The sequence below is a fragment of the Podarcis raffonei genome, chromosome 2 (genome assembly GCF_027172205.1).
Source record: "Podarcis raffonei isolate rPodRaf1 chromosome 2, rPodRaf1.pri, whole genome shotgun sequence".
NCBI classification, from domain to species: Eukaryota; Metazoa; Chordata; class Lepidosauria; order Squamata; family Lacertidae; genus Podarcis; species Podarcis raffonei.
In genome coordinates this window covers 65,768,637-65,912,815 of record NC_070603.1, presented here as the reverse complement: position 1 = coordinate 65,912,815, position 144,179 = coordinate 65,768,637, and the positions used below count along the sequence as shown (strand labels likewise).

At 42.6% G+C, this 144,179-nt stretch overlaps 3 protein-coding genes and 2 long non-coding RNA genes across 6 annotated transcripts; 2 read left to right on the top strand and 3 right to left on the bottom strand.

The window, feature by feature from the left end:
* Window positions 1-34,799: 34,799 nt before the first annotated feature.
* LOC128407999 (uncharacterized) lies at window positions 34,800-35,590 on the top strand. Its single transcript, XR_008328951.1, has 2 exons — window positions 34,800-34,884; window positions 35,468-35,590. It is a non-coding gene; the product is annotated as an uncharacterized LOC128407999 (long non-coding RNA).
* A 6,511-nt stretch (window positions 35,591-42,101) lies between these two features.
* HAND1 (heart and neural crest derivatives expressed 1) lies at window positions 42,102-48,820 on the top strand. The gene is made up of 2 exons (XM_053377088.1): window positions 42,102-42,836; window positions 48,521-48,820. Exons 1-2 carry the CDS (start codon window positions 42,201-42,203, stop codon window positions 48,620-48,622), a joined length of 738 nt encoding a protein of 245 aa, XP_053233063.1. The 5' UTR covers window positions 42,102-42,200; the 3' UTR covers window positions 48,623-48,820.
* Window positions 48,821-68,595: 19,775 nt separating this feature from the next.
* SAP30L (SAP30 like) lies at window positions 68,596-79,905 on the bottom strand. 2 transcript variants are annotated; one of them, XM_053377087.1, is made up of 4 exons: window positions 79,253-79,905; window positions 77,239-77,361; window positions 74,828-74,848; window positions 68,596-73,397 (listed from the first exon to the last, which is right to left on the bottom strand). In XM_053377087.1, the coding sequence occupies exons 1-4, from the start codon at window positions 79,436-79,438 to the stop codon at window positions 73,272-73,274; spliced, it is 456 nt and encodes a 151-aa protein (XP_053233062.1). In that variant the 5' UTR covers window positions 79,439-79,905; the 3' UTR covers window positions 68,596-73,271. The 2 variants fall into 2 exon arrangements, with proteins under 2 accessions (XP_053233062.1, XP_053233061.1); XM_053377086.1 differs by having other exon boundaries at window positions 74,750-74,848; window positions 79,253-79,875.
* Window positions 79,906-83,500: 3,595 nt separating this feature from the next.
* On the bottom strand, window positions 83,501-87,960 carry LOC128407996 (uncharacterized). Its single transcript, XR_008328950.1, has 2 exons — window positions 87,576-87,960; window positions 83,501-87,238 (listed from the first exon to the last, which is right to left on the bottom strand). It is a non-coding gene; the product is annotated as an uncharacterized LOC128407996 (long non-coding RNA).
* Window positions 87,961-89,830: 1,870 nt separating this feature from the next.
* Window positions 89,831-122,716, bottom strand: GALNT10 (polypeptide N-acetylgalactosaminyltransferase 10). Its single transcript, XM_053377085.1, has 12 exons — window positions 122,344-122,716; window positions 110,970-111,072; window positions 109,426-109,564; window positions 108,328-108,494; window positions 106,353-106,538; window positions 103,681-103,864; window positions 102,391-102,508; window positions 96,307-96,414; window positions 94,573-94,794; window positions 93,115-93,231; window positions 91,211-91,360; window positions 89,831-90,098 (listed from the first exon to the last, which is right to left on the bottom strand). The coding sequence occupies exons 1-12, from the start codon at window positions 122,566-122,568 to the stop codon at window positions 89,931-89,933; spliced, it is 1,887 nt and encodes a 628-aa protein (XP_053233060.1). The 5' UTR covers window positions 122,569-122,716; the 3' UTR covers window positions 89,831-89,930.
* Between the last annotated feature and the right edge of the window lie 21,463 nt (window positions 122,717-144,179).

Here is a 144,179-nt window from a genome sequence, read left to right as displayed (position 1 = left end):
TAATTCCAGAGTGAAGCCAAGTGCGTATTCAATTTAATTTTCAATTTTTTAATAATTGTTTCTTTGTGTGTATAACATCATTATATAATTTATCATAACTTTTTTATCATGCTTATCTCACCCTTCCTCAAAGTAGCTCAAGTCAGCTGCATGCACAGGTTTCTCCTGTGAGATACTCACCAAAGGTTGTCATGACCCATAACTCAGGGACCTTGGAATACACAGCAGAGGACTCTGGTGAGAGGGAAGTTCAATCTACATCCTCATGGGGGAGAACCACCAGGCCCTCCTGGCCAGAGAACACAACATTTTGACTTACAGGATGAGTCCCCCTGAAGGACCTCTGTCTCCCCCGTGTTGTAGAAGGCATAGACTTCAAAATCAGATGAAACCAGTTTCATCCAGGGAAGCAGAACCTACTGCATCCCAGGACTCCTCAGCCTACATAAGGCTTTAGTTGACTCTAGTTACCTACAGAGGAAATATTACAGGCTGCCTTTGGAGTTGTCCAGTGTACTATATGGACTCTGCTAGCCTGTGAATCTCATGCTGCCACAGAACTGAATAGACAGCACCAAGGCTGTGCAAGGATTTGAACCCAGGCCTCCCTGATTCCTGTTCAGCAACCATCGTGCCTTGCTAGATGTGCTGCTTTGCATTTACGCATCTGCATCTTTCACCGATGTTATTCAGAAGTGACTAGAAGGACGGCAAAGCACGTCATTCACATCTCTCACGAGAGGAATGGTGTGTGTGTTTTGCACATCGAATTGTTGTGGTGTGGATCTGCTGGTTGGTTTGATCTGCATTGAGCCCATGTCAAACTCTAGAAAGCTGGTTGGGTGGAGAGAATGTACCTTTAGGAAGTCTTGGGGCATCTCCAAATATTACGCTCCTATCCAGCAACAGAATGCATAACCAGGAATTGCCCTGGGCAAAGGCAGGCACTTTTTTTGCAGGTGACATTCCTGCACCTATTGTTCAAAACTTGGTCTATGATCTGCATGGTTTGCCCTGGGCCCCAAGGCTCAGCAGCATCAGACTTCTACTACAGGGTGAAGCATACTACAGGTCTAGACTAGATTCTCTACATATAGCTAATCTTAGGCTTCACAATCACCAAAGGGGTGATTGATTCTTTTGCTACAGCATGAAGGTGGAAGTAGATAACAGAGAAATGCTTTAAACCCAAATAGATACATAAACAAAAGTTAGAGGCAAAGATCAAGAATTCTGTCCTTTTCTTTGAATGGGTTGTGCAATAAACTCAAATAATTGCAAGAGTCATGTGGTAGCTTCTCCTTATCTGTTTTAGGTGATTGTACAACTCATATAGATCATTCTTTGGCAATTGAAACCACATTCCATATGTGAGGCATCTTTAGGGTGTTTTTTTCTGAATAGAGAAAAGGACTTGAGTTCTCCACGAAAAGGAAAAACTGTCTACCACTGATGAAGTGGATAGTTAGCATGTGGATGTCCTGAGTGGCAAAAAAAGCAGAGGAAGAGAGACGGAGGAGGGGGAAATTAATCTCAGAATTATACAGGAAAATCTTGGGGTTTTTTAATGGACTGATCACATTTACCCCAAAACTAGCATGCGCTGGAGAGTTCACGTTTAACAAAGGCTGCACCAATGCTCACTTTCTTGGGAGTTCCATGGAATTCAGTGGGACTTACCGGTAATTCCAAGTAAATATGTAAAGAATTGGGATGAATAGTATAGTAAGAAGAAAAAAAACCCTACAGTAGGAGTGGGCTGGCTGGTCGCTGGCATCTTTCACGTAATCAGTAGCATCCAAGACAAACGCTCTATTCATCCAATGCCTGTTCTGGCTCCGAGCTATTTTTAAAGACTTTTGCCTTTTCAAATGTTGCCATTTTACAATCTTGTCTGCATAAATGTCAACAACGATCCCAAATCAGTATATGGACAATCTGCCACCCCTATCATCTCCAGTTCCCATAGATTAAAGATCTGAAACCATCACAGTGACACATTTTCATTTGTTTACGTCTCTTTCCATTTCAGTATAACAGGGAGATCCTATTAGCAGCAGAAGGTAAGGCACATTCAGTTCACTGGCCTTTTCTGTGTGTCTGGCCATAGCAGAAAGTGGCTTAGGTCAGCAGCCTTATCAGTAGCAGATCCCTAATTACAGTACTGAAGTATAATACTCCAGTCTTGGGTGGTACCTTTGGGGAATTATTCTACAGCTCTTCAACAGAGCCTGTTATTGTCCAGATCAGAAGAGTCAAAATCTTACAAACACATTTCTCTCTCTCAAAGGGACTGTCTTTTTCTGAAGATTTCTTAGACACCATAACTATTTTGTGTCTGTGTCCAGGGATGATGAAGGCAGCATAGGAAAGAAAACTACTTTCAGCTGTTTCTCAATACCAAATGAGATGGAATGGGGTACTATAAATAAATATGATCCTATCTGTGTGGGAATTGAGAAGATAACAGTTGTACATGTTTCTTCTTCTGCATTAACTTCCCTTTGGGCTTCCGATATACTGGAAATGCTTCATAAAGTATTCTGACTATTGGTAGTTTTATAGTATAGATTTTGTGTGTATTTTGTTTTTGTATTTCACACACACAAATGTCTGTTTCTGTTTTCCATACTGGAGGGAAGATGGGGTATAACTAATAAATAAAGTATTGAGAACAAATTATCATTTATTAATTACACTTAATGGTTGTTGTTGTAGTAGTAGAAATAACAGTAATAGTAGCAGCAGCATTTAACATAAGCAACAAACAAGTCCATTGTTAATTTGAGCTGAAACAGAAGATACCTCAATTCACGCGCCCCACTAAACTGAATCGGATAAATGAATAACAATTCCATTCTGTGCTGCTATGCTTTTTCCTTGAACCTCTGTCTGCTGCTGGCTTCCTTTAATTGATGTTTTCGGGCTAGAGATAGATTTGCCAGCTATTTCATGCTATGTGCTGTACAGTATAGTATCTAATTAGTACAGTTTAGTTATTTACCCATGCTTTTCCACCAACAACAGAGCGCAAGGCAGCTATCCATGGTTTGTTTTTTAAAGTAAGATACCAATAAAGACCATTAAATGATTCAGTAAAACATGTATCCAAATAAGGCAGTTTAGTTATTTACCAATGCTTGATTTTTTTATTTTTCTCCAACAACAGAGCCCAAAGCTGTCATCCAAGCAGTCAAGTACCAACGAAGACGATTAAACGATACAGTAAAACAGAGTATCAGTCCATGTGCGTGTAACATTTTGCCTTGTAGGCTGGAACCTATAAATTAACAACAGAACCAGTGGTAAATCTAGTCACAGAACTCACGTTCAGGTTGTGAATGATTCCCTAATGAGGAGCAGGGACAGGGTAGCATAGAAATGCTAACCTTAGCCCAGAATCCATGCCTGTTCCAATGCCGTTGTTCAAACACCTGGCAACATAGCCAAGAAAAGCAAATGAAAGGAAAGCGTAATGCTTCTTGGCTTGGGTTGTAGTCCTTGTTCATCATATCATCTGTTTTTAAAGGGAGTGCGGACCTCATTGAAGCAAACAGGAAAGCTTCCATTCACTGGTGTGACAGCCAGTTCAGGCCCTAACATCTTACCTTGAGCCGTTATTTCAGTAAGTAATCTGATCATATGTAGCTGGTTATTATAATGGAATCAGTGACTTTAACAAGCTCCTGCAAATACTGGATTACTGTGCTCACTCAACCATAGTTCATTAGGGCTTTAGAAGTGGGATCCAGGAGAGGCCATGAAATATGATCCCCTAATCTCTCCTAAGTAGGGAAAGACTGGTTATAAGGCAAGTGCCTTTTTAAAATACCTGTGAAGTGAATAAATCTTGGTCATGCTAAAAAGTAATGAAAAGTCACCTGTTAAGGATATAACTTTGCCATATCGATACAGAGAGTGTGTGTGTGCATGTGTCTGTACCTCTCACAGTGTAACAAGATTCTTGAATGAGCAGAGTTAAAGCAACCCAGATGACTTACTTTCTAAGCATGCCATTAACTGAGAATAGTCTTCTTGGTTTGGAATAGGTGTTTTGTTTTTTCCTCCAGATTTTAGGGAGCAAAGAAACTTAGGAGCAATTCTAGATCAGATCAGACTTGATCAGATCCACTTTTACGGGACTGGCAGATAACGCTCAAAGCAGGGAGTTGTGTACGGGGAAAACAGCTGCAGGTATTTATAAAGTTCTGGGTCAAGAAAACCCAAATTTATTGCAAACTGGCAAACCCTACAACAGCAAAACTGAATTTTGCAAGTGTGGTTATAATAAGCAAATGGGTGTGCTTGCTTTACTAATCATAATCCTTGTCTTTCTACATTTATTTCTTTAAAATATTTATGAGACTCCTTTGAGTTTCAAAACTCTCAGGTTGGCTTCATAAACATAAAAACAATGGTGACAAGGGAGAGGGCCTTTTTAGTTGTGGCTCCCTGTCTTTGGAGTGGTCTCCTCAGCACTTGGTGCCTTCGTTGACATCTTTTCAGTGCCAGATTTTAAAAAATTCTCTAGATTTTTGATAGACAAAAATGATGTTGTCTTGTTGCTAGTGTTCTGCCATAGCTTCCCGTGGCTGTTATGGGTGTGTATGGATGTTTTCTTCTGTTTCTGTGGAATAATGTCTTTATATTTATGTTCTAAATGTGTTTTAAGTTAACTGGAGACCTTGAAGTAACCAGCAACTAAAAAGCCTAGATAACAACAACAACCACCACAGCAGCAGCAGCAGCAAAAATAAAACCATTTTATACAATAAAAAACAGCCACAGCCATAAAACTTGTCTATTATGCTAAAACTAGTTAGAATATATTCTAACTAGGCCCTCAAAGGCCCTCAAGGCCTGGCCAAATTTCCCCCTGGGTGTGTGCTGCTATTAAAGGTAAAGGTAAAGGGACCCCTAACCATTAGGTCCAGTCATGGCCGACTCTGGGGTTGCGCACTTATCTCGCTTTATTGGCTGAGGGAGCCAGCGTACAGCTTCTGGGTCATGGGGCCAGCATGCCTAAGCCGCTTCTGGCGATCCAGAGCAGCGCACGGAAATGCCATTTACCTTCCCACTGGAGCAGTACCTATTTATCTACTTGCACTTTGACGTGCTTTGGAACTGCTAGGTTGGCAGGAGCAGGGACCGAGCAACGGGAGCTCACCCCGTCGCAGGGATTCGAACCACCGACCTTCTGATCGGCAAGTCCTAGGCTCTGTTATTTAACGCACAGCGCCACCCGTGTCCCTGTGCTGCTATTAGATTAACCCATTTATTATTTATGATGAGCTCAGTATTTTATCTAAGCATTTACCTGTTGGTTTGTTTCTGATTTGTTTTCTATGAGTGGAGCATTTCACTTATTCTATTTTCTCCTTCACTGATGCACCCCAACAGCTAAACTCTGGTTTACATTCCAGTGCTTTACAGAAAGAACTGCAGCTCAGGGGTACAGCATATGCAGGAAGTCCAAGGCGACATTTCTGGCACCTCCCTTTAAAAACATCAAGTTAATAGACAATGTGAAATGTCCTTGCTTGAGACAGTGAAGAGCTGCTTTCCTCCAGAGTAGACATTATTGGATTAGATTAAGGGTGAGGAACCTTTATTCAGCCTGAGGGCCACATTCTCTCCTGAGCAACCTTCCAAGGGCCACGTGCCAGGGAAGGGGTGGGTCCACAGGCACAAGTGTGCAGCGCAATGAATGTGACAGTTTATGTTTATATGGTAGGCTAATGTCTACACATTGACACACCTCTTTCTGTCCTTCTTCCAGACAAGGAAGAAGCATTATCAGAGTTCAAGGGCAAAGTCCAGCCAGGCAAAAAGACTTGGAGTGAAAAGCAGGACCAGTTCGCATGTGGCCTGGGGAAAGGATGACGTGTGGCAGTGGAAGAGTGCCAAGGGCCAGATGAAGATACCTGGAAAGCCATATTTGGTCCAGGGGCCTGAAGTTCCCACCCCTGGGTTAGACGAATAAATAGACTGAGTTATTATAAGGCAGCTTGCTCTGTCACATTGATTTAAGACTGCAGCCTTGCACGGAATCAGCTCTTTTCCCTCCCTCACTGCATATAAAGATACAAAGACAGCCCTCAAGCTATTGCCCTTAATTCCGCTGCAACTCCTTATCTCAAAATCTGTTGTATGTGCACTGCCACGCCCAATGTATTTTTATAAGGATGTCCTTCATAATGTAAATAGTTATCCCATATTTCCCCTTTCTTTTCAACAGGAAGTCAAATCATAGATAAGGAAAGAATACTTAAAACTGAACGGCAGTGGTGATGACTGGTCATAGCAACAGCAGCAGGAAACATTCATACAATGTTCAGCTCAACATACGTACATTATATCAGCCTTGGCCACTCCCAAAATGTGGCCCCTGAGACATATCTCCTGGAGGAATGCAGTCCTTGGCTGAATACATAACGTACATTTAAAGCTAAAGCACATGACTTTCACCAAAGAATCCTGGGAGCCGTAGTTTGTTAATGGTGCTGGGGATTATAGCTCTGTGAGGGGTAAACGGTAAGGATTTGGGGGGGCAAACCATGTGCTTTAAATGTATGGTGTGTACACTTGACATACAAACAAGTTTTCCATGCCTGTCTTACAATGACTGTGTAAAGCAGGCTGTTATTGTTACCATGATCCCCATAATGCAAATTTGGGGGTAGAGGCTCAAAGATGTTCATGACCAATGTGACATTTGAACCAGGAACGTCTGAGTCAGCTCACACTTTACAATTCTACTCTTCTACAGTTTGCAACACTAATTTACATTACTATCTAATAACTATCATGGCTGAGCCGGTATCTGGACCTGGTTCTTCTTATCCAGATTTTCTTTTTATGTTGTTGTTTAGTCGTTTAGTCGTGTCCGACTCTTCGTGACCCCATGGACTAGAGCACGCCAGGCACTCCTGTCTTCCACTGCCTGCCGCAGTTTGGTCAAACTCATGCTGGTAGCTTCGAGAACACTGTCCAGCCATCTCATCCTCTGTTGTCCCCCTCTCCTTGTGCCCTCCATCTTTCCCAACATCAGGGTCTTTTCCAGGGAGTCTTCTCTTCTCATGAGGTGGCCAAAGCATTGGAGCCTCAGCTTCAGGATCTGTCCTTCCAGTGAGCACTCAGGGCTGATTTCCTTCAGAATTGAGAGGTTTGATCTTCTTGCAGTCCATGGGACTCTCAAGAGTCTCCTCCAGCACCATAATTCAAAAGCATCAATTCTTTGGCGATCAGCCTTCTTTATGGTCCAGCTCTCACTTCCATACATCACTACTGGGAAAACCCAGTAGTTCTTTTTATAGTCCTTGCTTTATAAATCAATTAACTATAGAACCTTTTCCATTCCATGTAGCTTACCACCCAATCCAATGCACAGTTGCTTGGGGGGAAAGCCTCACTGGATTAAACAGGGTTTACTCCCAAGTATACATAGGGTCACTGTATTAGAAAGTAGTGTTAAAAATGAACAACTCTTTTGCTGAAGTCACGTAGAGTATTACTATTGATCCCAAACTTTTTAAATATGATGCAACATCTTGGAGCGATGTATCATCTTTGTATACACCGGGGTCTAAGGAAGTAACTGTCTTGCAAATCCTGTACATATATATACACATTTACACAGTGCACACCAGCTCATCTTTCCCTGTAGATAGTCATATAGGACAGATGATCGTCCAATAGAAGAATCGCTTTTGATCCAGACTCCGTTGCAGCATGCAGGCCTTCATACCTCTGGAGAAGCAGGCTAGCGGCCGACTCCAGACTAAGAGAAATGTTTGACAGAGAAGCATACGTATTCCAAACATTGTTTGATTCATGTTTTAAAGTCTCACTTGCAAACATACTTCCGCAGCTCCAACATCAATCACCGGAAATATGTTCTTATAAACAAAGTAATACATACTGTCTCTTCCAATGATACCATGCACAGGTCACCGGGTAGCACCCCCAGAAAAGGAACTTTCTGGAATTATATATGAATGAAGCCCTAAAAGAAACAAAGAAATACTGCTGAACAAAAAAGGTGCAGGGACTGAAAACAGCCGCTCCGTAGCCTTTCATTCTGAAACTTTATTTTTTGCAGAGAAGCATTTGCTGCACACGTTTGAGAAGTTACCTAAATCCCACCACAAGTATAGTTCTCATGCATGGCTTCATTCTACATGTTGATGAGAATTGTTGCTGTTGGCCTCCATCTGTCTCGAGTGACAATGGAGTGCGCCTCTGGGGTGAAGTCAAGCACCGAAGCTACCTCCCTGAGGTGCAAGCCTGGACAGTGTGCATGGAAGTCTTGGGCTGCCCAGGCAACAAGCCCCACCTCTCAGCCTCACTGATGTAGTCCAAAGGGAAGCAGAGCAATATGTTTGGCACCAGCCTTGCTTCAGGAGTTCCCAGAATGAGGCGTACATGGTAACCTTAGGGACATCTTAGGGATTCCACTATTCTGATGAGAATACTACATCAAAAACCCTTCATGCCCCATTTGTGAGCTTCCACAAGCCATTGGCTGTCCGCTGCTGGAGACAGGAAGCTGGTGTAGATGGGCCTTGGGTCTGATACATCCGGCCTCTTTAAATGCTTCCAAAGTTGTAGCACAGGAGAAAACACAAAGGATTTTTCTATATGTTCATTGTATACTTTTCCTCACAGGCCAAAGAGCGGTAGGTGGAACAGTTTAAATCAGGAACATGTGACATGGTGGGAGAGTTAAACTCCCCTTCCCCCAACATTGTGGGTCTGATCCAAATCAAGCCACCCACAGCTGCTTCAAACTTTGAAAATGTGTGTGTTCTTCTCATGGATCTCCCCCATCACATCAAATTTGGCTCTTAGGTCCTGATAATCTTTGCAGCTGAATGTGTGAGCTGATTCTATTGAACAGCATCACATAGCAAGAAGCAGCCTGCAAGTTTTGTTAGTTGTGTTTGATTTGCAGAAGGGACCCTACCATTAGGCATGCTGAGGTGACCTGGCAGACTTGAAGGTACCACCAAAAGGTAGCAAAGTCTTGATTTTTAAAAATGGCTATATTTTTTAGTAAGTGAATGGGGCCAAATTAGGTATTTCCCATAGGCAACCAGAGGATTTGAGCCATCATAACCTGGTAACTAGGGACGCGGGTGGCGCTGTGGGTTAAACCACAGAGCCTAGGCGGTTTGAATCCCCGCGACGAGGTGAGCTCCCGTTCAGTCCCTGCTCCTGCCAACCTAGCAGTTCGAAAGCATGTCAAAGTGCAAGTAGATAAATAGGTACCGCTCTGGCAGAAAGGTAAACGGTGTTTCCGTGCGCTGCTCTGGTTTGCCAGAAGCGGCTTAGTCATGCTGGCCACATGACCTGGAAGTGGTACGCCGGCTCCTTCGGCCAATAAAGCGAGATGAGCACCGCAACCCCAGAGTCATCCGTGACTGGACCTAATGGTCAGGGGTCCCTTTACCTTTACCTAACCTGGTAATGTCCTCTCAGAGCGGGCCCACACACAAGGCAAGGTGAGACGACCACCTAGGGTGGCAGGATCCACAGGGGCAGCAGATCTGTCCTTCAAACAATGCATCACCCACTGGTGTTGCAGCCGCAGTAGCAGCTACGACTGCAGTGCACTCCTTGAAAGCAGGATCTGTCATCCCCTTGGCAGCCCCCCAATGCTGCTTCTATGGCAGCCTCTCAGCAAATAGGAGACACTCGTCCCATCCTTAGGGAAGAAATGGCCAGGGCTACTCTCTGGGGTCTCCAGGGCTCTGCTCCTGCCTAGCATGGCTCAGAGCAGGCTTCTTTTAACCCCCCGCCCGCCATGGCCTTTGATTCCCACTTCAAACATCAGGTAAGGTTGATTTGATTCCTCCATCTTGTTCCCAATGTAAATCTTCACTCACCCCTTTTCCCCTGGCCAGGGGTGGGGGCACCATTTTGTGGTTTACCTCATGTGCCCAAATGTCTTGAACCAGCCCTGACTCCTTTAGCCTACAAACAGTTAGTAACAACATTTCCCAAGTTTAGAACAGATGAAGCTAAAAGAAGGCAAAATGTCTTGGCAAGGCTGAGTCTTTGTTTTCATTGAAATGTTATTTGATGACTCACCAGGGCAGGGGCATCCTGTAAGCATTCTTCATTCTGGTGGACTCTCCTTCCTTGGAGGTTTTTAAGCAGAGGTTGGATGGCCATCTGCCATGCACGATCTACTGTAGTTGAGAGTCCTGCATTGAAGGGGGGTTGGACTAGATGACCCTTGGGGTCCCTTCCAACTCTACAATTCTATGATTCTATGCTGTGAAGCTTTCTTTGTCCCAAACACCAGAGCCTCAGGAACAAAAAGTGTAGGTACAGCCTATGGCTGGATTCAGGACTTCCAACTATGTTCAAACTAATTTACAAGACTGCCATGTGTATGTCTGGCTGGAATAAAAATATTTTCCAGCCCGGCCTTCCAGAATTGAGGTTTGTGTCTTAGAATTACAAACTTAGAAAGGTGGTGTTTGTTTGTTTTGCATTTGGTACCCTTGGAAATATTGTTTTCTTGGAAATATTCTTTCATCAAAACAAAAAGGAAAGTTGCTTCACAGACTGAGGTGCACCATGTATTGAAAGGTGGGACGCCTATACAGAGGTACCTCGGGTTAAGTACTTAATTCATTCCGGAGGTCCGTTCTTAACCTGAAACTGTTCTTAACCTGAAGCACCACTTTAGCTAATGGGGCCTCCTGTTGCTGCCGCACCGCTGGAGCACGTTTTCTGTTCTCATCCTGAAGCAAAGTTCTTAACCTGAGGTAATATTTCTGGGTTAGCGGAGTCTGTAACCTGAAGCGTATGTAACCTGAAGCGTATGTAACCTGAGGTACCACTGTAGTGCATTAAATAGGAAATGATGTGGTTGCTTTGCACTCGGGCCCAGTTCTTATGTACATATGCTGGGAACTAGGGCTAGCCTTCAGGGGTACTTGCACCTGGCACCATGCAAATGAAGTGTTTTGCTAGCTTGAACAAAACTGCATGCAATTTGCCTGCAATCCATTCCCAGGGGGAAGGATCACAAAGACTGGATGAATGGTGCCTGCAGTGAAATTTGATGTCCTAGGTGACAACAGAATGCTTGCACATTTCATTACATTTGGATGAAAAACGCCTATGTTACAGGCAACAGAAGACTGGCTAGGTCTCCCATTTAAAACAATAAGAACCATACAATCCTCTAAAATGGGTACCCTTTGTCCAATCTCGCTAAACATTGGCAGGTCAGGTGTCTTGGAGTGAGATAGTAGAATACCTGTGAATTTCATGCCATCTGGTTGGGGAAAGATGCAAGGAGCAACTTTTGAAATCAACTAAAAAATAGTAATGAATGAAAAATGCAAATGAAAAATGAAATCAGTTAAGACTAATGGGAAACAAAACAAATGGAACTTTTAAAATGGAAATGAATAGGGAAATGAAATGCTGCCCCCGCCCCATGCACAAGATTGCACCTGATTGACACAAGACATCATTCACATGTCCCACCAGTGAGTGTAACTCGCTGGATGGTGATACAAGATGGGGCCTTCTCTATATTGGTTCACTGTGTGAAATTTCACTCCTTGAAAGGCGTATTTGGCCCCAACACTCAGCTTCCATGCCTAGTTAAGTCATATCTATTCACCCAGGCCTCATGCGGAAACTGATTACTTTCTTCAAGGGGTACTGTTACTGTTATGATGAACAGTTGGACCTTGTAAAAACCATGTCTTTATATATGTTTATGCTATGTTTTGTGATACATATCATTCTGATGGGATTCTGTTTTGCTTATTTACTGCTTCGTAAATGGCTCTGGGATCTATTTTGATGAAGTCAAAGGAACGAATGGATGTGCTGCTGAGGTCTGGCCTCCAACATTTACTCCGCAAAGGACTTAACCACAAGTCTGAATGTCTGAACTAGGTCTCAGACAGACTTCTGGTTCCATAAAGATACACTGGGAGATGTCAGGAAACATCTGATCTCTCCCCCGACAACAGCCCACACCACCCTGGAGAGTTCCACCTCACACTTTGAGAACACTTGCTTTAAGACTTTGGATAAATAAAACAAAATTCGACATGTTCCCCCTCTCCTTGGGAAAAGCTAAATGGAAGGAATTCCATTCGGGAAGGATATCCCTTGCTGCTATAGATGGATCAGCTTTCAAGACTATAGAAAAATTGTTTGATGTGATTGAACCCAGGAGGTTGTCCTGAAACGCTCTGACTCATATAAGTAAATAACTCCTTTCAAGCGCTGTGACACTCTCCAGCCCTGGATTCATGACACTGGCCAACATAATCACACATTAAGTTTTAATGGGGACGTGGCACTGACTAGGGCTGAGTGCAGGATTTTTTTATATTCATATTCGAATTTCATTATGGAGGTTTGAGACTCTGCCAGTTTGGCAGGAAGAGAAAACAGCTTCTTTGAAAACTTCAGGTAACCCCATTACCATTTTTAACAAGTCACGGCTCCAGTCACAAAGTCCCTAAAATGAGGCACAACTACTGAATCAGTGTCATACATATGACATGGCATCAAATCTGAGGCCGGCTCTATCCTTAGGCAGAGTGAGGCAGCTGCCTTAGGCAAGTGATTTTGAGTGTCCTGAAAAAGCAGCAAATAACTAGTTAACTAACTTTTACTGTATTTTTACAATAGGAGAAGCACTTGTGAGATTTTCTGTCTCAGGTGCCAGAATAACATAGACAGCCTTGGGTACTGTGCCCTTTGACCTGGGATGGGATGGGGTGCCTGAGGCAGGCAAATGTCTTGGGCCAGACCTGCCAACTCTGGTGGTGTTTCTCACTGCAGCTGTTACAGACAGCCAACTATACATGCAACATCTTCTGGACTGTACCTTTTCCCCGAGGTACTATTTTTCTATGTGCAGGGTTTCTTTCTGGTTGGAGAAGCATTTTAACTGAAACCTGCAATCTATCATGGCACAACCCAGGAAAAATGTTGCCACAAATCTGCAGCATGTGTAGATTGGCACTAAGTGCTGGATGTTGTTTGGTCAATAGGAACACAGCTGCAATCCTGCATACAATGGTACCTCGGGTTAAGAACTTAACTCATTCTGGAGGTCCGTTTTTAACCTGAAACTGTTCTTAACCTGAGGTACCACTTTAGCTAATGGGGCCTCCCGCTGCTGCTGCATGATTTCTGTTCTCATCCTGAAGCAAAGTTCTTAACCCGAGGCATTATTTCTGGGTTAGCGGAGTCTGTAACCTGAAGCGTCTGTAACCTGAAGCATCTGTAACCCGAGGTACCACTGTATAGTTATGCTGCTTAAATCCTCTTCAAGTCAGTGGGATGCAGGCAGCCTAACCGCATGCTGGATTGCAGCAATACGAACATATGTGAAGCTCACCCTGAGAAAGAGCTTTGCACTCCTTTGACGACCTCTCCAGGGACAATTTGGCTCAGCTCTGATAAGAATAATAATAGACTACCTGGTTGCCTCAATTAGGCCTTAAGGTATTTGCCTTTGTTTTGGTAACCAGAAAGGCATCTTACAACTGTGGTCTATAATAAACTGTATGTACTAACACAATCCATTACATTTGTGCCTAGAGGAGACAAGGTACTCAGCTCAGACTCCCTGCTTTGGGGAACCTAACATAACTTACCAGTGGGTGACGTTATGTAAATTGTTCCTTACTCCTGCGTATAGGAAAATGCCACTTGTGAATAAGGGCTGCGTACACAACTGTACCTTTAAAGCACATTCTCTACCCCCCCATCCTTCAAAGAATTCTGGGCACTGTAGTTTGCGAAAGGTTGATGGGGATTGTAACTCTGCAAGGGGTAAACTACAGTGCCCAGAATTCTTTGAGGGAAATAATATGAAGAACCCTGCTGGATCAGGCGAAAGACTCATCTAGTCCAGCATCCTGTTCTCACAGGGGCCAACCGGATGCCTGTGGCAAACCCACGAGCTGAACCTGAGTGCAGCTACATTCTCTCCATTTGTGAATACCAGCGACTGAGGCCCAGTGTACCTGAAGGAGCATCTCCACCCCCATCGTTCAGCCCAGACACTGTGGTCCAGCTCCGAGGGCCTTCTGGCGGTTCCCTCACTGTGAGATGTGAGGTTACAGGGAACCAGGCAGAGGGCCTTCTCGGTAGTGGCACCCGCTCTGTGGAACGCTCTCCCATCAGATGTCAAGGAAATAAACAACTACGGTACCTGACTTTTAGAAGACATCTGAAGGCAGTCCTGCTTAGGGAAGTTTTTAATGTTTGATGTTTCATCGTGGTTTTAATATTCTATTGGGAGCCGCCCAGAGTCATATTATTATTATTATTATTATTATTATTATTATTATTATTATTATTCTGCCTCTACAGAGTGGAGCATGCTCTGAACATGCTTTAAAGTTATAGTGTCTATGCAGTCAAGAGCTAGCAAATAAAGAGATGTCTGCATCACAAGACGGGAGTGCAGTTCTGCTGCCTTCTGGAGTTCTTTCGGGAGGAACAATATCTTATGGAACCTTGTCCACACACATTGGACTGGTTTTGCCTTCATGACCCATTCAGTTTTTTGCCTTTCTGAGGAGCAGCATAAAGGGGGAAATGGTACACATTGATAACTGAGAACAAATGTGGTGTAGTAATTAAAGTGTTCCACTAGGACCAGGGAAACCCAAGTTATCAAATCTCACTTGGCCATTAAGCTCCTTGGGTGCCCTTGGGCCAGTCGCTGTCTCTTGCCCTAATCTACAACACAGAGTTAGAAAGATAAGGTTTGGGGGTGGGCGGAAAGAACTATGTGTGCCATTCTGAGCTCCTTGGAGAACAGGCAGGATAAAAATGTAATAATTGAGGTCTTTTGCTCCATGGTATGACAAGCTTGTTTTGAAGTCGTGCTGAACGTGCAGCCAGAAGCCTGTGTCTATTGTTGGTGAAAGGCTGTAGTTTTTAAGAGGGTTGAAGGTGCTTGTGGTGCATACACTCAAGTCGCTTCTGGTAACAGGTTTCTTCTTCAAGTTTTTGACTTGAAGTGAAGCACCTCTCAAATTCCCTTGAACACTTGTCTGTTTTCAGATGTTATTCATTAGTGATTTGCTTAGATCAGTAACCATCAAGTTCTATGCAGTGTTTTGAACAGTGTCTTCTCATGGTAATGATACTGTATACTGGGGTGGGGGTGGAAAAACAAGAATAGCTTGAGCTCAGTTTAAGCTAAAAGCCATAGTAAGATTGCCCTTCACCTAAGTCTCCAAACTGAGTATCTAGATAGAGTTGTGGAATGTATTTATTCCATCTCTCCTACATCTCTCCCTCTTTCTCTCTCCATTCTTTCTTATCACTACTCCATTCTTATGCAAAAAAACAAAACAAAACCCCAAGCCCTTAGTAGCCATTTCTGAATCATTCTAAAATGGGAAACCTTTGGACTGCTTTCATTCCATTAACTAGCTGGAGGGCAGGAAGACCATGCCTAGACAGGAGACAGATCCTATCTGCTTGCAGATACCACTGAAATCTGGAATGCCTGTTAATGGGAAACAACATGTGTGGGGCAAATCCATGAAGACTCCAAACAACTTTGTGATGACCCTGATGCTCAAGTCTTGAAGGACACAGCAAAGACACAGGGGGAAAATGGAAAAGTAAAGGCCATATGTTTGTTTTGAGGTGTTTTATGTAGTGGCCTCAGGAAGAAGCCCACAAAATGGTGGAACTATGGCCATAAAAGTAAGTTTGACCCTTGCAGCCAGCTAACTTTGCCTCTTCTTTCTTTCCCTTGCCCCTGCTTCCTCCCTCTCCAGTCCCTTGGGACCATCACTTCTTTCTGCTGCAAGGTCCCTCCTTCCCATCTTTCGGTCCTAAGCATCTTTTTCCGCCACTGAAAGTATCCACTCTTCAGAGAAAGTGCTTCCCCTAAACCACTTGCTTATCTTCCCAGCTGACACCCATATACCCACCCTCATTCTTAACCTTTAGTTTCTAGGGCTAGGAGTACAGCAGTCTTTGCCCCCTCTCCTTAGAATGAGGTGTGCTGGTTATTGTTGTTGTTTAGTCGTTTAGTCGTGTCCGACTCTTCGTGACCCCATGGACCACAGCATACCAGGCACTCCTGTCTTCCATTGCCTCCTGCAGTTTGGTCAAACTCATGCTGGTAGCTTCGAGAACACTGTCCAACCATCTCGTCCTCTGTCGTCCCCTTCTCCTTCTGCCCTCCATCTTTCCCAACATCAGGGTCTTCTCTTCTCATGAAGTGGCCAAAGTATTGGAGCCTCAGCTTCAGGATCTGTCTTTCCAGTGAGCACTCAGGGCTGATTTCCTTAAGAATGGATAGGTTTGATCTTCTTGCAGTCCATGGGACACTCAAGAGTCTCCTCCAGCACTAGGGCTATGAGTACAGCAGTATTTGCCCCCTCTCCTTAGAATGAGGTGTGCTGGTTATTAGACATGCAAATATGAAATTGGAAAGTGGAGGAACAGCTGCTGATGTCACAAGGTAGTGTGTTCTTGCGGGGAAGGATCATTTGGGGCTCTCTTCCAGGTGGAGGTTTGCAGGCTCCCACAAAGCTTCTTACTACCTACTCTTCTTCAAGTTTCAGACTTTACCTCCCCACGACCCCATCGAAATGGTTCAAGAGAACAACGTGCACAAGGTGGTCACGGAGATCTAGAGACTTCAGTGGGCAGGGGGAAGCGGGGCTGGCATGGCAATCTCATAGATTAGTCTCATGTTAATTTGTTCTTACAACATAAAATTGGGAAAGGGATCAAGAGTTGTGGCTTCTCCAGAAAGTATGTGCCCCCTATTGATAAGGAAGTCATTTCATCTTCTTGTGCCTGTTTTATGTGGGTCCCATTTAGATTTGTAAATACTACCACCATATAGACAATGATAGCAGACTGTCTTTTCCTCCTGCTTCTTATTGTTCATGTTTTTATTAAGTGTTTAAGATGCAAAATTGCAATAAGCAATGAATCCAAAGCAAGTGCTGGTGTATTCACACATTTGCCCTGTCAGCTGATGTTCAAATGAAGAATTCCTGAAAGTAAAGAAAGATGGGAGATTACAACATATTTAACACTTCAAAGTAAGAGTATCTTTCCAAAATAAGGAATGTGAGGGGGGAGCCCAAGGGTGCCTTTGTTTACATTGGAGAGAAACAGAAACTGTGCCTCTATGACAAAATCCTTCTTTGTGACGCAGCTAACCAGTTTGCTATGGTGAGTTAGTTTATTAGCCAAAGCAATTTGCCAGATTCTCCCAAACTATCATTGGCTAGAATTTGAAGTGAGCAACAAACATCAGTTTTAAAGGATAATAAAATCCAGCATATGTAAAAACTGGCTGAACACTCAAGTCCAACAACAACAGAACAGCTAATATGAATTTCATACTGTAGAACAGTGCATTTTTATTATACAAAAGGACAGGCCTAATAACTTTCATCAGGAAGCAGTAAAAAAATCAGACTCACCAAGATGGTTCCTCTTACAGGAAGTATTGCTTGGTTACAAAAAAGTGAGGCTATTTTTGATTGCCCTAGATGAAGAGAGATTCCCAGACTGTGCTGATGCATTAAACAGGACAATAAATATTCCATTTGCACCAGTGCCTCTTGCTAGTTTTCCTTTACATGGATCCAAGTTACTCACAATGCTTATTGCTGTAAATAATGTTAGGTGATTTGCTAGTGTATATGTACCAGTTGTGATGTCTCACCAAAAGTCATGGATTATTGCAGGAAGCTGAAATCTATAAAAGATTTAGCAATAGTTTCTGCAGGCTACAGATGACAAACTTTCAGCAGATGACTCGACTACCACAGGTATGGTGCTATTGTCCAGTGTGAAATTCAGGCTGATGCACTGTTGTTGTCTGATTTCAGTTTTCAGCCTAACTAGCAAATGGTTAGGCATCTTAAAAAGGAGAGACATCACCTTGCCAACAAAGGTCCGTATAGTTAAAGCTATGGTTTTCCCAGTAGTGATGTATGGAAGTGAGAACTGGACCATAAAGAAGGCTGATCGCCAAAGAATTGATGCTTTTGCATTATGGTGCTGGAGGAGACTCTTGAGAGTCCCATGGACTGCAAGAAGATCAAACCTCTCAATTCTGAAGGAAATCAGCCCTGAGTGCTCACTGGAAAGACAGATCCTGAAGCTGAGGCTCCAATACTTTGGCCACCTCATGAGAAGAGAAGACTCCCTGGAACAGACCCTGATGTTGGGAAAGATGGAGGGCAGAAGGAGAAGGGGACGACAGAGAACGAGATGGTTGGACAGTGTTCTCGAAGCTACAAACATGTGTTTGAGCAAGCTGCAGGAGGCAGTGGAAGACAGGAATGCCTGGCATGCTCTGGTCCATGGGGTCACGAAGAGTCAGACACGACTAAACGACTAAACAACAACAAGCAAATGGTTTTAGGACATGATCTCTTCTTCCTGCAAAGCATAGTCTTCCTCCTTGTTAGATGTGTGTGTGTGAGAGAGGTGGAGATTCAATGGGTGGAGGCTGCCAGGGGTAGGTGGAGGGACATCTCTGCCTAATCCATTCCCCCTCTCCCTACCCAGCACAAATGGGGTTTGGTCTGCAGCCCCCCTTTTGTATAAACATGCTTAGGATATTGCCAATGGGGACAGACACTGTAGGATTTTCATAGGGGTTGAAGTATCCTGTGGAATCACTGTTTCAGTTCCATTTCTGACTTCATATAGAAGAGCAATAAAACCTGGGCTGTACTAATATGGAAAGTCCTAGAGAAGGGGGGGGTTTGGTCCTTTTTAAGGGGTTCTGGCATTTTTTTAATTAAAAAACCCCCTGACTTCATTAAATCATACACACATTATACATAACATAGCAAAATAGAGGCATGCAATAAATGCATTATAATTATAATTAACATATTACTACATAGAAAAACTATCATATTCATCCATATTTATGTTATATTTATTCTTCATAAATATAGAAAACAGTTTCCATTTATTTTTACATTTTTCTCTTTCTTGTCTGCTTTCTCTCACTGTAATCAGTTGAGTAAGCTTATGCACCATTGCTGCCATGCAAATTTTATTTTAACCATTCCTTTAATTTTTCCCTTTTTGGTGCAACAAGCATGCAAGCAGCTACTATTATATTCCATATTAACCCCAGTGGCAAAGTGAAAGTTGTAGTTAATGTTATTATATTTACTATCCTCCCCCAAAAGTTTTAAATTATTGGACAAGTCCACCAAATATGTTCCATATCTGCCCTCAGATGTCCACATCTCCAACACTTTCCATCACAGATAGTATAAATTTTGCTAATTCTGTCTGGGGTCATATACCACTGAAATAACAGTTTGTAATGATTTTCTCTCATGTTAGCAGAAAGAGATTGTGCTGTTTCCTGAGTAAAAACAAAACAAAATCCAATTCTTGTTCTTAACCCCATAAGATTTCTACCCAAATGTGCTTTCAAAGTATTCAGAAAAAAAACATATATTTTAGAAATAACCCCCTTCAGATTTTCCTACTTATAAATTATTTTCTCAAAACTTGACAGTATTCTCACCATATTATTTTTGGTTATATTTCTTCTTATTGTTATCCCAACCATTGTTCTGCAATGACCATTATTTACAATTTCTTTATATGTAATTTATATGTAATATGGTTCCTCTTCATCCTGGAGAAGAGTGACTAGTGGGGTGCCACAGGGTTCTGTCTTGGGCCCGGTCTTATTCAACATCTTTATCAATGACTTGGATGATGGACTCAAGGGCATCCTGATCAAATTTGCAGATGACACCAAACTGGGAGGGGTGGCTAACACCCCAGAGGACAGGATCACACTTCAAAACGACCTTGACAGATTAGAGAACTGGGCCAAAACAAACAAGATGAATTTTAACAGGGAGAAATGTAAAGTATTGCACTTGGGCAAAAAAAATGAGAGGCACAAGTACAAGATGGGTGACACCTGGATTGAGAGCAGTACATGTGAAAAGGATCTAGGAGTCTTGGTTGACCACAAACTTGACATGAGCCAACAGTGTGATGCGGCAGCTAAAAAGGCCAATGCAATTCTGGGCTGCATCAATAGGAGTATAGCATCTAGATCAAGGGAAGTAATAGTGCCACTGTATTCTGCTCTGGTCAGACCTCACCTGGAGTACTGTGTCCAGTTCTGGGCGCCACAGTTCAAGAAGGACACTGACAAACTGGAACGTGTCCAGAGGAGGGCAACCAAAATGGTCAAAGGCCTGGAAACGATGCCTTATGAGGAACGGCTAAGGGAGCTGGGCATGTTTAGCCTGGAGAAGAGGAGGCTAAGGGGTGATATGATAGCCATGTTCAAATATATAAAAGGATGTCACATAGAGGAGGGAGAAAGGTTGTTTTCTGCTGCTCCAGAGAAGCGGACACGGAGCAATGGATCCAAACTACAAGAAAGAAGATTCCACCTAAACATTAGGAAGAACTTCCTGACAGTAAGAGCTGTTCGACAGTGGAATTTGCTGCCAAGGAGTGTGGTGGAGTCTCCTTCTTTGGAGGTCTTTAAGCAGAGGCTTGACAACCATATGTCAGGAGTGCTCTGATGGTGTTTCCTGCTTGGCAGGGGGTTGGACTCGATGGCCCTTGTGGTCTCTTCCAACTCTATGATTCTATGATTCTATGATTCTAATTGCATCATTTTTTATCCAGTTAGATAAATTAGGGGTTTTGGTACTTTATTAAAATGTTGCAAAGCTTGACCAGTCAAGAAAAATCAATCTCTTAAAACAGGATGGGGGGGTGGGATTCTAAATGTGACTTTAAAAAACAAAACAAAGCCTTGACATTTATTTTACTGTAATGTAGAAATCTCTCACATGTTCGCAGTTTGGGCAGATTATTAACTCCCATTTTATCTAGAGATTGGGGAACATGTAAGGCAATAATTGTACTATCCACATGAAGAAAATGAAGGCCTAGTGATATAGAAACAGATCCACAGTGGCCTTTATCTGCCATAATCAGAGAAACGTCAGCTGGAAAGCGTGAGGGGAATGCGGTTTACACAGGAGACGCCGCCTGTGTAGGGTTTCAGTTCTGGTTAATGACACTGTAAATCAAGCCTGTCATCTTTTCAAATGATTTTTCTTTCAGCGTAGGCTTAAGAAAACAACCACCATCACCTTCCCAACATGAGATTCCACAGGAACCAAACTTCTTCCCCACCTCTCAGCTCTTTTCAATATAAGGAGAGAGACATTGTGACTGGGCTCGAACCATTAGGAACAGGCCAGGTTTTACCATTTTCATTACATGACTTTAACAGCTGGAAATAATAATAATAATAATAATAATAATAATAATAATAATAATAATAGAACTGCAGTACAAATACCACTCCTCAACTGTGCATGAAGTCAGTGGAAGTCAAGATGGGCTTCTGGCAATGACTTCTCTTCAGAATTGTTCTAAGGGCAACAGATCCATCCTGAATTAAAGAGAGGCAATCCCTAGCAATTTATATTTCAACCAGGATTTTCCATACAGGATTAATGGGTAGTTCCACATGGCATTTTAGTGTGGACTATGCTGATCATTTGTATAGTACCCATATAATGTCATGTTCATCCAAACGCCATCCCATGTTATTTTCCTATTTAATCCAAATTTACTGTTTCTACAGAAAATCCAACATAAACTATACATTCAGATTAAATGGTGGTGGTCGGGATATGGGATGGCATTTTGATGAAAACACGTGGATGCTGCAAAAAAACTTACACGCCCAGGGAGCACAGAGTCTGCAAAGATTGCCACATGGAAGCACACAGTGAGTCAGTGTGCACATTCTAAGCAATCCTTATTTCACAGGAATGTACCGGTACTTTTTTTCAGACCAAATGCTTATTTCCAAGCACAGCTGGTAGAGCATGAGACAGTCGTGCGTTTGAGCCCCAAGTTGGGTAAAAGATTCCTTCATTGTAGAGGGACTACATGACTCATGGCCCCTTCCAACTCTACAATTCGATGCTTCTATGGTTTAGGTAGTTCCATTAAAGACCACTACCCATCCTTTCATAGCATGTTATTTTAAAATGTTGATCTGTCACCCTAAATTATTATACTTCCCCATTTCCTGGGGAAAACATTTCCTGGCTGGCTGTTCCTCTCCATTTGCAACAACTGAATTGAATCTTGCATTTGATGAAGAGCTCATATGAATCAGTGGTCATTAAACTTTCAGGATCTGGGATCCACCTTTAACTCCAGTCTTAACAATGGACCCACTTTTATTTTAATTTTAAAAAAATAATTCTGTTTCTTGCCTCACAACAGTCAGGGTTTCATGAGCAAACAACTAGGGGTACCAATTTTAGATTTTCATCTTTCCACTTCCTCAAACTTACTATGCATAGATTTCTTTTCTTATTTCCACATTTATTTTTTTCTTGCAATCAGTAGCAAAGTGCAAAAAAAAGGGAGAGGTTTGTGATGAATGATTCAGATGATATACAGTGGTACCTTGGTTTGCATATGTCTTGGTTTGCATACGTTTTGGATTACAAACACGTCAAACCCGGAAGTGTGTGTTATTATTACAACCAATTTTTTGGGATTACGAACAAAAATTTTTGGAGGCCCCATTGGCGAAAGCGTGCCTTGGGTTACAACCTGTTTTGGTTTACAAACAGGCCTCCGGAGTGGATTATGGTTGTAAACCAAGATACCACTGTACTTGATATGTGCTACTGCTCAGTGTAATCCAGGCAGTTAAATGCAAACATCTAACAACAGACAGTACAAAATGGTTATATGTTAATTGGCTTTAAGTACTAAAACTCATACATACATAGCCTTCTCAGTGGTGGCGTCTCGGAAATGCTCACCTTAAAGATGCTCACTTGATGCCCATGATAGGAGTGGGTTATTTTTTTATGCCTCATGAAGACCTTTATCACCTCTTATGCTTTTAAAAGTCCATAGGTGCAAGTCAATTAAGTTTTACTCAGAGCAGACCTATTAAAATTAATGCACCAAACGTAAGCTGCAATCCTAACCAGGTCTACTCAGAAGCACTGCACTCTTCAGCACTCGCTGGGTGGGTAGGAACACTCTGTTCAGGCAAGTCTATTCAGACATGTAGACACCACTATATGTTTTAATCTTTTTTAAAGCTTTTTATACATTCTTTGCATTTTTTAAAAAATGTTTTAAACTCTGTCTTAAAGTTAATTTTATTTTTTTGTAAACTGCTCAAGAGATTCTATTTACAATCAAGTGGTATATTAAATCTGGTTAAAGTAAAAATAATCCTGAAATGAAAGCACGTCCATATGGGAAATAGGGGAAAGATTTGCCTCCCTCCCTTCAGTTGTGTGAAGTCCTCCTGCCACAGCCAGAGGTCAGCAGGGCTAAGCTATGGTCAGGACCCTGAACTGTTAAGGGACCTTGCCGCCAAGAGTCAATACCATGAAAGTAGCCCCTCCTCATGGCATCCAGCCAAACTGGAATCCACTCACATTATCTCTGACCTGGCCAATGCCAAACTAGACCTGGTGCTAATTGCATTAAAACAATTTACATACATATATACATATGTATGTAAAATTGCATCTGGACATCCCTAATCAGTGGAATTCAATTCTTTCTCCCCCAGGCACAATCCAGACACCCCCCCCAGGGGGAAAAAACCTCTCTGGAGCTGTTACATACGTCTCAAGGGAAACTCCCAGTGGTGAGAACAGGGTCCAGAAGTCTCTTGTAAAAGTGAAGGGGTCTCTGAGCTGTGATCTTCGTTCCAGCCATGGAGAGGTGATGTTTTGTCCCCAACTTTGCTAAGCCTTGTGTGAAATATGAGAGTGCCTGTGGTGGTACTCGGTGCTCTGGTGCATTTGGTTAGTTTGCACACCTCTCATCAACCAGATCTTTGTCCTCCATCTCATGACTGCTACGGAGCCCTACTAGATCAAAACTCCTGAAGGCCCTCAACAGTGGAGCTGAGTCTGCCTTTTCTGTTTAAAACTCTGAGCTGTCCGCCCACTAACATTTATTCTATTTTCTTTTCAGATATTTGGGGGCAGGGGGAAGGAACACCCTGGCTTTTGATATTTAATCAAGATGACCTTATTGGCTTTTCTTTTACCAAAGCAACAAGGTTTGGGACACTTGTGCTGCTAGAGTTTGACAGACAAAAAGAAACAGGGGGGAGTGACAGATAACAGTGTCGTGTTAGCTGCCTTATTGTGATGTCTATTTGTACTGTACTGTCATGACTGTAATGTGTTTCAGATCATGTTTTTCAGAGACACATTCCAGACTAATGTCCAAGATGCTGGATTCGTAGTGGTAACTGGCAAAGGCAAACTTTATTTCTGAGTGACTGGATGAACTCCTTCAGACCACCAGCCATTCTCGATGCATATCTTTTTAATTTCACTTTAAAACAAATGGGGGGGCGGGGGCGGAACCAGAAGTAGTGTTACAGAACACAGGTACGCCTACTATTATGCCACTATTGAAATCTGACTGTCCACTCTGATTCAGATCTATAGTTTGTGTGCATTTGTGTGTACATATGCAAGTGTATTCTACACAAACACACACATAGTCATGCACTAACATACACACCAGGGTTCTTCAGCTGGAATGGCTTTTGAACAGAAACCTTTTATGCCAATCCAAGATCTAGACAGATCCAGCATCAGAAGAGCCAACTCTGGATCTTCCCACTTGATCATCCTGTAACAAAATCCACACATCCTCAGCCCCACCTTGTCTTTCAAAGCCGTCAAAACAGAACAGGATGTGGTTTATTCGCCTACCTCTAAGTTAACCAAAGTTGCTCTTATTTTCTTTATGATGTTTGTTGCTCACTTCAAATACCAGTTTGGCATTCAAGCAGTGAGGCCATCTAAGGGGGGTGGGGAGCAGACACTCTCCATAGCCCATTTTAGGCCACAAATTACAGTACTAAAAGGCACCTATACCAGTTCTAGAGTCTAGTACCTGAGTGACTTTTATAAAAGCATTTCATCGGGATTGCAGGGTTGAGCTCCATAAGTAACTTCAGAAGCTGAAACTTCCAAGAGCCTTGGCATCCTACCAACCATGCCTGAAACCCTATAGGTTGAGGGTGCCCATGGCTAGCATTGTACTCAGAGGGTAGAGCATGAGACGCTTAACCATGTGGTCGAGGGTTCGAATCCCACACTGGACAAAAAGATCCTTGCATTGCAAGGGTTGGACTGGATGCCCTTCATGGTCCCCCTTCCTACTCTACAGTTCTATGACCATCGTGTCTTTTCATGCGAAGCGCTAGGTGCAATCTTCCCGTAAGTCAGGGCCTCCTCCTCTTATCCTCGAGCTCGCAGCATAATGGAAACCAATTTGACATTATTTATGCCTCCAAAAATATGTAAGACCTTTAAGCCATTCCTCACGCTGAAGGCCCGTGATTTACGGGATGTTGCAGTGAGACGCTAATACAAAAGACAAGGGGAATAGTTTACGGGGCTGCAATGTAAACATCGCCGCCGCAGAGCCCGCTTTTTTTTTACGGAGCCCCTGCAATGGCGCGCGATCAGACAAGTGCCTGATTTACGGCCCTATTTAGATAACGGTGTCCGGAGAAGGGATTGGCGGTGGCGTCAAGGTCGCAGGGCGTGCCAGGGCGGACGTTCCGCCGGACAGCAGCAGAAGCAGCAGCTACGGAGGCGCCGTAAACGCCGCCCAAGAATGCCGCCTCCGGCGCAAAAGCACCAACCAGCCCTTCCTTCGGGACACTCCGCTTACGGCTCTCTGCAAGAGGCAGTCAACAGTGTCCCGCCGCTACCGGCCACGAGAGGCGCTGCTGAGAAGGCGAAGAAGGGAGGGGAAAGCCCCGTCTCGGCGCTAGAGCCGGCGATTGGTCAAGGCAGGAATGGAGTTTCTCCCCCAATGCCAATCAAAAGCGACCTCGACAAGGTGCGAGGATTGTCTATAGGCTCCTGCGCTTTTTCCTCGCTTTGGGCGGTCGATTGCGCAATCTGCCCAGGGGCTCTTCGAGTTTTCCTGTTGGGCGTGAGATTTAGGTCTGGGTCTTGCTTCACCCAGAACCAAACTCTCTAGCCGCTTAAGGGTCACCCCTGGCTCTGCATTCCTTTGTGTGGCTCTCTTTTGAATATGAATGGGAAATGAAGAGGCAAAAACGGGATATGGGTCGGGGTGTTGGAGCAAAAATATATTTATTGTTTTTAGTGTCTGCGACTGAGGGTCGTGAACAAAAGTGAAGGCTTCTATTAGGTGTACGACCGTGCAACTTAATCAGCGATAAAACCCCCACTTCACTGCTGGGAGCAATCTTTACCATATCCATCAAGGGTGCCAACTTGAATAAAATATGGGGGCGAGGCTTACCCCCCCCCCACATAAGCGATCACATGACACAGTGCACGCACACCATTCCAATGGCAATGTCCATTAACTTTGGGAGGGCCTTGACCCCTAAAAAATTTTACTTGTGGGGCCCAAGTTCCCACTGCCCCTAGGAGTTGACTGCTATGCCTGGTAATGGCATGGGCACATTGGTTCCTTGCTTTAAGCCTCCTACAGCTCTCCAGATTGTATTCAGTGTTGTGGTTTTCCTAGGAATCAGGTAGGCTAAAGTATGAAACTGTCATCTGCAGGTGAACTCCATACATGGGAATATAATTACTGTACAAAAGCAGACTCTGTGTAAATTAATGCTGCTGGTATATTCCACAAGGATCAAGCGGTAATGTGCAAGTACAAATGAGCCAGCGCAATCCTGTGTCACAGAAAGAATTTGGATATTCGCTGCATAACACTGAAATGCCATGTTTACAGTGGAGACAGTGCACAAAGTCAGCTCCCAGTCACCATGTGTACAGTCCTCAAGTGCAAAGAAATCAAATGATGTCTATGCATGATTGACCCAGGCCAATGCTGTACTGAGAAGACACATGAAACTCTCCTTAGAAGGATTTGGACAGAAAGCAGGTGTCTGAAGAGAGAGCCCTCCTAAGAGTTCTCTACCCCATAAATTTGCAAGGATAGACTTTTCCAAAAGAGCTTGAAAGGTGCTAAGAAAAGCAAGCCTGCTGGCTGAATTTAGAAGGTGTTGAACCAAAAAAAGAAGTCTGTCTTTGTTGCTAAGTGAAAGTTGGGAAACATGGCTTTCCCTCTGTATTTATTCAGGTGATAGCCTCCAAGGTCACCGAATGGGGCCATGGTTAAGTCATAACAGCTTGGAATTCTCTTGCTGGCTGAGACCATAAGATATAAAGATATATGCAATTTTATAAATTAGTAAAATGAATGAGGACTTTTATTAGTAGCAATGGCAATTTAAGAATGTGGGTATCCCCACCTATTGCCGGTGTGTTCAACTAAAGAATGGAAGAAGAGCCTTTGATGAATCAGACCAAAAGCCTAACTAATCTAGCCTCCTGTGGGCAACCACATGCCTTTGGGAAGCCGACGAGAAGGACATCAGCACAATGGCCTTCCTCTGCTGTTGCTTCCCAGCAATTAGTCTTCAGTGACATGTTGCCTCTGATCCTAGGAAGCAGCATAGAGCCTTGTCTCTGGTAGCCAGCATGGCTCTGCTGTAGTAGGAGCAGGAGAATTCACTCCTCTGATCAGTGGACGCTGATCCATTAGTATGAATGGGGCACAGCCTCCTCTTGGCCGGCCCCCTACTTGTCTCTTACTTATAACCAGTCTAGAGGGTAGCACTACTTGTCATCCTCCTCCTCCTCAGCCCGTGCTGTGATGGGGACCAAACCAGAATTAGTTGTCTCTGCCTGTCATTGCCTGTGGCTCCACCAGCCACTGACTCTGACTCTACCTCATATTGGTCTCCCTACCTTCCACCCCACCAATCCCCATAGGGACCAGTCCCAACTGCCTCTGAGTGCTCACAATACCAGATGTCACAGAATCAAGTCCTTCCACCACCTCTCACCTTTCTAAAGAGGCAGGTTTTCATGTCTACTTTCTTCTTTACCCAATGAGCATGTTATACAGTGGTATCTCGGGTTACATATGCTTCAGGTTACAGACTCCGCTAACCCAGAAATATTACCTCGGGTTAAGAACTTCGCTTCAGGATGAGAACAGAAATCGTGCTCCAGTGGCACGGCAGCAGCAGGAGGCCCCATTAGCTAAAGTGGTGCTTCAGGTTAAGAACAGTTTCAGGTTAAGAACGGACCTCCAGAACGAATTAAGTATTTAACCCGAGGTACCACTGTAATTGCTGGGAACTGTACAGTGTCACCTCTGTCCGCATGCTTCTGAACACTCTCAAAGAAGTCTGACTGTTGAGGCAGGACTTACCTTTGGAGAAGCCATGCTGATTCCTCTTTAGCAAGACTTGTTTTTCTCTGATATACCATCAATATTAATATAGATTATTTGAATATAGAATATATGTTAATTTTATCTTTAATAATGCTTTCCATCAGTTGTCCCAGAACAGATGTGAAACCAAACTAACCTAAGAATGAATCTCCTACGACTGATTCATGCACAAAACAACACTTTGACAAAATGTTTGCAGTGGTGATGCTTCGGCTGATGATGTTCCTTCTATCTATATGATATAGAAAAAGTAAATAAAACATATACAGATTAACATTTCCAGATATGTGCATTTGTATATAATATATTTTGAATAGGAGTGTGCAGTTTGTGCAGATGATCCCAGTGTTAGCATTTATCTGTTGCAGGCATGTGGATAATTGCACTTCCTCCTATGTTTTAAGTTTGGAAATAGACTCCAGAGAACTCCAGGGCATCAAATTTCTGCACACGTACAAAGTAGTAAGCAACAATGAACTCTGTGAGACTCATTCCAAGTACAGAGGGTTATGCAGCACTCTTTAGAAGTCTCTTCTCAGCTTGTATTCAGTGTAGGGCTCACTGCTGCCTGGAACATGGCAAGTAATACAAAGAAGGTGTTTCTGACCATGTGCAGAGCATCTTTCCCGCACCACCAAGCAGAGGCATACCTAGGGATTGGTGAAACTGGCCCCCGCCAAGGGTGAAAGCCCAGGGAGAAGGTGCAAAAGTCACATATCAAACCGAGGAGTGTGTGACACATTTGTGTGTGGCAATGCGATGTCACCAGCACAGCAAGATTGAATGCAGGAGAAGCTTGTCGTCTTTCTCGCACCACATTTTTTTTTTGTTCTTACTCCTTGACTCGTCCTCACTCTGGACAGCACTTTGAGTACTTGGGTCCCTAGTTATTTCTAATGTGGCTATGTGGTAAAGTGATTTTGGGGAGGGGGCTCCTTGCCAAGGGCACAAGGGATCCTAGGTATGCCTCCATCACCAAGTAAACATAGTCAGCACCTTTGTATGTGGGATTAAGCTTTCACATTAGACATTGTGACTGACAGAAAGGTTTGATGCTGAGCTTATTTAGAAAATAAGTACCAGAATTTGCACTGTGAGCCCCTAAATCTCCACCCAGTGACAGACATCTACATAAGATCCCAGGTTCTAGCCATGGCCTCTGCAGGGAAGACTTCCGTCTGAAATTCACTGCCAGCCTGTGTAGACAATACTGAGCTTGATGGAACAAAGGTCTGGCTCAACATAAGGCAGTTTCCTGTCTTGCTGCAGCCCTTTCCACCTCTCCTTTATTATTGTATTTTTAATCCTGTTGTAACTTTATTACTTTGTTTAATCAATTTATGTACTTTATATCTCACTTATATTTGATGGCTTTATGTCTTCTTTTGTACATAAATCATCATCATACTATTTTTTATTGTAAGGCACCCAGAAAACTTTAGGTGAGGGGAGTAACATATAAATGTTGTTAAATAAACAAATGAATGCTGCTGTTCAATAAAGAAAGCTGCTTCATTGGAGGGAGCAAGGGCTGGGCATCCATTGGTCAGGGATGCTGTAGCTGCATCCTGCATTGAGCACAGTATATAAATGCATACATGTATGCAACCACTGCTGCAAGAACACTAATAGCCAAAGGTTGGAAGGGAGAGAATATACCAACGAAAATGGAATGGCAGGCGAAATTATTGGATTATGTAGAACTGGCAAAAATGACAGGGAGAATTAGGAATCAATCGGATCAGAGGTTCAACAGAGGATGGGATAAATACAGATTATATTTAAAAGAACGTTGTAATCATATGAAATCTTTGGCATGCTTTGAATGACTCCTGCAAAGTATATATAAATTATAGATATTTCGGATAAACTTAAGTTAGATAATAAATAATATGCAGTTGATAAAGAAAACTTGGAACCCATGATGGGGAGATTGGAAGTCATAATAGGTGGAAGGAATTTCTTATGTATAGAAATGCTTTCTTTTATGTATGTTATCTGTGTTGTTATACTGTTGACTGGTGATATTAAAATCAATTAAAAATTAATTTTTTTTTAAGCATGGTATAATTGACCTCTAAGGTGCCTTCCAAATCTATGAGAAATATATTTAGGACGATCAGAACATTTAAAAAAACAAAAACAAGAATACTGTACAACATCAGTAAAGCAGGACTGGAATGCAGCAGGAAAAGTTAACAGCAATCATCCTCATCAGTTGAACGGTAAGAGTAACTGTTTTGAAAGGGGGGGGATATGAACCACCTGGAAAGAAATGTGGGACACCCCAGACCCTTTGAAGAGTATCTTCTTTCTGACTCAAGAGCTGCGGTGGCTCAGTTTGGAGATTAAAGCGATGACGTATTATATAACCTTCCCCCAGCTCAAAAAAAAATGCCCCCACCCTCATCGGGCCTCCCCCTTCCCGGCAACACGCTGTGGTTTCCTTATCAATGAGATTCCTTAGGCACAGACTCACTGTAGCTTTCTTGGTCTGGGGCCAACGATTACGATTAGATAACTGGACCTGATTCGTTCCCTCCAGAGCCAGCGGCTGACCATTTGGGGGGAAACAAACGGAGCGATGCGGGGAACTCCCGGTCGGTTTGCAGGGGGTGGCACCAGGAGGGTGGCATCGCGGTGGGAGACTAGCCCCCAAGAGGGAGAGGGAGGGAGAAAGGGGCCTTTCGTACACATGGATCCGAAAGCACACCTCTACAGTGCAATACTAGACGCGGCTCCTCGAAAGTAACCCTACTGAGTTCGTAGGGACAGGAAAAGCGACTACAGGGGTAGGGGTGGGGGGCTGCAGCCTAACTTGGAAGTCAGAAATCCCAGAGATTTCAAATCCCAGAGATTTTTCTTCCCTGTTTTAAGAGGGAATGCTTGCTAGGGAATGGAATCCGGATGCAGAGCGGCAAGGCGAAGCGCGTTGACTCGGAAGGAAGACCCGGGGACATCTGCGGAACTTGCTTCCGAGTAAACACTGTGAGCCACGGCAGGCAACTTTTTTCGTAGGATTGGCATCCTTTCCCGTGGGGGGCGGGGGCGATCAGTAGCTCACTCCTGTATCCAGGCTGAAATCTTGGAGACAGTGTAGACGATCCCGAGCTATGGTCTGGTGACTCTTCCTAAAGCCACTTCCTGTGTTCCTAAACTGAATACGTTGAGAAATAATAATAATAACCATAGAATCGTAGAGCTGGAAGGGACCCCGAGGGTTATCTAGTCCAACCTCCTGCAATGCAGAACTCTCAGCTAAAGCATCCATGACAGGTGGCCTTCCAACCTCTGCTTAAGAACCTTTGGGTGCAGAGATCGCGCGCGTGTGTGACCCGTGTTAACTGGCGCTCTGCAAACGCTCCTTTCTCTGTGAATGGAAAAGGGGGTGCGGGGGGAGGGGGGGACCCGCTGCCTTTCCTCCCTACCTGACTGCCAGACTTGGTGGCAGCGCGCACTGCAGAGCTTTGCCCGGGTGCTCGGCCTCTTCCCTAAGCATTGTTTGATGGAAGTCCTCGTCCTCGTCTCGAGGAGGGGAGCAGCAGCCTGGCCAGGAGGAGGGAGAGCCCAGATCGCCAGACGTGGGTCTCTCTCGCTCCCCTGGGAAACTCTAATGAGAAACGTGCCTCCCCCTTGGAAAAGGAAAAGCCTCCTTCGGATGGCGGCAGGTTAACCGTGACAATCCTTAAATGCAGACCTTAATAAAGAGCATATGCCACCCTGACTAGGAAAACTTTTGGAGGACCTCTCGACATATCCAAAGCGGCGGGGCGGCGCCCAACGTCGAGAGCAGGCTAGAAATTTATCTCCCGGGTCCGCCCCGTCGGATCGATGCCCGGCGCGTCCTGGAGACCCATCAGATATTAATAATCACGCAGGACGATCATGACGCCAGGATCCAGTCAAAGGGAAGCGCGTTCACGTCCCGCTGGTTTCGGTGAGAAGAGTTAAGCCTTGGGTTCCCTTTCACCAGATGAAATCAATGGGGCTTAAAAGTGACCGGATGATAACAGCAAATTTATTTATATTATTTAATGCAGAAGAAAGCGGAATATTCACCCTTCCTCGGTTTAATTCCTCCCCCCCTCCCCAGTTACCAAATGGAAATGGGCAAGTAATGAATAACAAATGTTTCCACCTCGTTGGTTTAAGGGGGTCGTAATGGGGTGCGGTGGGGTGGGGAGGGTTTAGCACGGCGAGAGAACAAAGGCAAAGGGAGTGCGCTAGAAGGGCGGGGAGGAAAGTCCTATAATACAAACCTGATTCTTGCGCCTCTTTTCTTTAGTCAAAGGCTAGGCAGCAGAGAGAGAGAGAGCGAGAGAGATGGCAAGCCGTAGCGTCGCACGCTGTTCTTTCCGCAGCTTAATGGCCTTTGCGACAGGGAAAATCCGATTGTTCCCGATCAGCTGTAGACGGAGGTTTAGAGCCGAGTCTTAGTGGCTTTTAAACGCCTTTGGTAACAAATAAGGAGGCAGCTCTCCCGACCTCTAAGTGGCTACCGAATCCGCTGGAGACTTCTGGCGGAGCTGTGATTGAAATAAGTCACATAAAATTTGTCATCTCCAAAATGTAAATGGACATTAATGGACTGTTAGGTTGGATGATTAATATAAGGCGCCTGAGAAACAACCTTGAAACATTTCCACCCTAAACGGCAAGATTAAGCCTTTGAAAACGATTTAATCGTTAACATACCTCGCTGCTCCAGCGACTTAATAAGGGCGGGGTGGGTGCGTGTTGCAGGCAACCTCGCTGGGTCCCCCCTCCCCTTTGGGGGCTATTTCTGATTCAAAAGTTGAAAAGAAAGAAAGAAACTCAAAGCACTTTTCAAAAAACCAGTGTGCAACACTTTGGAGAGAGAACCGCACTTTTTGGCACGGGTCGCGTTGGTTCTGCAACGCCCACACCCTTTAGCAACCAGCACAACTCTTCTTGCCAGAAATGTAGACACGACACCCGCAGCCATTGTCTCCTGGGTTCACAACTGTCTGTCCTCCGCAATGAGTGGCGCTTCGGCCCTCTTCGGTGTAAAGGTCTCTTCAGAAATGGGACAGCTGGCATGTAATTCTACATAATAAAAACAGTCGTGAATGTTCATAAGAGCAATATATTTAATAAATGAAAGTACATTTTAAAATTGACATATTAAAAATAAAGCTATCTGTCTCTCCTCATACTCTCTCAATCTTTTTCTCTCTCACACACAGAGTTCTGGAAATAGATTATTCTAAAACGCCGTTTCTCCTCCGCATTCTTTGATATTCTGATTTGTTTTAATACGAGTTTGTTTTTTAAATCCCAGCAGCTATAGGGCGGACATGCACACTAGAGAGGTGTGCAATGTTTACCCGTCATAAAAAACATATACAAAACAATACAATTTATATTGTTTTCCAGTACACCGTCCATTATTTGCAAAGTTATTTTTTAATGCAAACGCTTACGAGGAGCTAGTACTCCAGTCCTGGACATGGCAACTTGGAAGTAAGTCCCATTGCTCGGAATAGGATTTACAACCAGGCAAATTAGCCACAGTAGGCAGCTAATGCAGTGGTACAAACTACAAACGATACCGGCCAAGTTCAACCCAAGTAAGGGCTATGCACACGTCTAATTACTAAACATATACAAAGCTACATAGATACACGGAAGCAGATTCCATTCATTTTACTGACATTTATTTCAACGTAACGTATTTAGGTTGCTTTTATCAGCACGCTTAACGTGGAAATAAATTCAGCTGTGTGTCGGTGAGGTCTGTATTTCGAATCCGAGTGCTGCGATTCGATCATTTCGATTTATCTGGGCTGTGGATCGGGCTGATCGAGTTAGACATGCCTAATTTTTAAAGACACAAAAGTAGGCGGTCAGTCTGCTCGTTTATTCGATTTTACATGAAGGAAACAAATGACGGGCAATCTGCGCCTAGAGCAAACATAATTGCTATAAAATTAAACGGCACTCAACGCAGGCTGCTTTGCCTCCTGCAAATTCTACAGGAGTTTGGGGAACCAAAGACATCCTGGCAGGAAACGAGGAATTTATTCAATATCTCTTTGCAATTCCTGCGAACCAGAATTCCCTTCTGGATACTAAACTGCAATGCCTTGCCGGTCCAAGGGAGATCTCTGTAGTCCCGGAGCGCTTCGCCGCATCTATTCCAGAAACGTCATGTACAAAGCAATCAGGTGCATTATTTTTATCATCGTCGTCGTCATTATTTTACTCAGAAGCAAGTCCCGCTGTACTCAGTGAGGTTTACTCCCGGGTAAGCGTCCTCCAGATCGCAGCCTTCGCTTGCTACCCAATTCTTCTAACGCGCCGCGTCAATTTTTGCAGAAGTCACCATTCGGTCTCCGTCCTCCGAAGCTCCTCGGGACAACCGGAGAGATTGAAACCACCGGCCGATTTCAATGGGGACGGTAGGAGGAAGGCAACCTTGCAAGGCGACAATTCCGTTCCGGATGCCATCGAAGCCGGCGTGGTCACCAAGTAGGCGCAGAAGTTCCTGGATGGAGAGGCGACGGTACTGTGCTTTTTGCGAGGTGGGAGGTAAACAGGAACACTTATTCTTTGGGTTATATATTATAATAATGCACGGGGAATGCCCGCAGTTGAAAAGTGTTTGAGGGTCCGGCTACCCCCGCCCCTGGTGGATATTATTCTTGTGGGACTAACTTCCAACCAGTCCCTAACTGTACAGGTCAATCCGACGCACGCTTAAGAGTTAAGTCCCGCTGTGTTCAATGGAACTTACTTGGGCGCAGAGGAGTGTAACCTTAGAGCAAGACAACTTGCCAACTTCACCTAGTTCTGGATCCAGAGATTCGTTTCTTAGAGGAAGGTCCCAGATAGTTCATCATTCAATGGAGCCATCCCGTCATGAAAGTGAATGTGCTGGCCACGATGGCGAGATAGTCACTCCATTCTCGAAAGCAGAACAATGCCAGTCGCTCACGGACGCGCGTGGGGAGAGGGTCGTTGCCACAGTGCTCGAGGCTTCCCAAAGCTATCTGTTTGGCCAAAGCCAGAACGGGATCAGAGGCTTAGATAGGTCTTTTGGTCTGACCCATCCCTGTAGCGCTTTTCTTAGTTTCTTACGCACGTAATAATAACAACTTGTGTCTTAATTCAGGTGAAACTGGCGAGGAAAACGACAGGTGCAGTGTGTCTTTCTACATTAAAAAAATTGCTGTGTTTCTACATTCAAAGCCTGTTCATTTTTCAGCTGAAATGGGTCAGTAAAGAATGAACCCTATCCTGCTGAAGTTAGTCTCACTAATTTAAGTGGGAGAGTTGAAACCCAAATCTTTTTTTTACTGAAATCAGTCTCCTTAACTTTGGTTGGATACCGTTTAGATACATAAACACTTCCAGCAAGTCCATCCTAAATACGTCTCGTCGCGGGAGACAGATCCCGTTCAATTGTACATTTGAAATCGGAAATGTATTAATGAGTAATTTAACCATACCGTTTAAATAAATATGCTGGGATACTATTATACTGGGGAAGGGTGTTTGTCATAGACCTACGCCCGCCACACCTAAAGTCCCCTCTTTGTGGGCAAACATGGTCACGCTGCAATCCTGAACTAATCAAAGAGCAGCGCGATCCTAAGAGCATTGACTTTGCTGTAGATTCTAGGGGGTACCATAGGACTCAACTTCCAAGTAGCTAAGACATTGGATGGCAGCCTACTTTGTCTAGACGCTTTCGCAAAAGATCAAGATGATCTACAAGTCATTGTATGAAGGACCACCCATTTTGAAATTAGTCCAAGATTTTTATTAGGATGTAGATCCCAGCGAAGGCGCTTCAGGATCGAGGTGTCCAGCTGCGTTCTGGAGCAGGCCCGTAACTGGGAGGAAATGAACTCCGTTCAGTTTACAGGACACACTTCCGAGTAAACATCATTAACATTGGGGATGTCACAATGTTTAAATGTTGGTGTTATTAACGCTTGAAGGCTTGTTCTAAGCCAGACACAGCGCTTGGTTTCGCAGAACCGGTAAGAGCGACAATACTTTGCATTTTACTTGGGGACGCAAAGTGCTCAAAGCGCTTCTTATTCACTGTCCGGATTGTCTTTAAAAGCCATGCAGTCAGGAAGATCAGAAGCCTGGTGTGATCAGGCTGTGGCTACTGAGGTGAGAGTCACCTGGCTCATAGCTCAGTGTGTCTAAACACTTGCAGCGGATCCTAGGCGTGTCTACTCCAAAGTAAGCCCCCCCGACCCCCAATTAAATAGGACTTATTTCCCAAATCAATGTGCGCAGGGCTACAGCCTTTCTGATGGAAACTGATATAACCACGGCTGGGTGCGCTGATACGGGAGATCTTCTGCTCCAGGATGGGTCTTCTGTTTCCAGCTATCCAGCGGCTGTATTAATTAATTTTAGATTCAGGGCTAAAGAGAGCGGGTCCCTCTTTAAATCACAATGTGCGCCTAGTACTTTGCTTGCTTCTCGTGGTCTTGTGGGAGGGGGCTCTTCAGAGAGGAAATGTTTTTACCGTCATCCTTACTGCAAAGGCCATAAACCAGCCCGGCTGCTGTCTTCCTGCTCATTCAGCTAAACTGGGCCAGCGCATTTGCGCCCAAGTTCTGCTCTTGTGGCACCACTTCCGTGCGTACACTTCCACTGACTTCTGTGCGAATCTGCAGCACCCAGAGCTGTTTCAGCGCCTCGCCATCTTAGTGGGAAGCTACCTAGAGGTGGAGGTGAGGCCCCTCTCACTGGGGGCTCCTTCTCAACCCTAGCGACCCTTTCAGCCACCAGTCCCCGGGCTACGTGTGGCTTTGCCTGACGGACCTTGGTCCCAGTCTCTCGCAGCTCCTTTCTCTTTAGCTGCAGGTCCTCCAAATCCCCTCTCCGTCCAGTAGCAAATGCTGCTGCTTTTGTACTTTCTGGCTCGACTGATAGAGGGGCCGGAGGGACTCAAGGCAGTTCTTTGGCCTCGACCGGGCTTCAGGGCTTTCGTGTAGAAAAGAGCTGGCGAAGCCCATTGCGCTCTGAAAGTGTGGAGGGAATGGCGGCTTCTAGAGAGAGCTCCTGAAATACTGGACCGTCTTCATGAGGAAAACCTTCCTTCTCAAATATGCTCCGATCCGGACCATCTGAGGACCATTGGCTGGCTTCTCAGCATACTGCCCATGTTCAAAGGCAGTCTTACCTTTCCTCGTCATCACACCAAACGAAGTTGCAAACAGGTTCTGAGCCTGGATCCCGTGTGTGTGGTGAAGAATATTTTATTCTTCATTGCCGTTAATGTTGCTATCATCCAACTTGTGAAATTCACTATTCACTGCGGCAAGATGTGATAAGGACATAAAAAGAGTCCTTCCCACCAGATGCCTCTGCGAAGACTAGGAACAGGAGATGAGAACCCCCAGCACACTCCCTCTTGGGATACCCGGCAGCTGGTATTCAGAGGCCTCCTTCCTTTAATACTGGAGGTAGTAGAGCCAACAGCACTAAACCATTGGTTTAGGATGCAATCCTATGCACACTTAATGAGAGGTAGGTTTAATTAAACTCAATGGAGCTTGCCTAGACAGACACAGGACTGCAGTTAAAAGGTAAAGGTAAAGGGACCCCTGACCATTAGGTCCAGTCGTGACCGACTCTGGGGTTGCGATGCTCATCTCGCTTTATTGGCCGAGGGAGCCGGCGTACAGCTTCCGGGTCATGTGGCCAGCATGACTAAGCCGCTTCTGACGAACCAGAGCAGCACACGGAAGCTGTTTACCTTCCCGCCAGAGCGGTACCTATTTATCTACTTGCACTTTGACGTGCTTTCAAACTGCTAGGTTGGCAGGAGCAGGGACCGAGCAACGGGAGCTCACCCCGTCGCGGAGATTTGAACCGCCGACCTTCTGATCGGCAAGTCCTAGGCTCTGTGGTTTAACCCACAGCGCCACCTAGGACTGCAGTTAGATGACTTTAAAAGAGGGGCTATAGGTTAGGCCTATCAAGGATTATTTGGCACAAGAAGAGTGTGCTTTGACTCATTCCAGATGCTGTATTGGGCCACAGGGGAGGACTGTGGGCTTCACAGAGGCATGTGTCTGGCTAAAAGGGACCAGGCTGATAGGGAACAAGGAGGGTTCACCCATATAAACCAGCACATAAACTTCTTATTGGATCTCCCGTCGCCACCGCACCCCCAAATTCCAGCAGAAGGTGCCCAGAATCTCTTGAGGGTGGGAGAGGGAGGGTGGATCTGTGTCATCACAGATGTGGTCACCTCAGGAGCCACATGGCCCATCGTGCTGCCCACTCCTCACCATGCCCACTCCCTCCTTTGGCCATGCTGACTGGTGCTGAGGAGAGTTGGACTCCAACAACATTGAGAGGGCCAAAAACATCAACGTCTCACATCAAATATAACTGATCGGTAGAAAGGAGTTTAGGATCTGAAAACAGAGATGATGGATGTGCTTTTGTAACTCAAGAAAAACTTTAATTAAAACAAAAAACATTGAGTGGCCCACAGTTTAGCCATCCTTGGATCACACAACGGATGGTGGTTGAGTGATGGACCATATTGTATAGAAGCAGGTTATATGTGGAAAATCCTATGCTTCTGGAGACAAGTGACATGATAAGGCTTTCAAGCTACTTTTGTGAGCCTCAGCCAGCACTGCCAGTCGCTGTGTCCAACAACACTCCTGGCCTAGAATTGTCTGACTGACCCCTGTTGGAGACAGAATGACCTGTTCTGGTCCCTAAAGGCAATTCCTCAGTTCTTCAGTGTCTTCGTCATCTAGAAACAATGGATTTAATGGGAAGTCACGGCAGCAACAACCTCCCAGACACCTTACTGTGATATTATTAAAAAGGCTTCTCATCATATTACCTCAGAAGGCAAAGTTCAGAAGGTTCCTCTGAAGCGCCTTGAGTGCTGAACCAGACAAAGATCCCCAGTTTCTTTGGTATTCCCTTTTTAAAAACACGGGAGACAAGGGGAAGAAATAAAACAGCACGTGCAAAAGTTTTCGGTCTCCGTGGTTGAACTGATAAGGTCCCATTTTGTGGTTTCCTCCAGTCATCCCTGTGACTTCATTCTCTCGAATATGGAGAGAAAAGAATTAAAAATGCAGAGAAGGGGCACACCCACCCATACGCACGGAATTTAGCTTACACACAAGATAAATTCAGACAAGTTATCCATTTATTTCTTCCGCTCCAGACTGCTCAGAATGAAAATAAAATAAAAACGAAGGGAAGCGCCCTGACCGCCCCAGGCCCGCTCCTCACAGCTGCCCCGCCCGCAAACATAAAATGATGTTATTTGCTTCTTCCTCAAACCACACTGAGCTTTCAATGTCATTCTTACTTAGCGGCTATGGGTATGTTAACAGAAGCGGTATATTACGCAAAGCAATCCTAAGCAATGCTGTATGTTCACGAGGTTTAAGATCGCAGCCTTACATTATATAGGTCGACTCAAGTGTAAGCAGGTTTGACTCAGTCCCGTTGGAATTACTTAGGCTGGAGTGTGCCCACGCCCCATCTGGGCTCCCTCCGAGCCTTTGGGATGGCGCCGGCAAGTCAGGTGAAGACCAGGCCGAAGCTGTCTTCGCTGTCCTCCCTACCTCCGGATCACAGGAGGGCCGAGGTTGCCCCCGAGACAAAGCATGGAGCCCTGTGGGTTACTTACATAAAAAAACATGAAATGCGCAAATAGTTCCCAAACTCATATAGATGCGTGTATATATGTACACAAAATTTCATACTCCCTAGTGGGGAAACGGATCGCTCATATAATATTAACCACAAGGAAGACTGTGATCCAGATGGTCCAGAGATCTCCCACTCTCACCTTTACCCCCATCCTAAACGTGGTTTTTACTCCCATTCATTCCACTGCTGGCTGTAATCCGACACCTGTGTAAGCAAACTCCATTGAACCCTGCACAAGTGCCAATTTCCTGGGCGCCCGAGTACCCATAAAATTCCCCATGAAGGGACCTGGATACCTACAAATTTCGGTGCCAGGGCCATGCACGCTGCATGGCAATCTGGCACCTACGGTCGCGGGGCCACGTTGGCACTCCTGGAACCCTGCGGGTTTTGCTCGAGGAACCTTACAGAGGACCCGGCTGTCTATATTTTCGAATTATCCGGGGGGGTGTGTTCTCCTGCGCAAGCTCCAAACGTAACCACGGAAGCTGTTGGAAGAGAGCTTTCTGCCAGATCCTGACCTAAATTGCTTGGCCAGTAAATATCAGAGCAAGCGGTTTATAAATAACGCTTGAACTTCGGGCGACAGAAGTCAATGGGGACTGCGGATTCCCAACTAAGGTGCTTGCGAAACACGAAGATCTGCGGGCCTCTACCAAGCGCATCGCTGCTGGTAGGAAGTGATGAAATTCTGCCTATACACTTAGTACACGCATACATTCGTGGACACTGGGGGTGGCTTACAGCAACACAACATACCAATGATATAATGGACTATTTCTCAGGGGCGCGTGTGACCTTGGCACAGCCTTAACGCCGACATTTTAGGAAGCCTCCTTAGAAGGAGACGAGACCCACTGAGCTCTGTGGGGCCTCCTGCAAGGCCACAACCACTTGGAGTAGCTTCTGGGTAGACTAGGGCTGCACTGCAGATACGCTTTGGATCGGACCACGTGTCAAAGACAGGCACTCAGGGATCCTTATTCATTCATCGGTCCTCAAAATCTAGTCTTTTTCCCAAAGCAAAGTGCTTGGTGGTGGGTGCCGCTGGTCTGCCAGGGATCCGACTCCGAGGGTGGTCCTAGAGCACCCTGGTTCTGGCTATATCTTGTCGTCGTTCTCAGCCGATCCGGATCAAAGCGATCTTGAATGCAGTTCCTCGGAAGCAATATCCAGGGAAACCAGCCGCGACTGCACTTCCAAGGAAACTGTTGCAGGGTTTATAAGGAGCGGAAAGTTTTCTTTCCCAAGCTCCTCCAACAGTAAATAGAGCTTCAGGGAGCAGGAACCTGCCTTAGAACCGGGGCCTGTTGCCAGCCCCGATCCCATGCCTGTTTTCTCAGAAGGAAGTCGCGCTACCTTCCGCGGTAGATAAGTGCGCAACCTCAGGCGCGCTTTCAGAATAACTTCTGCGGGATTTCCTTCCAAGTAAATACTCGAGGGCTGGGAGGGCGAACGTGGTTGTGCTCACAAACCCTGGCTCCGTGTGCTTGATGGTGGCACTCGGAAGAAATAACAACAGCCGTTTGGGTGAGGAGATCGCTGTGGTAGGTTGACCACTGAGAAAGCTGGACTGGATCCAGCAAGTCTCTTCTTAGGTGTGCCACTGAACTGAAGTGGGCAGACCATAGGGCCTGGGAGGCCGGGGTTCAAATGCCCACTGGGCCATGAAGCTCACCGGGTGACCTTGGGGACACGGTGTTTGTGGGAGCGGGGAGAACCACGCAGACCAGCTAGTAAGCTCCTTGGAGGAAAAAGTGGGCTGGGAATGCCATAAATAACCCCAAACTACAATACTGTTTCTATGCACCACGAATGTGGTCGAGGTCGACGCCTCTTGGGTCTTGGGCGGGGGGGGGGGAGGACTGACTGAGCCAGCCTCCTGGCTCAGGGGCAAAACCACTCCGTCCCGGGTTCGCTTCCCTCCTTGCTTGTGTGCTTGTGCGTGCGTCTCTCTCTCTCCTCCCCTTCACCGCAGCGTGACATCAAAGAGCCCACCGCTGCATAAAGGCCGGCCGAGTTGCTGGCTGCAGAGCAGGAGGGCTGAGGCGAGCGCGGCAGAGAGGGAGCGCGCCGCTGGACCACGCAACTTGGACGGCGCGCCCGCAGCGTGGGCGCCCCTCGGGGCCGAGCCTCCCATGGCTTCTTCGTAGCGCCGGAGACTCGGGGGCGCCGCCGTCGCCATGAACGTGGTGGGGGGCTACCAGGGCCACCCCCATCCCCACCACCACCCGCACCACGGCGCGCTGCTCCACCCCCACCACCCGCACCACGAGCCGTTCCTCTTCGGGCCGCCCGCGCCGCCGCCTCCGCCGGCCCCCGGCCGATGTTTCCCGCCGGCCGAGCGGCCCTTCGCGCAGGGCTGGTTGCTCAGCGCAGCCTCCGACCTCTCCCCGCCGCCTCCGCCTCCTCCCGAGTTGGTGTGCGCGGCAGCTGCGGCAGCGGCTGCAGCGGCCGCCGGGCTGGGCTCGTCGGCTTCGCCCGCCTCGTCGTACGGCGGCAGCCCGTCGGAGCTGGGCGGGCGGCTGAGCGCGGCGCGCCGTCGGGGTGCGTCTTCGTCGTCGGCGCCCGGAGCGCCTCGCAAGGAGCGCCGCCGCACCGAGAGCCTGAACAGCGCCTTCGCCGAGCTGCGCGAGTGCATCCCCAACGTGCCGGCCGACACCAAGCTATCCAAGATCAAGACGCTGCGCCTGGCCACCAGCTACATCGCCTACCTCATGGAGGTGCTGGCCAAGGACGGGCCGGCCGCCGAGGGCTTCAAGGCCGAGCTCAAGAAGGCCGAGCCCCGCGACGCCGCCAAGAGGAAGCGCGAGCAGCCGGTAAGGGCCCGCGCGAAGGCGCTCTGCGCGCGCTCAGAGGCTCCCTCCCCTCGAACGGGAGGAGCGGGGCAGAAAAGTGAGTCTCCTGGTTCCAGACTTAGCGGGATGAGTGGCGGCTCCCTATATAAGGGGTGGAAACAATACCTTTGTTTCTGCACAGGCTTTAGGGCAGCTGCACCGAGCGTAGCCATGGCCGAAAGTTAGAGGCGCGGGGGCTAGCGGTGGGGAAGAGACTCTGCTCAATTCCAGGGAATTGCAACCCCTGCCCCTTCACCCTGGAGCTCAGCCGTCCCATAGCGGAGGGGAGGAAAAAGCACATTGGAGATTGTCTTCTCGGCCAGGTCTGACCACCTGAGCGAGCCTGATCCCGCTCTCCTGGGCTTCCGCTTCCGGAGAGTGGACCTCTCTGCCCCAGAACACGCGCCCCTTCCCCAATTCCAGGTCTTCGTCTCCGGGCCTGTCCCACATTAAACTTCAGGTAAGAGGCTCATGTGAGGTAACGGTGCTCCACTTAAAGAATAGCTATCCCAAACAAGCATCTGTTTTTCTCTGAGGCTGATTTCCTCGGTGGGGGTAACTAGAGCAGAGGCCTGGACATCGCAAAGGGGTATGGAAGGAGCCCCACCCCTCCTGTGGGTAGAATTGGGCTGGCAGGCTATAGAGCTCCTCGGAATCATTGAAAAATCTCTGCTTGGTTTTTCAAAATGATTCCCGCCTGGAGCAAGAGAGGAGTGAGCTTGCTTTTTCTATGTGTGGTTTTAAGATGGTCCAGTATTTTGTTGGATATCAAGCCCACTGACGTCTACGGAAGTCCAAGTGAATAGGGTAAGGAGGGAAAGGGTCCTCCTTTAAGTAGAGTGGAGTGGATATTAGGGTGGCAAGTTGGGGAAAGCTGCATTTGCTGTGCGGTGGGTTTGGGAGATGGAAAGATTAGAGATGAGATTTGGTGGCCTGAGTACTTAAACCTCAATTATTAAATCAGAAGAACGCAAGAAGAGCCCTGCCGGATCAGACCCAAGGCCTCTCTTGTCCAGCATCCCTGTTTCTCACTAGATGCCCCTGGAAAGCTTCCTCAAGCCGAGCAGGAGAGCAAAACAGCTCATTCTTGCTCTGGCTCCCCAGCGACTGGGATCTAGAGGCGTGCCAAGGATAGCCTAGGCCTCTGGCCTTTGGATCTAAACGAGCCCTTCTGCACTGGTGTGGGAGGTGGGGGTTTCTTCTAGACTAAGCAACCAGCCTTCAAAGGAGGGCTGTAGCAATCTGAGGCTTTGATACCCACCCAATCTGAAGCCCTTTGTCCCACAAAACAAAGCTTCCCATACCCACCGCATCCCTTGGTGGACTCATCCTGCCGGTCGTGTCTGAATCAGGGCCATAAAGACTGTGTGGGCAAAAGCGTTCGGCAGTTCAAGTTGGAGACCTGGGTCGGTGGATCTGCGCCCCCCCCCCCAACTGATGCTTTGCGCGCGAACTCTGTTGCATGGAATGCATTGCATGACATTTTAGCAAGGAATGAACGCGGAATGGGACACTGCGGCAGGCAATATTTCAGGAGAAGTAATGTGGGACTCTGGAGCCTCTCTCCGACCCCCTTCCTAATGTGCCAACTGCCGTAGAGATCTCAATCTCTTGGGGAAAGAAGGTCGATTATTTCACTGCACTGCATGCCTTCCGATCTTCATCCGTTAACAGATCAGCACTCTAGGCAGGGGAAGGGGAATCGCTCGCTCCCCTGTTTCAAGACCACGGGGGAATTGCTCCTAGGGATCCCTTTGCTATGGTCATGTCTAATAAGTAACCGTCTGTAACAAATGTTCCCTGCGTCCGCCCTCCATGCGCCCTTTTTAAACTTGACTCTGGCCTAGGCCAAGCCTTTGCTAACGATCTGCCCTCGGCCCCCTGTCGCGCAATCCCCGACATCGCGTGATTTAGGATGGCAGCCTTAGGCCTCCATCCATCCTTCACGCGTCTTTGGAAGCGTGCACTTGTACATACTTCTGAGTAGACAAGCGTGGGCTCGCGCTGCACGTGAGTCATTCGTTCTCTTGGTTTGATTTCCCTTTAGCGTGGATGTGAGACGGTGGAGGACAGAGCCAGGCTGAGCTGAGTGAGGGCGGTCATTTCTTGCAAGTGTTGTCCCCAGTTCTGCATTCTGCAAGACGCGCCCTTCCTTGACGAGAACTACTCCCTTGCACAGAACGTTCTTTGCCGGAGGGAGAATCGGAATCTGACCTTGGATGAACGAGCCATCCAAATGTCGTGTTGCGCCGCCTTTCTTTACACCCCGAAATAATATATATTAATTACTATGGTTAAAGGAAGCAGACCCAGAAGGAAAAGAATGGCGAAGCCCGTTGCTTGAGCTTCTGACCGCGAGTTAAAGCGGTGAGATCGCCCGCAGCCATCTTCCTTCTTTTAGGTCAGATTAACCCTGGGTGCAGGTTTATTTATAAACATGCCTCGCTGCGAGAAAAGTGTTTGGAACTGCGCTTTCTGAAAAGTTAGAAGTGACTCGTGCTGTCCGAGGAATGTTCTTCTAGAATAGCAATTTTGTTCTTCCGGCGTGAACGCATCTGAAACAACGCCAAAGAGTTACATTGTTGCGCAAGCAACAGCAGACAAGCACTGACACACTAGTGTTGCCTCTCACAAGAGTATAATAATGGTGACAGTGGTTGCACAATGTGTATCCTGCAAGTGCAAATGACTCATTGGAACTGGATTTTCTGCAAGATTCAACACAAGGCTTCTGCTAGCAGTCTGCTTTCTGCGCTGGCAGCATTACACCATAGGAAGGTTTTCAGAAGTACTGTACTAACATTTTCAAGGGGGAAATAGGGAGGGAAAGCCCTCAGCAGACTGTTGAGGCAGAAGCGGGAGGGAAATGGCATGCCCTGTAAACGGGCATGGCTGGCTGGCTGGCTGGCATCTTGGACAGGCCCCGCTTGTTCTGATTCACAAGTTATCCTTTTGATTTCTATTCGCTGCCCTAGTGTTAAGCAGCTGCGTAAAGACATCGAGGCAACCCAACGTTATTTGCGGGCTGGTTGTGGGGTGGCAGGAGCTTCTTCTTGATTGCAAAAGCGGCGCTCTCCTCTTAAGACGTTACCCAGGGTTGCCGGCGACTAACGTTTACTCAGAGCAGACTCACTGAAATTGATGGTCATAACTAACTGAAGCCAATTAGCTTCAATGGGTGTACTCTGAGTAAAAGTGCGTTCAGTAGTCAGCGGCTCAAAGCGCCTTCTCTTCACTCCGCAATTTGGCCATCGAAGACAGCTGCAAATTCTATGCAAGCTTCAATGGAAATCCAATTGAACTCAGCGGCGCTTGCTTCTGAGTAGACACGCGTAGGATCTGGCGGTAGAAAAGTCCCAATACTTTTGGAAAGGGCGGCCGAAATGAAATAGCCAACTTTTCTTTTTATTCTCCCAGGCCAGGAACCGCATCCTTTTTGGAAGATCGGACTGCAACAAATAGTTTTTTTAAAAAACCTGGTGGGGGAATATTGAATGTGCCCCACACCCCTGAAAAGATAGGGAAGATGCAGGGAAGCCTGTCAAATATTGCGCCGCTACTTAAACACCCCACATCCCTTTTAAAATGGCATGTAGCTCTCTTGGCCCAGTCCTCTCTAGGGAATTTCCGTTGATACCGGTCCTTTTCTTGGCGCCTCTTTCGCTAGTTTGCATAGGTTTTTTTGTTCTGGGGCTCAAGAAGGCGGCATAACGCAAGAGATTGTTTCAAAATCCTCCAGGAGCGAGGAAAGGCAACTCTCGACTTCATTTCCTCATCTCCTGTTCCCCTTTCTGGCGGGATTTAAAAATGCGCCATCGAATTGCCAGAGCTGTTTAGAACTGTTAAGGTCATTTGGATGTGGGTTTTGGGGTGGGGTAGGGCGAGCAGAGAGAATTGTACACAGTCTGGAAGGAAGGCGGGGGAGGGGAATAATAATCCCGTATCTTCGCCGCTTTTGGCTGCAGTTGCTTCCCGCAAAAAAAAACTTCTCCGCGCAAAACCAAGGCGCAAGGAATAAATACGCACACGAGGTGAATTGGGACCGCTCCAAAATACGCCCTGGAAGAGTTTCCTCAACAGTACTGTAGTGGTCTTCCCCCTTTTTTATCTTTTAATGGAAGCTTCTCCCCAATTAAATAGACCAGTAAGGGCTGGGGGGGGGGCTGTTCGGCAGACCACACGTTCCTGCTGCCAGCAGAATACAATCCACCCAAATCTCGACACCCCCCCCCCAAAAAGAAACCCTCTGAAATTGAATTGGAGCGAAGCTGGTTCGGCTGTCCTGAGGCTTCCATTTATTTATTTTGTATGCTAATAGATTTCTCTCTTGCTCTTCAATATAAATGCATTCAGGCCATTTCAACCCACCCTTTTCTGGAAGTGTAAAAATGGAGGAGGGGGGAAATTGACCGTGAGACGTACTGCTCCTGCTTTTAAAGAGGCTCTGCGCTTCTTTTCCCTCTCTCAATTACGGCGTTTGGCCGATCAGTTTTCGATACTGTTTCAGTACAGAAAAGTATCAGGCCATAGAAACATTAATCGAATTCGATCTCAGCTGCCATTATCATCATCATAATCATCATTATTCAAAATTTGTATTGCAATATAATTCTCAATCTCAATTTCCTCCATTTCCCGTCCAGTGTGGATTCCTCTCTCCACAGTTAAAAGAAGGTGCGTAATCAGTGAATTATTACTTTTTTATAAAAAAAGGGGGGGGGGAAGGAAAAGGAAAAAGGAATTCATTCATCCATCTTTATTCCTGTGCGTTCGCTCTCGTTGAGGGGAGATAGAGGAGGAGCCGGATTTGAAAATAAATAATAACTAAATGACCGAGTTGCAAATACTTCCCAAGGGTAAATAAATTAGCATCTGCAAAGTTTATACTATTCAAGAGCCTGTATAAACCCCGCGATTTATTTATTCGGTCCCGTTGCCCGGAGTTTTTTTCGCGGAGCGGCCTTGACAATTAAAAAACTCATAACAGGCGTAATTTAGTAGAGGACTCCTACGTATTTACCAAAACGCAGCCTCTTATATTTATAAAAGGGCTGCAAATAGAGACTGAAATTTATGGCCTTCCGCCTGATTATCTAATACTCATAAACAGATGAACAACTCCGGGGTCTTCTTTACAGCCTTCCAGGCGAAATTTACAAACAGTGGCCTCGTGGACGGCAGAAGGGCTCGCCATGCAAACGTCTTCCTTCCTTCCTTCCTTCCTTGCTTCCTTCCTTGCTTCCTTTACTTGCTTGGCTTTCTCCTCTGCCTTAGGCACGACCCCACCAAGACCAAGCCCTTGCAAGCCCCTCCGTCGATTTTCGTTGCAGAGGCAGGAGCTGGCGCCGCTTCCTTCGCCTGTGAGGACTGTTAAGCGCGCTTCGCAGGGGCTGCGTTGGGCCTTTTAGGACAATCGATATGATTAGTAGTAGGATCCACTTATTAGGGACGGAGCCGCCCTTGAGCACAGGAGGACCTAGGGAAGCCAGTCCAGGCGCCCTCCTAAAGCGTACTTTCTCAAGAGTAGCACGCTTAGGATGGCTCCCCTCTACATTTCCCAGCTTTCTTTTCTTCTGGTGATGATGCTGATTAATGCGTAAAGGAGATTCATTCCCTCCTGGTTTTTGTTTTTTCCTCTTTCCTCCCCTCCCCTCTCCCCCTTGCAGCAGACCGAGGGCTATTCTCACGCTCTAGGCCACGGAGAAAAACGGCTTAAGGGCAGGACTGGCTGGCCTCAGCAGGTCTGGGCGCTGGAACTCAATCAATGAATGAAACCAGGAACCGTTTCCAGAGAACCGGCTCCACCGAGGTGGCTGGGAGGAGGACTGCGCGCGCGCCCAGGATGGGGGACCCTGTTCTCCCTGGTTGGTCTCTGCCCCATCCCTCGCGCACCCCAAATCCCCAACACTCAGAAGGAGAGAGAGAGAGAGAGAGAAATCTTCCGCGACCCGCTTTTTTGTTTGTTTCCGCCCTCCCCTTCGCAGCCTTGGAGCGGGGAGCCGGCGGCCGCCTCAGTGAGGACGAGGATCATGTGCAATGTGGAGGCTGCAGAAGGGGGAACAGAGAGAGAGGGGCCCCCGACACGCCTGAGAACGGAAAACTCCGCCTTCCCTGAAGCCAGTAACGCGCTGGCTTGAAAGCCGGGCGAGGACCTGGACGTCAAACGATGGACCGTCTGCGCCGTCGGAAAGTCAGGCAGGAAGAAGCCTTGCCGTAAACCCGCGCGGGATATCGCGTCGTCTAATGTCGCTTTTGAATGTCTCATGGAACCAGGGTGCCACAGATGTAGATGTATATATATATATATAGCTATATCACGCGGGATTGTGTGCGGACCTAAAAGGGATCTTGTGTTGCACAAAAGAAGGTGAAAGGCCCGCCAGCCGATCCTGACTTGAGAGTGATTTCCATTTGCTGTCAAGCCATTGCTGAAGGGGGGGAGTGGGAGGGGGGAGGAGGAGAAGAGAGGTTGATAATCCGATTTCATCACAATTTAGGCTGCAGCCCGAAACATCCTGGTCGTCGTGAGGATCCCATCGAACAGGAGGAGAGCTACTTCGAAGTACACCACTCTATTAACGCCAGGCCACTCTTGAGGCGACAACTTACTTTCTGCATGTCAGCGTGCTGATCGGAGCCTTTGCTTCCTTTTCAAAATCTATAGGATCCCACGCCCTAGCAGGGCTGTAGCCGGAAACCTGAGCACATAAACAGATTTGCTTGGGAGTAAATCCCACAGCTAGGAATGGGATTACTTCCTGGCAAGGATGGAAGGATGCAGATAAGAGCTGGAGGAGTTGAATCCCACCTTTGGACACGATCCAGCCCACATTAAGAACCCCCCCCCCCCAAATTGGATTTCCAAACTCTTGGCTTGGGCTGGACCCATCCCTTGGATTTTAGTGGGGCCAGCTATGCGGTCCTCAAGGGGCTTATTCCAAAACCGCCACCCCCCCCATCGGAGTCCATGAAGCTCCTTCAATAAACCACCTGTGGGTGTAGCAGGGGGGCAGGGAGGGGTAGCTGCCCCTCCATCAATAAAAATCAATAAAAATACATAGCAAACTGAGGTTCTTCCTCCCCTAACAAAAGGCCTGCCCCCCAACAAAAATCCTTGCTATGCCCATGAAACCACCTGAGTCAATAAGCCACATTGAAGATCACAGCCTGCAATTCTAGGCAGAGCCAAAACTTTCAGGTCCAGGTTGCAGAAATGGAAGGAGGCTTGCTTTGGCTGTAACCCGGCTGCTTTCTTCTGTCTCTGTGCCCTAGGTTTACATTTCCTCTGCTTTCAACCCCTCGCCTCCCCAGTTAAAAGAGAATCTAGTTCAGAAAGAAAGGTGCAAAGTGAAAGAACAGGACTCCCAATCTGCTCCTCCAGTTGTAAATGCACTGTGGCCTGCCTGGCCTGGGACCCGGTATTGCCCGTGGTCGATGGGGGGATTGGCCATGCACTCTAGAGACACTCTCCCCTACAGACGTGCATGAGCTTTCCATACCTTCCTCCCACCACCACTTCACTTATTCCCTGCACCCCCCAAGTTTGGGGGATTGGTTCCTCCTACACTTGCGGGGGAGGGGAATACTGGGCATGATCCAGCTACAATTAAGCACCATTTAAAAGGTTGCCTGGTTTCTGCCGGAGAAAGTTCAGCACATGGTGATCCCCTGTGTTGAAACCAGTGATTCGCAAGGATGCTTCCCTGTGGCAGGCTTGTGTGTTGTGCCTAGTGTCGTTATTTGTTTTGATGTAAATAAACACAAGGTCTCCCCCTCCGACCATGTCTCTCCTCTCCCAACATTGTTGATTCCATTTCATATTTTTGTTTGGATGTATTTAAACTACCTAAATGGATGCATTTTATACATTTCCTGTACCGGGTTTTCTACCTCAAATCTGTATGACCACTTGCGAAGAGAACAGGTTTGCCTTGCCAAATATTTATGCGGATTTAAAGAATAATAATAATAATAATAATAATAATATTAATAATAAAGAAAAGCTTTATGAAGATTTTGCTTTCCTTAAGGCCATCACTCCCTAAAGTCAGACGGATTCCTTGTCTAATCAAGCTGAAACAGAGTGCAAAATCCTCTCTGTTTGAGTTTGGAAACTTATTTTCCTGTTTGTGCTAATGGGAAAACAGCAGTGAGGGAGGAAGTATGAAATTTGCAAGAACAGAACTTGATTAGCAACAGGGAAATAAATAGTGGGAATATGATCCAGCATTAAGCCCTACTGGTTTATATTTATATTTTTTATAAAGACTGAAAATTTCTGTCTAGAATCTTGTTTGCATCCATGAATTCCCTAGGTGACTGACTACTGTCAACCACCCTGTGCCTAGGAGAGATATAGCACAGGGCGGGCGTTCAAATAAATAGGGTGTCAATCATATTTATACATGAACAGAAATAACATGAAATTATTTTAAATATACATCATATTTTGAGAAAGCTCTATATTTATTGATATTGCTAGTTGCTGGCGCTGTGTCATAAACATATATGATTTAATACTACAGAGAAAAAATGTTTATAGTTGTGGTAGTTGCTTGAGAGCTTGCAGACCCAACAGAGATTTAATAAATAAATAAATAAAAGCCTTAGCACTAGGCAGACAGACACAGACCATGATTCACAGCCCCATTAAATGTTAGTACATGGATTCTAGACAGTTGTGCCTTGATGCTAAGCACCTTGATTTGGAAGAATTTATCTGAAATCACCAGAACTTGCATTCAAGTAAACATGGGACATGATTCAACCGAAGTGAGAAGGTTTTGGCCTCTTACCAAATTCAGTAGGATTTGAATGTTTCCAACTGAAATCAAGGGGATGTCGGAAGAGAGTTTAGTTGGAGATTTAAGTGTGTGCTTCACATTCCTCGTGGAATTAATTGCTGTTAAAAATGTTTATAAGCTTTTCAGTTTTACAAGTAACGGGATACCAACATTTACGTCGTCCTCCCCCTATTCTCAGCTGTCACTCCCCTACAGTGTCAGAAATGATGAAAGTTAGTTTATTGAAAATCGTTGCTGATACCAAGTTTAAGCAATGTTAAGTCCTCTTTAAAAAATAAAAAAGAGGAAGAGTTTAAGCATGTATCTGCCATTGAAATAAATGGGATTTAAAAGTTGCCCCCTCTTAGATATATATGTATAGTGTGTTTAGTATACACATTGAGACACCTCAGTGTGCTGACTTGGTATATATGAGCAGCATGCACATTATGGGCACTTTAATATGTTTCTCCATAGCATTTGTGGAGTGTACACATTATTTAACAGTGTTTGTGTTTTAATTGAAATGCAGATGCCTAATATGGATGCAGAGGCACTGCATGTGGAAGAAGGGCCCAAAGAGTTCATCTGTCCCACTTCATTCTACACATCCCCCTCTTCTTGCTGAGGACTCCATTAGTGCTAATGTGGCAAATCAAAAGGAAATATTCATTGTTAATTTCAAAAGAAGGACAACACAGCATAGTTGCTTGTCTCTTCTCCCCCTGCTCTTCAAGGCTTAGGAGAAAGAGCAAAAAAAACGACAGATCCTAATGAGAGAGTATTCCACCCCACCCCCGCCTCTAAGAACTGTTGCATCAGGACTATTGTGCACTCACAGATGTTGACAAACCTTCAGAACTAGCATCAGAGAAGAGGTCTACTATTTTAGAGCCCAAGTCTACCAAATTGGGTAGACTTGGTCTGATAAACTTGTTTCTCAATGGGTAGACCAGCTGTCCCAGTGATTTCTTCTCCCTGTAGTTGAAACCTTTCAGTTCTTACTCCTACCCCCCTCCAATTAATTGCTCAGCTACTTCACATTTCCCTTAATTAAAAAACAAAAACACGACAAAACTGGACAACAGCACTTGATTACACTGCGGTTATTGCCCCCCTTTCCTCAGAAGAAAGGGTATTAAACTTTGCTATTTTGCAGGTCTAGCGTAACCTCTAGCCCCGTCCAACAGGGATAAGCTAATTATGGTCTTTATCTGCATTGGTACGGGCAGACATTGAAAACCAATGTTGTTTAAATGTAAACATTGTAAAACAATGTTTGCAAACTCGGGGGAAGAAAAGAACATGTGGAAAAGGGTATGAAATTATTAGATAATTAGATAATGGACAACGGTCTTTGCGGCTGCCTTTTTGTTTTTAGGTGGACACAACACCTGCAGTGGGGCAGATCCACACTCAGGACACCAGTGTTGCTGTTGCTTACCTAGTTGGCGCAGGGATGAGGCTGGGTGGGGATGAGGTTGAGGCTTTGAGAGCACCAGAGGTGGTTCCAGGTGCCTCCACCCAGGCAGCCCCATCAAGGTAAGCAGCAGAAACAGTGACATCAAAAGGCGAGCCCCATTCTACCATGTGTGCTGCTACTGCTATTCTAAAAGCCTGGATTTCTGAGTAGTTTTTCATGGGGCAGCAATCACTTCTCCACCAAGGAAGGAAGCTTCAGTATGAATCAGGAAGTTCATTCATTGGGTGTGTCACTTGGGAATGCCTTTGACTAATTGCCTAGCCCTGCTTTCCCAAATGTCCCTCATTTGCACTGAAAGATAGAAACAGGCAGTCTCAAAAACACAGTGGGCCAAGAGCTCATGCAGATTTAGCCTCTTCTTTCTGATTCTACAAGGGCTGGAGACTTGCTTAAAAAAAATAAAAAGAGCCTGGTGGCTATAGTTTTAACCCCTCCACACACAAGCATCCATGTTTCAGCAAGATCTCCAGTGCTATGCCATTCCTACTAGACCTCCTGGGAAAGCTTTGATAGTAATAAACATGTTAGAGCACACAGTATAGGATGCTGGACACATTCATTGTACTCCTTGGACTGCAAATTGGTGGGCATAAACCTTGATACTTAGAGAGAAGCTCCTCCCCATTCCTCCTCATACCAAGTCACATGCACTGCCTTGACTTTTCTGGTAAGCTAGGAAGCTTACCAGAACATATTGCAATATATTGCAAATGTTGCAATAACTAAACCTAATTCAAACATGGGAACAGAATCTTGACCCATATATGAGACTGAGCGTGCTACTCCTTTTCTGCCAAGTGCTGCCATTAAAGTAAGCCTTTGGGGAAGATGTTCAAAGCCCCCATTTAGCAGATTGAGCAGGAGGATCGCCAAGGAAAGCAGAGCTGTTACACCACATTTCAAAGTCACTGTACTATTACATATTGCCCAGTGCAGGGTCTACAGATTTTGCCATAGGGGCAAAAATCATCACAGCTACACCTCTCCTTTATTTCTCTCTCTTTCCCCCTTCTCTGTACACATGTGCATGCACACTCACAAATATACATACTTAATTCTGCCAAAAATATTTTTCTTGATTTGCATAACTAACACAGCATTCTTCATTAAATATTCTCCCAAGAAGAGGATTTTGTGTCATGGAGGCCTCATTCCTACTTGTGTCCATTTTGTAAGCACTATGATTGAATTTAATAGGACTTAATTCTATGTAGACAGGGAGAGGTCTGCATTGCACTTCGAGAAAGAGAGATGGAAAAGGTCAAACTGCTCTTGACTTTCTGTCTCTTATTATAGAGTCACTCACACATGGACATTTCCGGAGAATGGAAGGCAAAACAAAAGAGGGAGGGAACTAAAATTTTCATTAAAGCCCAGGTGTGGAAACAAATGGCAATCATTATACAGTGGTACCTTGGGTTACAGATGCTTCAGGTTACAGGCGCTTCAGGTTACAGACTCCGCTAACCCATAAATAGTACCTTGGGTTAAGAACTTTGCTTCAGGATGAGAACAGAAATTGTGCGGTGGCGGCAGCGGGAGGCCCCATTAGCTAAAGTGGTGCTTCAGGTTAAGAACAGTTTCAGGTTAAGAACAGACCTCTGGAACGAATTAAGTATTTAACCCGAGGTACCACTGTAAATGACAATCATTAGCCCCTAGCGTCAAAGAAAAATAAGCACCCAAATGAATGGAGCTGAAAATGCTTCACTATTGGTTCCAGGTGAGCTTCACTGAGAAGAGCATTCTTTGAATGGGCAGCGGCAGCCAAAAGGCTTGTCCTCCTGTTGTCACCCTCTGGACTACTTCCGTAGGGCACAGACAGAAGGGCCTCTGATGATGATCAAATCAAGAGAGTTCTCTATCAATACAAGGAGAGAGACTAGAGGCACCCAGCGATGGACTGATAAGTGCCAGAGTATCAATGTCCTTAATTGATTAGATGATTCCCTCTCCAAGTGTTGAATTCTTTCAGCTTCAGGCCTTGGGGGTGCTCCTTGGAGTATGGGATGTTTATTTCAACCACCTAGGTTCCTTTATCCAGGCAGGATTACCAGTAAAACCAATAGAGGCCTTGCTTAGAGGAAAGGGGATTTGCAAGCTACAAATAAGCCACATATTCATAACATACCATGTTAATCATAATGGAATGCAACCCAAACTGCTTTCTCTTGCTGTGTTGATCACGTAGATGACAGAGGATGCTGTTAACATATTGGCTCTATTGGTGGAAATACTTCTGGTAACAGGATTCATGAAAGCGACCCCCATTCTTTCCCACACTCGCTGGCTTCATTCCTATAACACGGATTACTGAGGCTTTAATTTCATGACAGCAACAGCAGGGAAGGAAAACCCTCCAACGTAAAGAGGGGCCTAAGCTGAGGTGTGAGCCCAGGAGATTGAGAAGGTAGCATAAATTGATGCAGTCAAGAAACCTGGTGACAATTCCATGAAGATTCTGCCACAACTGACATATAACTATTCTGTATGCTGCTCGAAGGTCATCTACACGCTACCTGAACAGGGCCTTACATATCCTATTAGACATCAGGTGGAAACTGCAAACTATCCTGAGTATCCAGGAATCATTTAAGAACATAAGAGCAGCCCACTTGGACCAGTCCAATGGCCTCTCTAGTCCAGCATCCTGTTTTCACAGTGGCTAACCAGATGCCTATGGGAAGCCCACAAGCAAGGTCTGAGTGCAACAGTGCTCTCCCCACATGTGATTCTTAGCAGGTGGTATTCAGAGAGATACTGTCTCCAACAGTGGAGGTAGAATATAGTCATCATGCCTAGTAGCCATGGATAACCTTATCGTTCCTGAATTTCTCTCCTCCTCTTTTGAAACCACCTAGTGTAGTGTCCACAACTACATTAGGGCTCTCTACATCAGTACACAATTTACATTAGGGATGGGGAACCTGCAGCCCTCCAGGTGCTCTCGGACTGCAATTCCCATAATCCCTATCAGAGGGCATGGCTGCTGGGGCTGCTGGGATCAAAACATTTCTAGCCTTAGGATTTAAGGTAGCAACCTAAGAAGAGAGAAACGGGTAGAAGAAATAATCATGGAAAATACTTGAAAGGAGAAATGTGTGTGTGTGTGTGTGTGTGTGTTAGTTCTGTACTCTAAACCCAGTTGCTGGGTGTATGCCAGCATTCCACTGGAATTTCCCCCAGTGTGGATGGCACTCCTAGACCACACCTGCATGGGTCTATGTGCATATAAATAATGAATAGTCACAACTGAACCAGAGAAGAAGAAAGAAAGTTGCACAGTTTACACAAACATTACACTCAGTTTATTTACACTGGGGTAGACACCTTGGGCTGCTTTCTGGTACTGTGCAAAATACTGTACTGTGCCAGAAGCCCACCCCCACCCTTTGGCTAGGAAGAGGTGCTATTTCCTGACATTTCCCAGCTGTTTTTTCTCTGTGGTGGTAAGAGCTGGTGTGGCATTAGTGCTGAGCTGTAAAACAAAAAAGACCCCCGTGTCCTTAGTTAGCCCCAGCCCCCGCTCTGTAATACAGGGAAAAATAATACCGACATTCTGGGGCAGGGGAAGGTTGTAAAGATCCCCAAAAGATAATAACAGATTTGAAGTGCTTTGAACACTAGAAAGCGCTCTGCAAATGTTACGGATGATGATGAGAATGCATTGTTGGCAAATCTCTCTCCAGTCATGGTGGCAAAAAGTATCCAGACAGGAGCCAATGCTTCTTTCCAAACATGGTAAACGTACATAAGCAGCATAAGCTACAGATGCATCCTATAAGCCGAGTTCTTGTGAATGATTTCTGTTCCTTTGCTATTTGTCATTCAAAATGTGCCTGAATAGAAAGCATAAGCACTGTGTGATCTGATAGAATATAAATGGTAACCCAGAACCACTGCTGGATTGGGAACACCCCTGAACTTTCTGCTTTAATTGAATACAACGGTGAATGTTGCATTGGAGGTTTCAGATGCGCTGTTTCAAGTCCCAGTTAAAGTTTTTGCTGGACAGGAAAGAAAAATGACCTCCCTGTCTCCATTACGCAAGCCAGGAAAGGGGCATAGGAGTATTAGGTGTGCCTCTTTGATCCTAGAGGCTAACCCTTGCCTTATATCATGTCTACACTTATCCCTGTACAGCATTAGCTCTTGTCAAGGCATTTTTCAAAATCTTAGCTACCCTCTCCACCCCCTTGTTGCTTAATTATCCGTTGAGAAATCTGAGAGGGCTCCCCTCCCCCCTCCATTCACCCAATCTCCTCTCTCTGTGGACTTGGCTCCCCCCCCCCCCAATTTCTTGGTTTAGGTATTCCTTGCCAATTCAAAGATGGCAGGAGGGCAAAATGAATGAGCAAACAAAAGCATGGAAAACATTGTCATGCTACACCGTATTCTGGATTTTTGTATCTTCCTGGACCGCATGCCATACCCTCCCCTTTGGCTCTGCATGCACAGAGGCACAAAGAGAGCTTGAATAGTGTGATTACTAAAGGAAAACTGCTTTGCAGAAATCTTCCCCTTGGGTAGAGGGCATTGATGCACATGCACACCCATGCAGCGTTTTATTATTCTACAACATGTTCCTGACCTAGCAACAGTGTCTTGGTGGAAACATTTATCCACAATGTGAGTGTTGCTGGTCTCCTGTGATACATATTATTTATATTTATGAGATTCCTCATAAAATAAATTGTCTAGGTGGCAGTAACAAAATAAAAATAAATAAAAGCACAAGAACAAAACATTATACACACCCACACACCTTTTTTCTGGGGGGAGACAGGGGTATGCGTACCCCTAACATTTTGTGAATCTTCACACTTTTGTCCATTTACTGTATTTATTTTTCCCAATTTGAACAATAAAATGGTACTTTCTTGAGTCAAAATGAGAGTACCCATTTTTAAAGAAAAAAGCTCTCCCACTCCCCACCTCTCTCCATCCCACAATAAGTTTAAGAGACAAAGCATCATAAAAACCAAAGCAGCACAACAAAATACCATACACAGCACAAAACCAGAACAGCCATCAAATTTATACACTAAAACCACCCACCATAGTGCAGCAACTGAAAAATAAAAATGTTAAAAGAAGAACAAAAAGGTCTTGACCTGATGCCAAAAATGCAGCAATGTGGGCGCCAGGCAAGTGTCCCAAGAAAAGCACCCCATGGCTTGACCACATGTAGGATCAATAGCTTTGTGCTCATTGCTTCTTTTTCACATGCCTTCTGATTTTTAAGGTTTCTAGAACATCCAATGCTGCTACCTTATGTTTATATAGTTATCCCCATAATGCCTGAAACACTAAACATACATTGCCAGCAGTTCTGATCACCTTGCAAGGTAGGCCAGGACAGTTACCCTCCTATTATAGATGGGTGAGCTGAACCACAACATCTTCCTTAAGACCAGGCGGCTGAACCAAAATTTGACTTAGGAACTTCCAGTGCATTGACCCTGTGATGAAGGAACATCATCTTATTCCCTAAGATGGTGCACTACACCTGCCTCAGATGCGGGTGGCGCTGTGGTCTAAACCACTGAGCTTCTTGGGCTTGCCGATCAGAAGGTCGGTGGTTCGAATCCCCATGACGGGGTGAGCTCCCGTTGCTCTGTCCCAGCTTCTGCCAACCTAGCAGTTTGAAAGCATGCCAGTGCAAGTAGATGAATAGGTACCACTGTGGTGGGAAGGTAAATGGTGTTTTCCTGCGCTCTGGCTTCAGTCATGGTGTTTTGTTGCACCAGAAGCGGTTTCGTCATGCTAGCCACATGACCCAGAAAGCTGTCTGTGGACAAACGCCAGCTCCCTCAGTCTGAAGTGAGATGAGCGCAGCACCCCATAGTCACCTTTGACTGGACTTAACTGTCCAGGGGTCCTTTACCTTTTTTTACCACTACAACCGCCTATTGTCAAGCTTTTCTTTCCAACCCTGAAGGCTAGAAACTTCATCATTATTTTTGAACAGAAGCTGGGAATCTCCCATCTAGTGTGCCCAAAGCACGGCTAATCACTCACGGGTGCCATACTGACAGCATGTACGGTGACAAGGTAAGCAGCTAGCCCTGCAGGGAATCGCCCACTCAATGACTCATCTCCGCACTTACGTGTTCGGCCTTTTGGCAAATTATCTCGTCTCTTCCCCCCCCTGCCCCCACCATCCCAAGCACACACAGTTTCCTTCAGAAAGCTGCAGTGTTGTTTCTTTCTTGGTATTTATGAGACTGTTTATCTGATTTCAAAGGAGCCAATTCTTATCTCGGAAGCGGCAAGGAAGGGGTTAAACGGGACAGCCCCGTAGACAGCATGGAGCCAAATAAAATACCAATCTGACAAAAGGGGGGTCAGGCGGGCTGGGAAACTAGAAAGAAAAACAGGAGTGGGAAAGGCACATGGAAGCAAAACTGAAATGGAATGGGGAATGGCTTTTTGGGTGCCTGAGAAAGCGTATGCCCCTCTGTTGGGTGGCCAGGCCCTGGCTGAAGATGGTCGACTCTACACAGAGAACCAGCCTTTGCTTCTTGCTGCTTTTTCTTCCCTGGCTTGGTTTGGAAAGATAGAGCGGCCATTGTCTCACCCAGACCAGAGGAAGAAAAATAAAACACGGTGCTGGGAGATTCAGCGCCGCCTGGCCTAGTCCAAGGGCTTTCCGCACAGAGGAGTCCACAACACAAGAGGCCTTCAGGAGACGTGTGAGGGCACCATTAACACTGAGACCCCTCGCTTGCGTCCTGCGGATCGCAGGCCCCGTTAAAGTTAATGAGAGGTACCTACAAACATTTCCACAAGCCGAGAAGCGGGAGTTCGGTGAAAGTCCAGGGGAAGTGCTTCAAAGGCAGCAAAGTATTATTGCTTCATTTCCCCCCTGGGTAAGTTTGTATGCATAGCTGTACAAAAATTGGAGGGGGGGAGAAGAGAGAGGAGAAGAAAAGTTATAGCTGCTACTGTGCCTAACTTCGCTATATGGCCAGAAAGCGGGTAGCAAGGTCATGCCCACTGCAGTGCCATGGGGGGAAAGTTGCAGCCACCTATCTCTTGCATGAAGCTTTTGGGCGTTGACTGGATGTCAGTATTCAGCTGCCTGATGGGAATCCACAGATCAGAACCAAAGGCTGACAGGTGGGTCTCCTGTGAAAGGTGGAAAGTGTGTGGAACTGTGAGGAGACCATCTGGGCTGTGAGTCCTGGAAGACCTGCTCCCTGCCTTGCAGGCCTTTTCTACCTGGCCTGGGAGGGCAGGACTGACTCCAGCTACAAAAGGCTGTTGAGGTGGCCAGAGACCATCTTGACTGTCTCTTAATGCAGACTTAGGTCATGGAGCCTGAGCTTCCACAACCACCACCCACCATGAACAACCATTGGCAGCAACAGCAGCAGATACGTTCTATGCTTATATTTTCTTTTCTTACTACTTGTGCTCTTTTAAATGTGCATTTTATATTTGACTTCCATTATTAATGTTTTCTTTTGAAATGTTTAAGACACTTTTTCATTAATTTTGCTGCATTAAATGTGCATTCTGTAGTTGACCTTCTTTGTAATGTTTTATTTTTAAATCTTTTAAGGTAATATTTTAGTTTCTGGTTAATTATGCTCCTTTGAATATATACTTAATATTTGACTTGCTTCTGTAATGGCTTAGTCTGAATTGTTTTACTTGATGCTTTAATGTCGGATGCCTTGTGATTTTTTTCTTTAAAATATGAAGCGGTACAGATATGAAATGGAAAAACACCCTGCATATATTATTTTTTTAAAATGAAAAATACTCTTTAAAAAAGACCCCAAGGAGATAGTAAAAGAGAGGAAAATTATCAGAAAACCACCCTTTTCACCAAATAAAGAGATCTATTGGGCTTGTTAAAAAAATACAGGAGAACCTGAGCAGGTGGTGGGGAACCTGAGGCTCTTCAGATGTTGGACTCCCAATTCCCATCAGTCCCAGCCAACATGGCAAATGGACACGGGTGATGGCAGTTGGAGTCCAGGAAAATCTGGAGAGCCAAAGGACCCCCTTGCCCTGGCCTGGAGAACTGCACATCCAATCTCTAGCATGAATCAGAAAGTTGTGATCAGTAAACAATACAGTGGTACCTCGGGTTAAGTACTTAATTCATTCCGGAGGTCCGTTCTTAACCTGAAACTGTTCTTAACCTGAAGCACCACTTTAGCTAATGGGGCCTCCTGCTGCTGCTGTGCTGCCGGAGCACGATTTCTGTTCTCATCCTGAAGCAAAGTTCTTAACCTGAAGCACTATTTCTGGGTTAGCAGAGTCTGTAACCTGAAGTGTATGTGACCTGAAGCATATGTAACCCGAGGTACCACTGTATTCCTTGATCTTGAAAATGAAAGTTACTCATTTTAACTGGGAAAAGGATACACAGGAGAACATAATGTAAGATTTCATCTTGGGTAACTAAAAATGTTGCAAGGATTGCTGCCCTGGACTCCTATGGAAGGAAGTGGGGAATAGATGATAGTAACAACAGCAACTGTCCCCCTCAAGAAAAGCTTTTATTTAAGGTTCACTTTTATTGGTGCATGACTTCCATCCGTCAGAAACAAAATTATAATCTCAGGGATGGCAAATGCTGAGAAGTCAGGCTCTAGGAACATGTATACATTTTTTAAAAACACACACACACACACAGGAAATATTTTTTAAAAACACATGTTATTCTCTTAGCTCCATGAGTACAACATACAGGTGATAACAGCTTGGATGGAGATCTTTAGATCAGAGAAACGGTGTATGTAACAAGATGGTAGTGCTGATTCTCAGGTCTAGGAAACCGACCTTTCCGTTCTTCAAAGAGCAGGTGCCCATTCTGGGGATACTCCTTCATCCAGCTCTGTCACTGGAGCTATAGCCATAGCCAACAATTGCTATGTTCTACCTCTGTAGCCAGAGGCATCATGCCTCTGAATACCAATGACTGGGAATCACAGTTGCTGTTGTGCTTACGTTCAATTTGCAGGCCTCCCACAGGCACCTCGTTGGCTACTGTGGGAACAGGATGTTGGACTAGATGGGCCATTGGCCTGATCCAGCAGCTGCTTCTTATGTTCTTTAGGAGGCTGAAGTGGCCTTGGCGGCATGGAATACCTTTTGCCTGTTTTAGGCTTGCCCATCATCTGGGTAAGGATAGCTTAGCAACATTGATCCATTCTCCGGTAACATTCCAGCTGGAGTACTATCATGCATTAGACATAGGTTTGCCTTTGAGGATCAAGACCTTGAGTTGAGGCCCTTTCCCTAGTATCATCAGTTCCTGAAGTATGCTATGCTCACACAAAGCTGAGGGCCTTTTCTGAGGTGGCACATCTTGACTTTGGGACATTCTCCCTATGCAGAAGATTGACTGGTGTCAACATCACAGGACTTCTCCACATCATCGTTTAGTGTGGATTAGAATCTGACTGTGCCTCCATTTATGTGGTGTTGTCCACACATCACTTTCTCAACTGCAATCTCGCTGTCCCCTCTCTCTCACACACACCCTGCCAAGACACTGATGTCTTGCTAACCTTGTGCACACTGCAGTATCACATGCATTAGAATCTGCCCATGTCCCCCTTTGTGTAGCTTTGTGTATACTTCCTGAAATGGAGCAGCTGTGGATACGTGTGTTTACTGTTAAACACTCAGATTTGTACATAAGCACACATTTGAGGCAAAACAGCAACACATATTCAATAAATTATCCTGGTAGTTTTTTGTTTTTGTTTTAAAGGGTGTTTGTGTGTGCCAATACCAGATTACATTAAGTCACTACTCCACTGCTTATTGAAACCTTAATTGATTTTGCTATCAACTTGTAAAAATATGCATTTGTTTCGTTTATTTGTTCCATTCACATTTATTTATTCATTCATTCACTCACACACACACACACACACACACACACACACACAGTTATTTGCCATTCTTTGGTCTCTCTTTTAAATTCTTGTGTTTCTTTGCCACTGCCGTTGGTGGCTGTGAACCTGTGATCCTCCAGCTGTTGTACTCAAACTCCCATTACCCCCAGTCAAATATGATGGTCCAGGAATATTTGGAAGCTGGCCATCTGTGGGCTACATTCCACATGCCTAATATACACTTTTCTTTTATCAGATACAAAAGAAAGTTTAACACGAAGCATCACTATTATGACTTATCCATAAAGCAACCTTTCAGAATGCTGTTTTCAGGACACACTGCACTGCTCACTTTAATATCTAAGAATAGGCTTTTGAACTTTTGCTAGAATATGCCTCTAAAATAATCTTTCCCCTCCCCTTCACAATAACATCCCTGCCTATAGATATTTATTTGCACATTCATTTCTGTATATATATAAAACTCAGAAATGTGTGGATTACAACCAGTGGCAGACTTTGGCATCTCAGATTTCAGTGGCGCCCTGTGCCATGCCAAAACCCATCACAGTCCCCTGCCTCTCACCTTCTGTTAGATGTCAGAGTTGCAGTGCCTGCTGTGGTTCTGAGGAAGTTCTGTGCCTGGTGTGATCGAAGCAGTCATGCTCCCCTGGATAAGTCTTTGCTTACAACATACTACAGTCTTTGTAACTGCTAGCACATAAACTGCTAGCACTGACACTTAATGACAGGAAGGATACTTCAGCATAACAAAATCTTCCTTTATTCCTCTGCTACAGGAGATGGAAAATAAGACAGGAGGACACAGTAGTAATTACTCCCAAAGTCTCTATGAACATATTCCCAGAGACTAAGGGACTTCATGTTCAGTATCATGACATGGGAATAAGGCTTTGAGCTGGTTTATACATGTGTTCATCACTTGCTTACTATAGCATCAAGAGAAATTAGCCACCACGTGTTTATCATCACATAAGAGAATTTTTCGCTCACACAGCATTTCTTTTTTAAAGTGATGTTCTTTCACACATAGGAAGCTTACACTGAGCTCAACTATAGCTCAGCATTGTCAACTTCTCCTCCCTACAACAAAAGGCAGCTCTCCTTGGTCTGGGGCGGAAGCCTTTTACATCACCTGCTACCTGAGCCTTTTAAATGAAAATGCCAGGGATCAGGAATTTTTTGCATGCAAGGCATGTGCCCTGTCACCAAGGTCCTGTACAAACCCTCATTGAAACCAGTGAAGTGCATGCATGGGGAAAGCAGCCTTTAGGGTGACCACTTTAGGATGGGTCCCCAGGCTCATTTTCTTTAGTCCACAGGGGATTGGTGGACAATGGGTTTCTCTATCAAGAAAGGGAAAGGTTTCAACCAATCATCATGCTTGAACTTCTAGATCAGTGGAATGAAGGCACTGGCCTTCTGGATTAGAGACATTAAGCCTGTGAGGCAGACAGCTTGCCAAAAGGGAGATTTTGTACACGTAGATGGGCAATTGTGTGCCAAGGTGGTTTGAAGCTGTGGCATATTTTCCTCCCTGTAACTTTGCTTACATTTTCTTAAGGAAGCGCCTGACAGTTCTTGTCATTTAAGGTCCCCCCCAAGCCCTTTAGATGGCTCCTTCAGGGAGGGTAATTGGGCCATAATTTGTTTTTTATGTCAAGATGGCGTCAAAGATAAGGTGGATGTTTCAGAGTTTGGGGACTAAAGAGACAGGAGAAATCCTGACCTGGGCCCGACCTCGAAATAATGGCCAAAAGCCCCAGTAAGTAACAGTTGCAGGTGAAAGATTTACAGCCAGCGAGGCCTTTGATCCTCACCCATCCTTCCAGTCTCTCAGGACCTTGGCCAGCTTTCAGATAAAATAACTGCAATGTCTTCTTTGCATTGCCTGCCCCTAGCCTTTCCCACATATGGGTCTACTGGAATCTCCAACCTAGACAGCCCATTCAGATCGAGTCTTCTGTGCTAGAGAGTCTTGTAACTCCTCTCTCGGCAGCCAAAAATGCTGTGAATTGATGAACTGATGGGAGAACACCCAGTAGGGCAAATCCTTCCTAGATAAAACACAAGTGAGACACCACATTGTTCTTTATAAAGGCTTTATTAAGTCAAACTGAAGTACTTTCCAAGGCAGCATAGATTGGTTGATTGCAAATGGTTTAGAAAATGGTTTAGGGTCTGCCAGTGCTATTTGTTGGGTTTTGATGTTACTGATGGAAGGAATTAATTGATGGATTTACTATCTACACACCTAAGTCTCTTCATGCAAGTCAAGTGATCCCGATTGACCCCATGCTGACCAGTGCACCAATACATTTTTAGTTTATCTAAGGTCCATCTAACTCTGCTTAATGCTAACACAAACATGTCCCACAATACTGTAACCACAACAAATTGACATTGAGCTTGGCTGAGCTCACAAATGGCAACAAGGAGCACAGAAAGCCCTATCACAAGTGGTCCATTCAAAATGTGTCATCACTGTGGAACCGGGTTATTCTTCACAAAGTAATCAGTATTTGACAAAGCAGCTATATCAGAAATGATGGAAATCATTTAATGTTATCATTAAAACAGTAGCAGAAGGAATAGTTTGGGTTTAAACAGTGCTGCTTCTGTACAATATATAGGAGGCATCCAGCTCAAATCTATGGCTCTATGATTTTTGAAAGATTAAGGTTAAAAACTATTTTGTCCTTTGAAATAAGCTTCTGCCTTTCTGCCTCATTTGCAAGGCATTTTAAAATTTCTTTATCCATTTATTGAGTACATGGTTGAGATCACTATATCCTTGCAGTAGGATGTGTTTCTTTTTCCATTAAAAAGATGTCTGCAGTGCTTTGTGGCTGTCCGTGCTGTTTCCCTGGTTTTTGACTAAGCTGCAGGGAACTGGGGAGGCTGGCTACACAGTGCCTGAGATTGATGCCTTGCTGATTTTCTTGTTAATGGAAACTCAACCTTAGAGAAATCACACAGACCCTTTTCTGCACTAACCTCACCTTTTTTAAAAAAATCAACTAATAAACAGCTGTTGGGAGTAGGGTAAGACAGCTTTCCTATCTTCCTGTGCTTATAGGAAAGCCTAGCTGAGGACATCTGTCTTGAGAGACAATGGCATGTGCCTCTTCTCTGGGGTGCACCTATATGGGTGATAATATTCCTCAAAGTTTAATCCATTTTCTATGTTCATTCCTCCTGTTCCTTTTAGTGCACCCTCATTTGTGCTGCTATAGAAACTGAAGCTGTAGGAACATAATTAAAATACATGCTAGAAAGCAGATTTAAAAACAAGTTTAAGAAAAGCTGGGAGGGGCAGGGTGGTGGAAGACTTTCTAATAGCCTGGGAAGATCTAAATCTGTCTCCAAAAGCAATGGAGACGTAAACTCAACTCCAGGTCTTGAATTAGTACCCTTAGAAAAACTAATTAGTCATCCCTTCTTATGTACACTGGGTAAATATAAAATATAAGCCTCAGCTATTACTATAGACTCAAGCCTGTTTGATAACAGATTGCCTATAAAATAAACCCTCAACCATTAAATCTCCATTCATGTTCTCCACTATCCTCCAATCTGCCCTTTATAACAGGGATGCTGAGAAAAATCAAAGCCTGGCTTTTATCAAACGTTATGGAAAGGGTGGAGAAACAACTCCTTCAGGGATCCAATCCAATGTGCATAGTGCCTTTCATTCTCAACCAGGCCATTTTAAAAAAGCCAGATTTTTTATGATATTCATATCCCTTAATACTGCATAATCCTACTTCCGGTATCTGACAAGCACTTCTATGGAAAGAGTCCTGTTTGTGACAGGAAAATGGCTGCAGTCCCTGTTAACAGCTGTGGAAAATGTTCCTTACCCAATCAGCAAAACACAGACCTGCGGCTGAGAGGGATGGGGAGGGGCACAAACACTGCCAAGGTTATAAGGCTGCAAAACCAGCTGTGCTTGCTTAGATGCTGCTGCCCTCATATGGTGAAAAAGCATACAGGAGGGAAGTACACAGAATGATCACAGACCAGTACTCAGATTATAATGCGCTAGTCTAGAACACTGATGCAGAAGTCACTCAGTTCAGAGATAGGTGGCTTGAAAGCTACATAAAAAGGTACCCCTGCCCATACGGGCCAGTCTTGACAGACTCTAGGGTTGTGCGCTCATCTCACTCTATAGGCCGGGGGCCAGCGCTGTCCGAAGACACTTCCGGGTCACGTGGCCAGCGCAGCACACGGAATGCCGTTTACCTTCCCGCTGGTAAGCGGTCCCTATTTATCTACTTGCACCCGGGGGTGCTTTCGAACTGCTAGGTTGGCAGGCGCTGGGACCGAACGACGGGAGCGCACCCCGCCGCGGGGATTCGAACCGCCGACCATGCGATCGGCAAGTCCTAGGCGCTGAGGTTTTACCCACAGCGCCACCTGCTACATGCCTTTGCCCTAAGAATCCCAAGAACCAAGCTATGAGCATTATAATGTAAAGCTCTCAGAAAACAATCCATTTATATAGTGGAAACACACACCTGAACTATCCTTGGTGTGCTTTGTCCTTGGCGCCCCTTCTGCCAGCTTTAAGTGGATTCTCGAAGGCTCTTCTTGGTAACAATTTCTCAGAGGGTAGTTAAAATGGCTGATTACTAACATAACACAAGCAATAGCCCAAAGAGAATAGAAGTGGTTTGGAACACTGAGTATAAATTTAAAAATGTGACAAGTTTACAAGGACAGGCATTTCACTATACTTTATTTATGTATTTATTTTAAAAACAGAGCTCTGTGTTCTCTATAATGTTCAATGAATTCCTGCAACTGAAATGTGACCTATTCTGACTATATAGTTGTGACAAGATTTTCAAGCAGTGCTTCCTGTTCAAACTTGTCAACATAAACAAATTGCTATTTTGCCTGTCATAAGACTAAACTCAAATTTCAACAGTTTTCAGATGATGCAGTGAAAATCTATAATATGTACTAAGACAGCTTTATCCTGGAATATATTAGTAGTCTATGCACAAACACAATAATGCTATCTAATTTATGTTTGCGTGCATCCTGCACTCCCTAAAAGCTGCTCAGGGCAGCACAAATGGGCAGCTCTTGTTCTACGCCGTACCTTTACCCATAGAACCATATAGGCTGAACCATATAGCGACTTATCCATATTCACAAAGTGAGCTTCTTGGCTGGCTGGGCCTTCAGCACTGATCTCCTCAGTCTTAGTCACAACACTCTATCCACTACACCATTTGCTATTTGTCATTGAGGGAAGCCACCTTTCTTCCTTTGCACCACCAGACAACTGCTCTTCAGCCTGTCCATGGTATTTGCTTGCACTTGAAATTGTAAGTCAGTTGGCAGACATCATGAGGTACATAATATGATTTGCTTCCAAGCTTTCAGTTTTCAAAATATGGAATACTGGTAAGCAACTGGGTATGACCAGGTCAAGTACAAAATGTCTGAAGTTGAGAAAAGATTTTTTGCTTTTTCTTCCCGCATGGGTGATGCAAGTGTCTTCCTATGCCCATCATTTGAGGATTTCAGCAAACATAGTATTAACACCTATAAATGAGTACATTTACAAGGAAAACTGCAACCAGCAAAACTGATCATTTATTAAAAATGCACCTTAGGCATTGACATCTTTGTCCAACAGCACAGAGTTTTAACTTACAGTGGAAGGAAGGATACACTATACATCTTAGAGAAAAGAACTATACAGTTTCACTGTAAGTCACAAGGTTGCTTTAAGAGTACACAGTTATTATTTCACAATGAAAGCTTGCCTAAAACATTTGGCATAAAGATCAGAACAAGACATTGAAGGCCCACCAGAATGAATGAAGGGGAAGGGATGTTGTTTTCCGCCAGTAAGCCTGTTATATGTCAAAGGGGTGTAAAACACAGATTAGCAGGTAAGTTGTTATGTTTTTCTAGTGTGTATCAGGACAAGAAAGGAGGGATGAAGGCAACATAATAAAAGGCAAACTCCATAAGCTCATGTTTGAAAACTGTAAAAAACACAACTACACCTCAAAAACAACCAGCAGGAAAAAACTATTGCTAAGCATTTCATTGAAATTCTGAGTTTAAGGCATGAGCCCCTTCCCCTCCAGAAACATTTGAAATTCAACATCTAAGGTATTAATAAATGAGAATAGGTAAATTCTACAGAAGAGCAAGAATTATCCTGCACCACTATCACACTTTTAAGAAACAAACAAATCCAAGCACACCCTTAGATTCACAACTGAGCATGTGGGATATTACAAGTGAGGGAACACTGATGTTCTGCTTCATTATAGCAGGGCCCTTTAATCAATTGTTCCAGTACAGAGATACTTCTTTTAGGATAGCAGTCCTGAAGATTCATCAGTCCCTCATCTCAACATACAGGGCGAAGTGACACTAGTGCACTGAATACAACAGTCCACCTTTTAAGTCTTAACAACTTTATCAAAATGCTTTTTTCTAATATGCCAAGGGGTTCCATCTTATTTACATTAGAATTTATCAACATGAGGTAAAGTGCAAGGCTCCCAAACCCACCCACCCCCCACAAAAATTGCATTTGGCTAATATATAGTTATCACAAAATTTAAAATACTGTTTTAGTAAGTTCTCTCTCAAGACAAGTCACCAATTGCTGCATTTCTGGGATATATCTTGCTCATGGCTTTTCAAGTCTGCTTTCGAAAATCTGAAAAAATATCCTAGCCATGAGCTACTTTGGCTTTGCTGACATTTACACAGATACGTTTACTGATAAAATATTTCAGGTGGCAGGGGAAAAAAGGTTTGATTGAATTAGTCTATGAATCTAAGACTCAGGAGTTCTGCAAGAACAACTGCAGGACTTAACTTTTGAATCATATTTCATGATATGCCTTGCAAGACAAAATCTGAAATTTAGTGCAGGAGTTTGATATGCAACATTTATATTGCAGAAACACACTTGGACTTGCTTGATTTAGTTTCTGACTATTTAATCAACTGCACAATGTATTCATAAAAGTGTCATTCCAGTGCTATAATTGTCATTGCACATTCCCCATCACTTTGCTCTTTCCTTCATTCAATTCAAGGGATGAACAAAAATCCTTGCACTACTACAACTACAACAACTAATGCACCGAGGACCACCATATTTGATGGTTAACTTCGTTATAGAAGATGTGCCACATTAAGTTCTTGGCTCTGATGCAAAGCCCATTAACAAAGATGGCCCTTCTGCTAGCTTTAAGTGGGTTCTTGAATGAGTTTGAAGGTTTCAAACAGATCTTCTTGCTTGGAGTTAAGTTTCATTCAGTATAGTTGTGGTCAGCAATATAATCTCCCACACCTAATCTTAAACGTGTGAACTGTCACACGCAAGCCACAGTTTGTAGCTGACTAGCTCAAACCCCATGTAAACTATATAGTTGACAAGAATCAAGATAAAATGCAACCCACCAGTTTGTATGAACGAACATGTCAATGTGACTAAGTTCTCACATATTCTATTAATTTTAGAATATCCTTCACATCCTTTGAAGCTCAAAAATGCTGATGAAGGTTTTATTAAAACCACAAGGAATTGGATAATTTCCTTAAATGGCACGCAGCATAATCTGCCATTACATTAAACAACTGCATTATGCCGGTTTTGGTGATTCTACACTAGATGTTCAAGAATCACAGGCTTCTCCCTGAATATAGATATTGCTGTGAGCTGGATTCCTTTCTAGCATGACAAGCCATGAAAATGGCTTATTTTGTCTGCCATGACATTTGTTCAACCCTTGTTGGTCTAGCTGAAAATAAGGCATATAGAGATGTCTCTAAACTACAACAGGACTCAACAATTATGATATCAGCAATTGCTGATCGGCTTGTATAATGAATAACAATTACATTTTACACCAATTAATTTATTTGGGGAAATGATTTCCTTGATTTGATTTCCAAAGCCATGCCTAAAGGGGTAGCACCTGCATTTTTCCATAGTCATTTTGAAGCTGGCTGCTGAAACCCTGCAGTTATTTATTTACAAAAAATGAGACCTAACACTAAAAAAATGTACATTTTTGGTCTAGAAGTGAGGCATACAGTGTGTGTCTCTTTGATGACCATGGCAAAATTCCTCTAACTGCAAACATGAATATTCTGAAGATAAATCAAAAACTATGTCCTCAAGCTTCTGCTTATAAATATTAATTGTGTTCTGGTGGTCAGTTCAATTCACTTTTCCCAGTGAAAAGAGAAGTGGCACTTTGTGTATCTGTTGGAAGTACATGGTAAATTGACATACCCTTTGCTGAAGCTGCCTGAAAATAACCACATTTAATGGTGGTATCCAATTAATTGAGAGAATATGTATTCATGACGCATATCCATTGTTTCTTGATCATCTATTTGCAACAGAAACAAACCATTGCAAATGAGTGTTGCATCTTTGAGACCAATTTTAGATTTTTCATGTGCTTTGTCAGATTGAAAAGTATTTAAAAAGATAAGGCTGCATTGCACAACAAATAAATGTAAGGCTGAATTAAGCAGTATCTTTCCACACAGTTAATCACCATAGCATAACATGAGTTTGGGGTAGGGGAGAGAGCTACTATTAGGATGCCAAAATACTCTTGAATGCTTGCCTATCACCTTATCATCTGAGAAATTATCTTTGGAATAGATTTTCGGCATCTTGCACTGTACACTCACCTCTTACTTCGATACAAGACTGATGGATTTCAGAGGTGCTTAAATCTGTGCTTTTATAAAACAAATTCAAGGACTAGAGCAGCACAGGGCTGATATGATGCTCATAGTCTCCAAGTTGAATGTGGAAAAAAATTCGAAAACTACAAGAAACAGAGTGTTACAACTCTGACCTTCGGTAAAGTCTTACTTTAGACCAGGCAAGATGTAACTTACTAAGCAAAATACAGTTCACCATTCATGTTAAGCAGTCCATCAAGAGGTCAATAATCTGTATATGTTGTTGGCCAGGACATAAGACGTTAGGTACCTGCAAGCCAAAGCTAGCAGGCCACAAGTTGTTGACTTATTTTAGACCATAGTGTTGCCTCCTCCACTGAAGAAAATGAGGAAGCTGTACACATGTGCAGTGCATAAGGAATTCTGGATTGGATAAAAGGTGAAGAGCAACATGAAATTTAAACAATGGTAACTTTGTCACTGCACATTTCAGGTGGCTGCATGTAGGAGAGAGAAGTGGATTGGCACTAATTCTCATTTCCAGAAAATTAGAGTGAGCAGACATCATAACTGTTGACATCATAACTGATGTTTTGCATTGTGTGCATTCAAATGTCAAAGCATCAGATAGGCTAATGGATATCTGCCTAACCAAGATCAGATTAGGTCTATAACTGAATATTTGGTTACAGATCTGGGCTGCACTCCTACACTCATTTTTCTGGAAGTAGACCAGTGGAATTCAATGGGGCTTACTTCTGAGTAGATATATATAAAATTGTGCTGTTAATCTGGTGCTTTCAATATTGATCAATGGCCCACAGTAACTTAAATAAAGCCATTTTTAGTATGGTGAAAAAACAGAATTAAATTTGTGCACTGCACTTTGCAAGGGCATTGGATAGCATGTCTAAATTCTAATAGCTCTCAATCAAATGATGCTTTTTAAAAATAACAACAACACCTGAACATTTAACATTTTAACTTTTGTGAATTCACAAAATAGAAGTTCCAGTAGCAAATAAGCAGAGTTGGACAGTTTTAGTATCCTATTAAGACCATATACATACAAAAAGGCGAGGTTTAAAAACTTCTAGCACCCATACATATTTTGTCTCAAAGCAAGTAATCCTGTATTAAATACAAGTGGTGACCACACTTAAAAACAGGAACCCCAGACAAAGTTTTTTGAATCAAAATTCCAGTGTCATGCCTGACCTGGACCAAGTAAGTCCTAGAGCCCTATATGGATATGGTATGATCCAGTTAAAGAATGATGAACTCATATCACATGTTGATAATCAAGAGATTAATTTTAATCCTGTGGACAGGCATTATATTTGACTTCTTGATTTTTCCTGTGATCTCCATCCCTTCAGTCAAGTATTAGGCTTTGAAAATTTTGGAATCATCACATATATTCATGTATTCTAATATTCTGGACCAAAAGTTTTCTGTATAATTTCTAGTTTGCACTTTAATTTACAAAAATGTTAACTCTTTTGTATTCATAATGCACCTGACGCTTCTTCAAATTCACATATGATTGTGTCCAAAACCTGCCTGATCTTCATTCAAGTTTGCTACTTTCTGACTTCTGATCCAACCTACTCTTGTTACTCTTTACCATGTATATGAAGTATGCAAGTGTCTCTTTCTCATTCACTGGGATGTTCCTGAAGTGACGGCTGACAGTCTGAAAGGACAAGAAAATTAGAAAGTTTTGTAATATGGAACTAGCACACCAGGGATAGAGAACATGCAGTCATCCAGAAGTTGTTCAACTCCCAACTCCCATCAGCCAGGACAATAGTCGGGGATCATGAAGTTGTAGTCCAACATCTGGACTGCATCTGGACCACAGGCTCCCTATCCCTTGGCTGTGGTTTAGTCACAGATGGCTCTTCAAGGTCTATTGCATGTTGAATGTGCTTGAAATTTCTTTTCATCTCAATATTTCATAGAATGCTAAGGAGAAACGACAGTTGCTATTTCCTATGACATGCAAAGCAGAAAATGAACCTATAGTACACATAACAACACCTTGCAGAAGCCCCTGAGAAACATAATGACCTACAGTATAAAACAGAGATTGCCCACTTGAACAATTATAGATGTCAGTTGATAAATTGTACAAAACTTCAAGCCTGGTTGATAGCTTGGTGTTTGTGAGAGGAGGGTATTGGTTTGTAATTTGTATTTTGGGTTCTCATTTTGTATTTTGATGTTGTGAACTGCCCTTGTGATCTTCAGATGAAGGGCGGTGTACAATTTTATTAATAATGATAATGATAATAATGTTTGGTGTTGGTAAAAAAAGCATGGCCTGGAAGAAAAGCACAATTTCCTTAAACGAACATGTGCTTTTGCCCACAGTTCCCTCAAGTTTCTTTTTAATGGACCTGTAATTTAGGTACTTGCCAACACTTTCAAGAACTGAATCAAATCCTCAGTTTGTTAATTGTCAATGCTCCTGTGCCAGGCAAAAGACACAGACACAGGCAAAAGTAAATTAGGAACAAACCTCAACTTACCATCATATTTTGTTAGTAAAACAAACCATAAACACTGGTTCATATGTCATGGCAGACCAGCCTCTAGACTGTTCCCTTTGTTCAGGAAAGCAAGGAGCAGTGGGGGAGCATCACAAGGACTTGAGCAATGTGCTGTGCACAGGCATGCTACTCTTTCATATTAAACCATAGCTTAATTTAAACTATGGATTAATATGACATGTGACTGATGCAACATATGTAAACAAGAGAATGTTATTTGGTGGTGGTTTTTCCCTCTCAAAAAACTTGAACAATAAGAGAAGAAAATCAGCTTAATTTATTAGCTGAAGCATTTCAGGTCCTTTCACATTTTACCCTTTGAGAAGCGCTAAGTATACAACTGAAGGCAGTGGTGCCATACTGACAATGTGTAGCTACAATAAGTAGCTACAATTACAAGTCAGTATTACTATAATAAAAATAAATAAGTTTGGTTGTGGTGGGTAAGCACGGTTCATATAATGAAAGCACAGAAGCTTGCTAGCCAACTTACTTCTGCCAGCTGAGCTTTATTCAGGCCAGGTCTGGTTTGCAACTTGTAATGCCTTTTATAACGACGCAGTGTGTTTACCTGAAGTTGAAACAAGTCGACCTGCAAAAAAGATGGCATGACTGACAATTAAAAGATATAGTCTTTTTAAAAATATGCATCTACTCTAAGAAGAAATCTGTAAGAAACATCACCTGTTTTAAGGCAAGGAATTCCTGTTCAAGATACACAAAACAGGTAACTAGCATATAAATAGTGGGACACCAACAGCTCTGCATGCACCTTACTTCCCTGTACTTTCAACAGAATGGTCTCTCCATTTTGTATGCGCTCTCTGGATTGTAGCCACCATATTGGTGAAGTGATGTGAATACACTATCCCAGTCATTTCTTTGGTGATACAGCAGGGTCACATTAGACTATTCTTATTTGCCCTCTTAAAAGATTAAGGCTTGGATCTAGAGTTCCTGTGAGAGGGCAAGCCAGAGGTCAGTGGTAGAGCACATACTTTGCACACAGGCAATCATGCATTTCATCTCCAGTATCACCAGATTGTTCTGGGAGCGATTTTTGTCTGAAACCTTGGAGAACCACTGTAAGTCAGAATGGACAATGCTAAGTCAGGTGAACCAATAGTCTCAGCGTAAGGCAGCTGCCATGGTTTCTAACTTGCTTATAGGCCACTGGAGGGAGGGAGATAAATTTTCACCAGTTACCCTTCTCACCTGCAGGTCCCATGATTCAGAGTGTTGGGGGACCGTTCAGATAAATATGGGTGGTGGTAGTGTAAAATTGGTGAAAATCTCTTCCTCCTGCAGGAGCCTTTATTCCACAATAGTCTATTCCGCAAATGGAAGAAGCCCTTCAACTCACTGAGGGGAACTCTGGATGCAACCCTATACCCTTATTTAACTTTCATTCAAAGTTAATACAATGTGATGTTCAAACAATCCCTAGCACTTCTTTTATTGACATGCTGCTATGTACAGGTGAATGCCTTCTGTGCCAACTTTTAAATGCCTGTTGGAAACTTTTCTATTCTGTCAGGTTTATGCAGGTAATTAAGAGTGCACCCCCCAAGATGGGCCACTGATTTTTTAAAAATTCCTTTTGCTTTTAACTTGCTTTTAACTTTATATTATTTATTGTCTGGTTTTATGTTTTTTATATTGCTGTAAAATGCTGTGGAATATTTTTATGATACAGGATAGAAATGTTTTTATAACTAACTAACTAACTAACTAACTAACTAACTAAAATATAGCCTGTTGAAGAAGTTGCATTTTTAATTACTTGTGTTTCAATCATAATTTGAGAAGTACAAAAACCATCATAACTTGTGAAAGTATATGTCACAAAGAGCAGGCTTTTCAAGCACTAAGTAAAAATCAGAAAGCATATCTCTTATCCAGATCTTTCCCTTCTGTAAACAAGTTTGTCACTTGCTTATTTATTATTTATTTAAGCCTTTTATACCCTACCTTATATCTTGCCCAAAAGGCTCTAAGAGTGACCTAAAAAAATCAGTACCAAGATGGTCCTTACCTTTAGGCTCATAGTCTAAAAATGCATGACACACAAGTGAAAGGGAAAAGCAAGCTCAAGCACAAGTTATAGTCCTTATAATGTAGTGGCTGTTCTGTCTATGCTGATTAGCGCTGTCCAAAAGAGTAGCCACTTTTGACCCATGTCAGTTCTGGCTGTCTTGCCCTACCCCCTCAGTTCTATTCTAGGAGCAAACCTGGTGACAGTATCCGGGCCAGAACAACTCCTGACACATAGGTCTTTCCTGAGATAGCTGATCAGATGAGTTAAAATCACCACAGTAGTAAAATGTGATAGTAAAATATGATAGTAAAATGTGATGGACAGTTTCTTTATAAAGTAGTACAAAAGTACACTAAATTTTGCAGGAAAGCAGGTTAGTTGTGTGTAGCCTACAAGAGCTCTGTTTTCTCTAAAAGCAACCTGTTCTTACAAATTAAATTTCCGAAAATTAATTTTCCTAAATGATAAGAGGCTGTTGGAGGTGAAGGCACAGGGATTATAATCTTACTTATTTACTATGTAACCTTCAGGCTGTAGATCAAAAGTGAGGACCCTCACATCTGGTGGTCAAATGTGGCCCTTCATGTCTTTTGGGATTATTTCCAGACCACAACCCTTCCTACTCCATACTCTATCCCCAGGCTACATTGTGGCTCTGCCCCCTCATCAAATGCTTTTAACTGACTGGAATGCGTCCTTGAAGTGTACCTTTTGCTTGCCTGGATGGAAGATAGAGAGGTGTGGGGTGTGGCTGCAGAAACCTTGGAATTACACTTGTTGCACCATCCACCCACCACTGGTATGTGGCCTGCAGAAGGTTGTTCATGAGAAACTTCAACCCTCAGGTTGAAAATGGTCCCCCACGAGGTTGACCAAGATGAATGAAAATACGATCAGGGTCAAACAGAAATTGCAACAATCTCCAATTTAATTATGCTACGTACCTCTGGGACATCAATCTCATGCTCTGGAGAGTCTCCCCCATCATCACTGGTCTTCCTCTTTCTTTTGTTTCGAACACTCTGAATGAAGTTCTTGTGGAAATCACATATATACAGATGTCCTACCTAACAATTAAAATAAAAAAATTCATGCAGTGAAATAGTACAGTGGTCACAATATAGCAGAGTGGAAGATTACATTGAAGAAATTACATTTAATTAAGCTGCAAAATATCACTAGCACAGACTTGGACTTTTTTTTGGGAGGGGGGGATTTGTTTATCTATTAACCTGCAGGCTGCTGAGAGGCAGAATACCAGCAACCCACTTAAATATCATGGGGCCTACTCCACCCTTTCTCCGTCCCTGATATATTGAGGGGCAAAGGTAGTTCATTTAAAAATAAGTTATTTGTGGTTTATGGCAGGCAGCTGCAGTAGTGCTAACAGCAGTCCACACCAAGGAAACAGTTCTCCACTCATTCCTACCCACATGCCTTCCCATTGCCAGAAAGGGAAGCAGTTCCTCCAATAAGGACTTGCAGGGGTAAATAAGCTGAAGTCTGGGAAACTGAAGTTGTGGAGCAGGTGAATTCATTCCTCCCTTCTATAGTTTCAGAATGGGACTTGGCATTCCAGAACCCCAAAAGATGAGCTGAGAAATTATTTGAAAGTATTTATTGAACGTTAGTTCCTAGTTTGGGACACTGCATAATTGTCTACAAATCAGCTTGCAAAAGAAAAAGATCCAAGTGTGTTGGAAGTTGGTAAGTTACATAACAGGGCACCAAGTATAGTGAGGGTTTATTATGATTTGAAATATAAAGGTAAATTTATACCAGACTTACTTCTGTTTAACTTATTTTTTAGTCTGACAGCATATCAGTTACCTATTAGGCCTATAGCTGCTCCATGCATGTACAGGGCAGGGACAAAGAGGCAGTAAATTTCATTAACCACAATTTGAGACTTGAGGACTATTTCATTGTCTCCAGAGCATTACGGTTATCATTCTAGTGAGTAGGCATCTGATAACATCCATGAAAGCTTACACTACAGTTCCACAGGACTCTTATGCGTTTGCTGCAACATATTAAAGTTTTTTGTTACTTCAGGGTTGGAGATTTAACAGGTTTTTAAAACCAGCCCTTTCAAGGCAACAGTCTGAAATCTGCAGAGGCACATCAGTCAATTAAAAATACTGTACATACAACAGCTCCCAGCAGTAATGCCACACAGTGTCAATAACAAACAGTAATACTGTATAGCCTTTGACAAAGAAGTGGATGTTTTATTGGTTCCTCAAACTGCCACTGATAAATGTCCTCTATATACCAGTGCTATATATTTACATAGCATTATAGACACCTCCACCCTTGCTCTTAAAAGCTCAGAACTGGTTATAACTTTTTACCTCGACCAGACATGATGCTGTCTTCCCTAATCTGCAATGTGTTGTGAACTTTGTGCAATTAATATCACTCTATCATGAGATTAAAGTGTATTTCCACTCTGAATTAAGTTGGTTAATTGTTGCTCCCATTTCTATTATTATATTTGTATGTATGATCTCTCTCTCTCTTTTACTCAGCATAACTTTATAAAGTTAGACTGGACAAAAATATAGTATGCAGTTAGAGACCACATAAGATGTTGTAGACTCTCTTCCTATAACAAAAAAGAAGCAAAATCTCTATCTACGTGGGTTTCCACGCTAGAAACATAAGACATAAGTACTGTAGAGGCAACATGCTCGCATTTCAACTATTTTTAAAAAACCAGTTATAGTTATTATAAGTTACAGTGAATGCAGTTTGTGTACTGCTAAAGCACTGCTCATCTCCAACGATGGGCGGCCTGAAAACTGCAACCAAAAGCCTCCACAAACCTTTCGCAGCTTTTGCTGCAGCAGCTAGCTATTAGATCAACACCAACAACATCTGAGATTATTCTCAGGAAAGGGCAAACACAGAGAAATGCAGCACATCGAGGCAATCCCACCCCTCACCCCAACTCACGCTTTTGTCAGTATCCAGCTTCAGCTTTTTCTGGGAGATGCTCTTCTGGATCCTCTTGCTGAAGGAGGCATTGCCAGCCGGGCGGACGCAGCGGTCCCCGTCGTCGATAAGGCAGCAACTCTGTCCGTAGAAAGGGGTGGTGGGAGGCCCATCCCGACTGTCTTCCTCAGTGCTGAAACCATTCATCGCAGCCTTCCCCCAGCCCCGCGGAGAGAAAGCGAAGGCAGGCGGGCAGAGACCCTCCCCGCCTCTGGGCTACTTCGCCCGGGTTTTGCGAAGCCCCCCCCCCCCGCCTCCTTCTGGCCTATCCGACTCTGGGCTTATCCACCTGCCTTAAAGGGACATTGCAAAGCAGGCTGTCAGCAGGACACTTCCTCCCTGCGCCCCTTTTACAGCCTTTCTCAGCTCCCCCCCAGGAAACCTCCACCTTTTCCTCTCTCTCTCCCTCCCTCCTCCCACGTCGAGTGTGTCACACCGCGAGGGACCCACAAAAACCGTCTGTGGGGCAGCCGCCCCTCTCCCCGCTCTTTTACGAAACTCACTCTCTTTCCATCCTCGGACCACAAACGCCCTTTCCGACCACACCGCACCCCCCAACGCCCCTTCGTCCTCCCCGGGACTCTGCCCCGCCGCCCCTGAGGGGGACACTCGCCTCCGCCCTGCCGCCCCCCCCTCCACCGGCCTCTTCCTCACGGCCTCTCAGAGAGCAACTCCTGACAGGCGACCCCCTCCCTCCCTTGGCAACAACAGAAGCGGGCGCCGCTCAAGCTCCCTTCACTCGGAGACCCCCCCCCCCGCTGTTGGCAGCCTCGTGAGGTGGAGGTGGCCGTTGCTGCCTGCCCTCCGCCGCCCGAGCAGGGAGAGCCGGACCTCCCCCGCCTTCCCGAAGGAGCCAGCGACTGACTGCTCTCTGCTCTCTTCGCCTTCTCTTTACTCTCTCTCTCTCTCTCTCTCACACACACACAAAAACCTGCCCGCTCCGCCTCCTCCACCTTAGCCGGAAGTCCCGTCTCCCAGCAGCCATTGGTTGCTCGAGTGCGGAAGGCCGGGAACTGTGTCGCCGCACGCACGGCCTATTGGCCGGAGCGGCTGTCCGTCTGCGGCGATAGGCTGTTTCCTGCGATGGGGGCGGTTGCTAGGAGAGTGTTTGAAGTCCGCACATAGAATGAAAGCGGAGGGGAGGGGAGAGAGGGAGGCTGGCAGGGCGGAGGGAGGAAGTTTCGGATGCAGCTCCGAAGCCTGTTTTAGATGCAGAGCGAGGGGGAAAAACAACTTACATCAGAGTAAACACGCTTAAGGTTGCGCTGCTTAAGACCTAACCCGAAAAAGGAGCGCCTTGTAACAATTTAAAAAGCCGGTGGACTGCATTGGGTGGATTTAATATTGTACATAAATACACTTGGTTGAATAGGACCCTGAAAGTCATCTAGTCCAGACATAGGCCCAAACATCTGGAGGGCCGGAGTTTGCCTATGCTTGATCTAGTCCAACCCTGGGCAGCGCAGGAGTCTGCGTTAAACCTGTCTCTGTCTTTCACAGGCACCACAGCAATCTTTGTCAATACTAAAACAAGCCACGGACTATTCCTATCCCCTCTTCTGGATGCTCGGATCTGCTGCAGCTGGTGAGAAAGGCAAGTAGGAAAAGGAAAGGAGTTGAGGCGGCGCGAGTGGGGTGGATCCGAGAGACCCTGGTAAGGAAAGGAAGACGACTAGGGTATGTGGGTGGGTGTGAAGGGCGAAACTGGGAAAAGGGAAAGGTCATGGGCGTAGCCAGGGTGGTGGCAGCTGCCCTCCTAAATCAAGTTAAATAAATAAAAATACTTAGTTAACCGTAACTGACCAATTGCGTCGCAGATAACTCGGTTCTGCTCCCCCCAATAAATTCTGGCTACGTCCATGGCGAGGGTGTTAAAAGAACTGGCGGGGGCAAAAATTCTGGAGAATTTGGAGTAGACAAAATTCCGAGCCCCATGGGGACCCCAGGACAGGATACTGATATAAATGTTTGCAGAGCTCCTCTGAGTTTAAATAGTGTGGGCTTTGAGATTTCGAAGGGGATTTTTTTTTTAATTGCTCAGCATTCTCCATGGACTGCATTTAAGCTGCATAATCCAGCAGAGGGAGTCATCATTCCATATATAAGGAATATAATCTAGTAGTATTATTAAATAGAAATCAACAGGTAAGAAAAATGTGTGTTTTCAGCCCTATGATCTTTGTACTATGGTCAGTGGCATAGCGTGGGTTGTCAGCACCCGGGGCAAGGCAAGTAATTTGCGCCCCCTAACCCTGAGTGAGCCAGGTAGGGGCAGAGAGCTGCGAGTGTGAGCGCCCCCCCCAGATGTTGCGCCCGGCCCCCCCTGCACCCCCACGCTACGCCACTGACTATGGTGTATTATGGAATTATCTTGTTGCCAATGATGTTCAACATCTGTATGAATCCACTGGGATCCGTCGTTAGGGGTTTGGGGGCAAAATGTCATTAGTACACCAATGAAACTCAGTTCTATTTATAACATCTGAGTCAAGAGAGTCTCGCATGATCTGGACCATTGTATGGGTGAGTGGTGGACTGAATGAGGGCCAAAAAACTTGAGTTTTGGCTATAAGTTGGTGGGGCGAGAAGAGCTTTGACTCCCTTCCCCAACTGCTAGTCTGGGTAGACCAGACATGCCAGAGGTTCTTAGCAGCTGCCACCACTCTCCTTTAAAAGGTAAAGGTACCCCTGCCTGTACGGGCCAGTCGTGTCCGACTCTAGGGTTGTGCGCCCATCTCACTTAAGAGGCCGGGGGCCAGCGCTGTCCGGAGACACTTCCGGGTCACGTGGCCAGCGTGACGAAGCTGCTCTGGCGAGCCAGCACCAGCGCAGCACATGGAAACGCTGTTTACCTTCCTGCTATAAAGCGGTACCTATTTATCTACTTGCACTTAGGGGTGCTTTCGAACTGCTAGGTGGGCAGGAGCTGGAACCGAACGACGAGAGCTCATCCCGCCGCGGGGATTTGAACCGCCGACCATACGATCGGCAAGTCCTAGGCACTGAGGTTTTACCCACAGCGCCACCTGCGTCCCTAGGTTACCTCTAATCCCAGACAGGAGGACTTTCCCGGGATCCAACGGGGAGCAGAGATACCTTTCTCTCACCCTAGACCAAAGTAGCCAACTTTTTTCAGTCAAACACCACACATGTAGCATAAACCAAATGTCTATGCACATGAGGGGCTGGAAACTTCATAAGGGTCCTAATATCTTGGGCTCAGGATACTTTGATCGCAATGCATTATATCCTTGCCTGATCACTGAGGTCGAGGAGAGTTGCTGTCAGCAGACCACCATGATTCAGATGCAGGGCTCTCGTCTACCAGAGCTGCACATTCAGTATTGTGGAGCCAATGCTGTGGACCCCTCTTCCTCTTGAGTTCAAACCTATTGTACTTCAGGTACCTGGTGAATTTGTTCTTTTTTTTGGAGTAGGGGTTTTAAAAACAAGCCTTTCTGATTTTATGGTGAATTTAAATGATTTTATCCATTGTATCTCTAACTTCATTGTTTAATGTTAGACACTGGTTTTAAGCGGAATAAAAGTGGAATAAAAAATAATGTATTGCATTTGTTAGTTGATAGATACAAAACAAGAGAAGTCTCAAAGCAACTTAAAACACAGATAAAATCAATTAAAAGCCAAATTTTAAATGACATACAACATTTGTAAAATGCTCATCCAATAAGACAAGATAAAGTCCTGCCCCACTAAAATAGTACCAGAATAAAAGCTAATTTAACAATCAAAGCCTGGATAAATAAAAATGTATTGGCCTGGAGCCTGAAAACCAACAATGATGGCACCAGACATGTTTTGCTGGGGAGAACATTCCACAGGTGGGGAGCCACTATTGAAAACCTTGTTCTTATGTAGTCACCTTCCATACTTCCCTTGGAGAAGGCCTTTGTTGAAGACCACAAGGTCTCAGATGGTTCATGTGGGGAGAGGCAGTTCTTGCAACCCACTACACCCCAACTCTCTAAGTCTCATGTTTAAGTATAACAAATTTCAGAAAAAATACTTGATGTTTTTAAAAAAGTGATAATGTCTGCAGTAGTCTGGTCAATGTCTGCAGTAGTCTGGGATTTGAAGCTACTAGAGAGTACATTTTGGAAGGCAATATGATCTCAGGACACTTTTCAATCCAGAAGATATCCACATAAAATGCTTTGGTTAATGCAAAACAGAAGACTTCCAAAGATGTTCAGAAAAAGACACAATAGAAATTTATTTTAAATATATTATAAAAGAAAGTCCATTCATCTCTTAGAAACACTATAACTTACACCCAAATGATTTCCAATTTATCAAAGATTCTAAATTAAAGTGCTAGACATCCTTTACCTCCCCCCAACACAATAGGACAGTGTCCTGAGATGCACAAAATAAATACACTGGTTTATGCTGCAACATCCAATTTCAAACAATCTGTTAAGCATGCATTACAATGTTGAAACAAAGAGTCCCTGTATAACATCATCTCAAAACATAGTTGGCCACTTGATACTATTGTTGGAAGAGAGATGGTGTTTTCCAACAAAATCCTTACCATTTCTTCTCAGAAGTAAGGCTTACTGAAGTCAATGGGCTTACTCCCAGGTAAGTGGTGTTACGATTGCAACCTTAGCCAGTTAGCTTGATTATACAATGCAATGTCATTAACTTAGTTAATATAATTTCATTTAGGATAAAAAACTCCTACCTATTTGCAACAATGGAATGTGCTTGCATGGTGCTAGCCTAATCAAATTGAAACTGGAAATCTCTGGGTGACTACAGAAGCACTATTAGGATGGTCCTGAACAGAATACAGGTCAAAAAGTCTTTTATGAATGGGTAATGAATTTTTATCTAAAATGTCATCTTGTTCCATATATGATTACATGTGACATCTTAGAAATCATATAGAGTTTATAACACTGAGACCCTAGAAAAATCTAAAGCCAGACTACATGTGAGCATTTGCAGCTACACTTCTCTACCTCCCATCACAAATAAAGCAATTTGTATCAGATATAATTTAAAAGGTTTATTTGGGAAGACGTGCTAAACCCTAACCACTCACCCTGTCTTCAGAGCATCTCCTTGGGGGCTGTCCCCCCATGTCACTTTTTGCTCATCTAGGCTCTGATATAGGAAATGAGCCTGGCTGGGAGTGGCAGGTGTGGGGAAGGTTCAGCGCTTTCTCTTTCTCTCTGCACACAAACTCTTTCCACAGGCTCTCACAGGTACACTCTTTTTGTTTTAAGACTCCCTTCCCCATTTGTTTGCTGCCATCACATCTAATTTTGGACATGGTTACCCACAAAGCAGAAGCAAATTCACAAAGTTGAGAAGACACCTCTATGCTGTTAGTATCTTCCAGACACTTTCCAGTGAAATAAAATTGGTGGAAAATGCCTCAATGTTTACAGCAAGTTAAGGAACCTTCTGGAACTCTTCTTCATATCTGATAGGGTGCCCAGAAGGACTCTGCAGCAAGGTCTTTGAGCATTTCTGTACATGCTAAGCAGAAAGTCCTGTTGAAATTAGTAGGAATTCAGCTAGTTTTGATATTACAGTATATTAAAAAGCTAATCAGACTGCTTACACTAGTTTAGACTGTCTTAAACCAGGGATGGTTATATCCATGTTAGTACTGTGAGTAGTTCTATGAAACATAAAGCAAACCACTGTAAGTCTTCTGCTCTTTTCAGATGTGGTTTTTTTTTACATCACAGCTTCATAGCAAAAATCTAATCAAATTGCGGTATTGTTTTGATGATATTATTATTATTATTGTTTCCCCAGCCACTCTGGGCAGCTTCCAACAGAATATTAAACACAATACAGCATCAAACATTAAAAACTTCCATAAACAGGGCTGCCTTCAGTTGTCTCTTAAAAGTAAAATAGTTGCTTACTGCCTTGACATCTGCTGGGAGGGCGTTCCACGGGGCAGGCACCACTACCGAGAAGGCCCTCTGCCTGGTTCCCTGTAACCTCACTTCTCACAGCGAGGGAACTGCCAGCAGGTCTTCGGCGCTGGAACTGTGTCCGGGCTGGACAATGGGGTGGAGATGCTCCTTCAGGTACACAGTACCGAGGCCGTTTGATGGTGAAAATACGTCTTTTTATATATCCCACGAATCCTTGTAATGATAAAGCCACTTGTGTCACACCACTGTGGCCTACAGGAACACTGCACTCACACATTGTCCTGATAGCTAACCCTTCAACTGCTTGGGATATGCTGTATAGAGGCTTTTGGGTCAAACTCTTCTAGGTGTTTGCTCCGTTGAGTGAAACAGATACCATTGTGAAAAAGGTATTCAAGCATGTATGAGTGTGGAAACAAGTTGCTTTACTGCTTCTCTGTTATGATGCTGACTAGATCAGGCTTCCTCAATCTCGGGCCCCCCCCCCGATGTTTTTGGCCTACAACTCCCATGATCCCTAGCTAGCAGGACCAGTGGTCAGGGATGATGAGAATTATAGTCTCAAAACATCTGTAGGACTGAGGTTGAGGAAGCCTGGAGTAGATATTGACAAATATTTCTAATGAATGACCCGTACATTTATGGAAGCTACCCTGTTCATTTATTTTGATATTGCAGACTATTGGTGGAAGACACTGCATGGTGAACCTTGTATGCTTGTATGCCAACATTTGGGATCAGGAGCCACTTACGAAACTGTCAGAATCAGCCATCAGGGGTATATAGGGATGCTCATTCATGTTCTTTACACCATTTTTGTTTTGAGTAATGAAACTTAGCAACTGGTTTTCTAAACCAAGACCATAAACTTTCCATTCTACAATATGAACTTGAAATTGGATATTTAAACACAAAAATCTTCCTAAAACATCACTAATTGCACATTGTACTGTACTCTTGTACATACAACATCCCACTCCAGTCCAAGGCACTAGGAAATTGTTCAAGTTTAGGTACTTGCTGAACATTTGCATTTAAAAAGGCACTTCTTTATTTTAATGATGCTGTTAAATTTGATTTTGATAACATTACTTAAGACCACAAAAGGTGTATGTCTGAATGCAATAATTTTTTAAACCAGATGGGGTTATTTCCTGCAGCCAAGATATTCAGATGGCTTTGAAGGATTCAGATAATATCACTGCTAGCAACAGACACATTTCAGTCCACACATTTCAACCAAACCATTGAAAACATTTAGATTTTTGAATTGAGATGCCATGCTGAAATCACTACAACCACGTAGGGAGCCATTTCACACAAACTGCTTGCTCAGCCTACCCACCGTCCCCCCCACTACGCTCTCTTTGATCCATCCTGTGGAGCTGCTTCTCAAGCAGCAATTATGCTGAAATCAAAAGTATAAATCAGGCCTGACTGGAACAAAACACGGACACCCAATGTGCATGTTAATACTGTGCACACTGCTTTCCTCCAAAAGCCTCAGTGTCAGCTCAACTGAACAGTTTTTTTGCTTAGCACAAGGCAGTTGAGGTCAAGTAACTGAAGTGTGACCAGGAATCTTAGCTACACATCCTAAAATATTCAAGAGCAAAGTATTTTCAGTTTTGTTATCTGACACACTTATCATGCATGCAAATATGGTTTTATAGACTCATGCTTTAGTTATTATGAATAAAGCAGAAGATTAATTAAAGATAAAAGTAGTAAAATGCATTTTCATTTCTCAACCAGCAGGTGGCCTGCTAACAATGCTTTCAAACAATTGCCTGGGGCTTCCAGGATTGAATGCATTACTTATGTGCAGAGATCGCCACTCAGCCAGAGTTAAATATGTTTAAGATATTTTGTAACTTGACAAATATTTATATTGCTGCAGAGAGGAAGCTCTTAAGAATATTTTAACATCTGGCTTTTGGTGTTTGGTTTCAGCAGGTTAGTAACCATCACAGAAACTTTCCTAGAGCAACATAGTAAAGTGTCTGAGATTGCAAGATAAAAACTCCCTAAATTAAATTCTTGAGAAGAAGATCAAACGCATCCATTCTTAATGAAATCAGCCCTGAGTGCTCACTGGAAGGACAGATCGTGAAGCTGAGGCTCCAGTACTTTGGCCACCTCATGAGAAGAGAAGACTCCCTGGAGAAGACACTGATGCTGGGAAAGATGGAGGGCACAAGGAGAAGGGGGCGACAAAGGATGAGATGGTTGGATAGTGTTCTCGAAGCCACAAACATGAGTCTGACCAAACTGCGGGAGGCAGTGGAAGACAGAGGTGCCTGGCGTGCTCTGGTCCATGGGGTCACGAAGAGTCGGACACGACTAAACGACTAAACAACAACAACAAATTAAATTCTCACCTCAATCATGAACTTGTTAGACAGCCTTGCACTAATACTGGTCTACTTTGCAGGACTGTTGTAAAGATTACTACTGCATGAACGCTAAAACATTACAGAACTTCAAACTCAACCTATGTATTGACTATTCAGCTTAATTATGTTTTCACCCTGCCTAGACAATGGCCTTCAGTTTTATTGCAGAGAAAACATTACAGGGAACAAAAAGATGATGGGAAGTAAGTAGAGGGGTATGTGATTCTGCAGCGAAACGGGGAATATGAAATCTGAATTAATGGCCTTTTTAATTTTTAAATTCCAGTTACTTTGCCATCTGGTTAGTAGCCCACTGCAAACAGCACTAGTTCTTAGATGAAGAACTAGCTGAAGGAAGTAACTGAAGGTGTACTAGCTTGCTAAATTAGGCACATATTACTTTTGGTGGAAAAACATAAGGATGACTGGAACAAACTAGGAGCAGAAAATTCAGCTAGCATGGGATCAGAACTGAGGTGAAAGAAATTAGCGTTGGAAGAAATAAAGGAAAGAGGTCATGACCAGCAGTCTATATATGCACAAGGAAGTCTTCACACCCAGAACAGCTCTTTCCTTTCATATTGGTGTCCTTAACAGGAAATCCCTGCATGTGGATTATTTCCCTTAACTGAACAAAATAAATAAATCTAAGTATGAATTGATCTTCTGAGTGTACCATGAGCCATTGTTTTGATAACCAGTGACAGACTAGTGAGGTAGAACTGGAAGAGGCAAATTAGCACCTGTTAACACATGGGAAGGCATTAAAAACAATCCTCTAAAAATCCCCACAGGAAATCATCTATCACTAGTGAAATTTTAAAACAGATCTCAGCCTGAGTTGAACAAAAATGCAGGTTTAACTATGTCAAGAAAAACTAATGATATCAAGGTCTAACTGAAGCCAAGAGAATTGTGCTGTAAAATATTTTGCCCAATTCACTAACCTAAAAATATTGGGCAATGGGAAATGCTGAGTAAAACTGCAGCTAACACAGAACTGGGGAGTTTGTAAATTCAAATTTGTGAATATAAAAAACTGACAGGAATCACACTCCAGTTATTTTCAATGAAGATTTTAAAGATGATCATTTAAGTCATTTGGAATGAGATGCAGGGAGGCCTAAGCTGTGAAAGATGCTGCACTGTATGAATCCTTTACTTTTGTAGAGCACTGCAGTTGTCATTTTATTGCAGGATATTGTTGTGCATGCAGTCCCAGGTGTGGCTGGATGTTATAAGTTGGTTTAACAGGTAAGTTAACAGGTAAAGTTAAACACTAAGAATTTCACTGCAATCTTTAAAACATACTTATTTGGAAGTCGGTCTCACCCATGTTACTGGGGAATTAAATTTCATGGAGTGATCTTAGAATTTTAGCCCTAGTTCTGTTTGTATAACTGGGTCTTTTGAGTTCAAGTCATATGTCCATGAACAGGTATATTATCCATGACTCAGCTGATTTGCCTAACTCAGGGGTCTGGCAGAGGATCTGTCTGGTGGGTGGGATCCTGAGTTCCCCTCCCCTCCCAGGTAGACTACTTTGACAGGTGGGTAGGGCCACCCACCTGCCAATAAGCTGACATCGCCATGTCAGGCAGCCCAGCTTCAAATGAAAGAATTGGGAGTGTACTCCAAGAGCCTTTCTGACTCTTTTCTTCCTATGTTTGAACGCAAGCTGGGCTGTAAAGGAAGATGCCTGTTGAAAGGGGTTTGCATTCAACTTTTGACAAGGATTGGCTGCAGCTGGAAGTTCCTCATGCAGCTAATCCCCATGGGGTTTGTAGTCCAACAACTGCAAACCTCTCTCTTGGTAGGGAACGGCTCTATTCAAGAGCTCCAGTGCAATGAACAACTTCATGCCACCAAACTAAGGGTCAGTGTAAAAAGCCAGTGCCAACACTGCTCTTAAACCATCTGGACTGGAGATATGCATTATCATAACACTAATCCTTGGCTGCTGTATGGATTTATGGGTTTGGCTTTGAGACAATGTGGTGCAGAATTCATGACAGTTGCACATTACCCTTATGAAAAATACGCGGGCTTAGATGTGACCTTAATAGCTGAAAAACTAGAAGATTATGAAAGGATACGGTCCTGCATTAGAGAACTAGGTTTCAATCTGTGGTGTAATTATAGCAATATAGATTTCTAGACATCTTGTTAATGGGGTGCAGCATCATCAAAGTAAAGACTGGCCTGATAGTCACACCCTCTCCTGAGATTTTCCCTTTTATTGTTTTAAAAAAATTATTCTTTTAAAAAAATTGTCATCTCCCCTGTAAAAATTATAGCTGTAATATATACATATAGTCTTTAAAGATCAAGATTCTTGTTAAAGTTTTCCAAGACAGTTGAATTTGTGTGTTCAAATATCCACTGCTGTGTTGGAGAGGAAGGATTGCACGTGCTCATGAAGATTTTTCGGTCACTCTCACTACAGTCCATGCAGCTGCCACTTACTGGGTGGTAAAGAGTCTTGTCCTAAGGATGAAAATTAGAAATCAGTTTGCTGGACTTGAATATATGCCACAGACTTCAGAAAGCAGCTTAAAAGAAAAATGTATCTGTCATTTTATTACTTATCATCTAACAGCAGCTCTTCTTTAGAAGTAGCATTTCTCCACATTTATTGTACTGTACATTGCTTTAGCTAAGCAATTTCAAACAAAATAAATAAATAAATAAATAAATAAATAAATAAATCCATCTATCTTCACAACTGAAATAAAAAATGAGTACTGAAGAAAATCACTCTTCCCTTATTCAAATCCAACAGGTTATCCACTAGACCTCACTTGGAATAGTGTTTCGCGCAAGCATATTGTTAACTTATTGTCCTTGTCTTCAACTCTTACTTGTATCCAAATCTTTCTGAAGTAGGCACTGGAATGTCTGGGCTACACCTCACTGAACTTCAACACTTCTTCATGTGGCTTAAGAATTCTAGAATTGGGTTCACTGATATTATGAAGCAGGGGTCAATGATGAGATCTGAACCCTGAGATTCCTTGGGAAGATGTCTTGCCCTCATGACAACAGTTTACCCAAGCCTGCCTTATGATTCCTTGTTTTGTATTGTGGAAATTTGTACTTTATAGATACTGCAATTATCATTGCTTTTGAGTATTTCTGCCATCCATGAATATAATCCCAGGTCTTTGTTCCTTTTTTAAAAAAGGATAAACTTTTCAAAGCCTATGGCCCATCAGTTGTTGTTGCTGGACTCCAATTCCCATCAGCCCCAGCTAGTTTAGCTAAGGGGAGTTTGGTGAGGGGAGTTTAAGTCCAATATCTGAAGCCCCCCTGTTCCCAAGTAGAAGAGCAGTATACAAGTGGCATGATAGGAAAAGTTCCTATCATGGAACAATTGAATACCACTTTATATGGTACACTTACAACAAGCAGGTTTATTTGCTATCTCTGGTAGAGATGTTACTATGCCCTATTGTTCTTTTAATAAAAAGGGGATTCCACATAACATGTTGTCCCAAATGTAGGGACAAAATATTACAATATGAATATTTTTCAAGATATTACAGGTAACCATAATGCAGAAGTAATGGTTTCCACATTCTGAGTAATAACACACTCACTTTCCTGTATTTCCATAGCTGATTCCCCTTCATTCCATGACAGTCATAGAGAGTCACTGGGCTGTTGTGGGAAACAGCATCAAAACAGAATTTCTTTGTGTGCTGGGGGTCTCCTGGACGGATGTCCTCTCGCCAGCTAAATGTGAACACCTGCAAGGACAAACATCAAACCCTCAGAACAAACGATGAGGACAAAAATCCAGACTTCTTTGTTTTATGCAACCCTGCCCTTCAGTACTACTCAATGTGAAGAACTACCCTCTCCTTTGGATAGGGCAAGAAATACAGAAATAGAATTGTGGCATTGTTAAGAAACGCAAACACTGAAAAGGAGCTCTACAATGGCAGTTGTGTTTGAACTGGAAGCCTGCAAATGACACCCCCCCACGGGCCATTTAATACCAGTTGCCCTGTGGAAAAGAACATCAGTTGATCAAACGGAGCAGATTGATTTTGGTTTGTTTTAAGTGAGTGGCTCTTGAAGTATCTATTGTATGTTTATAAATATTGTGAGCCACTTTGAAGACTGTAGTTAAAAAACAGGATATAAATCTGCTAAATAAATAAATAAATGGGAAGAAAAGAAATGGAACTAATATAGTGTGCTTTTTAAATTTTATTCAGACCAAGTGAATAAAAGGAATCTAACTTAATCAAGCTTATTAATTTCAATGAGTCTACTCTGGAGCAAAACCTAGCTGACCATAACCAACAATCTGTCACAGTAATTTCTCTTAGTTGAAACTGACTAGCACTGAAAGATTTAACAACAGGAAGAAAAATGAGAGACAACAAGATTCACTACAGCAAGAACAGTTCTACAAAATGTGTGGTTATTGGAGCTCTATAGGCTTGTATTCTTTTGGAGGACAGCAGGAATATCTCTGGAGTTGAAGTACCACCACACCAGTTCAGTAATGAGAAGACATGGAAGCAACTGCTTCATGCTGCTACTGTTAGTACTAATAAAAAAACAAAGGAAATCTCTTTATGGAAGAATTAGACCAAAAATATATTTCAACATCCACATTAATTTTTACAACTCAACATAAATTGCATATAAAAGTCCTGCAGGCCTTTTGGATTTACCATATTTTTCTGTGTATAACACGCCCCTGTGTATAACACAACTCCTATTTTTTGGGACTCCAAATAAAGAAATCCCCCATATGCACTATCAGTTGACCCCCCCCCCCAATTTTAAACTTGAAAAAATAGGGGGAAAATATAGTCATATACACGGAAAAATATGGTAAGTTTCAAAGTCAGTTGGTTTAATTTTCCATTTCCAGGCAACTGAAATGGTAGTCAGCAACTTCTCATTTTACATATTATGTTAGAATAAAGCTGTCACTTCTAGCATCTTATACATTAAGAAATGAAAATATTCGGTGAAAATATTCCCTATCCAGTTTAATCTCTCATTAGCATCCACTGGAGTGTTAATTATACCTCCTGCGACACTAAGTGGTCACTGGATATAGTAGCAGATTCATTAATATGGTTTTTCAGAAGATACTTAGAAATGATGTCAGTGCATAGTACAGTTGCATGACTAGTGTCTTATTAACCTTTTCCTGTCTGCCTCCTCTCTAGTCACCTCAGGATTTGGCTCCAGATAATAATGGTTTTCTGCCACAGCACTCATGCACATAATTTAAAGTACTCATCTCCTGCACCCCAGGTGTGTTTACATACCAAGGCCTTCAGCTTGATAATTAGCATCTGTGTAATATCTAGACCAGCAGATTACATTCTACTCCCCTAGCAAACCCCCTCTTAGTCTTACATTAGTGAAGATATTGTGGTATTTCAGTAATACAAACTTTGCATAAAATAGTTCTTTCTAAAACTGCCTGCAGAAACAATAAGAATGAGATAATTATAAAAAAGAATGCAAATACCTGCACACTGTTCCAGGCAGCTTCTCCTCTGCCTTTCACACAGGCTTCAACCCGTAGTGGGGAACCAAGGGCTCCATGTTTGGTATCTGCACAGAGGCCGGTTCCTACATTACGGACCTGAAAGATTAAGTTGATGATTAGCTTTGCATCTAACTTCTTGACATAGAGGCAGTCAAGGAAACTGAAGTACAGGTAAAAGGTAAAGGTAAAGGACCCCTGGACGGTTAAGTCCAGTCAAAGGCAACTATGGGATGTGTCACTCATCTCGCTTCAGGCTGAATGAGCCGATGTTTGTCCACAGACAGCTTTTCGAATCATGTGGTCAGCATGACTAAACCGCTTCTGGTGCAACGGAACACCGTAATGGAAGCCAGAGCGCACAGAAATGCCGTTTACCTTCCCGCTGCAACGGTACCTATTTATCTACTTGCACTGGTGTGCTTTTGAACTGCTGGGTTGGTCCCCTGCTTACACAGGGGCTACATTCTGAGGCACTGCGCATGTCATTGAAATAGCGTATAATAGAAATGCACTGAAAAAGCCTGCAAACACCCCATTCTGCCCTTTTAGTGACATTTCAGTGATGTCTTTATGATGTTTCCAGGTCACTTCTGGGTTTGGTGCGATGTGCATATACATTGTCACACACATATTAAATGTGCGTAAACAGGGGGCTGAAATACAGGCAGTCCCTATGCTATCCCATAACAATCGCTGGCATAAATGCAAAGACACAAGACAATATGATTACTATATATGTATGTGTGTGGATGTGACAAGAATTCTCAAGAACTGAGAAGCCAAGAAAAGGGATCTAGAACAATCTGCTCTGTGTCTCAAAGGAAAAGAAGCAGCATGTTGAATACACATCTGAGCTTGAAAGCCATTTAACAAGTGGCTTCAGTGGAGAATTGTGAAGGCAGTGATATTAAAAAAGAAATGATCAAAGCCTTGGATTTACTACCCATTCTTAGGTCAGGGTTAAACCTGATAATGGGCTGTCAGAGCATGTAAATCTTAAGGAGCAAACATACCTCAGAAGTTCAGTGTGTACTGTTTTCAATAGTTTTAGTAAAGTTAGGCTTTCTGCTAATGGATTCTGAAGTGTATTGAAAACAACCTTTTCTAGCCATATTCATATACATTCACTAAATTCCTGCATGACAGGGATATGGAAACTGGTGTTGTTAGATCACCCCTCCCATCATACATGACCATTGGCTCTGTTGGCTGGCACTTATGGGAGTTGGAAGTCCAGCAACTTTGGGAAGGCCTCAGGTTTCCCATCCCTTCTGTAAAGTTCTGCACTATCAAGTATGTATAGAAGTAAACATGCACAACAATTTCACTTAAAGATGGACTCAGCGGGTACTGGAAATTCTGTGGTTTGATCTGCAACCATACACCATAGCATGGCTGGGACTTCTTGATACAGCTGAATTTCTTGAATAAACCAACCTCTCCCCAGGCAGCTGCTGGAGGCTCCACTGGTGGATAGAACTTTTGCAAGTCCCAAGCAACTTCATTCATGAACCACTTGAAACTTTTGCAGTTGAGATTACTGCGAAGTTCTTTCTGGGCAGTCACATCTCCTGCAGACAGATGCCGATATTCAGGTCTCCTCTGGTAAATGTACTCTGCATATTCATCCATCCACACCTCAGCAACACGCTTCAGGTTCTACATAGGTGACAATATATTTGAAATGAAGAATTGAAAATAAGCATATCCATAAATTTGAATTATACAGGATGCACATATGAGAGATTAATTAGCTGCCTTACATGGAGGCACGCATAAAGGGCTTTATGGACTTCAAAATACTACATTAATAAGTCCAAACCCAAGCAGATGGTACAGTAAGACGACTGCTCTTCCAAGGAGTCAGACAACCAGAACATTCTATAAAGGGTGAATTAAACTGGGCCCTGAGCATCTACTGTATTTCATCAAAAAGAACTTTAAAAATAATTGTGTTTTTTAGGTAGTTGTGACTGAGGGAGAGAGAAGTCTTTTCAGTCATGTTTCTTCTTCTTCTGTTACTGTCTTTTCCCACCAGAGGGAGTATCTACCCTTCTTTAAAATACATACCTCTGAATACCAAATAAAAGCACTCGTCTTTGCATATGAAAATTCACCAACGTGAGAGGACAAATTTACTCATGTGAGAGGACAAACTTTTAATTTCTGGGTAGTAACACTGAGGATCCTCATGTGTACATATGTTGAATTATCCTGAAGAATATATTAATGTGAATCAACCTGATTTCAGATGTTCTGCCAGTTTAAAGGAATCATCCTATTATTGACACATTTGCCCTTCACTGGGGGGATGATGTTTGTCATGCTAATGGGTTTTTAATACAAAGAAAGCTAAAGATAAAGGATAATATCAAAATGTGGCAGCCAGCTCAACCAACAGCCATTGTTATACGTAGCCTTGTTCAGTTCTTAATCTAGTGCAGCAACCTAATCCAATGAGTATCTCACAACAGGAACAAAGGAAACTACCTTATACTGACTCAAAGTACTGATCTATCTAGCTCAGTATTGTCTACAATGACTGGCAACTGGTTACTAGGGTTTCAGCCAGGGAGTTTTTCCCAGCTCTAGCTGGAGGTGCCAGGGACCTTCTGTATGAAAAGCAGATGCTCTACCAGAGAGCTGTGGCCCTTCCCCCAGAATATTTACCTATTTCTGTCTGGTTTTGAAACGGGACCTTCAGTGTACAGTGGTACCTCGGGTTACAAACGCTTCAGGTTACAGACTCCGCTAACCCAGAAATAGTGCTTCAGGTTAAGAACTTTGCTTCAGGTTGAGAACAGAAATTGTGCTCCAGCGGCAGGGCGGCAGCAGGAGGCCCCATTGGCTAAAGTGGTGCTTCAGGTTAAGAACAGTTTCAGGTTAAGTACGGACCTCCGGAATGAATTAAGTACTTAACCCGAGGTACCACTGTATTAGGCAAATGTGACAACCTCTACACTACAGAAACCATTTGTTAAAAATGTAGTGCAACCCTTAGAGAGTTTGTGAGAGTTCAGCTTGTGTGCTATCATTTGCTTGCAAAACAATGTCAACTCCCAAACTTCTTGCACTAATGCTAAAAAATGCATCTCACCCACTATCTTTTTAGAAGATTGCATCTTGACTGAATACAAGGAACAAAGGAAATTTAGCAAGACAGGCTCTTACTCTTGCCAAGCTGACTCCTGAAGGAACTTTGTAAGGAACATATTTTCTGTAGATATGACCAACACGGGAACAAGGAATATCTTCCATACGACCGCCACACATCCATACCTGTCAGATGCCAGAGAGAGTAAGCACAGATCAGAATTTTCTGAATATGATGGAAATCAAAGCTTTTTCAAAGTCATATCAAGTAGTAAGTTTGTTACCTTAGTAAACTATTTTTAAAACATCATAAATGCATTCAGACCTCATGTTATTCAAGCTTTTAAAGTTGTGCATCTTTGAAACTATGTCACCACTGTGACATAAAAATACCACCAGACCCAACACCAAGAAATGAACCTAGCATGAATCAAAAGCAGTATGTAGCTCAGGTAGTTCAAAGAATTCTGAAAGTTAATGCACATGTAAACACATGACTACTAAAGTTGAATACTTTTGTAGATTCTTATGTAGTGTTATTATGAAACAATCTCAGAGTTATCTGCAGAAAGTTAAAGATTTTAGGTCACACATCAACACCTTACTTGCTATTTTGTAACTCTACTACAATGGCAACATGCCCTTCCACTGCTGCTTTTGCAGAAATACATATGCTGATGTATTGCTGAAATTAGCAAAAGTGCATAACTATTTTTTAAAAATGGAGCAACAATTAACTAAATGCTACTTGCAGAATTATGGCTCTATTTATGTCCAAGTAAGGTCACGAAGAGTCAGACACGACTAACCGACTAAACAACAACAAAGGTCAACAAAATTATTTTCTCTTCAAGAAGCCTTGAATCTGTGCCAACATTCTCTAGGAACTTTCCTTGATACCTAGATTAAATATGGATATAAGTTTTGCCGGTCTAGGTAATTGAAACAGATGTAGTGTTGAGTGCATACATTCCAGTAGGCTTAATGAATTTAAGTTCTTTGACTAATAATGTACATAATCTGTATTAAAGTACCATGCCCATTTATTAACAGACTGGCTCTGAAATGTCTTAAAAAGGATTGTCTGGCTAGGTTTGCTAAGGTAAACATTTTAATGGTCCAACAAAGGTTTCATTAAAACATTTTCCAGCTTTTATTCTGTAGAGGAAACTAAATATTAAGCAGTCTTTGACTTGCCTGTCAAATATGAATTCAACAGTGGTGAGAATGTACTGCTCACCATTGGTTTTGATAAGTGACAACCCTGAATCAATTCTTGAATTCAAAAAGAGCCGTTTCCAGATGGGCAGTTTCATTAATGGATACAAGGAATGGGGAAGAAATTGGTATTGTTAGCATTGTAATGTGAACCTACCTCATTCACATTTACCGAACAAATATGCAAATTGAAATGCAGCTATCCTTCAAAATGTTTGAATTTTCGGATGCAGTTCCCAAACTTAAAGATATGTGTATTAGTGGGAGGTGTACACATGAATGGAAATAAAGTTTAAAATGCATTATATTAGACAATTACTTATGTTAGACAAAATTGTATTAAAATGTTTATATTAGGAGAAATGCAAGTGAAAATGCTTGCCTATTTCCATGTAGGATTTTCCAAAATGTTTATGAAACAATGTGAAAATGGGACAAAAGAAGATTTAAGATAAGAAATATGAAGAACTGAGAGGAACTGAAACTGACTAATTAGTCCATTCTTAATGGATACACTGGGTGGTAATCAATTAAATTTTACTCAGCATAAATCTACTGAAAATAATGAACATGAATAAGTTGCTCTATTAATTTAAATCAGTCTACTCAGAGTAAAAATTAGTTGAATATTATTATTTTAATTTATTACCACCCCTTCGCCCTAAGGTTCCAGCGGGGATTGCAACAGTTACAACAATGTTTAGGGGCATGATTTTGGGTAGCTGAGGGCAACGTGAATATACTAGCTCCACCCAGGGTAGGAGTGTGTTTAGCTATGTTAGTTGAGAACATAATCAGCCTGAGAGATTGATGCTTTTCATCTGGGCCTAAGCCTCCTTCTAGCAAGAAATGCTTGGATGGCAAAGGATCTTCAAAAGCAACTGGGGGAAAGCATTTCCCCCATGAACTTCACAGTGTGGCCATAATTGTCTCACAGCTACAAGAACACTTCCAAACAAAGAAATTAGATCAACAGCGGACAGGCTAAAATTAAAATACAACAGGTGATATACATCTAAGTTATACTCAGAATAGGCACACTGAAATCAATAGACAGTAACTTTAAATGGGCCTATTCTGATCCTGACTAAAACTGGATAGCACCCAATATGTAAAAGCCCAAAACATCTAAGAAGATGGAACCAGTGTTGTCTGACTTACATAGCATTTCAGAAAACTATTTTCATTATGGATTAACACATTCCATTAATATTAAAAATTACAACTTCTGATTACACAATCCACTTGTCCACTGGTTTATGAGTTCCTGTCAATCTGCTGTAGATATCCTTCCCTCACACTTACCCAGCTCAACTGCTTTTAAAAACACTCATGTTTTCAACTGATAATGTGCTACTCGAACACAAATCTAATTTCAAAAGCAGACATCCTATTCATTTTCATTGCTGCTTTGATTCATTTTATTAGCAATCCCTTTGTGTGATGACAGAATTCATTACAACCTGCATAAAGAAAACTATCATTCTCATCTGTAAAAAGAGAGATTGGTAGAAAGAGAGCCTTATACACTAGAAGGAAAAAGAAGGTAAGAATTAAAAAGGTAGCACTGAAATTAAAAATAGCAAGTGTCTATCAAGCAGCTGTTCTTGGTAGAAAACAATAGCTACTAGCACAGATAAGATACTCCTGATTTTATGTATGTTAGGCAGCACAAAGCTCATTGTTGCCTCTTAAACAATGCCAATATTTGTCCATCTGCATTCAATAACAGGATTGCACTGTTTATGCCTTGCCATCACCCTGTCGCTTGTTTTATTTTACAAGAAAGGAGATCAGACTGGCCATACCAAGACTATCTGCTATTATGAGGAAAGTCAATGTTGTGTAGTGGTTAGGGTGTAGGGTATAATAAAAAATTATAAATCAAAGCATATATATTATTGTGCTATAGATTACATACTTCTTAAACTTCCACCCTCCCAAACTAGTTAAAAGCTAAATAAATTCCTATCTGTGTAGCTACTGATCCCAAGCAGAGGCCTATATAAACAAAATCTATTCAACACTGTTCATAGTACAAAGCACAAAAAAGCTAGCTTTATATAAAAATCACAAGGAACAGCTCTGACAGGGGAGAAATAAAATATCATGAGAAGTAATAACTAGCATTAATCAGTGATATACAATAACTCTGTAGAAAACACAGCACTAAAAATGTAATCCAGTGCAAACATATTATAAGCAGCGAGAGAAATCTGAAAAGGAAGGCTCTTCTGTTATTAAGTCTTCCAGAGAACAGAAACTCTGTTTCTAAGTCTTCCAGAGAGCATAAACATGTAAAGAAGTTACATGTATACATGCATTTTAATCAGCATCATCATAATTTTATTTGTATTCTTCCTTTCCATATTTTAAAACCATGTCATGTCTAGTTTGTCCCTTGAAGACAGTGAATAGCTAAGAAGGAAGCAGGACTGCTGTAGAATCCCCTAAGACTTCACATCCAAAGACAAAATAGGGAAACCATCAGAGAAGTTGGATAGAGATTCAATATCACTATGTTACAACCAGCAATCTGATCAAGAATAAGCAGAGAATCAGAGATCTGCATCAAATCTCAAAATATAGCTGTCATTCCAAGCTTGATGGGTATCGTCATTGAACTATGAGTCTGTCTATACTTAAATGCCTATTTTATTCAATGTAAACATTTGCTCTAGAGGACAGGCTATATTTACACTACCTAATAGTCCTTAAAAATAATCTTGCAAAGAGAAATTTCTTTTGGGTGAAAATTAAACACTTGGAAACATTTTTATAGTAATTCAACTAATTCCCATCAAAAGCAATACAAATTGTACATTTCTAAAATCTACCTGAAGAAAACTGGCCTCACTTGCAACCAGCACAAGGTAAAAGCTCCTTAACCGCTGACTGCATAGGACTACTTCATCCTCATCCAGAGCAGGCTATCAAAAAACTTTCAAGATACAGGAATCTTTTTGGAGAAGCAGGTCCTTCCTATAAGCTACATAAGACAAGAGACAATTAGGTTCCCTAATGTCACGCAAACATGCTCCAGTGAGTATATAAAGGAATTTCCCTACATTAAAAGAAATGAAGTGATAATTAACACTATCCTTTGTTATCTCCTAGAATTGCTGGGAATTGATAATTTCCCTTTTCTTACACAGTTCCCCAAGTAATAATTCCCTAGCAATAATCTGGAATAGATTAATGAAGGGAGGCGGGAAAGTTGGTTAAAAATGGGTTGAAAATTTGGTCTTTGAAACATAACATTTCCCATTTATTTTACTTGGAAGAAGTGCTAGGTGGATTCTTTGTGCTCCTTCGGAGGCAGGATCTCAGCATCTTTTTATGTTTAAACAGATGCAGTTGTGAAATTGAATATGAAGTTTCATAGCTGTTAGGCCTCAAAAACCCTGTGTTCTTGTTGCTAATGAACAAATCTTTTATTCTTATTACTTTATCAGAATTTCTATCAGCCACAGATGAAAGCATCAATCTATCATAACTCCTGAAAACACACCATTTCAGTGAAACATCTTTTTCTGTCGAACAATACAAAGAAAGGAGGACTTCTGCTGGGATTTAATTAGAGTGAATTTAACCCACCATAAATTATCATCCTTGGCCTGAAATAAAACTCTGCAATACAGTGTGCAAGTAGGCAGATGAATGAAGTATTATTATTTCCTGCAGATCAAATAGTGTCTGCTCCAGCATTTCAAAGACAAAGAGCTTGCAGAGTCACTGTCATCACTCTTGGAAACTACTGTTTTTGAAAATGTCCGAATTGGAAGAGATGAATGCTGCTTTTACCATCTCCTGCAGAGAATTACATTATTACACTATTTCTTTACACACACTAGTAAAAGGGATGAATGGAACCAACTGTAAAGAAATCTCACAGAGGAAATAAGAAACCTTCAATATGTCTTTATCACTTAGCTTTTTGTAGTTAAACAATGAGATGAAAATGTTGTTTGCTGCATGTTAATTGTCAAATTAATGTAGTTTGATGGCTTTTTGCATCACAGTTCAGATTTGAAAAACTACTTGGGGTAAGCAGAAAAAAGAAATATAATAATCAGGGAAGGGCTGTTGGCAAGACAAAATTATCCTCTGTGATCTTTGCAAGTTGGTTGGATTCATGCTGATGCAGTGGGGCTTATTCACTTGGATGCAGGACCTACTAGAATGACTATGTATTAAAAAAAAAATCAGAAATAATTGCAAACACAAGGCAAAACTAAAGCTAAAACACAAAAGCATTGGAGAATAAAGACATTAAAAATATTTGCTAACCACAGTACCCAAGCTGTTTATTAATCTAATGTTTGCCTTTCAATCACCAGAAGTACTGCTGAAGACCTCAGTTGTATTTATTCTACTTAACAAATTCTAGTAAGTAAACTCATAGCTCAGACAGGTCAATGAACAAGCTGATCCATGAGTAGCTAGCTTCTTAATTTGATGAGGTGGCCACATGAATTTATTCATTTGTTCCAGCTTATGACAATACAGTGTTCTATGTACAGAAGACTATAGTAGCAAGCCATTTTGTTTCATGACACTTACAAAAATAATATTCTATTCATTCATTATGCTCCTGCTTCCTTGGCTTACTATTGGCTACGTAACCAGCTTAGCAGAAACTGATTGCCTTTCAGTTTGTCTATAAAAAAAAAATCAATCATTCAAATATTCACTTCTCATATTACAGATCAGATATCATTTAGCAGTTAGCATGTAACCTCACAGAGGCTTTCGATTCTTAGCCATATTTTTGGGTTATTACAGTAAAATGTTCTTTTCAAGAAATGTTGAAGAAATCCTTTCAACAGTTTTATTTTATAAACACACAGAAAAACAAAGACTGCAAACTGGTGCTTCATGTCTATAAAGTACTTCATTATTCAGCATTTTTTCAACTAAAAGTTTTCAGGGAACATAACTCACCTTAAATGATATTTCATACTGTTCTCCACCCCATATTTCCAGGCCTGCATCATATCCTCCCAGCTCCCAGAACCACTTTCTATCGACTGCAAACAGTCCTCCAGCCATTACAGGAGATCTTAAGGGGGAAAAAATCCTTCACATTACAAAACCTATCATTATAGTTATGCCACCATTACATCCATATATCAATAAATTACATTCCTGAAATCACATTTCATACTTTAGTATTTTTTCTACTGCTCCACCTTAATATTTTTAATCTATGTGATGTTGTTGCACAGTATATCTTTAAACTATGAAACCAGGAGAACTTGGCAGTTTCCTTCAGAATGAATTAACGAGACCTCCAATAGTGGAAGGTGTCAATCTGTGTGGGAATACAGCCCACATTATCTAACAAAGGCCCAATGTTGTACCTTTTAACATTCTTCCTCTCCTTAATTGGTCTAGGCAGCAAAACGGCCTTGGTCCTGTATACCTGAAGGAGCGTCTCCACCCCTATTGTTCAGCCCGGACACTGAGATCCAGCACCGAGGGCCTTCTGGTGGTTCCCTCATTGCGAGAAGTGAGGTTACAGGGAACCAAACAGAGGGCCTTCTTGGTAGTGGCACCTGCCCTGTGGAACGCTCTCCCATCAGATGTCAAGGAAATAAGGAGCTATCCTATTTTTAAAAGACGCCTGAAGGCAGCCCTGTTTAGGGAAGTTTTTAATATTTAATGCTGTATTGTTTTTAACACTAGATTGGGAGCTGCCCAGAGTGGCTGGGGAAACTCAGCCAAATGGGCGGGGTATAAATTATTATTGTTGTTGTTATTATTATTATTATTATTACTACTACTTTGAATCAAATCTTTATTTAACAATGCTGCATTTTTACCCTCACATAGCAACAAAGGTTAAGATAAAATAAAGTGTGTTGAGGTTACCAAAGCATGGACCAGCCTGGTCAGGCTATTCTACCACTATATTAACTGAATTCATAATTATTAAGAAAATAAAGTTTACGTTTTGATTTAATTTGTTCCAGCATGCGATATGTTCTATTAAATACCCACCATTCTGACTTATTTCAATTATGCAATTGAAATTATTTTTATACATCTGAAATGGACCTTATTATCTCTTTTCAAAAAGTTGTAGTAGACAGAGATAACACAAAAGAATTTTATCTTTTGAAATGAAACATTACTTGTGATGGCCAAGGATAGTTTCTATGCGTCTGAAAGCACCAGTGTCAAGAGCCTAGCTGGTTAAACACCTATTCACACTTTGTTTCATGAACTTACTCAAAAGGGTCACTCGGGTCAGGTTTCTGTAATTCAGGAGGAATGGGTATCCGCTTGTAATACATCTCCCAGTCAAATGCACCTCGCATTGCATCTCCAGCTTGTGTTTCATAGCCAAAGTGGTCATGGTCAATTACATCAATCATTGGACAAACAATAGTTTTGCGATTTCGAGCAATGCGGTCTGGGGTATAGACAGAAACATGTTACATTATTTTGCTACAGATGAAAGGAGTAGCAAACACAATTGTTTCTACAATACTCCATAAAGAATATATTCAGAAGTACAGCTACATGACTTTTTGATTTTTCTCCTCTTTCTATGAAACACACCTGGGTAATCTAATTCAAATGTGAACTATCTACCAATCAGAAAAAAATTATAGAGTTGTCTTGCTGAATACAGGAGTTTCACATTCATTGGTGATTTTTCATGCTCTCCCAAAGACTACATAAAATAATAGTGTTGGAAAGGTAACATTTGGGAGCACATATACACTTGGAGTTGAATTTAGTCTACCTATTCAGATTTACACCTATTAACAAGTTGAGGTAGGGGAATGGCTGATACGTCAGTTCAGTGCTATCTATACTGCACAATGCTTGTGAAGCTGAAGTCTCCAATGCCAGTTGGCAGAACTGGTGATGTTCATTGAGCACTGCAACTGCTTGAGGATCAGAGCTCTCAATGTCTGTGAGATCACCTTCCAAGAGGGAAGTCCATCAGTTTGGCACTATCCAGGTCCTAATGACAGCAGTAGCTGTGTGGGACAGGCAGACTACTGGGAAGAGGTGCCATGAAACCAGGAAACTATGGTGCAGAAGCAAGGTGACTGAAGGATAGGAACTGAGAGACAGACAAAGGACAGCGAACACAGGCAATAGGCTAATCAAAGAGGAGTCTCTGAAGAAATTTCAGCGCTAAGGTAATGAAACACTATGGGTGAACGAAGAAAGTGCAACAGAAGCTTAGTAAAATGGGGGAAGTTGTCTAAAAATTGTGGAGCTGTGGAGACACTGAGGAAAGAAGGAAAAAAGAAGTTTAGAGCAAAACCTCATGCAGTCCTGGGGGTAGCATTGGCTGCACTTTATTGGCATAAGGGAAGTAACAACCAGGGAAGGCCCAAAAAGTTTGTGATGGTTCTTAAAGATCTGAAGCATTGGCTGGGTAACTGTATTTTAACAGCTACAGTGGTGCCCCGCAAGACGAATGCCTCGCAAAACGAAAAACGCGCAAGACGAAAGGGTTTTTCGGTTTTTGCGTCGCTTCGCTAGACGATTTTCCCTATGGGCTTGCTTCGCAAGACGAAACGTCTTGCGAGTTCTTGCGAGTTTGTTTCCTTTTTCTTAAAGCCGCTAAGCCGCTAATAGCCGTGCTTCGCAAGACGAAAAACCGCAAGACGAAGAGACTCGCGGAACGGATTAATTTCGTCTTGCGAGGCACCACTGTACATAGATAGGGAATGCACTTACTAGGGCTGCAGCACTGTGACTTTGTAGCCTTTAGAGGACAATTAGGGCCAAGCAGCAAGAGAAGGCCATTTCCCACATATTATATGTGAACTAAGCAGGCCAGTTGCAGGCTTCTAATGTTGAATGTCTATACACACACACATCTGAAAAGCCTGTTTACCTTGGTATTAGACAAAAATTAACAGATATCCAAATGCCTCACTATTTTGTCATCTAAATCTTATATTCTTTTCTGTTTATCGGTCAACCAAAACAAAACAAAGCAAAAATAATAATTCAAAATGAGAGACTCCTCTGTGTGGTGCAAGCAAACAATTACCAGCCAAGCCTTGTATTAACAGACAATGGTCTGTTAATAGCCTATTTTTTCTATAAGTTCAAAACTATTTCCACAAGCCAATATGCCAGTCAGCCATAATGTGTTTAAGTTCTGTGTTAGATTCAGGCAGGAAATAATTCAGGTAAAACATCTTCACAAAACAAATAAAACTACTTTCTAACCTGAATTTACCAACACAGCTGGATTATATATTTCACTGGGCTTCAGCGGTTGCAGCCTGATCTATGATGAGTCACAACAGGACCATCATCCAAGTATATGGTAAAATACATGTTTTATATATCTTTGTCTAGACTATTAGACATGAAACATGGCTAAATGTGAACCAACTGCAGCTAAAAAACTGAAATCAGAAAAACGTCTGAAATTAGAAACACTTTTTAAAGATCACTTTGCAAGCATTGAAAGGAAGACATGATCAAGCAACACAGCCAGAACCATTAAAAAGATAATCCTATTTTGAACCTTAATTTTATCCAAGTACCTTCTCACCCTTTCTCAAAGAGAATCACACTGAGGCATTATCTGAGTAACTGATGTCAGCAGTCTTTATATAAGCCAGATACTGACTTTTTGTAGAAAGAAGTTCTGAGAAGTCCCAGAACAATAAAATTAAATTATGGATGAAATTTTAGTTTTAAGTCAGATTGTAAGCCTCTGTATTTCATATAGCTAGAAAGTATAGCTAGAAATGCCATATCAGGACATGTGGTTATCAGACTGAAATACATGTTGATATTGGGAATTTATTGTGAAATTGTAGTGTTACTTGTTATGCACTGGCTTGAGTGATGTAAATGCATTAGAAAGGTAGGATAAAAATCATATAAATAAACAATGAATGAGATAGTCTGCTTACCTAAAAGGGGTGGCAACCAATTCACATTGGCCTCACAGTGAGAGTCCAAAAAAGTAATAACATCTCCTATAGCAACAGAAGCTCCCAGCATACGAGTTCTTATCAACCCTTCTCTCTTCTTAGTTCGGAGAATCCTCACTTTGGGAAACTGGGCCATATAGTCCTCCAAGCGCTTTTTTAAGTGTTCTGCATGGAAAATTAAATGATTTCTCATCCAGTCCTTTACTCTTTATTTCTCCCCAACTTTAAAACCCAATTTCCAGAATCTGGAACACCTTTAAGGTTTAATAGTTTTGTGTTTTTATAATTTTGCTATTTTATCATTTTTATATACTATCATATATATACACACACACACACACACACACACACACATCTTATATACATCTTATATCTAGACTATTAGACATGAAACATATCTAAATGTGAAACAGCTGTAAATGAAGCAGCTAGAAAACTGAAATAAGAAAAACACCAGAAATTAGAAAAAAAAACTTTTTTTAAAAAATCACTTTGCAAGCTTTGAAAGGAAGTCGTGATCAAACAGCACAGCTTGAACCATTAAAACTACAATCCCATTTTAGACCTTTCATGTTGGTCAGGTTAGATACCTTGAGAAAAGCAAAGTTTCATAACAGATCACTGCCATTGCTTTATTCTAGCTACAAACTTTAAGATAATAAAGTATTGGTAGTTGCACAGAACCTTCACCAGGCAATTAAAGTATTACATATAATTCAATAACATACATCAGACCAATAAAACACAAACACATGAACAGTAGTGGTTCAATTTTGATAGGCATACAACAGGCAAGTAGTTAATCCATAAGCATACTATAATAATACAAACAATTTTCTTAACCACCAATCAAATAATTTGCTTGACACTAGAGTAAGAATGTATATTACCAACATGGGCAGATCTAAATTTAAAGTATGGGATATCATGTGAAGGGGCTGGAGTTTTTTTGGGGGGGGTTTATATCGCTAACTACAGTGTGGCTTAAGTCTACAGTTGTAGGAGCCGATACCACTTTGCCAAATCCAGATAACCACCCTGGGATCTTTGGAAGAAGGGAAGTATACAAATGGAATAGAAGATACAAGCTCTCTCTCTCTCTCAAAACCAAAACTCTATTAAAAATTGCAGTATGTGTGAGCTATATGATGTGAGAATATATTTGCAAGCTACTTCAAAACTGAATAAATGTTCATTTAACTGTCACATAGCTCTTTTTTTAACTGGCGAAAATAGCTATCAGGAGTAGTAATGAACCACTGTGGGACAGCTTTGCATAATTTCACATCATTAGAAATGCATTATCTTAGCCAAAAGTCAAGAATAAGACCTGAAAAACTCACTCACTATTTAATATAAAAACTCACTCTCTATTAAATATTTCTTAAAATCTAATGATAATACAAACACATGTTCTCCATTTCAACAACTATAAATGATTTCCATGCTTGATAAAGCATTAGCTATTTGAGCCACTCTGAACACAAGAATATAATTAGCATTCTGAAAGTCAGTATATGAAATAATTTAATTTAAATAAGATAAAGGAATAGTGGTTGAAATTAAAACACAAATCCACAAAAAGCTCCTATGACTTAATGTAAGAGATTCTGGAGTCAGTTTGCAATAAAGGAATTTTGATTGCAGTTCCTGTTCTGACAACCTTTGTGTATGTTTTAGTTAGCTATGGTTATTTCCAGAATGGCAGTTCTTAGTGTACCCAAACATTGGTTATCCACCATAAGCTGAATACAGAATTGCAAACAATCTTCCACACCTTGGAGAGGAGCATTTTGTGTATGAATATATCCCATTATATGCAACAACATTTGGAATACTGGGCAGGGTTCAATTAATGAATTTTGTCAGCAGATTATCTGCACAAGTAATCTGCTATATACCTTTTTTTTGTTCAGTCATATGTCTGCATAAATAAATATTATAATGAAAGTACCTCTGTCACTGAAATCATCCACCAGTACAATTTCAGCTATGAGTTCAGGAGGAGAGCGATTGAGAACACTGTGCACTGTTCTGAGAAGTGATGACCACCCTTCGTTGTGGAATGGGATTATTACACTGGTGTTGGGGAGGTTTTCCAGGTATAGCTTGCTATTGCAGCTACAAGACAGATGAACACAGTAACTAGCTTGACCAGCATACAAAGAATGGTTACTACTATTATTTGAGTTTTTTCGCTTATTGTAGCTAAATATTGAACATACAGTTGAATAATAGCCTGTATTAGGACAGATTCAGGAAGAACAATATTTTAACTGGGTCCATAGGCCAGAGGTTGCCCATTGGTGCTATAGAAGATCGAAGTCTTAAACAATGATACCTCTTAGTGGGATGGAGGAAATATTTTAAAAACTTTTTGGACTGAATGTCAAAGAGATGAGAGATCATATCAAGCACCGAAAGAAGGATGACTGTCAGGCAGCACTTTCTGAATGTAATTTGTTTACAAAATACGTATCATACAAGCTGTGAGTGATTGCTGAAGAGAATTTTAAGGGCATTTCATAGCCCTAGGTACATCCAAATCTCAAAGTGAGGATACATCCGAAGTACACAGATGTTCCGTGACCCACAGGGTTCTTTTCTATTCGTCATTTATTCAGATAGTTTCAATGTTTTAATTGTGTGTTTATATGGTGTGACCTGCCATGGGATCTTCTGGTGAAGGATGGGCAAGAAAATAACAACAGCAACAACAATGACAATAAAACATATCCACTCTATAGCAAACCTATTAAAATAAATCACCAATAAGATAAAATACAGAGGAGAGTTTATTTGAAACTGTTGGAATCTCTGTACATAAATATTTATGCTTTATTTCTTGGCTCTGATGACAGAGTTAAAAGTTGCTGAACTATCAGGTTTCTTGTTTAATACATTAGATAATTCAACCTATCAAGATACTGCAGACGTATGTAACAAGCAAGGGCAATACAAATTGGAATGACACTCAAGTTAGGATACAGAAAAGCCAATTTTAGAAATAGAAACCTTCATACTTTCAGTAACAAGAAAAGTTTGTACTTACTTTGGGTGTCGTATATCTGGTAGGGATCGATTGAGAGAAACTTTGTCACTCACAAAAATATTAAAGCCATTTTCTCGGTATGCCTGATCCACTTGCTCGGCATCTGTCATAGGATACGGTTTTCCCTGTTCTCCATTTCCTATAACAAAAGAAGTGGAGCCATTAATACTTATAAAATTCCAGTGGCTGAAAGCTGAATTCTGTCAATCTGGTCCCTCTAGATATTATGGACTACAACTCCCACTAGTTTCAGCTAGCACGGCTGGCTAGGCAATACTCATTATGCCACATTCTATCAAGGACACAGTATGATGTCCAAACACCACACTTTACATCTGTTAAAACTATCGAGCAGTTGAGAAGCGGATGATAAAACTGAAAGAACTATAGGAACACTTAACGGTGTTTATAACAAATACCTTGTTAACTGTTATTTTGAAAAAAAGGTCAGATTTAGGACTAATTAGATTTATCTCAATTTATAGGATGCAAAATATACACAACCTAGGAAGGCCAATCAGTTTCTTAAAAATATGTGGGGAACTTTCCTGCCCTTGTTCTCTGTTGGCCCCACTATTTGGTTTTGGAGGACACAAACCAGGTCTGGCAAACGCTCAAGTTCTATCTAGATCAATCTGATTAACTCTTCTAACTCCCTCCTATTGCATAAAGTCTAGCAGGATGCTGTTGTCAGCACAACCTTCCTTCTCTCCATCAACTGGTACTACTGTACCACACAGAAGGCTGCCAAAATCAGGGATGAAAGCCCAAACAACCCCTAACTCCGTTCTAGGGCTGGTATGACAAATCTTCACCAGTTTCAGGCTTACATTTTTTGCCACTTCAACTGGAAAAGGGAGATTTTGCATGGCCTCCACACTCACATATCAATTTACATCATTCTGCTTCAAAATAGCAAGTTACGGCAGTCTCTGGTTTGCTTAACATCAGTCATCATTTTTCTCCCTTCCATTTATGTCCCACTGATGCTTTTAAGGCCTTTGCAATGGAAACTTGGGCATTTAAGCCTTCCAATGAAGATTTAAATGGGGTGGTGTGCCACATGCAGTTCTTCCTTCTTTCCTTCTTGTCCTGCCCTTTGTGATACATCAAATTGTACTCTCAAGTGGCTAGCTTAAAAGACCTTGAAAGACATCATGCTTGTAGAATGGTTGGGAGCAAGCAGCATACAAACATAGCTGCTGTTCCTTTCCAGTTTGAAGTCTGAGGTCCTGTTGCATTTTTCAGTTTCTTCTCTTGGAACAAACAAACACCCATATGATAATATAGCAAATTATCAGAACTGAAAAGAAAAACAGAAGTAGTAGACTTCTTTGCTCAACCACTGCCCGAAGCACCTTCCAGACACTTGCTAGCAAAGGCCTGCTGACTTTCTTTTAAACTCTGCTAACAGTAATCGATACTGTGTTACATAAAGTATACCCTCCCCCAGTACTTTGTGCTCGGTTCCATTTTACTTACAGGTTACTGAATGTGTAATTCAATATTACATGCCTTAAGGCTGAATGAGTTATCATACACACCTGTACGTTGCAAGTCTTTCTTTATAGCATCCCTGTCATGCCAGTCCTTTTTCCTTTGTCTGTTTTCAAGATAAGCTTCTTTCTTCTGCCTTGTATGGAAACCCTTTTAAATAAACATTATCTATAAGTTTGGGAAAGCATTCAAGGCTAAACTGAATTACTGATAAGCCATATTTTCAAAACATAGACTCATAGAACTGTAGAGTTGGATGGGACCCCAACGGTCATCTATCCAACCCCCTTCAATGCACGACTCTCAACTAGATCATACATGACAGATGGCCATCCAACCTCTGCTTAAAAATCTCCAAGGAAGGGGAGTCCACCAGAATGGTGAATGCTGACCTACAGAATGACCCTGCCCTGGTGCGTCATCAAAGAACATTTCAAAAGCTGTGGGGTTTAACTTATGTGGCATTTTAAGAAAGGTCAAAGGAGTATTGCATCAATACCTTTGACAGTGATATTTGGTTTGTCATGTTTTGGATTTGCTTTCTGCTTAACAATCCACTGCATAGGGCTTTACTTAGCTGTTTTCTGTACCAAGTCAATGCATCTGAGTGAGGTACGTTTCCCTCTAAAATGAAGAATTACAGACTTGAAGCTAATCTTTCCTTCATTGTTTTCATCCCTTGCTTTAATGAAAGTGAGGTCAGAGTAGAAAGAAATATTAAATAATACTCTAAAAATGGATTTAGACTAATAGTTGTAAACAGCCCTTTATGTTGCCTACCAAGCTTAAAAATCACCAAAGAAATCTAGTAACGTTCAATAGCTAAACATACACAAAAATGTAATTTTAATCTTTTGTTTAGTTGCTATTTGGTGTGCCTGGTTCCAGCTATTAATGGTTATTTAAGCCATGTGAATGCTATATAAAAATATAATAAAATTACCAATTAAGTGGCAGCATTATATAATGTTAGACAGAAATAGTAAAAAGCATTATTTTATTTCTAGTCAGATCAAATAACAAAACGTTTTTTATAATATATAAAGTGGTGAACAAAACAACAGATTCAGGTTTAGACCTTTTGTTTAAAAATTCTCATTAGTTATAAGAAATCCAACTCACTCTTAAATTACAGTATTTATAAGCTTTTTTGCAAAGTGCACCAATGTGATGAACAAATGACATACATAAAAATACAGAAATATAATAAAACTTTAAAATAAAAAAATATATAGAATGATTCTTAGCATATTTTCTTATACATTTTGTGGCATATCTCATATAATTGGATTGCTAGAATTATGCCCAATACAGTACAAGATGAAATGCCTTTGTGTCAAGGTGTTCTTCGTTTGATATTTTGGGTGGGGGGTGGTAATCTGGAACTTCTCAAGATTACAACTTTACACCTTGCACAAAAATCAAGATCATAAACTTAAACAGAGCCTAGCATGCAGCCTTAAGAAAAATCCTTGTTTAAGATGGGCCTGCATTTGTGGGTATAGTTCCTCCTGCGTCAGAGATTGCACAAAAATTGCAATAAACATGGTGCTCTTGTGCTATGTAATAGGAGGATGTTCCAAAGGTTAGTGCTGCAATACTAAATGCCCAATGGTAATACAGTACCTCCAGGAACAGAGGCAGAATGCCTCTGAATACAAGTTGATAGGGAACCAAAGTAGGAGAAGGATATTGCCATTGTGACTTGCTTTTGGTTGCGACGGTGGGAAACACAATGCTGGGCTAGATAGATCACTGATCTGATCCAACAGGACTCCTATGTTTTTATGGAGCAATATACTTCAACTATTGCAATAACAGACCATTTTTTGTGTTCTTTTGGAACAATATATTTTCACCATGGCAATACAGGCACCATTACCTTGAAGTAAGGTTACCAGATTTTTTCAATGAATCCGGGGACACTTTCCAACTTCAGTAGGAATGATAGGATTTTGTCAGGGGACTGATATGTAAATCTGGGGACTGTCCTTGGGAAACGGGGACATCTGGTAACCTTACCTTGAAGTAGGTGTCAATCTCCTTTTGACAATTAAAACACACACACACACACACACATTTTATTTCTTTTTTTAAAAAATACAAAACACCACACAGACACCCTTCAAAAACCATATCCTTTGGCTGGTCTGACATTTGCAAGGGGCTACAAGTTTAATCCAAAATTTGATCCATCATGGGTATGGAATGAAAACTCATTTTCCTTTTAAGAACAAACATTTGTCTGTGGCAAGACCATCTTGAGAGATTGCTCCATTCTATTTCCTACTGGTGAAACGATTTGCTCTGGTGCTATTTCCTCCTTGGAATACTGTTGTATTCTGAATTGGAAATTATGTATTAAAACCAGCATAATACAAATGCACAAAATAGAGGTATGCAGCAGCCAGAAGGTAAATTAGCAACCCAAATGTTAAGGCTGAAGAGCATGCATGTATTTGTAGGAGAGAACCAGTTATGGTGCCAAGCTCCTTTTTTAGACAAAGCAGTAGCTGGCCTCTAACTGCCATAACAAGGACAAAAAAGCAAAGCTGTGGCTGCTGGCACTGTTTTTACTCACATGTGCGTAAACTTTCTTTTAATTCTAACACAACCCCCCTTTTTTCAAATGGAGAAAGAGGAATTCAGAAGGCTGATTATTAGTAAGATTATTATTATGAATCCATCAGCACACTGAACTAGTGTAGCACAGTGGATAAGTTGTGAACCTAGAAATTTCTACTTCAAAGCTCACTACAGCTATTATCTAGTTAGACGGCTTTAGGCAAACTCTATCAGTCTCAGTAGCCTCATCGGCAATAAAGGGAAAGCAATGCTGACCTACTTTAATGGGTGGTTGTGGCAATTGCAATAAAATCATGTATGTGAAGTTCTTAGAATGTTCTAAATGTGCTATATAAATTTCAAATATTACTACTTCAAGGAAAAATGCAGTCCTTTTTGGAGATATTGTTTGAAACAGCCATCTTTAATGAAGTAAAAATATCATGTTATAAAGCTCCTTTATATCAACATTTTGGAGATAATGATTAAACATATTGGTGATAGATCATAACAAAGCACTCTTTGGTACATCATGTGTCTCAGTGCTGTTGACTCTGATCCAGTGGGACAAACATGTCCCTTCAAAGTGCTCTGCAAGCTCCAATTTTACAAAAAGAGAGAGCACAATTTAGCAAAAAGAATTTTTAATGGGGAAAAATGAGGAAAGGTGTCTATGCATGCACAGTATAATTTTCTCTTTTAAATCATTCTTGTGTCATGTTTGCCCAACCCACTTTTTTAACTCAAAGGTTTAAAGGTTTGGGAATTCTGGGTGGGGATAGCTTTTGAGGACTCAAAATATGAATACACATGGATGGCTCTTTTTTGACTCATGAAAACAGAACTCTCACACTTCACTGAATAAATTAGTGCAGAACTATTTTGATGAAGTAATTTGTATGCAAACAGTGATTACTGTTTGTTTACATCTTGTCCCCCCCCCCCCCACAGTTTTAGCGTTTTGATATACATTGAACATTCACCAACAGTGAAAGCAGTTGACTGAATGCAGGAGAAGGCCTGGAAATGACCCGGTTAGCCTCCACAAGAGCCAAAAAACGCACCTTAAGAGAATATGTTTTTCTTCAAACAGCAAATAATGGAATAAAACAAAATATGTCTGATCATGTGGTAGTGATGCAACAATTGGACTTCCTTTCATGTAAGACAAGTGTATTTACGGCTGAGTACAATATTGCCCGAGAAGCAAAGACTCAAGAATCTCTAACCTTTTAGATAGCTATAAGTACAGTGGTACCTCGGGTTACATATGCTTCAGGTTACATATGCTTCAGGTTACAGACTCCGCTAACCCAGAAGTATTACCTCAGGTTAAGAACTTTGCTTCAGGGTAAGAACAGAAATTGTGCTCCGGCGGTGTGGCAGCAGCGGGAGGCCCCATTAGCTAAAGTGGTGCTTCAGATTAAGAACGGACCTCTGGAATGAATTAAGTATGTAACCAGAGGTACCACTGTATCTATATAGCATAACTTAGGCTGTGAAATGTCAGGGACTCAATACAAATTATGAGCACATCTTTAAACTGTATAAGGAAGTGCAGCAGTTTATCTTCCCTGTCAAAAAACTAGGACGGCATCAAGTCCTAAATAATTAATATGACTTTTCTGGATAATATATAAATATTTTCCATCACCTATTTTACAAGAAAAGAGAGTATTGAATGCTTATCTATCAAGAGTTTAGACTCCATGAAACCTGATTCACAGGGACTTATTTCTATCTCACATTCACAATATATTTATAGCCCATTCAAAATTTGCAAAACAGCTGGCTTTTAGAAGGCACTGTCAAAGCCCATTAAGAAATGATGTCTAAAACATCTGTAGATGGTTATAATACAACAGGAAAATAGAACTGTCTTTTGTACCAGTTCTTGAAAAGGCAAATCAAAATCATGTGTTTTGATCTGGGCTTATTCTGAAATTATCCATATTTTATGTATGTCAATACAAAGATGTGGGTTTAATTAATTGCACCTCAGACTTTTTCTGGGATGAGCTAAAGGATCCCACACCAACCATATATTGCTACTTCACAAGAGCAGAAGAGAAATACAGCCTCTCCTACTTTTATGAATAGAGGCAGAAGTTTGGAAAGGTTACTTTGCAAAATGAATATACACATAGCGGTAATAGAAATAAATCAGGATTTTATATTGGATAGGAACTGCTGATTGCAAAATGATAAATGTAAATTCAGCGGGAAGCTTTAGATTATTGTATTGCACTAATCACAGGCAATTGATGGGAGGATGTGTATGAAGTGTGCTGCGTGGAAGAGATATTGATTATATGGTTATAGTCACCCTAGCTGGTAGTTCATATAGACAGATAGATATGAATAATGTAGCAAAAGGTGAATAAAACTTTTTAATCCCTCTATTAAGGATTGACCACTTAAGTTTATGTGCAGCATGTTCGAAACAGGGAAAATAAAGTATTGCTAACAACAATTAATCATTAACTTATGAAATTCACTACTGCAAGATGTTGAGAAGATGCTAAAGGGCTATTACTCACTGAGCAATATACAAAATACTGTGTTTCTGAATTTTGGATGTTAACATAACCTTATGCCTTGTTTGTCATATTCCAGAAGCATCTTGTTGTCTACTGTTTGAAATGCAATACTTCTTAATTCTTATTTTGTCTTTGTGTTCAATCTCTTTTTGGCTTTGTAGCAACATGTGTAATATACTATCATCAATTGTTCCCTGCAGATATATTGATTGAAATGTAGTGTCTTTTACACTGTAGACCAAAATTTGTTTTAAAGACACCTCATATCATAAACATTAATCTTAGCCAGGACAATAAAACAGCTACAACTAAAATACACTTCCTACAAAGTAAAACCAAGCTGTGGTTGAAAACAAAGCTAAAACCGCAATTAGCAGCAACAAAAAGATGAAACGTATAAGGAAGTTTTTCGCCTGGTACACAAAACTCACCAGGATGTTTGCCAGGTGAAAAGCCCGAAGAAAAGCATTCCACATAAAATGCCATTTCCTGCTTGTTGTGTTATGGCACAACACAGAGAAAAGGGCATCCTTTGACCTTAAATGGTAGCCAAGTTCATGTGGGAATCAAAACAGACAGAAAACTAAAAAATAAAATAAATTGTCCAGTAGCACCTTATAGACCAACTAAGTTTGGTCTTCGTGCATGCACACGAAAGCTTATACCAGAACAAACTTAGTTGGTCTATAAGGTACTACTGGACAATTTATTATCTATTATTATTTTTATTTTGACTGCGTCAGACCAACACAGCTACCTACCTGAAGATAGAAAATTGTAATTCTGGAAACAGACAGGAATCCAATGGAGCTTGTTAATACTGGTGAAATGTATTACCACTGCTTAGTCCTGATCAGCAGTTCAACCACCATGTTTTAGTTTTCAAAAAGGTTACGCATTTTGCAGCAAGTGAGGGAGAAATGCCCTGGAAAGTGTGGGATAATACTTGCTTTAATGCAACATCATCTAACCTTCCAGCAAATGACAATGAATGCTCATTAAATAGCCAACACCATCTAATTTCCCTGAATACAAATCAGGATGCATGCTCAATAGATAAGAACATAAGAAGAGCCTGCTGGATCAGGCAAATGCCCCATGTAGTCCAGCATCCTGTTCTCACAGTGAGCCTGAATCCTGTTAAAATTAGTCTGAATCCTAGCAAAATGAAAGCTCTGTAGGTGAGTGTCCCCAATCTGGGAAATCATTAATTTGCGTGTCCTGGGTGAGGTCACACTCTCTCTGAAGGAGCTAGTGCTCTGCCACTAGACACACATGTGCCCTACGTGGCCGGGAGTGCACTTCACCAACTTTGGTTGTTAAGACAGCTATGGCCATTCCTGGATCAGGGTAGCTTGTCCACAGTTGTCTGTGCATTGGTAACCATGCGGCTGAATTACTGCAATGTGCTATATGTGAGGCTATTCTTGGTATGGAGGTGGAGGCTGAAACTGGTGCAGAATGGTTGTTTGTCAGTGAAACCACCGCCAGCATACAACACCTTGCTTGTGGGATTTTCACTGGTTGCCAATTTGCTACTAGGCCAAGTTCAAGGAGATCGGGACCAATTTACTTGAAAGCCTGTCTGATCCCTTATATACCCAGTAGATCACTGTGGTCTGCAAGATAATTTCTTCTTTAAGTTCCAAAGATTTCAGAAGCTCATTTTGCAGTAACTCAAAGCAGGGCTTTCAATGTGACTGCCCCTGTTCTGTGAAATGACATTCCTATTGAGATATGACACTCTTCCTATAAGGCTCAACACTCCTGCAACTGATTTTCCCCTCTGACATAGCCACATGTCACTCAACAGGTTTTGCAGAATATGTACGTTAACTTGTCTTAGCAGCAAGGTAGATGGAAATATGTGACCCTTCCAGAAATGTAGATCAGTTATAGAAAAATCTTGCTTATGGAAGCCATAAACAGAGGTCAGTTTGGCATATAGAAGTGGCCCCACAGCTATGGCACTTCCTCTCCTGGGATATAAGTTTTAAATTGTTTTAAATGATGTAAGCTGTCATGGGAAAATAATGTATTTTGAATGGCAACTAACAAATTACTTTAAATAAACAACTGTGGATCAGATTCCCCTTCCTTGCACTGCCCTGTTGTTCTGCCTTTGCGTATGTTGAGGGAGCCAGGGGATACAGAACTCTGTTAAAACTTGTGGAGAATGGGCCAAACTTTGATGTAGTGCTGACATTGGGAATGATTATATCATCAGTTTAAAATGATTTCTTTCAGTAAGCCTTTGCATCACGAATGCTGTTCTGTTTTATTCTCTGATGTTTTAATTCATGTTTTAAATTTTGTATTTTGTATGCTTTTACTTTTTGAAAGATGCTTTGAGACTCAGATGTTGTGAAAAGCAAGGCATGTCTTTAAAAAATAAATAGATAAAAATATAATTTCCATCTTACAGAAAACAAAAAACTCAGGACTTTGGAAAGTTCTGTCACTTAAGTCTGAGTAGGCGAACTTGGTCAGCATCCTGACAGAGAAACAAATCCACAACTTCCCTTTCTATGTCTACACATAAATACAATCATAAACAATGAACTGAAAGCATGAGCAAAGGCCTAGGATTTTACCCTCAAATGAAGTACAGAAACTAGTTAGAATTTTGTTTAGAAATGTAGTTACAAAATGAGGAAGTTTAATTACTGAGATAAGCATTTTCTGGTTCATAGAATCGGAAGGAACCCTCATGGGTCATCATATCCAACCCCCTGCAACGCGGGAATCTCGAATAATTGTGCTGTGTTTGAAAACAGTGGGGGTGGGGAGACATTTGCTTCTAGGGTACCAATTTAGTTCCAGACTTAGCACTTTTTACTCAATATCACACAACAGGCTCCCTTTCCTCACCAGATGTTCTGGTGACTACAGTATTATCAAGAGTTTGTGAAATGGACTACAATATATCATTCAAGATGCAACATAGCCAGCACATGACACACTGGTTGGTACTGTTACAATACTTGAATAATTTGCCCTCCATGTCCACAGTACAGTCTTAAGACTGAGGATAAGATGACTGCATGGCAGATGACTTCTTTTGCATGCTTGCCAAATATACAAACAAGAGGATACTGCTTGACTTTACAACAGACAGTCCTCTGAGAGGTGTTAACACATCCAGAAAACTAAAATGCAAAAACTAGCTTGTGGATGTTACTGAGAATGCAGTTTTCATCCTCCATCACCAGGTGTTATGATTACAATGGTACTAATATTCCCATGCACTGTGCAGTTCATAGAGTCTTGTATTACAGTGAACTGCAAATCTATATTTTTTTGTAATTGTAGGGCTAGATTTTTTTTAATGACATGCTAACTAACAGACTAAGAGGAGGCTTAGAAAATTAATCACAGCTTTGCAGAAGTAATCTAACAAATGTTTTCCTAATGAGGAGAAAGATGAAAATATATTAATTATAAGCTTTATGATCCAACTGTACTCAGCTTTGTGAGATCATTTTGTAATAAACTAATGCTGCAACAGAGAGCCACTAAATGTTGTAGTCTTTTTGGTAAACAAATACTTGCAGTTCTACCATTATTGGTTTCCACTCCACTGCTGAATGAAAGAGCTATGATAGGTACATTAAATTTGGCATGACTTATAAGGACCAGAAACCAATATTAATTATTTTTAAAGTTTTACAGGTAATTATGAACCATGTTAAATGGCATCTGCAAAGCCACTGATTTCTCACAGCACTAATCTCCCTACAATTTAAATTAAACCAATACATTGAAGGCATTCATTCATTCATTACATGGACAAGCTGTAGCAACCCCCTGGCTCACATACTGACTCCAGCACAGCTGCAAAGACAATATCTGGCATGCCTCTTTCCATTTAAGATCACCCACAATTTAGTGTTACATCCCAGCACTAAACCGTGGTTAATCTTTACTATGGTAAGTGAAAAGCCAGCTTCATAAACCATTGCTGGAGGCTGGTTTCCTCTCCCCACCCTCATTGATGATAGTTAAGAATGCTGCATTTTATCTAGGTTCAGATGTTATGGCATGTTATAATCTAACATAGAAGCAAAAGCTAACTCCTCCTCATGGCCTCAACAGAGGAGGTAGCCACTATTCCCAACTGCAAGGACAGCAGAAGGCTACACTTCATCAAAGCACACACCTCTTCCCCCAATCCCAGCCTATGGTATAGCAGCCGAGAGATATGAAATGAGGCTCAACATAATTGAGAGGAAGATAACTTTCCACTTCTCTGCCTGCATCTCTGGTACATTTCCCTTCTTCCATAAACCCAATAATATATCCTGAATGCACCCTGCCCATGACTCTTCTCTCCAAGGCCTACCTGGTTCTTCTCACAACTGTGTTTAAACACTTGTTAAAGATTGGTCTGTTCCCTCTGTCAAACGCAAACATAACAAATTTCTCTGATAATATTTTCCACCTCAGACACTCTCTCCTTTCCTAGTGTACCAAAAAAGGTTGTTAGGGCTGTGGACTAGGTCTGTGCACATAATTTATATATAATACCTAATTAGGCACCCCTAAGAATATTATTTTTTCTTGAAATCTGAATAGCAGTGAGGGCAATAAAGTGTGAAAATAGAAGAACAAACAAAAGTCTATGAAATGGCAACAGAAGGGATTCATGTTTAGGGCATTCAAGTGAAGACAGAACAAGTTTATAACTGATATACCAGCAGGAACTTTCAAAACTCATTGTACACATTGCTAAGAATTTATGTTCATTATTTTGGGAGACACTGCACATTTGTGTGTCACAGCATTTTGTCTTGAATGAAGCCTTTTTCATTAACACTAAAGAAATAAAGTTACCATAGCTGTACAATACAGAACTAAATGTATATATATTTAGATAAATGAAAAGAACATTACCTTAGGTAGCTGATTGAGGCCCTTTCTCTATAAGACTCACAGATAAAATATAAAACTGATCACCTCAATGAGTCGTATGTGCTTACTCAAAACTAAAACACATATACGTCAATGAATTCCCAAGTTAAAACAACAAGTAGTCTTGCAGCAGTAACAGATTTACTCTGCCATAAGAGTCCACTTCTACCAGCATGAGGAAACTGCTGCTCCCATTAGATATGCACAGGATTGCAACCTTACACCCTTTACTCTGAGGTGACCTAAACAATGAGAGCCTTATAACAAAGAAGATTAGTTTACCAATGACAGCTCATGCTCTTCACCTTATTTTGCTCCTTAATGCCAGGGTGCCAAAACAAGCATAACGCCAGCACGTTAATTTAAAAGGGAAACCCAGAAACTCTTAATACAAAAGATGCCCAATCAGGTTTGTTTTTTCTTAAAAAAAGAACAACAACCTGGTAATCTAGAGCTCTTCTGCGTGAGCACTTGCAAAATCAACCTATGATTCAGTCTGGTTCAAAACGGGAACTGCCTATTCCCCTCCAAAAGGAAAGAAAGGAGGAAGAAAACTCTGCCTTACTTTCTCCACCTGGTTCACTTATTAGTAGAACAGGCAAGATCAGGTAAGCCAACTATGACTTACAAGTCTTGCAAAGGGTATTAGCCCAGGAGAGGAGGGTAATGGCCGAGGAGCGGAGCCTGCCAAAAGCCACAGAGCATTGGGCGGGGTGGTGGTGGTGGTGGTGGTGGTGTCACAAAGCCTCCCTCCACCCCACCCCATCCCAGACAGCTGCTTTATCCTCAGCCACCTCTTGGCCTGAAAGGAAGTGTGGCTTCCTTCCTCTGCCCCCCCTCACCCCTTCATACTAATGGGTCAATGCCCTGGATGTGTGTGTGTGTGTGTGTGTGTGTGTGAGAGAGAGAGAGAGAGAGAGAGAGAAACATCTGTGTAGCTCAGCCATCCTTTCCCTCTGTGTGTGTGTGTGTGTGCGCGCATGTGTGTGTGTGCACATATACACACTGGACGTGTGTGTATCTGTGTGAGTGTGTGTGTAAGATAGAGAAACCTCTATGCGGCTCAGTTATCCTTTCCCTCTGGGTGTGTACACACATGCACATACATATGTGTATAGACATATATACACACATATATAATGCAAACGTATAGGCAATGCAGAGGCCCTTCACCCCATAGAGAGCGGCCGCTTCCTCTTCCGTCACCACTCACTATAGAAATGAGGATGAAAGGACGATTAAAAAAATAAAAATAATAATAGTCCCAGTAGTCCCCTGAGGAGGATCCTTGTCTCCCGGCTACATCCGAAGTAGCAACCGCTCTTCCCCACAAGACCCCAGACGTAAGGCGAAGAGACAGAGAGAAAGGAAGGAGAAAAAATATGCGGCTCCCTCCACTTCTCACCTGCGCTTCTCCTCGGGCTGCTGCCGCCGCTGCCGCCGGTACCGCCCCAGCTGCCGCCGCCCCGCGGGCTCCCCCCGCGCCTCCGCCGCCCGCCGCTTCTCTGCCATCGCCGCCATCCAGCTGCCGCTCCCGGTAAAGCGACCAAAGCCCCACGTTGGGAAGGAAGACGAGGGCGGCCAGCGCCAGCCCCACCGCCTGCAGCAGCCGCTTCTGCTTCCGCCGCATCCGAGAAGCCGCCGGGAAGCCCCCACCCCAACTTTCCCCTCACACAAGGGGCTGAGGCGGCGGTTACGGCGGTTACCGCGGCGGCGGCGGCAGCAGCAGCACTCGAGCAGCGCGCGAGGCGAAGCCGACCCGCCAACTCCGCTCCGTCAGGCACTTCCGCTCCGGAGGGGTGGGCACTACCACTCCCACCGCGAGCGGGTGGGGGGGGGGAGAAGCTTGGCGTTGGAGCGCCGCCCAGAAACCTCGAGGCTAGGCCACGCCCACCGATAGTGCCCGGCACCGAGCGGGGGGGGGGACAGAAGCGTGGCAGCTCCGGCTCCTCTCGCCGCCAACCGCCCCCCCATGTTTTGTAAATGGTACTGGCCGTAGTCTTCCCCTGTGGGCTGGTGGTGGAGCTGACAGGGCCAGAAGCTTAAATAGGAGCGAGTGCGAGGAAGAGGGTAGACCGGGCGGAACATGCCTGCCAGCAAGGCTGCTTTTCCTGCGCTGTGCCATAGGGTTGTAATTAGGCACCGCTTACATTACTGAATGTGAAGGGAAGAAGTTTGCAGCGGAGGAGTCCTTATGCTGGGGGGGGGGGGCACGGGCAGGTTAGAAGGCGGGGAATGATAGTGCTAGCAGAGATCAAGCGGGACAGCCTCAAAGCATTTAATTCAGCCTCAAAGCATTTAATTCCTTTACCGCCTTGAGCAATATTTTGGAGGAGACTTGTAGGATTGGTTTGTTTTTTAATTAATGACTGAAGTAAAGCCTTCTAGGGGCGCCAGGGAAGTGGTGGAGCAATGTGGAGGGACTTTCAATGCTCTTAAAATAATGCGATACGCTTGTATTAGGTTTGTCAAACGTCAGAGCCCTGCTGTGAATTTGGATCTTAGGTAAACAAAAGAAGCGAGCCCAGTATACAGTACATAGAGAAGTTCAAAAATTCCCCCAAGGTGCTGCTGTTCAATATCCTCTAACCACGGAGTGATCTGCAGCCTTTCCACCTTAGCACCTTGTTAAATTGTACATTTAACTATATTCTAATCTTGTAAATACCGCCTTTTGTTTGCCAACTGCAGCGGTTTTTTTGTTCTTTTCAAACTCATTGCGCACTTGCTAGAATTCAATAGCTGAAGGTTTTATTTTGACTTTATATAATTGTCAGTAATTATAGTCATAACGGGGAATTAAAAAGGCTTCTTTTCACTGCCACTGCTAGGAGATGTAAATAACTTTGAATATCATAAAATGGTAATGCAAAATAAGCTATTGTCTTTGAATTTAACTTTAATGTCACTTCCAAACCAGAGACAAAATAGCTTCATAGTACTGACAGCATATTGGTTAGGATCCCCAAAGCTAAAAAAATGTTCATTCTAAGTGTGCATGTGCTTGCTTGTAAATCAGAATATTCAATACACATTGTAAAAGTTGATACTTCAGTCCTATATACTTCCAGCTTATGGCTGGTATCTGCTTTGAATCTTACATAGAACTGAGATACACCATCTGCAACTACTTGTTGGTCTGTGAACATGTGTAGCTTCAAATTATGCAGAAGAATCAGGCCTTTTCAGCAGTAAATCTTAAAAGTTGTTCCACAAACGATAACAGGACATTAGCACGCCTTTTCTTCCAGACCCAGGGAGAACTGTGTTCTTTCTTCTCACTTTTGGATCTTGAATGGGTGTGGCATGTAACCTACATAGCGAAATATACTGGATGAGATCCAGTTAAATCATACTGTTGATTTAGATCTGTGGGAATGAATGGACTTGTCCATTGATTTCAATGGTTCTTCTCTGAATATGACTAACATTGGATATTGTCCACTGTTCTCCAAAGATTTTATGTTTGCAGGAATATTAATACACAGCACTAGAGATGAAGCCACTTCAGTGTTTCAGATTTCCACTCTGAAATGCCATTGAAGAAAACCTCCGCATATTGCAAGTGAAACCGTTGCTTCCAAAGTTTCAAAGCTATTGTTTCACTTACAACTTTGCAAGAATGAACCATGTGATAAATTGAAGCAGCTGTAACCTAGCAGTTTGAAAGTAAAAACAATTTCCCCATAGGGTTGGAAGGATGCAGAGAGCATTTCTGAAGTCTCTGGTTTTGCTAATATTGCTAGATGTATTTAGTGTCAATTTTTGGCACTGATAAATATTATTCCATGACATGATCAAAATGAGTAAATGCGTGTCTTGTGAAGGGAAAGGCAATTTTTTCAAACTGGGCATACAGGAAATATCACACCACACTGTTAGTCTTTCAGGTACCAAGAGGGAAAGTTATTTAGACTTCCCACGGTTACTTGAGCCATTAATTCTTTGTTTGGCATCTGCAGCCACAGCAGCTGGTATAGCTGACACTGGCAATTGTTCATTAGCCTACTGCTTGAGTGTGTTCCACCATATCATAAACAAATCAAGTCTTGGCCATGACACAGCATTTCAAATAACTGTTCTCTTTCCCCCTAACAATTTCTTAACACTGCAGTCCAGTGCATGTTGACTCACTAGTGTTTAGGATTGTAGCGTAAGTTAAGAACAAACAACCTGTATAATTAGGAAGAGGAATGCTGAGCAATAGCATTTTAAGTTAAATAGCTGAACTATGGCAAAAGCACATCCTGCTGGGTTTGCATCTTATATAAATTAGTATCTTGCAAGTGGAATTTCTACACTTACATTTTAATTTTTATTGCATTAAAATGTTCTATTTTTAAATTAAAAGTTGCATTTTTCCTTGCCTCCACACATATTTTCTCTCCCCCCTCTGCCACCTAACCCTCCTGTGAAGAAATATAAATTTAAACTCAGCACATAATCCGCTAGGTGGCAATCTTCCAGCTAATTCTGAATTCATCAGATGCCAGGCAAATTATCCAACAATTCATTTTAAGTACAAGTTATAGCCCCTACGTTTGTATAACCTGTAAGGCTTTGGAGTTGCTCACTGTTTTCTTTAAAACACACTGCTCCATTGCATATTAATGGCAGAGATCCCCACAGATTCATTTTTTTCATCTCACTGTGTTCCTCTTTGTCATCACTGTATTATCATCAGTGGTGCAGTGAATAATACTCTGCCCGTTGGTGAATAATGCATAACCACTTAAATTGTAAACCAGTAAAGAAAGATGTATAATACAAGAAGCTTTCTTTAGAGATTTATACCTTAAATTGCCATGAGGGCAATTGTTATATTTACTATTTTATATTTACCAACCTGAGGTGGCTGCACCAGCATATTAGCCACAGAAAAGTCTCTTTTGTTGCTATTTTAATTCCGTATTTTCTTTGTAATACGTTTTGGTAACCCCTTTAATATCTGTGCCCAATAATGGGCATTTTTCTCTAATCCTCCTCTATTAAACCTTCTCCCTTTTTCCTTTTTGCTTCAAAACTGATTTTTTCTTTCTCTTTCTGTATCCCTTCTCTTTCTCTTTTCTTCGGCCTATCCTCCCATTTTCCCGTTTCCTAGTTTACAGGCCTCTTTTTCATAGCACGATTTCAACCTGTGCTTTTTTGTGTGGCTATTCACTTGTATGGAGTACAGTCACCTCTCCTTTTTTTGCTGCCTGTTGCAGCCATTTGGTGCCGGCACCCATGGCACGTTGATCAAGATATGAGTACTTTTCAACATCTTTTGACTCTAAAGCTCTCTCCTGAATTGTAAAATTTTCCACTAATGTTGTAAGCAGCCCGTTGCTTACTGTAAGAAAGGGTTACTGATGAGGGTTAATTCAGAGCAAACCACATGAAGCTGATCCTGGAGCTGAGTGTCTCTCTCTCCTGTTTGTGTGCATTTAGAAATGGCTTGTTGTCTGGGTGGGCTTTTACTTAGGTCAAAAGACTGCATCTGTATAAGCTCGCCGGTTGGCCCCAATTTATTTCTCAGATTAGCCTTGTTTATGTCCTCTGCCAAGGCCAATTCTACGGCCAAATTTATTGAAGGACTTTGTATTCCTAGATTATTGCATGTCCCCTTTAAGATTCATTGACCAGTCCAAAGCGGGAAGCATCTTGTATCTTGTATCAGCTTGCTCGACTCTTTTTTACTCTCCTGAAGGAAAAACTGTGTGATTTTATTTTGTCTTTTCTGAAGTTCAGGAGAGCTACTTGTAAAGTTTGGCATAATTCCCAGGGCTTTACATGCCTTCCTTGTGTACACGATATTGGTCAACCATTCAGGGAGAGAAGAGAGCAAAGCCTTAAGCCTTAGCTTGTGCAGAGTCCCACAAAGAGTTACATCCAACAAAGTGGAGAGGGGTTAATTCTTCAATTTCTTTCATTTCTTTAGTAGTAATAGTTTCTTCTTTGGCAATCACTTGTAGTCGAGTAAGATTGTCTTCCATGAACACGGTTTTAAAAGTGAGTCCTAAGTGACTGTGGAGGGCAGTTCTGAATCCACACCTCCTTCCACAGTGGGGACATAGGTTTCCGGGCAGGGGTTAATCATGGTGAGGGTTTGCCAAGTGTGCCTTCCTCTTAGCATGTTTCTCCCTTTCGTCCTGAGTTCGATTGTCTTCAAAGTCCATGACTTTGGCAATGGTTGTTCTCCAATTGGAGTGCTCGCAGGCCAGTGCTTCTCAGTTGTTGGTGTTTATACTACATTTTTTTAGATTTGCCTTGAGAGAGTCTTTAAACCTCTTTTGTTGACCACCAGTATTATGCTGCCCATTTTTAAGTTCAGAATAGAGTAGTTGCTTTGGAAGACAATAATCAGGCATCCACACAACATGACCAGTCCAACAAAGCTGATGTTGAAGAATCATTGCTGCTCATCTTATTTTTACCAAAACACTGATTACTACTATCTCTTTCCCCTCTGTGCACTTCATAGAATCCAGCATAGGTCTCTCTTTACCTCCATCTCTCAGCTGCCTCCTCAGTCCTTATTGCACAATCTGGAAATTATGGAAAGCCACTTGCTTTCCAGACTATGGATGTACTTGTTCTCACAGTGAAAACTTGTGATTGATTTGAGAAGCTCATAAATCTGCCACTGGATGACGAAATCTGAGAAAGACTGAATTGGTAGGAAAGAATTCTGGCATTTTCAACTAGACAGCCTTGCAACTGAGCACCCCCCACAGATATTCTCCTTCAGAGGACCACAGATATTTCTTTGTCCAAGAACTTGTTATGTAGTCCTGTTATAGGACTGCTTAGATTCCAAAGTCACCTGCAACTGAATCTAGGAGCACACCAACCTTTGTTTACATGTGTTTTGGTCAAAGCCGACACCCAAAATAGTCCTGATACTGGACTACAAGACTGCCCTGTAATCTCCTTGTCCTCTCTCTTTGGATTAGTTTAGGCAGAGGCTTAGATGTTCTCACAAAGATGCAAGACATGTATAATGGTTCTTTGAAATTCTTTGAGCCTTTTGGCCTTATATTGTATAAGGCTATTCTAGAAGTATCTAGGTTATAAATTTGCCGTAGCAAAAGAATTCCTGATGTAATAATCTGTGCTTTTGTTTATACACCCTTATTATAACACACGTGCCTTGGCTTTGGAATACATTTCAGAAAAAAGACTGATGCCTTCATTAGACACTTTTAGGTGGCAGGTGAAAACATTCCTCTTCAACCAGGCCTTTGGCTTATATCCTTTTTCAATGGGTTTGTGAGAAGGGAACGAATGGGAGAGGGGGGAGGTTATTGGTTTGTGCACAGGTTCTTTTTGTTCTTTTATTTATTATGTTTTTTTATATTGTATTTTTAGGTTTGTGAACTGCCCTGAGATCTATGGATGAAGGATGGTATACAAATTTAACAAATAATACAGTATCCAGAACAGAATTCATCCCTTGTGATTCACATATGATGGTTTTGTATGTGTGAGAGACAAAGAAATGGCAAAATCAGCCATATGCTTCCTTGCACAGAAATTCTGTTAGCATTAAAATCAACATAGTGTACATAAATTGTTCTTGTGTATATAGTTTTATCAGAAATCCTAGTTTTTTCATAGTTATCTGCTTTTTAGATCAGGTAGCTATGAATGAGGTTGGCTTGCTAGTGCTTAAGGAAATTACATATTCATAGGAACATCGCTGAATACCCCAGAGTATAAGAAACATTAAATTAAATTAAGGATGCAACCTATCCAATCAATTTCCCACTGACAAGGTATGCTCTATATACTAAATGAATTAGTAAATGGGAGAGCAAACCCAATTAGATTTCAGCATAATTTTTGAATGTTGACTGACTCCCAAAATTCATTACACTTAGTTAAATAATGCACCCAGCACATAGCTAGCTCTCCCAACATAGTCACTTCCCAGAAATGTTAAAATATATTCTAGATAAGATCTACAGATCTAAGGCATGCTACGAACTGTGGCTTCTCCTGCAAAAAAATTGTGGACAGGTTGTGTTTTAGTTGGAACAATTTTATTCCACATTTACAAGCCTTTTATGTTTCAGAAACAGGAACTCCTAATTCCTGTACTTAATTTTTCAACAATGTTAGCTCTACTCCTGATTTAATGTAAGTTTCACTGTGGTATCCAGTGAAATGTAAACTGGAATAGTTTGCCTCCAGCCTAGTTCAGCACTGCAGACAGCTCCTCAGTGACAATGGGTATGGCACACATACATTTTTGGGATTGCAATAAATCTTGCAAGACTGTGTCACTCTTCAATTCTGTATTAGGATTTCTGAGAACAAAGTTGCTCTGAATGAAACCAAAAGCTGAGCTTTTCCTATCCAAAACCAAGTTCTATTATGGATCAGTCAGTGAAGACTTGCCACCCCAAAATCAGTACCAGAACTTAGAGGTGTCATTACAGGTGGACTCTTCAAACATGAGAACTGTGATCATTGTTTGTTGTTTTTAATTCCTGTTGCCTTCAATATTTTACTATTGTTTTATGACCTGTATTATGTATTATTTCTGTACACCACTGAAGTATTCTTGAATGTAGAACACTCTATATATTCTGTGATAAATAAAACGTCCATCATTATGGTAGTAGCTTCCTAAAGCTACTAATATTCTTCTATTCTAAAAAAGAGAGCTTATTTTTCCCACATCACATTCCATGATTAATTTTATGACTCTATTTAAAAAAAGAACAGTGCCAGATACTTTGCTACTGTAACATGAGGGTTACATCGCAGTGAAATTAATGTTTTTCATTCCAGCTTTGCTTGTAATTTGTTTTTCATATAGTGATTTATTTTTGCAATGGTTTCAACCTTCCCCTTCAAAGGGCATGAATTTTTATGCACCGAACCACTGAACGGCATCTTTTTTTAGAATCAATGAATGAGTCAGTCTGTAAATATTGGGTGAAAACATTCCACTATTTCCCTAGAACATTCAACAACACCCCTCTGTGTGTTCCAAGTCTATTTCAATTGAAATGATTCTGTAATATGAAGGGAATTTAATTATAAATAAATATTATTCTATAGAATAACATTTGGAGCACAGAACACCCTTCTCAATTAATACACATTGTCCTGAACCCCCAGCCTACCTAGCGGCAAGTCCCATACAGTATGTCAAGTCCAAAGTTCAACAACCAGGAAACATGGTGCGGGGTCAATCCATGTAAGCCAAGTTCAAAGTCCACCAGCCAGGAGACACAGTCCAGAGGTGAACCCAAAGCACAGTCCTGTAAAGGTCCTGGAAAATCCAAGCCAAGGTCCATTAACATGAGCAGTTGAGCAAACAGCCCCATGGTTCTCCCCTTTCCTCTCTTGAGTCTTGATTGTAGAACCTGGGCTTGGTGAGGCATGTAACCCTCACCTGTCCTGAGCCAAATCCAGCTGAGGAATAATACACCTCTTTCCTGAGCCAAGAGCTCCACCTGGCCAGCTAGTGACTGGGCTGTGTGTCCTGGCCTGCCTCAGCCTCCCAGAGCGTATCTCCTGCTGCTCCCTGTGCTTCAGAACCTGTCTTGTTCATGGAGATGGGTGCCTCTCTGGCTTTGATGATGCTCTTCTGGTCCTTGCAGACTGACCCCCATCCTCTCACCATCCTCTGTCATCCTGTGTGTACTTTCTGCAACCCCAACATCTTTTCCATCATTGGCTTGCCCCGGTAGGTTCCAGTCGTGGCTACATCCCACACTGGGATCCTCTTCCTCTTCCTCATTCATCACACACACACACACACACACACACACACACACACACACACTTTAGGATGGTCCTGGGTCTTCATAAGGCCTAACCCTCTATCAACAGATGGGGGTCAAATTCACCCTGACAACACTGGGGAAAATAACAACAATTCCATGTTCCAGGTAGCCCTTAACCATGATGAGGTATGAATTTCCATGTGACATTTCGGGGACTCTCCCCCTTAATTTTGTAAATGACGGGTGCATTTACTCCTACAGCTTTCCAATTCTACACCTATTGGAATGAAGGAGAAAATTTAAAAATTATACAAATAAGATAAAATGCTGTTCATTATCCATGGCCAGTAATGGCTCTTGACAAGCCCTTTACAAACTACAATTTATTAATCTTACTCTGAAGTAAGAGGCACTGTCATGGTGTTCTAGGGATGGGAGGAGGACAGGTGGGTGAAGTCCCATTGCACAAGTGAATGCCTGCTCATGTTCAATTGGATCTTGCTTTATGCCTTGAAAATTCAGGAGGGGATAGAACTTCATGGTGATGGGGAATGGGATCTCATCTCCCTCCTCAGTCACACGCTCAAATCCTAGGACCTTGGATGTCACATATAATGAAATTGCTTCTCAGAACTTTTAACAGAACTGAAATTGACGAGGCCTATATTGATGGTTTGATATTACTTTCTAAAAATAGAGCATGACAAAACGAGCCCTGACACAGGATGCATATTATTGAAGGATTTTCTTTCTGATCCTACTGGATTAAGATTGTTTACAGTCATAAAACACATCCCAAAAGTCAATGTTAGCAGCTGCCTTAGTTTACTTTTAACAAGCCCAGGCTTAGCTGGGCAAAAATGAATGCCCTGGTTGTTAAAACCTCCTTTCCTTTTGTGAAACTACACCCCTAAAGCTATTCAGCAGTATGTTTAAGGGGAGCAAGGAATATTTCTTGGTTCGAAAAGAGAATTGTGCTGTTATAATTTTCATGGTCCATAGTAGGAAGGCAGAGGAAAGTGAAAAAATAGTTCTATAGGCATGCCATGTTTATCTGTGTTATCAAGGATCCTTTGGAAGAGCTTCCTGCTGTGTAACTCTTTAACCCAGTTCTGCCCTTTATATTAGCCATATGTTTTTGATTATCTTTCATGGCAGGAAGAGATTGCAGCTGTGTAGGCTTCAAAACAGCTGTTGAAGAGAGCAGTGATGGTGACTCGCTGGGAGGTTAAACAAGGAAAGGTGATTCATTCCACCATGGGCTAGTGCTGAAACCCCAAGGGGCAAGAGTACGGTTGTGCTCAGGTCCTGCTTGTGGGCTTCCCATAGACATCAGGTTGACTACTGGCAGAACAGGATGAAGGACTCGATGGGCCATTGTTCTGATCTGGCAGGGCTCTTCTGATGTAAGAAGTAACACAAAGAAGCAATTTGGTCTTCTTCATAAACACGTTTCTCTATTTTCTTTTCCATTGCCGGTTCTTGAATAATAACATTTTTGTGGCTTATCTTACAACCCTGTACCCACTTTCCTGGGAGTAAGCCCCTCTCAACTCAATGGGTTTTTTTATACTTCTGAACAGATTAATAATAATAATAATAATAATAATAATAATAATAATAATAATTTTATTATTTATACCCTGTCCATCTGGCTGGGTTTCCCCAGCCACTCTGGTCGGCTCCCAACAGAACACTAAAAACGGAATAAAACTTCAAACATTAAAAACTTCCCTAAACATGTGTAAGATTGCCCTTTCAGATTTGTACCATCATCACTGCCTGCTCTATGAAACAGGAAAAAGAAAAAGGCGTTTTTCATAATGCAGAATGTTTCTTTAAAAAAGAAATGAAAGTGAGGCACATTTGAAAATATTAATGCTGAGGTCCTAAAGAATAAAAGATATAACCAAGTCCCATGGGCTATATTTCCAAATAAAAGTGCTTAGGATTCATCCCGTTGCATAAACACTGCAAATGTTAGCATGTAGTTTTGAGAACTTTTATATGCCTGTTGTCTTTGTCCATGGAGTTTTCTTGGCAAGGATACTGGAGTGGCTTGCCGGTTCCTCCTCCAGGTGGATCACGTTTGGTCAAAACTCTCCACTATGACCTGTTCATCTTGTGTGCCCTGCTCGGCGTAGTTCATAGCTTCTCTGAGTTCTTCAAGCCCCTTCGCCACGGCAAGGCAGTGATCCATGAAGGGGGCAGTGATCCATGAAGGGGATCACAAGAAGGCCTTCTTAAACGAGCAATGCAAACAAATAGAGGAAAACAACAGAATGGGAAGAACCAGAGATCTGTTCAAGAAAATTGGAGATATGAAAGGAACATTTCGTACAAAGATTACCATAATAAAGGACAAAAGTGGTAAGGACCTAACAGAAGCAGAAGACATCAAGAAGAGGTGGCAAGAATACACAGAGGAATTATACCAGAAAGATATGGATGTCTCGTACACCCCAGGTAGTGTGGTTGCTGACCTTGAGCCAGACATCCTGGAAAGTGAAGTCAAATGGGCCTTAGAAAGCACTGCAAATAACAAGGCCAGTGGAAGTGATGGTATTCCAGCTGAACTATTTAAAATTTTAAAAGATGATGCTATTAAGGTGCTACACTCAATATGCCAGCAAATTTGGAAAACTCAGCAGTGGCCAGAAGATTGGAGAAGATCAGTCTACATCCCAATCCCAAAGAAGGGCAGTGCCAAAGAATGCTCCAACTACCGCACAATTGCACTCATTTCACACGCTAGCAAGGTTATGCTTAAAATTCTACAAGGAAGGCTCAAACAGTATGTGGATCGAGAACTCCCAGAAGTGCAAGCTGGATTTAGAAGAGGCAGAGGAACCAGAGACCAAATTGCAAACATGCGCTGGATTATGGAGAAAGCTAGAGAGTTCCAGAAAGACATCTACTTCTGCTTCATTGACTATGCAAAAGCCTTTGACTGTGTCGACCACAGCAAACTATGGCAAGTTCTTAAAGAAATGGGAGTGCCTGATCACCTCATCTGTCTCCTGAGAAATCTCTATGTGGGACAAGAAGCTACAGTTAGAACTGGATATGGAACAACTGATTGGTTCAAAATTGGGAAAGGCGTACGACAAGGCTGTATTTTGTCTCCCTGCTTATTTAATTTATACGCAGAATACATCATGCGAAAGGCTGGGCTGGATGAATCCGAAGCTGGAATTAAGATTGCCGGAAGAAATATCAACAACCTCAGATATGCAGATGACACAACCTTGATGGCAGAAAGTGAGGAGGAATTAAAGAACCTTTTAATGAGGGTGAAAGAGGAGAGCACAAAATATGGTCTGAGGCTCAACATCAAAAAAACGAAGATCATGGCCACTGGTCCCATCACCTCCTGGCAAATAGAAGGGGAAGAAATGGAGGCAGTGAGAGATTTTACTTTCTTGGGCTCCATGATCACTGCAGATGGTGACAGCAGCCACGAAATTAAAAGACGCCTGCTTCTTGGGAGAAGGGCAATGACAGGCCTAGACAGCATCTTGAGAAGTAGAGACGTCACCTTGCCAACAAAGGTCCGTATAGTTAAAGCCATGGTTTTCCCAGTAGTGATGTATGGAAGTGAGAGCTGGACCATAAAGAAGGTTGATCGCCGAAGAATTGATGCTTTTGAATTATGGTGCTGGAGAAGACTCTTGAGAGTCCCATGGACTGCAAGAAGATCAAACGCATCCATTCTTAATGAAATCAGCCCTGAGTGCTCACTGGAAGGACAGATCGTGAAGCTGAGGCTCCAGTACTTTGGCCACCTCATGAGAAGAGAAGACTCCCTGGAGAAGACACTGATGCTGGGAAAGATGGAGGGCACAAGGAGAAGGGGGCGACAGAGGATGAGATGGTTGGATAGTGTTTTCAAGGTTACCAGCATGAGTTTGACCAAACTGCGGGAGGTAGTGGAGGACAGAGGTGCCTGGCGTGCTCTGGTCCATGGGGTCACGAAGAGTCGGACACGACTAAACGACTAAACAACAACAACAACAAGTTTTGAGAACTGCTCCCATTGGGAGAGGTGCAAAAGACCAGTAGAGGAAAGCTTGTGAGGAATGTGTTTGTTTTATTGGCCATCACGAAGATGAGGAACGACACTACGTGTAATTTTTAAGAGGGTACATAAGCTCTTATACCCTTCAGCCTAAGCTGCATTGGTTTATGTTAGGATAAAGAGTCTTTGTTAGGGGTAGCTGGGACATTCACAATGGTGGTGGGAAGGAAAAGGTTAAAATCTCCAGATTGAATGTTGGCCTTCAGCTATTTCTGCTGCACCTTTCTGATCTCCTCCAATTGCTATTTTTTTTATACATATTTGGGTTCTTTGGTGGTCCAAAAGGTGGAGTATATATTTTTTGGAGACCACCTTCCTTATATAACTTCATAATGTTCCAAATGATAGGTAAAGGTAAAGGTACCCCTGCCCGTACGGGCCAGTCTTGACAGACTCTAGGGTTGTGCGCCCATCTCACTCAAGAGGCCGGGGCCAGCGCTGTCCGGAGACACTTCTGGGTCACGTGGCCAGCGTGACATCGCTGCTCTGGCGAGCCAGAGCCGCACACGGAAACGCCGTTTACTTTCCCGCTGGTAAGTGGTCCCTATTTATCTACTTGCACCCGGGGGTGCTTTCGAACTGCTAGGTTGGCAGGCGCTGGGATCGAGCAACGGGAGCGCACCCCGCCGCGGGGATTCGAACCGCGACCTTTCGATCGGCAAGCCCTAGGCGCTGAGGCTTTTACCCACAGCGCCACCCGCATCCCGTTCCAAATGATACTAATGTTCTAAAGCAGATCTGAGACAAGAGGTGCTTGAAACTCTGCAGTTTTGATTTTCTCTCTGCATAGAAGAACCATTCCAACTTTCCCTTTTTATCTTGGACCTCTGCTTTGGAAGCCAATAACAATTGTTCAAACATCCCCATTGGATTCCATCTCTGTTCATTGATGGCTAATGTAGCTTTAATACCAATATGCCAAAAGAAACTGGATGTGTCAATAGCACCATTCTCTTGATGATGTGTAATAAGAGGAAGAAGAATCAGAAGCTGCACTGCTAGAGACACTTGTGTGCATAATAAAATCTGTTAGTCACAGTGAGACCATTGTCTGTTAAAACGAGCACAGACACAGATTTTCTTCCTCATGCACACCACTACTGCAGGAAACCAGTAGGGCATCATTAATGTTGTCCTCCGAACATCATTTCTAAACTGGGCAGGAGCAAGAGACATCTCCTTTCACGTTCCTTTTGAGTTATTTTTTGCATGCGTCTGTGAACTCCATGGGCCCCATTAAAATACATAGGATTCTAGAAAAGGAATGAGAGACAAAACCATTTCTTGACTCAGCACAAAAACACTTAAATATTAAAGCAATGAAATGGGGGAGGGAAATAGGCTGTGATAAAACTTACAGATGCATAAAAGCTCAGATTTTTGTGTGTGTATATATATTACTGTAGAACCAGTAATATTTATGATGTGATGTTTATTTATTTATAGCTCAGTTATTTAAAATATATTGAGTGGTATCTAGTTGCAGCAGCCCACTTGTGCAATTGCCATTCCGATAGTGTTGGAATAGTGTCATTCTTCTTCTTGTTGTTGTTTAGTCGTTTAGTAGTGTCCGACTCTTTGTGACCCCATGGACCAGAGCACACCAGGCACTCCTGTCTTCCACTGCCTCCCGCAGTTTGGTCAGACTCATGTTGGTAGCTTCAATAACACAGTCCAATCATCTCGTCCTCTGTCGTCCCCTTCTCCTTGTGCCCTCCATCTTTCCCAACATCAGGGTCTTTTCCAGGGAGTCTTCTTTTCTCATGAGAGTGTCATTCTTAGTGTGGATCAACAACCAAACCCAGCGGGTTCCTTCTGCTTACAAATCTATTGTGAAACTCCTAGCACAACTGCTATAATTATACTCTGTTAACAGTTACGCTTGTGTGCTACTGATTGTGGAACAGCAGCTCTCAAGCTTCTTGTGTTAACACCATGTGTGATCTCATCCATTATAAGTAAAAAGTAAAATAACTAATGGTGAAGTTACCTATTACAGTGGTACCTCAGGTTACATACGCTTCAGGTTACAGACTCTGCTAACCCAGAAATAGTGCTTCAGGTTAATAACTGTGCTTCAGGATGAGAACAGAAATCGTGCTCCGGTGGCATGGCAGCAGCAGGAGGCCCCATTAGCTAAAGTGGTGCTTCAGGTTAAGAACAGTTTCAGGTTAAGAACGGACCTCCGGAACGAATTAAGTACTTAACCCGAGGTACCGCTGTACATTCAGTACACTCAGAGAAGAGAACAAGGAAAAATTATACGGAGGTTTGTAGGAAATTTTGTTTCCTACAATTGTGCTGTTTTTACTATCTGCATTTTAACAGATTCATTTTTATGTCTTAAATCCATTATAGTTTAATTACTTTTTAACCATTATATTTTATATGCTTTTAGCTATCTGTCTTTTATCCATGCTGTTTTAATTTTCTGAGCCCCAGTCCTGGCATCATGGTGGGATATATATAAATCAATAAGTAATAGTAACACAGTAGCTCTCATTCAGCTTTCCTATTTCCAGCATAGTATTATAAAAGTGTGAATGGTCTACTAAGCAAATTATTGCAGCAAAAGCCGCATGAGTTTGGATGAAACAGAACTTGGTCATGGTCGTAAGCAATGCTATAATATGCTTAACGCTCTTCTGAGTTCCAGATTCACATACCAGGTTATTCCTCTACAATATAAAATTTATTATTTTTAAATTTGCAAGTCAGCTTTAAAAGAATGAACTAAGCAGATCTTTTGATTACACCTTATGTGCAGACACACACCTATTTCCACCCCTCTCTCAGGATTAGAACTATTTAGAAGTATTTCCTTTTCCAAATATATAATGAAAAGGTTCATACATCCTATGGCAAAGTTGTGTAAGTGATATATCATACCCTTCAACATTTCTCAGATGAAAATAGGGACATTCTATTATACTTCAAAATCACTGCTTGAGCATCCCCTCTTCTTACCCTAAGCATTCAGTTGCTCACCTGATGTTTACAAACGGGTACATGTAACCCCATGTGTGCTAGCCCCAAGTTCCTGTGTTGAGCGGGGAAGATCTGTAGGGGATTTTATTCACATTCACTTGAACCTAAGCTGAATCCTTCGGAAAACTGGGAATGCTGCTTTATTAGGATACAGGATTGTGTGAAGCACTAAACCCACCTGCTAATATTACCCACAACACAGAACGATTGGGAAGTCACCCCCCCCCCGGGCCAAAATAGGATCAGCAATTTACCATGGACAATTACCAGGGCTTATAGCAGAATATATTGGAAGGAGGATTTGAAAGGAAATTAAAATCTTATCTGTGAACATTTTTTGCTAGACAGAATGATTATCCTTAAAAAGAAAAAAAAATCTCCTAAAGGTAGTTTTCAGTTTGTATTACATGGGGTTATAGTTAAGATGCCTGATACTTGAAGGCCCCAGTGGCTTGCCTAATAATTTTATTTGTATCTTTCCCCTCCCTTTCTTCAGTTTGTTCTATAGTTCCCTCAGCTATTCCTCCTCAAGCACACTTCATGTCCATAAAGAAGCCTGCTACATGCTTGCAAAACTCTGGGCCAAAGTGTGATTCTTAGTGTAGCACGATTCCATGGCAACCACCCTCAGTTCCTTTCCCATGTACCTGCCAGCGTTCTTCACTTTGGACAATTGTTTTTTATCTTAACTGTATATTCTTCAGGGTGACATGAAACATGCCCGTAGGGCATTCATTTCTGTGGGCCTGAGTTGTAATTAATTCATTCCCTGCACATTTCAAATGTGCAGACCATAAAATGAATTGGAAACAGATCTCTCTTTTTTAAAAAAATGATATTTATTAAGATTTTTCCATTATCCAAAAAAGTCAAAGAAAAACACAAAAACACAAATAAGAAAACAAAACAAAACAAAATTTTAAAAACACATAAAATTCAAAGTCCTCACTTTCAATAACCTATTTTCTTGACTTCCCCCCACCTCCCCCTCTTGTATTCCAGTTCAAATTGTTGGCTCAACAAGTTCTTGTCCCCAATTTTTAACCTTTTTATATTTCAGTCATTATAGAAAAACCAATTTTAACTTTTAAACTTTTAACTTATAAATTTATAACTTATAACTTATAAACATCAATAATTGCACATCTGTTCTCATACTTAAAGCCTTTTTTCTAAAGTCGACCTAAATTCCCTTCCACGATTTCCCCAATTCTCATACATATAACAAAACAAAATAAAAACAAAACAAATTATAATTATGCCCCCTTTGGATTCCCAAACTCCATCCCCCTTTCCCGGTTTCAATCCCCAACAAATGTCCATCAGTCTTAGTCTACTCTCAGCCTGGGGATCTCACATCCGAGGCTCTCAATTCTCTCTCAGTTCCTCTCTGCCGGCTTTTTGGATAATCCTTAGTATTAAACACCAAATCTCGGAGAAGCTCTAGTCCAATAAAGTCCATATTTCTTCCAGCCAGACCTCCACACTCAAAATTGGAGCCTAAGTCTTGTTTCTTACTCTTTTTAAATCCAAATGTCCCAAAAGCTCCAATTTCCATTTTAATCAGATTTGTAATCCATAGGTCTTCAGATCTCCACACAAGAAGATCTCTCCATTCTTCAGTCTCCAATTCAAACCAAATTTTCACCATCGAGTTCTTATTTTCCTTTACAGCCATCATGCCAGGCTCCTCCTTCCTCTTTCTCAAGAACACCATATATCTCTTTCTTCCCACTCTCAAAAATCTCCAGTTTCTCTTCTTGTTCAGCTGCATGAGCTTCCTGTGTCGATTCCTTGTCAGATTCAATGAATTTGTTTACTGTTAAGTCCAGAGTTGTAACATTTGTAGCCAAAACATCAATTTGGCCTTGTAACTTTCCCAAGAGAACAAAGACTCTGTCCAGTTCAGCTTGAATTTCCCCTCCTTCAGCCATTCTTGTAATGTCCCAAAACCCCCTCTAGAGGGATTTTGGTTACTTAGTGTTCTTTCCAGTTCAAATCCAAAAATCAGATTAGTTTGTATCAGTTCTTCCTTGTTTTCAACAAAATATAGTCAAATTGTAACAAATATAGCCAGCAGAAGCAACAGAAACAAAGTTCTCTCTTTCCGTCTGACAGCTAATTTGACAGCTGTCAAACTCTTACAATACCTTCAGCAGGCTCTCTCGCGGATCGCTCCCAGGTCCGGGGGGGTGGCACTTCAACTCCCAAAATTAGCTCTTATCCTCCAGTAAGATTTCTTCTAGTTCCAAATCGTGAAATTAATGTCTTTTGTCAAATGATGAAAAAAAAATTCTCTCGACCTTAGTTGACCTTAGTCCTTGCTTTAGATTATTTACAGGAGGAGGAGGCTGACTTCCTGTTTACACCTCCCCTGATCGTACCTAATTCTTCAAAAAAATTTCTTTAAAAATCCAATTTCCGTACTACTCACGGGTTATTATTTTGGAGTCCAAATCACAAGAAGAAGTCAGCGCTCTCCGGCCATGGCACGCAGCTTCACTCCACAGGAGAAGCGAACGACTCACAGCACCGCGCCACTCACCCCGTCCCCCGTTCCGGAGCCTTTAAAAAGGCTCCTTCGCGGGTCGGGGGGGCGCAAATGGTGCCCGCCGAGTCACCAGGTTCACAGGCTTCACCGCCTGTGATTTTTAAGGGTCTCCGCGTCGCCGCAGCGGTACGACCCTAATCCTGTAGAGCCGATTCCCTCCAGAGCTCGGAGGGAATCCGCCATTAGCCGTTGGCGCTAACCCGGAAGTGGAAACAGATCTCTTGTTGTGAAAAGGTTTTATGGCTATAAAACAGCAAAAACAAAAAAAACAGCAAGCAGAACATCATCATCACCATCATCATAATTTATTATTTATACTCTGCCCACCTGGCTGGGTTTCCCCAGTCGCTCTGGGCAACTTCCAACAAAATATTAAAAATACATTAAAACATTAGTCATTAAAAACTTCCCTAAACAGGGTTGCCTTCAGACGTCTTCTAAAAGTCAGATAGTTGTTTATTTCAGGGCAGCCACCACCACCAGAAGGCCTTCTGCCTGGTTCCCTGTAACTTCACTTCTCACAGTGAGGGAACCACCAGCAGGCCCTCAGAGTTTGGGCAGAACAATGGGGGTGGAGACGTTCCTTCAGGTATACTTGATTCAGACAAGGAACCACAAAGGTGTACAGACTCCTATACAGCTTCTGTCTGAGTTTTATTCCACCAGAGTACTGGATAAAATATAAGGTCCATAGAGTTCCTGGTAAAAATTGGGAAGGGGAAGATTAAGGCCAACAGCAAGTATTATTATTTCACAACAGTAAGACCTAAACATAGGCATTCCTTAACGCTTCCTTAACATTAAAAACCATGCGTGCAGATCTGCCCTGGGTCATATCCGAAGTTGCTGCTCTGCTAGTGCAAGCGTTCTGCTTGGGCAAAGGAACTTTCATCTTCCCACTCCAGCTCTCATTGGATGAAAGACTCAGACTCAGATCATTCATATATGCTCTTTATTGCTCAGAGTGCTACAAAGTTATAAAGCAGGCAAGAGTGGCAATCAGGGCCGTAGCTAGGGGGTGGTGAGGATGGCCCCCACCAGGGGTGCAGGCGAGGCCCCTCCCCCGCAAAATCGGTGAAAAATATGCCCATAAATATGTCTGTAAATAAGAGCTAATTTGTCCTTGCCTAGGGGGCACAATCTGGACGGTTCTGCCAGGGGCACAAGATCACCTAGTTATGGCTCTGGTGACAATGCACAGCAGGTGCCATGCATGTCTAAGTAGGTCAAGCTGTTGATCCAACAAACAGCAGGCCCCCTGCAATCCCATTATAAGCGGCTGGGGCAAACACAACTTAGGGCTGTTTGCTAAGATGGCTGAACTTGACCTGACAGTTTGCACATGTGCTGGCATCTCTGTGACCTGGGGGATGGAGGAGGCATTAGGAACACCTCTGGAAGAAACTGAGTGGTAGCCTCCTCTTCAGAGGCTAAGCTGGGGATGAGTTCTGCTGGCTCTGGAGGGAGATCTGATTCAAGACGTGCATTTTGAGGAGATTTCACTCCTCCCATATCCAAGAATCTCCTGATGAGTCTGCTGATTCTCCAGAGAGGAGGGGCAGTGTTCTGCTCTCTACTTATTCTGCTCCAGCACCACATCAAAAAGTCAGTCAGTCAGTCAGTGTGTCGGAGAGAGAGAGACTGATTGTTAGAGATCGCGTGATAAGGTTGCTACTAGAGATAAGGTTGCTGCTAAGAGCAGCTGCAGACACTCAGTGCAGTTTAGCATTCATTTATGCTTAGACCTCATTTAGCTCTGTATATAGTTGTGTATAATAGTTGTAGATAGAATAAAGAAGCTATTCTACAGAGCTGCTCTCCGAGTTGTTTATACTCTGCTATACTCTGCTGTGCGACGACTGTCTTCTTGTTGGAGTGAATCCAGTGCTCACAACTCTAAGCTGTGAGTCCACAGCACTTTGACCTGTTCCTGTGCAGAAGGTGGTCTCTGGAAGTGCTACCCAGCTCGCCTAGCCCAGTCGGGCTGAAGTGTATGAGTCCAGTTAGTGGCACTGGCTCAAGGGCGATGCTGACAGAAGCTGGTGTGAAGCAGATACTGTGGACTAGGGTGGCTGAGGAGGAAGTGGAACGGTGTAAAGCATGGGTAGGCAAACTAAGGTCTGCAGGCTGGATCAGGCCCAATTGCCTTCTGGATCCGGCCTGCAGACAGTCCAGGAATCGCCACATAGATCGCCAGCGGTGATCCCTCCCTCTCCCTCACACGGTGGCGGTGCTGGTGGTGCCTCCTCCCTCCCTCCTGGCTTCTCCCTGCCCTGCCTAGAGGAGGAAGGGGGCTGGGCTTTGTTGGTGCCAGCAGCAGCAGCAGCGCTCGAGCGGGCGCTATTTTAAGCAGCCCCTCTCCAGAGCCCTTTCACACGCCACTCATCGTCCCGCCGCCAGCCCCTGCTGCTCGCAAGACTCAGGTAAGCAGCCACTGGGGCTCGTGGTGCTCTTGCATCATCCCCCACCCCAAATATAGTCCGGCCCCCCACAAGGTCTGAGGGACAGTAGACCGGCCCTCTGCTGAAAAAGTTTGCTGACCCCTGGTGTAAAGGGAGGAGAGGATCATCCTGCCAGGGTGACTCCTCGGGATCCTAGGACCTGCTGTGTCCAGTCCCAGCTTGCCGGGCTCTTCCCTGAGATCATCCATGGGCAAATCCTTCTGCCCCTTGTCCTGGTCTGGCCAGCCCCTCCATGACATCTCCTCAGGACCCATGGCATAGCTCCACACAGTCAATCAATCTGCTCCACAGCATTGATAAACACTCTGGAGCGGATTTTTAGGCTGTATGGGGAGTGGAGAGGAAGGCAAAGTTCTGCTGTGCAAGCAAAACCTCAGAACCAATCAATAACAAGGTAAAAGACCCAGAAAATCTTATAGGCAGCCCTGTTTAGGCACACATTTAAGTTTTCCCCCCTTTCAAACATTGTTTGTTTGCATCATTCGGTCAAGGGAAATTTCCATCTGTGCTGAGGCAGTGCTATTTATTTTATTCAGTTAAGAGAATTAATGAGTTACAAGCAATTAATCAGAAGTTAATGGACTAAAAACCCTTTAACTGAACAAGCTTAGTTGTTTTATTTACCTCTACAGGACTTTCAGTGGTATTTTTTTTCAACCAGCATTTACGTGTCCTAACGTATAGCACGCAGCTTCAGCCATAAATAAAAGAAATAGAAACTGAAAGCAGAAAAAAGGTTTTTACACTTTCTGGCTTGCGAAGGATAAGTACAGGAAATGAATGCATTCATCAAGAAAGAAAAGGCAGGGGGAGGGAACATGCACAAATCTTTGCTTCGTCTCAGCAGCCACCAGCTGCGCCAATTCTGCTTAGGATAATTCTGAAGCAAACTGTACAGGTAGCTTGGTGAGCTTGTTTGCATGTAAATGCCTGGAAACGTTTTCCTACTCTTGGTTATTTCCTAACAGAACTAGATCTGAGCTCTGAGCACAAACAAAAAAGGTTGGACACACAAGAGTGCTCTCTCTCTCTCTCTCTCTCTCTCTCACACACACACACACATTCAAAATTCATGAAAAATGCTTTGCTGCTAATTTCACATAAGCTTTTTAAAATTTCACTTTAAAAACTTAAAATATCAGGCAACCACACAGAAGTCTTTAATTCATATTGGCTGTTACATATGAGGAAAGAAGAAGGAGAAGCCACACAATTGCATGTGAGTTATTGCAGTAAATAAAAATCAACCTTTCCCATCCAGGTGATGAGTTTTCTCTCTTTACAGACAGCTTTGTTGCTTACACATACACTTTGTTGCTTTCTTTTCCAACTGAGGCTTGGTTTATGGGCCTTTCTCATTTTATGACTCCCCAAGCAAGATTATAAGTAAAGGTTTCAGGAAATGCAGATGGTGGCTGAAAGTGATTAAAAACTAAATGA

Coding starts and splice junctions, on each gene's coding strand:
- GALNT10 (XM_053377085.1), bottom strand. CDS start 122,568: ATGCGGCGGAAGCAGAAGCGGCTGCTGCAGGCGGTGGGGCTGGCGCTG. Junction 111,073..122,343: donor CAGCCCGAGGAGAAGCGCAG/GTGAGAAGTGGA, acceptor TTTATTTAAAAG/GGTTTCCATACAAGGCAGAA. Junction 102,509..103,680: donor GACCCGAGTGACCCTTTTGA/GTAAGTTCATGA, acceptor TTCCCCCTTAAG/ATCTCCTGTAATGGCTGGAG.
- SAP30L (XM_053377086.1), bottom strand. CDS start 79,438: ATGAATGGTTTCAGCACTGAGGAAGACAGTCGGGATGGGCCTCCCACC. Junction 74,849..77,238: donor ATGAGATTGATGTCCCAGAG/GTACGTAGCATA, acceptor TCTTTTTTGCAG/GTCGACTTGTTTCAACTTCA. Junction 73,398..74,749: donor ATAAAGCTCAGCTGGCAGAA/GTAAGTTGGCTA, acceptor TTGTCCTTTCAG/ACTGTCAGCCGTCACTTCAG.
- HAND1 (XM_053377088.1), top strand. CDS start 42,201: ATGAACGTGGTGGGGGGCTACCAGGGCCACCCCCATCCCCACCACCAC. Junction 42,837..48,520: donor AGAGGAAGCGCGAGCAGCCG/GTAAGGGCCCGC, acceptor TCCCCCTTGCAG/CAGACCGAGGGCTATTCTCA.